The 144,179-nt window shown below is 41.1% G+C and overlaps 2 protein-coding genes, 1 long non-coding RNA gene and 2 pseudogenes across 12 annotated transcripts; 2 read left to right on the top strand and 3 right to left on the bottom strand.

Annotated features, from left to right (window-relative positions):
- Positions 1–45,170: 45,170 nt before the first annotated feature.
- LOC308559782 (heterogeneous nuclear ribonucleoprotein A1 pseudogene) lies at positions 45,171–55,059 on the bottom strand (annotated as a pseudogene). Its single transcript has 2 exons — positions 54,824–55,059; positions 45,171–45,908 (listed from the first exon to the last, which is right to left on the bottom strand). The product of its transcript is annotated as a heterogeneous nuclear ribonucleoprotein A1 pseudogene (transcript).
- Positions 55,060–64,465: 9,406 nt separating this feature from the next.
- LOC308559653 lies at positions 64,466–83,434 on the bottom strand. The gene is made up of 3 exons (XR_013999186.1): positions 83,376–83,434; positions 75,473–75,579; positions 64,466–65,253 (listed from the first exon to the last, which is right to left on the bottom strand). It is a non-coding gene; the product is annotated as an uncharacterized lncRNA (long non-coding RNA).
- Positions 68,880–69,340, top strand: LOC308559448 (large ribosomal subunit protein uL23 pseudogene; annotated as a pseudogene). Its single transcript has one exon. The product of its transcript is annotated as a large ribosomal subunit protein uL23 pseudogene (transcript).
- Positions 83,435–83,489: 55 nt separating the features above from the next.
- On the top strand, positions 83,490–130,556 carry CREB1 (cAMP responsive element binding protein 1). Of its 8 annotated transcripts, none has more exons than XR_013999222.1 (10): positions 83,537–83,738; positions 103,093–103,214; positions 109,473–109,619; positions 110,383–110,424; positions 116,392–116,492; positions 117,362–117,504; positions 121,662–121,844; positions 123,730–123,880; positions 124,801–125,212; positions 126,651–130,556. XR_013999222.1 is itself a non-coding variant. In XM_081143247.1 (9 exons), the coding sequence occupies exons 2-9, from the start codon at positions 103,101–103,103 to the stop codon at positions 124,943–124,945; spliced, it is 1,026 nt and encodes a 341-aa protein (XP_080999373.1). In that variant the 5' UTR covers positions 83,537–83,622; positions 103,093–103,100; the 3' UTR covers positions 124,946–130,556. The 8 variants fall into 8 exon arrangements, 6 of the variants coding, with proteins under 6 accessions (XP_080999375.1, XP_080999374.1, XP_080999373.1 ...); XR_013999223.1 differs by having other exon boundaries at positions 124,801–125,364; XM_081143247.1 differs by having other exon boundaries at positions 83,537–83,622; positions 124,801–130,556.
- A 2,511-nt stretch (positions 130,557–133,067) lies between these two features.
- Positions 133,068–140,680, bottom strand: METTL21A (methyltransferase 21A, HSPA lysine). The gene is made up of 4 exons (XM_081143252.1): positions 140,595–140,680; positions 139,707–139,880; positions 137,983–138,094; positions 133,068–133,669 (listed from the first exon to the last, which is right to left on the bottom strand). Exons 2-4 carry the CDS (start codon positions 139,848–139,850, stop codon positions 133,272–133,274), a joined length of 654 nt encoding a protein of 217 aa, XP_080999378.1. The 5' UTR covers positions 139,851–139,880; positions 140,595–140,680; the 3' UTR covers positions 133,068–133,271.
- Between the last annotated feature and the right edge of the window lie 3,499 nt (positions 140,681–144,179).

Below are 144,179 nucleotides of genomic sequence, written 5' to 3'. Positions count from 1 at the left end.
CCACCTGACTGACCTGGGCTGGGCTGGGCTGGGCTGGGCTGGGCTGGGCTGGGCTGGGCTGGGCTGGGCTGGGCTGGGCTGGGTGAGTCTCCCTTAGAAAGGCCCACCCTCAAGCAGGACTTTGGGGCTCAGAGGCCTTTGAGGGGCCCCTCTGCATCCTCCTGGTGTCTGACTTTTGCCTGAGCCTCTCCCTGAAACCACTCAGCATCTTTTAACCACCCTAGAGCCCTTTCCTATGCTGTTGACCAAATGGAAACAATAAAGCTTTTAGCAGAAAAATAAAAAGGCATGTCCCATTTAAGGAGATAGCTGGAACTCAGCTGTAGCTCACTCTTGCCGTGTAGCAATGGCCCTGTGTTACCAGACGTTCCAATTTTTAGAATTTTTATACAGAAGATAGATTTTAATGTGAAATATTACAGCTTTTACATCCTGTCAACCAATTTAAAAAATTAAAATTGTAATGTAATGCAGGCCCAGTATAATACACCTGTGGGCCAGGACAAGCCCAAGACAGTTTCTGATGTCTTGAAGGAAATTCATGAGAAATTATGACAAGTAGTTCAGACTCTCTTTATCTATCCTTTACACCACACTCACCTTCACGCAGCTCGGTGACCATGGCCTGCAGCCCTCTCCTCTCTTCCTACCACCAGCCACACCTGGACTGGCTCTCAGAGCAAGATTCAGCCTGAGTCAGTACCAAATGACACTTTAAACCACTCGTTCTCACAGCCCACTGAGCCTTTTGATGGTGTGTACAAACCTGAAATGATGGTAATTGGTAGAGGTGTCCAGGTTAAACATTGTGACAAGCCTTTTTAAAGGCCTGGATGATTTCATGACTCTGACGTAGCCCAGGCAAAGCCACCTAAAGAAATGACATGGCTAATCAAGTGTCATGCTTCAGATGTGAGCTGATTGTCTGCAGAGGGAGAGGTAGGGTCAGAAGCAATATTCCATTCTCCCTTATCTCCATCAGCTCCAAATTAGCTGGTGTACAGCAAAGATTCACACTTTCCTATGAAGCTCAAAAATATGTCCCTGCTAAAGCAAGAATATTTAATAGATTTGTCTTATCAGAATTTATAAATCTTCCTTTGGTAAGGCTCATTACTGTTTCTAAAATGAACACGACTGAGATTCCCCAAAGATGGATTCTTCGACATACAACCTTTTTATCCCCAGTTTCTGGCACAGTGCCAGTCACAGAATAGACTCGACTAATATTTATTTAATGAATGAATTAATGATGGAATGATTGAACTCAACCCATGCCTCAGATGGTCTTGCTTTATAGTAATGCTGGGGGGAGGGAAAAAGACCGAGGACAAAGATCAGCATCTTTAAATGCAACACGCAGGGCTTTGTCTTCATTTTTAAAATACTTAAGAGAATTGTGCAGTGATTTGTCTAACCCTCCCTGTCAGGAAGAATCTGAAGACGCAGTCCTACCTCCCTGTTAAGTCTCACATTGTGCTGATTTGAGGTGGCTCCAGAAGTGAAGCTAAAACAATCAATTGCACTATTAAAGAAACACTTTATGTTCCCTTGAAAACCTTTAACAAGAGCCTCAGTGTCAAGAGGAAAAGATGCTGAGGTATCAGAACCATGAGATGTTACATTCCTTGCTGCCAGCAGCCCTGTGGATTCCAGTGTCTGCTCCCCAACCCTGCAAAGTTCACAGTTCTTTAACATGACACTGAGCTTGACAGAGAAATTGCAGGTACTCGAGTAGTATCTGCATTGTAACAGATGTCAGCATCACATTTAGGAGGAAATTGAATTACAGATGGAAGGAGCTTGGGAGTTGAGAGCATCTGTTATAGGAATCTGGATTGGAGAGAAAACATTTAAAAAATAAGTCTCCTCAACTTCCGAAGGAACTAAAATTGTTCACGATTCTCATTGCCTCCCTCTCTCTCTCTCTCTCTCTCTCTGTCTCTCTCTCTCTCCCTCTGTCTCTGCCTTTCAGAAAGAGGGGAGGTTGAAGTTTTCCCACACGGTCAAGGTGAAGGATATTACAAGAAAACATTTCAGAGCATAATGTGTGGTTTTTATCAGTGGAATGCCAATTAGAAATGTTCCAATATTCTAAAGGTTCTTTTCAAGTAATCCCAATATCTTTAACCTAATAAGAAGTCCCGTGTTGTCTGGGGATTTTCAAAGGTGACCTGTCATGCTTGGTTCTGCACAAAACACCTGGAACCTGCAGGTGACCTTTTATATTGCCATTGTCCATTTTGTTTTAGTTAATGTGAGAAGGGACCATTCAATTCAGAAAGTTATTATCATTTCATTCAACAAAGAAGTCGCTCCTTGAGCAAAGAATCCTCAGAGGATAGTTTATGGCTCTAGGTAAAAATTATTCCTGATAAACTACATGCAGGGTGAGCTCACTCTTTCCCAATCATGTTCCAACAATGGCTCAACTCGCACCCGACAGAACCTGGTACCATTATGTGGACTGCAGCCTGCAAAGGTCTAAAAAGCAGCTTCCAAGGCTCTCACACCCTTTAGAGATCCCCAGTCTCATCGCCGATTGTGAAAGACAGGTGATTTATAGATTCTAATTGGAGGGACAGTGATAATCTGTGACCTGTTAGTATCACCCAGGAGACCAGCTCATGCCTAGACCAGGGTAACTGTGCCTGAGCCCTTAATGAGCCTGCCCAGCCCCCCCACCACCACCATGAGCTTCAGTTAACCCCTCAAAGTCCCCCAAATCTAGTTGAGGAAGGAGGTCCTCTCATTTTGCCCTAACACAGTTCCCGCACCGTCGGTGCTGATTCAAGCTTTCCACCAATCAAAAGTGGGTGAAGGGAGATGCGAGGAAAGTGGAATGCTTTACCCCCAAACAGAAAGCAATTAAGCCAGGATAAATCTGTACCAAGGAGGCAGGACCAGGGGTGGCTGCTTAAATACGGCTATGCAGAGAGCTTTTGAAATGACCTAATGAAGATCATTGGAACTGAAAGCCGGGATCAATTATCCAGAAAAATAAAACTTCTGCTTCCTTTTGCAGGACTTTTGAAGTGCCTTCACCATCACTCCCTGCCTCTTAAGTGGTGTCTCTCCACTTGGCAGGGGAGTTTCGGGGTGAATGAGCTGGGAGTCAGGATTCCTCTGGGTGTGTCTAGGACACTTTCCCACCACCTTCACTCTAATCGTTATGAATGCCACGGTTTGGGCACATCTGGCTAAAGTCAGAGTGTGAGGCAGTCACATCTGGAGTCTGGCAGTATTTCATCTCTAATAGCTGACTTCCCAGTTCCGAAGCTGACAAAGGACTTGAGTGTGGGAAAATGAAAAAGTGATCACTAAACTTTGCTGGCTCCCAAGCGCTTGCTATTGCCTTGGGGAAATTTATATCCTAGTCCATTGAAGACACGGCTCAAGTGACAGTCATAACTCAATAACAGTACTCACAAGACTTTCCAAAGATTGACACTCTCACTGATATTTCTTTAACCTGTGGTTTGGGTCAAACCTATACTGTAGGAACGCCAAGGGCGCAAGGTCATCAGTTCCCCAAGAGGAGAAAATACCCATGTTCACTTTCAAACTGCACAATCCATTTTTTAAATCTTCATTAACACCCTTGCACTGTCCTGAGATCTCATTTTTTAAATTTTGTTGACTTAGTAAGTTAGTTGGTTTTTAAATATTTTTTATTAGGACTGCCTCAAGAGGTTGTGCAAAAATTTTTCTTTGGGCTGCTAACAGAATACCATTTCTTTCTCTTCACCATCTCTTTTTGAATAGCATTATCTCTTAGGTATATCTTTATCTTCTTCTCATATAAACCCCTTATTTTAGGCCCCTTGTTCTCTGCGTTTACAACGTAACTTCATTATCTTTGCACAAAGCTTGATGAACCAAAGAAATTTACTGTAGACTCGGGGCCTCTGTTTATCTTTGAAATAGAATTCTTTCTATGGATCCAATGGACTTCATTAAAATATCAAACTTTCAAAATATAAAGTAAAATTCTGGGTAACTGCTCCCTGTGTGATAATTTTACATAAATGAATTTAGCTTGTGCTTCTGTAGATGATACCAGGGGTGGTTAACCCACCGCAGGAGTGGCTGGACAACAGAGCATGTTACCTGGCCAACTGAGGCTCCCCCCAAATTTTATTCCCCTTGGAAACAGCTAATGCACTCCTACTATGTACAAATTGTGAGGCAAGGTGCCGAAGGGGTTAAAGAGAAACTTCAAGACAACACTTACCTTCCTAGCTGCTTACCATCTAGGAGAAAAAGCAGACCCATAGGTATAACATTAGATAGTAGACCAAGGCTGGAGGGAACTGGGAGACGTTCAGTGTGAGTCAAGCCCTGAGTAATCAAATTCTAGACCAGCATGTGAGTGTCCAGCAGCCTTTCCTCTGAATCCTGCCCCAGGAACCAGTAGCTATAAGAGCCTCCCGTCCAGATCTGCAGATAGGTGGCCTTATGGTTGGGCTCCATCCATTACAACTTACTGTATGATTTTTATCTGAAGAAATGCAGGTGAGAGAGCTCCTACTGGGCACCTCTGCGAAACATAACTGGAGCAGGTGAGCCTCAAAAAGGGTTTATTAGTCCCAGTTGCACAGGTGGAAAGTCGGAGGGTAGTGAAGCCATTGGCCAGGTTCTGAGCGTGGGGGAGCGGGGGAGGCTGCGCTCTGCTCCGCATGTCATCGCCACGCCTCGCGGGGCCCCGGAGCCCCGCTGCGGGGCAGGAGCGGGCAGGAGGCCTGAGCGGTTCACCCGTGACCACGCCGAGGCCTCGGGTCCCCGTCAGGCCCTCTTCAGACACAGCAGCCCTCCCACGGCATTCCCAACAATCCACTTCCGACTACCTTTTTATGACTTTACAACACAGTTTTTCCTCGAGTTTTATGGCATTTCATTAAAGCCGCCAGAAGGTGATACTGCCCCTTTTCTAGGAGTGAAATAAATTCAAGTTTTATCGCTTCTGGAAATGCCCGAGCAGCTGTCAGGACATTTGATAGATTTTCTCAATTACAGGACTTGTGGAGCATTTTATACTTACATCTGCACCAAAGCCCAATAGAGTAGATGCTTGTCGGGCCTCCCTCTCTTTAATCTCGTGCATCTCCTTCCTTTTAATGACTAATTTGTTATTTTCTCCCTTTTATTTCTCCTTACATCTTTTTTCCCCTGCATTTTGTTTCTCTTTTTGCTGTTTGGTTTAGAGAATGATGCCTTTTTTTGTACAAACTTACATTGTTTGTAGAAGAAAAGGGAAGGGGAAACAAACCATGATCTATAGAAGAAAAAAGAAGTAGATTAAAAATTAAAAGCAAATCAATTTTCCATGGGGGAGCTTACTGCTAATATAAGGTACACTTTGCACATGCAGTATTTATTAATGTGACATGACATATGTTGAGTTTTTTCCTAATGGGATAGAGGCTTTGGGTTGTGTGACTTTTTACACTAATGAGGCTGTTCATTGGTGTTTTTCTTCATTATCAACAGAGAGAATATCAGCTTTCAGTGACAACTTCGTGGATTATTCAAAACTGCAGAACCATGGTCCCAATGGATAAAATAAATAAAAAAGCTAATGTGTAACATGGACCATGCCAATGGAATGTACTGAAAGACTGTGGTTATGGCAAGAAAATTTATTTCACAGACTTCGAATGTATCATTTTGTGAACGGAAAATAAACTTCAGAAAGCAAATGGGGTGATCAGAATGTCTCTTTTCATAGAGATGCTTTCACTTAAATAACATTTTGAAACAATGGGGTACGTTTGCAAACATTGCTAAGCATAACCTCCTCAACAATCCTGGAGGGTAGGCAAGATGAGTGTTATTACCCCCATTTAGAGATGAGGAAACTGAGGCTCATGGGGCTTTGTCCAGGGTCAATAGCAGTCTTAATTCCTGTTCAGCTCTTCTAATCCAGCTGGTTTTTTTCCTTGGTAGGTTCCTCCCAATATTTGACACTCTCAACAAGAAACAGTTAATTCCTTAGTCTCTGTATAGAATACCCTAGTAATACTTTACAAGTATAATACATAACTTTAAAGTCCTCAAATTGTGCTCCCACCAGTCTCTTTGAATTTCCCTTCAGTCATTTTTTAATTCCATCACCCTGTTTAACTTTTTGTAGCTCAAAATCACACTCTGGAATTACATTCCTTATTTATTTACTCGCCCATTTACTTTTGTTTCAGTTGTCAAGTGCTGTGTAACAAACCACCCCAAAACGTAATGGTTTAAACAAATACCAATTTATTGTTTCTCACAAGTGTGTGATTGGCTGGGCTCAGTTGGGTGTTTTTTCTGCCTGACATGATGTAGCTGAGGTCAGTTATGTGGTTTTGTTGAGCTCGGAGCATGGCTGAAACTTCCAAGATGGACTCTCATCCTCCGGGCACTTTCTCCATGTGGCCTTTCAACACTCAGCTCTCAAGTCCAAGCTTCTTCACAGCAGAGCAGCTGGCTTCCAAGCAGGAACATTCCAACAGCTAAATCCTCAATGCGCAAGCACTACTCAAAGCTTCTGCTTGCAGAAAGCAGACCACCTGGCCAAACCCAGAATCAACCGGGGAGAGGAATAGCCAAGGATGGGAAAGTCACATGTGATTCATCAGGGACCAACAATGTCATAGTGCACTCCAGTATTTAGAGAGGAAACCAGTACTGGAATGTCAACTCTATGTGGACGGAAACTTTGTTTTTCTTACTGCTATAACCTTAGCATTAGAACAACTCCTGGCAAATAATTGAAGCTCAGAAATTATAAATACAGTATTTGTTAACTAAATGAATGAGATGTGCCCTATTAACTTCATCTCTTTTTATTAATATAAACTTTTATTAAACCCTAACCCTTTATGTCCCTTCCCAGTCATTACCCCTCTTGAAGGGTAACTACTATCCTGGCTTCTAACACTACAACTTAGTTTTGCCTGTTTCTGAAATTTTGTATAAATGAAATCATACTGTATATGCTCTTTTGTGTTTGGCTTTCTTTCATCACCATTATGTTTATGAGATTAATCCGTGTTGCTGTGTGAAGCTGTAGTTTCTCATTCTCATTGCTGTATAGTATTCCATAGTCTGGCTCTCCCGTCACATATTTATTCATCCTATTGCTGATGAACATGTGAGTTGCTCCCAAGTTGGAGCTATTATGAACAGTGTTATATATATTTATGTTCACAATTTTGGGTGAAAGTATGCATTTGCCTTGAGTATATCTTCTATAAGTGGAATGGCTGAATCACAGGATAAGCATCTACTCAGCTTTAGAAGGCACGCCCAAACAAGTTAGACAAGAGGCTGTGATGTACACTCCACCAGCAACATATGGGCGCTCAAGTGGTTCCACCTCCTCACCAACACTTAAATTTATGTCTTTTTCATTTTAGCTTTCTGGGGGTGGGTAGATGTATCACATTGTGCTTTTAATTTGCTTATCCCAGACAATTAATAAAGGTGATTTATTAGTTTGCTATGGCTGCTGAAATAAATTACCATACACTTGGTGGCTTAAAACACTGTAATTTATTCACTCACAGTTCTGGAAGCCAGAGAAGTCTGACGTCAAGGTGTCAGCAGGGCTGTGCTCCCTCTGGAGCATCTGGGGGAAGGTCCTGGAAGATTCTTCCAGCTTCTGGTGGTTGCTGGCATGTCTTCGTTTATGGCTGCATCACTCCAACCTCGGCCTCTGTCTATGTGTCCCCTTTGCTGTGTGTCAAAACTGCTGTATCTGTGTCAAAACTCTGTCTCTCTCTTATAAGGACACATGTAATTGCATATAGGGCTCATCCAGATTTCTTTTGCCATATAAGGTATTGAATATATCTTTGAAGGGCCATTTCTTTCAGGCTATAGGTGGGCACTTTTAATTTGCATGTCCTCTCTGTGAAGTGCCTGCACTTCTGTCCACTTTTCTATTGGGTGGTCTGCCCTTTCTTATTGATTTTTGAATACAAATCCCTTGTCAGATAGATGTACTGCAGATTCTTCTCTCACTCTGTGGCTTGCCTTTCCACTCTTTAATAGCATCTAGCTCTTACTTTAATGTAGCCCAATTTATCTCACTTTTTAACAGATTAATAAATAGGTTCAGAGAAGCCCAATGACTTTCCCAGGATGTGTATCTAATTAGAGGGAAGTGTTTCTATTCAACCTTGTGTCCATGTTACCAAAGTTCATTAATGGAGAAATGGGGTTTTAGTGCTATAAAACCACAGTGTGTTTCTAAATGTTTCCTCTGGCATTTCAAGATTTTTAGGTTTTAAAATAATAACATAATAAATTTTTTAATTAAATTTTTAAGTTTTGGTTTCTCAAAATTCCAGCTGGCTTCTTTGCCAAAATTGACAGGCTGATCCTAAAATTGATATGGAAATTCAAGAGACCCAGAATGGCCAAAACAATCTTGATAAAGAAAAATGAAGTAGGAGGACTCACATTCCCTGATTTCAAAACTTACTACAAAGCTCTAGTAAATAAGACAGTGCGGTATTAGCTTAAGGATAGATCAATGGACTATAGATCAATAGAATAAATTTTAGAGTTCAGAAATAAACCCACATATCTTGGTCAATTGATTTTCAGCAAGGGTGCTAAGACCATTCAATGGGAAAAATTAGTCTTTTAAAGAAATGGTGTTAGGGCACTAAAAATCATTGAATAAGTACAATTTAATATGGGAAGATGGACAAACACATTTTTTTCTTACTGTTCTACAGTAAACCATCTTTAAGTCACATTCTATGCATTTGAAATTTATAATAAAATTTAGCAGCACATTATCTGACACAAAAGATTTATCATATTAATGAATGGTATAAACATAAAATTTTATTTAAAATGTTTAAGAAAACTCAGTGTACTTTTTAAAAATGCAACTTTTGTCTACCTCTATAGCTTTGCTTACCAGGTCATAGTAACTGCCTAGACAAAAGTCCTGTCATAAAGAGCTCAGAACTTCCTTTTTTTTAATATTTACAATGCCCAGTGCAGTGCTTGGCATTCACTCAATAAATATTTACCAAAATCTCACTGCTTCAAAGTACCATACTCTAAATGCTTCTGAATCCATTTACCTAAAAGCAACTATTGCGCACATCAAAAATTATTTTTATTTGCTTTTTAAAACAACTTTATAAAGAAAATTTTTCTAACTTTCTTCTAGTTATGTGTTTGTGTAAGTTATTAAACTTCACATCCTTACTTCCATTTTTCACTAATTCAGTTCTTTCAAAAAATTAATCTGAACTAGAAGTTTCACTGTACTAAACCAGTATTTGTGTTTTCGATTTTGGTTTTAAACATGCATACTTTTGGATCCAGACTTCTCATCCCCCATAAATTCACCACTGAATTGGTCATAATAATTCCAGAAAATTTATGAGCTGGAAGTACCTATAAATAAACTATTGGTTATATTCACTTTAGAACTAATGTCAGCACTTCATTGGGGTGGAGGCTACTCAGATGTTTGTTAAAATATCTTTTGCACTTACTGTACATTTTTTTAAGTTTTCAAAATTAAAAAAGGAGGAAGAAACATTTGGAAGCTGCCTTGAGAGGTGTTGCGTGAGAAGTTGTTCTGGACCTGGCAGGATGATCTGCAGGAGATGGGAAAGGCAGGGACAAGCAGGTCAAACATGCAGAAAGGCAGCTGGTGAAAGACGTGCGTGATGGTCCCGAGCCCTCAAGGCCAGCGCTGGGCTCCTCTTTTAACTGTATGTCATAGTGAGCTGGTGGTGGTTTTCATTGTGGATCAGTGGGGGGGTTTTGTTTTGTTTTTTAAATCCTCACCAGAGAATATGTTTTCTTCATTGTTCCTAGAGAGAGAAGAAGGGAGAGAAAGGGAGAGAAACATCGACGTGGGAGAGAAACACCGATCAGTTGCCTTCCCCTATGTGCCTGACCAAGGATCAAACCTGGGCATGTACCCTGACTGGGAATCAAACCTGTAACCTTTCGGTGCTCCGGGACAATGCTCCAGGCCAGGGCTGTCTTTTGTTGTTGTTGTTGTTTATAGTTGGTTGGCTTTTGTATCTGTTAAGTACCCAGAAAGCACCCTTCAATTCTCAATCTTGAATGCATTCTCTTTAAAAAGCAGACATGCTTATAAATGATGAGCTTTTATATCAAGCCAGAAACCAATTCTCCCATAGCCTTATCTGTATTTGTGTCTTCACTGACAACGGTTCCTAAGTTGTTTAGGGTGTTGCAAGAATTAAAAATAAAGATAGATGGATATGTATAGATATTTTTATAATACCCAGAGCAACTGCAAGCAAAGAGAGAAAGTCCTTCCTAATGATAATTAGCTTTATTCTGCACATGAGATTGTATTACGCTTGTTTTAGCAGGCAAAGGTTACCCTTCTTCGTAAATTTTATCCTGCCCTCAGACCAATTTAATTATAGTAAATAATTTTCTCAATTCACAATTCTGCTGTTCTCCAACCTGCCCATTATTTTCTATATTTTTTCAATAAGCTACTACAAAATTGCATGTTTCATTACCAGTTCAACATCTCTCCAAAAACGATGCATCCCTAAGTCAATTCCTTCCCACTCCGCATCAAGGGTGCTATATGCCGCAGTCTTTCACACCATAAAATCTCTATTCAATAAAGAGTAGTTAATTTTTGATCAGGGGAGTGGGGGTTGTAATATTTTTACAACACTGGCAATATTACAAAAACAGAGAAGCAGTATTTTATTTGTCAGTATGGGGTGGTAGAGAAGCATCAGATTGAGAGTCGGGGGCTCTGGAGACCTATTAGCTGTGCAACCTTGGGCGAAGCACTTTATCTTTCTGAGCGTCAGGTTCACCACCTATAAAAAAATGTCACCTATCTTCTAAGGTTATTTGGGAGCTCAAATAAAAAAGGAAGAATATTTGAAAATTGTAAAGAGCTATATAAACATGACACATTATTGTTTTTGTTATTGAAAATAACACATAACCTTTTAAAGCCCCAGCTTCTACTCCATTGGCTGAAGAAAATGCACACATTGAACCTACAATATGTGCCCCCATACTTACTATTTGTCTTCAAATAAATCTTCCCGCTATCTCCTTGTGTGGGGTTTTGGTTTGGTTTTTTTGGTTTTTCACGGGTTGGGGGTGTTTTGTGTTGTTGTTTTGCTGCCTGAGTTATTGATTTTGTATCTTTCCTCGATAAAGAGAAGTAAAAATTTTCATAAGCAGAAATTCATCTCCATTTCACTGCGCGGAGAGAGACAGCGTACAGAACCTTAAACCTTTTTTTAAAGACCCTGGTGATATATGAACATTCATTTCCAAGCGCTCCCACTAGGGCCATTCTAATCTGGGGAGCTCTGGGGACTGCTTGAACGCGGCCTATATGAAGTCGTTTCTCAGGCGCTCTTCTCACTGTCACGTAGCCAACAGGCTGAATCAACCACACGCAGTAATGAAAACATCCTGTATTTATAGGAGTATTTCTCCAAGGAACATCCTTCAGCAGGGAGGCCTGAAAGGGTTCTAAGAATTGAAGGACATATTTCAGACATGTCTAACCTGTCTCTGAACCCCTATAAAAATGGTCAGGATACCAAATTGTGCCTTTCCCTGCCTGTGCTGTAAAGTAAAATGGAAGAGTTGTTTGACTTTATGGCTCTCCATGTCGTTGTGTCTTTTTGCTATTACACGGGTGTAAATAAATAAATATAAATAAATAAATAATAAAAGCTATATTAAGTGTCATGCCATGTCACCACCTCACCAAACAGCTACATAACTTCAACTGTGAATTTTGTTTTATCTTAAGGAATTTTTTAAAACATCAGTCTGTTCAAAATAGTTTACCGGCATATAACTTTTAGATCTCGCCCCACCCCAGGACAAAGCCAGTGGCATCTAGACATACAGGAAGGAGAAAAAATAGATATGGAGGGTTTGCAGCAAAGCCAAGTTCACCCTTTCTCTTCTTTAAAGTGAAGGGGGCTTGGACTAGATTTGCGTTAAGATCCTTACACTGCTTAAATTCTTGAGATACAAAAACACAAAGCAAACTGAGTGGTAAGTTATTTTGTTATAAAAGATAAAATAGACATTTCTCAAAAGCTTTCCCATGAGTAGCCTTTATTTAAAATGACCTAAGAGCAGAAAGGTTCCCAGGATGTCTGGGACAAGTGATGGTTGGTCGTAGTGGGGAAAAGAGAAGGAACCCCGCCAGCAGAAGGCGCTCACACAGCGGGGCTGCTGCCCTGGGTCTCCGCTTCAGAAAGGCTAACAAAATGTCACACCTCACTTGCAGATTGATGGAGGTAAATCCAACCCATTGATCAGAGATCTTTGCCCGAGTTGGTACTGAGCCAAACATGTGATTTTCAACCATCCTCTTTGCTGTCCTAGTGAGATTTGGAGACTTGTTTATAACTCTGGTTTGGTTTGGTTTTTTTGCTCAAAACACAAGTTTAAAGAAATGAAGCAAGTAGAGGTAAAAAGTGTCCCCTGATCACACATCTAATACCATGAAGATTAAATATAGCCACTATGTCTTGAACACCTACTATGTGGCAAGTACTGGAAAGCTGTATGTATTTCCTTAGTATAGTGTCGCTGAAAATGACTCCCTGTTCTCTCCATGCCCTTTGTCCCTTCCCACCTTCACCCCAGGAAGTGACTTCAGCATAGTTATTCAAAGTGACAGCACAAGAAGTGGTCAATATGAGCAAAAGGATGTTCCACTCTGAAGAACCATGGCATGGGGAACACCTCCACACATGGAGGACCTTGAGAACATGCCACCTTTTCCAATGATTCATCATCATTGCCTTTCAAAGATGGAGACAAGAGCAAGAATTTCATCAACCTTGGCCAATCCTAGTGCCAGGAAAACGGAACTAGGACACTGCGAGGGGAAGGAAGTGTGGGTGAGGAGATGGTAGAGGCAGAAAAAAAGAAAGTGAGATCAGGAAGGAAAAAAATGTATGCTTTGATACCCACCAAAGACTGACTCAGAAGGCTAAAAGGCAACCCGATGGAGGAAGTTTTGCTGTTCACTTTGGACTTTGTGTGTCTTCATGATCATCTTAGATTGAGCTCTTTTAAGTAATATACTGTTTCTCAAGCCCTTCTGGATTCACAGGATTACAAGATCCTTACTGCAACCCATAAAATCCAGAGGAAACTGAAGCCCAGAGAAGTTAGATAACTTATACAAGGACACACAGCTAGCAAATAGCAGAGCCAAGATCCTAGCCTAGGGCTTCCTGACCGGAAAGGCTGTATTTTAGTCACCACACAGCACACCTCACTCGTAGCACCCCTCTGCTACACTTCCTCTACCCCACTAATGTACACGAGCTACCTAAAAACTCAATACCCATCATTCTCTTTAAAACAGTTACTTGTACTGATGGTATGTTTACTCACATATTTCTAGGTGCACTGTAATATTTGAAATAACTTCTTCCACTATTCATTTCACATTTATTCAACACATAGCTCCCAAGATCCTAAGCCAAGCCAGGCATTGTGCTGGGTGCTTTAGGAAGTCACAGTCCACTGGAAGAGATCACATTAAAATGGAAATAAGTGTTTGGTTTCCCATAGTACAGTAAGGCATAACCAAGAGATTAGAGCTTGCTTATTGAGCTGCAATCCAAAACCACATTATTGGGCTATAATTTCCTATTTGATTGACAAGAAAGGGCTGAGCAACTGGCCCAAGGTCAAGCAGCTAGTCAGCAGCAGTTCATTTCACTTACTTTATTGTCTCTGACATACCATGTTTTCATGATTCACCCTCTTTAATAGCCTTATGTAATACTCAAAACATATTTTATGTTTTACAGACAATTTAAAAATTTAAGGCCAAAGAAGCAAAGCATCAAAAGCTAACACTGGGAGGGATCACATTTTGACTGCCAGCTTTAAGGACAGCGGAGCCCAGGCGTGTTTCCAGGCTATGGAAGCAGTTAATCCTGCCCTAAATGCATGCTGTGTCCCCATCGCCTCAGTAGCCCTCTATCTGGCTAAGACTTAATTGGTTTGGGTTGGGTAATTCATAGTGCCTCATTAGGGCATCAAAACACATACTAGGCTCTCCAGTAATTTTCTCCCCTGAAAGAACATTGATTGGCTCCTTCATTGGGAAAGGAATTAGCTAAAGGACTCTTGGGTTTGTGTGGAGAGATTAAGTTCACAATGGATAATTTCAAAGTGTATTCTACAATCAGATTTCTTTGAGCCTATCTGTCAATCAAATTTCTCTTTTCTTGCTAAAACTTCTTGCACACCTACCCAACAGCTAGTGAGGGTTAGTTACCTTGCAGAAATTATATAAACTGGAAGTATTTTAAAGTTTACCAGTGTCCTGGGGTTTGTTTTTGGTTTTTTGTCTGAGATGGGACTTTGTTAATGCACTGATAGGAAAATCACCAGAAGATGGCTTCTCTGCTGATCCTGATTATTAATTACTCTGCCTCCGGCTCCTTTTCTTGATGTTGCTATAACAGGCCCAATCAGCACCCCATCCATATCGACTCACCTCTACACATCAAAAGGATGCTAACTGTGAATACCTACAATGCTCTGCTTATGTTTTCTGGCTTTAAGAGATGGCTCAGCACGCCTACAGGGCAAGCTGTAAATGCTGGGATGTTGATGTTCCTGGAATCAACCAATGGCAGAGGAAATTTGGGAGACAAATATTCCAGCCCTTCACTTCTCAGTTGGGACAACTCTAAGGCATGTTTCACACTTTCTCCTTGAGTTCCTGGGCAGAATAAGCTCCAGTTCTTGATAATACATTCTTTATTGGCCTCTCCCTTACCTGTCTCACTTCCTTGTTCCACTGCAAGTGTCTCCTAGGGTCACCTCCTCAATATATCACTTCCACTTGGCTCCTTGTCTCAGCGTCTGCTTCTGAGGAACCTAAAGTAAAATGCCATGATCTGGTCAATCTTTGACTTTTACCATGTGACATTTAAATCTTGAGGTCATTGAGACAGCTAGCCTGCTGTGGTGTGTGCAGAGCTTTCTCAGTTGACTGTTCACCCTTCAATCCAGACATATCTGATTGGATCTAGGGATTAATGGAGTAAGTTCATCAGGATCCTGTTTTCATTAAGGTTCAAGGAACTTCCTGGGAAATAACTTACCCTAAAGCAAGAGAAATTGAAACCTATCAACTTGGTCCAAAGGCTTTAGATCAGTATTGGTGGGAGGAGAGGAAGTGGGTTGGGACAGTCTTGAGTAGTGTGTTCATATAACTTCTACATTCTCTTACTCGAGATATCCTTACTCCACACCCACGATCTTTTGAAGGCCCTCTAGTGTAGAATGGTGGGGGTGAAGGAGGGCATGAAAGAGAGGTAGCAAAATAAACTAGAATAAATTAAATGGTTGCTCTCCTTACAGTTGCTGAAGGAGATCAAAACAGAAACTTGCTCTGTTTTTTGTTATTGTATCCTATTTTTACCCTCAGATTGGTATGTCATGGAGAAACATTAGTAAAACTTCAAACAGTATCCGATAAGTATTGTTCTGCCTTGGTATGGTTAAGATACCCAATTCCTAAAAACCTGCATATTTTCTCTCAAGATAATATTCTGGGACTTTCCTACTGGAAAAGAAAATAAGGCCACTCCTTTCTCTCCAATCATACAAAAGGTGTGCATAGGCATATTACCACTGACAGTCTTGAGAGGGTTGGCCTGCTGGCTTCCTTTTCATCCATTGCTTTCTTATAAAACTGACATGTCCCCTAGTATCAGCACAAACAAAACTGTGAATGGGAGATACCCCTGAGATTATGGATGCTGAATCCTCCAGGAGTGTCCCATAATGCCCCGTCAGTTGGTTTTGCCCTTGGGTGTCTAATTTATCTGACAAATCTGAAGAATCACATGGAGGCAGCCATGTCCCCAGTGTCTTCACAGATGGGAACCCTGCAGTGAGTAAGCTATTCCAGCAAGTTTGACATTAGCTTATGCTGAACATTCTCCTGACAGATCTGCTCACTTCTTAATAGCATAAAACATCTCACTGTTATGAGGCATGAGTCTCCCTTGACTTGATAAATACCATGGTTCCATTTCTGGCTGCTTTTATAGATGTCCTAAAGGCATCTGAATATGGCATTTTACATTTGGCAGACACTGATCAACAACAATTTTTTCTATTAGTCTTGGAAGCCTTGGCCTTAAATGCACAGGGTCAAATTCCAACAAGTGAAGGATATCCAGCTCTGTGGACAAGTGCATTTTTAGGGTGAGTGGAGGGAGGGAGGGCATCCATACTGCCTAAGCACATGTGGGCACATTTTGCAAAAATCAACTTAGCTGCAAATTTAACCTGAAATCAAATCATGTCTTGGCATTATGCCTAGCAGGCATTATATAGTTGTTAGTTTCAATCACAAGAACAGTTACTTCTAGTTATGGTGCAGATCAGTTTTAAAAGTCCTCAGGCCAGCAAAGTCTTCCTAGGATGCAGCTAGCTGAAAAAAAATCCATAGATGAAAGAAGTGTAATACTTTATACTTTCAGCTTTTATTAATATTTTGTCAGTCAACTGGCAACAGGCAGAGCCCTGGCACTACACCAGCCACCATGTGCATGGTGCTGAGAGAGTACAGATGAATGAGGAAGAAATGTCCCATGGGGTCAGAAAATGTGAAGTCTACATGGAGAGGAAGGCCAGACTGAATAAGCTTATCCAAAACTGGAGCGAAAATGCAGAACTCTATGTAAAGACGAGATAATGAATGTAAAGGTCTTAGTTCCGTGCCAAGGAGGCCTGCAGTAAACACTGAGCGAGAAGCGATATCATTAATGTTATTTTATTAGAAAGCTTAAATTCATAATTACATAAATACCGAGAGGGAACAAACTCTGGTTAGAAGGGGGTGAGTTCTAAGTTAGATTATAGAGCTTTGAAGAGTCAGGTTGGAGCAGAGAAAATGATCTAAGAAAATAATCTGAGAAGAAACCCACAGTTGTGCGTGTGAACACACCCCCCACTGCAGAATTCAAAAGACAAGGACAGTAAAGTTTCAGGTAGGTCATTCAAATACCAACTGTTATCTGTACGATGTAATGAAATGTAAACATCTGGTTCTTTGCATAATTTTGATCAAAGGAACATAATATGTTTTGCATACATATGGAGGAAAACCAACTGCATTAGGGTTTTCTTCAGGGAAGAACTGTGCAGGTGTGAACCAGGACACTGAATCACCACTCCCTATGTCACAATGACAAGGAGGTGGGTGCACAAATCTAATTTGGGTAAATGCCCAGCAGAAGGTACAGGCCACCTCAGTCAACACACTGGGTGGGAATCAAGGTGAAGCCAAAAGAAAGAGGAAAGAGAGAAGGAATTTTCTCTGGGCCCACTTTTTATGCTCATCACTCACCTTCAGTTGACACACTTTTGCTGGCCCTTTCTCTTGGCTCCAGCATTGGGCATATGATTCCGGGCAAGCCCATCCATGTATTTTTTTTCACTTGCCATAGGGATTGGTTCCAGATGTGGCCAAAAACAGTCCAAAGAGCACCAGCACTCCTTCTGGAACGGCTGCAGAGGTGCTGCTCTCTTTCCACAGACATCATTTAACTGGTAGGATGACTGCTGAGATCTTTGGTGTCCATCATGTGGGAAGGGCATACCTGGGAGTAAAGTCAGCACAGACAGAGCAGAACTGAGAAGATGGGGCAAGGTACCTGACACCATTGTTTGAGCATCTAAATGTAGCTCAGCTTCTGGGCTTTACCCTGGATTTTTTCAATTGTTAGATTCAAAGTAAGTTGAGGTGGACTTTTGTCCCTTGACATAGAGTCTTAACAAAGTGGCTTAAATTACCATGTCAGTGCAAATGTCTTGAAAATCTCTTTACCTCTCTATTAACCTATTTCTAGTTGCCTTTAGAGCATCTAAACTGGAGACAACTTCTGACACCAAGGTGTGAATGTGTTTAAGACTGAGCTCATCATGATCTCGACTCCTTCTCCCACTGTGCTTTATCTTCCTCCATGCCCCTCAGCCATGCCTCCTTTCCTGTTAGGGTTGGGGACATGGTAAGGGAGCCTGTTTTGACTAGTAAGCATTTCTTTACTCCTCCTTCTGTCAACAGCCCCTCCTCTCCTTTGGGTATTAGCCTCTCCCCCACTCCACGTGGATTTGGTGGCTCTTCCACTCAGCATCCGTGCACCACCCTCCTGGAAACTATCATTGGCCCAGGGATGGGCACATGACCCAAGCCGGTTGCTGTCCCTTGCAACCTAAATAGTCTTGATGAATAAAGTTTATGGCATCCCCTCTTCTGCCTACCTATAACCAGCCTGCTCCATTTTCAGGTCCTATAGTTTTGGAAGTTATTTTCTATTTCCCTTTTTTTCCGTCTAAATTAACAATATTTTTTCCTAATTATATAAGAAATAAATTTTCAATGTTGAGATGTGGAAAAATATAAACAGATATATGACAGAAAATACAATCCACTGCTTCTAAGGGCTCATGTGATTAGATTGGGCCCACCTGTATAATCTGTGTCTATAACCTTAATCACATCGGCAAAACCCCTTTTGCCGTGTAAGGACACCTATGCACAGGTTCCAGGGATCAGCGCTTGGACCTTTGGGGGCATTCTGCCTGTCACACACAGCTTATCAATTTTCCCCATCATCACTTTCTCCACTCCAAAAGAACCCATGCTACTGAATTTGGGGACTCCTTGATCTGCTCATCAGGCAGTGTATTTGGTTATGAAGTAGGAATATTTCATCAGGTTTTCCCAAAGTTTACATAAAATATCCTCCCAAGGCAATTTTTACTTTATGCTCACCAATCAGCATCCTGATCAAAATTCGTCTCCCAGGTAATTTGATACCAGGAAGGGACTTCTCAGGATAGAGAATGCAAATAATTAAGTCAATAGAAATTAAAATACATATTAAATATAAGTATAAATTACTATTTAAATATAAGTTATAAATACATATTAAGATAAATTAAATATAAATTAAAATGATGGCATTATGATGTCAACTGGAATTGGTAGTATGAGTCAGTAACCAAAAGAATGCTTATGTCTAGGAGCACTTAAAACATCCAGGGTCCTCAGTGTAATATGATGGCTCCAAGGAAGTGATCCCCTGAGAGGCTGTGTCACTAGAGCCATACAGCAGCCTCATCGTGGTCCCTCCCATCACAAAATCACCACTGAAGAGAGATATTAGAAAATAATTTTTATACACATGTTAATTAATATAATATAAGCACAGGAACTGCTGTAAGAGCTTCTATCAAGACAAAAGAGTCAGTAGCCCAAAGCCTTGTGAGAAGACACTAGTTATTAGTGGGTAGAAATGAAGAGGGGGTAATGGGTACCCAACCAGGGAGAAATGAGCCGTTCTGTAAGAGAGATTACTTACTGGCCTACCTCTCTCAGCATCTTGATTCCTGGGGATGTTACTTATCCATGGATTTATAAATTAGATAACTAAAGAATTACACAGTGTAGAATGGAAGACAAACCCATGTACAAATGCATATACATGCATACACATATTACACTTGTGTGTATATATTTAAATAGAATTCTCTATGGGCTTGGTGTTAATTTACAACACCTTAGGGCTCTGCTGCATCCCATGCCATCTGTGTGGCCAAGGGATCTACATCAGGGACCTAAATCCTGCCCCTTTTGTATCCGTACTATACTGGCTCTCACGCAGTCATACTTCTTACATTATCCTTTGACACTGTAGAGACACAAAATTTTCCCTTCTTTCCTTCTAGGTTCTTTGGCTGGTCTAATAATTATATTGACATAAAACAGATTAACAGAAGAAAAACATTTAATTTCTTATATATGGGAGTCCCAAAGATATGAGACTCAAAGGCACCAGGCAATTGAGGCTTAGATGCGATCCTGAGCGCAGGAATGGGACAGGGGCCTGGAATTGCAAAAGTGGGGGAGGGAGGGGGTAACTCACAGGACAAGAGCAGCTGTCTGGTAATTAGGTGTTAGCCCTGCCATACAGGTAAGTCTTTCAGATGAAGTCATCTCTGGTAACGGCTCTCTCTCTGGGGCAGTACCCCTACCTAAATTCTTTTAGGCAGTTAAGGGAGAGGTCAACATTTTTTCCTGAGTCTGCTGGGTCCTGATCGCCGTCAGTGCAAAACAGCCCACACGCCAAAGAGGCACATTTTGGGACAGCTATTCTACTCACCTTCAACACCAACTACTACTTTTTCTTACTTATCGTGGCTAAACTTCTGCAATGGGTGTTCCCCATCCACTGCTGCTTCACCTCACATCAAGATTTTTGGAATTGTGCTACTTTCATTACTGTATTACTTTCTCCTTTATTTTATTTTACTTTTTTTTACTTTTTATGTTTATGGTTATTTATTTATTTATTACAGTATTACTTTTATCACTCTGCTAACATTTGTGCACTCTCTGTAGATTCTTAAGCTACCAGATTAAGAAGAGAACCAGGAGGTCAAAGAGGAAAGAAGAGCCACTCACCAAAACTCCAACTGCAGCTGGACACCATGAACATATCATAGAACAGGTCAACTGCCCGGGACTCTCATTAAAGCTTGATTTTCATTAGATCTCCCTCCAAGTTTTTCATAATCTAGGCTTCCTGCCCTGTGTTAATTATATTTCTGACCCAAAACCAACACACTAAGAGGCTGCATGTAGTGATGGACAGTATGCTGGACTAGATGCCAAAAACTATGAGGTTTAGGGCCAACTCTGGGGCTAACCAGCTGTGTGACCTTGAGCAAGTCACTTCATCTCTCAGAACCGTTGTCCCCTCAATTCTTCAATGAACAGTTAACAAAGTTATGTCTATGATTTCTTCCCTGTCTAAGTGATGTCATTCTTTGATATAGATTCCCTTTCTTTTTACGATTAATATAAACTATGTCCAACAACATAAGTCTACAATTTTTATAAACCAGGCTAAGTTTTTATTACTCTTTCTTACTATTCATGAGCTATGTAACACTAAAAGTCGTACTAGATGCAATTTCAAAACCAATTTTGTGAAATTTATTTGGGGTATGATTCAGCAAATGAGGCATTTCACATACCATGGTGAGAGCAAACCTCGGTTTTTAAAAACCAGCAAATAAAAACTGGATCTGAGAAACTGGAGTAAGATTGGCTGGGGTCCATCACCGTTAGGAGAGCAGAGGGACTTAGAATATACCATGTGCCTAGTAACTGGGCAGAAAATGCGGAGCAAGAGGGCAGGGGTGGGAAATCAGTGGGAGAAGTAGAGACACATTTTCCCCAGCTGTTTGATTTTTCACGCTGCTGAGTTTTGAGGTTACAGTGTGTAGCGAGTATGAAGCATCGCTGGGAGAAGGGAACACATTTAATATTATGTTAGTTGTGGAATTATAACGAGGTATAAAGCAAAGACAGTAGTCATCTATTATTCATTCCTTCTGAATAGACATTTCCTGTCTGTGAACACAAAGCATGACTAGAATTCACTCTGAAACTCAGGGATGCTACGAGAAAGCGGTTCATTCCCATCTGATCTGACCTTGTGTATGACAATGGCGCTTCTTTAGAACACTGGTGCTTGTCTGTCTTCCTTATATTGCACCCCTGAGAATTAGTCCTACCCCGGGCTCACAGGGAAGAAAGTTAACCTTAGAGGGTTTCAGTGACTTGTCCAAGTCATCCCGAGTGAGAGGTTAAGGCGGGTGGTGCCTGGGCAGGCTAAATAGGCGCGTAAAGAAAAAGTGAACTTATTTAAGGAAAAGGAGATGGGGGATGGGGGATGGGGGTGGGGATATCCAAAGGGAAGGGCTACACGGCACTCAGCCAAAGGTACTGGGTCCATGATGGCAGCAAAAATATACTTAGGACGGTGAAACAAGGAAGGTGCATGGAGGGAGTAACAGGAGAGCCAGGCTGGGCTGCTTTGGCTCACTGGGAAGTCAGAGAAAAGGGGCCTTGGAGACAGGTTCAGGGGGTTAGCCTGGGATGAGCTGCCCCTGCCCATTGCTCCCCTGGTTGCAGGTCTCATGGGGTCCCCTCTGAGGGATGGCGCTGGCATACTCCCCTGGTGGGGAGCGCAGGCTGGGTCCTTTGTCCTGAGCATATTTATCTCTTTCTTGCAGGTGGAAATCTTAGGGGAGGTCTCAGGGGGGGATTTTAATAGAATATTCATCAGCTTTCCAGGTATGCGCTTTCAGGTTACTCTGGGGACAAGATTCTTGATTTCCCAGTTTGGGCCCTTGCTAGGCATCAGGGCTTTCTGCCTCGGTGAGCTTCTGTACCTGTCCCATCACCCTTGCTCTGCTCATGTCTGTCTACCACGGAGGTTCTGTCTCATCAGGCAATCCTGAACAGACCTTACCACAGACACCAGTCGAGTCAGTCGTCCATGTATGTGTATGTGACTGCCTATATGATATGATGGATTGCTCTCACTGGTGTCAGAGCCCACCCAACCAGCACGGCAGACTGGCCAGAAATTCACATACCTCCTTGCTCATTCCAGGTGTCTCTAGCTGTTGAGTGAAACTGTGAAGATGGCTGAACAAGGCGACACAAAAGAAGTGTCCTCGCTAGAGACATTGTACAGAACATAGGCATGCCAGACATAGATGAGACTCAGGTTCCACTGCTAAATCGAGGGCTCTGTCTCTTGACCAAGGCCTTGATCTGAACCAAAGCATTAAACCCCAAGCTGCAGAGAACCTCACAGAAAATACCCCCACTGGTTTTCTTCTCCGGTTTGTTTTCTCCAATTAAATTATGCATTCAATCAGCTTTAAAATTCAGTCAGATCTGACCTAGAATCTATTCTACTCATTTTCTAAAAATTATTAAATAAGAACATAATCTCATTGAATTGCCGTGTCATCCAGTTTCAGCTTTCTGAAAATTGATGGCTAGCTGGACAGCTAGATGGGTAGATAGATGGATGGGTGGGAGAATGAATGGATAGGTGGATAACGGATGGGTGATAGATGGATAGATTAAATGGATGAATTCCCTTCCCTGGACTATAGTTACTGGCTCCAGTCTCTAAGAGTGCATAATGTACCTCTTCATGCAGCTACTCACTTGCTAAAATCCTGCACTGATTAAAAAGTGAATGCAAATTGTCTCTGATGAGCTTTTTATCATGTTCATAAGAAGGAGAAGTCTGATATAAAGTAGTAAAACAAGAATAAACAAACCTATAATTTGGAGCAGCAGCTCTGGGGACAATAACAAGGTTTTCCAATCTCCCAGATCATAATTAACAGTGTAAAGAATTAAGGGAAGTTCAGGAAGGAGTACTTAAACCTTTTTGTAAATTTAAAAACAAGTAATGATCTCCATTGCTGTTCTCCAGGTTTATTCAAATTTGGACAATTAGGACAATTAAACATAAAACAGAGACAGTTCTAAAGAGGGAGCTGCAACAAAGCAGAATAATTGCTGGTACGGGCTATCAAATTTACATAAAAAAAGATTAAAATGCTGATTTACATTTAAAAAACAAGATCAGGCAACATCTAAAATAGATAACACAACCCACTGAGAAAAGCTCTTTTCATCAATAAAAGAGCAGCAAAGGTGATTATCCATAACAAAACTAATTTTCTATATTGCTTTAATCACCTAAAACCACTTTAACTGTTTATTTGGGAACTGTTACGTGAAAAAAAATATTGCATGTAAAAGTGCCTAATTTCCAGGTTGCAAGAAAACATAGACACTCTCAAGATCCTGCTCACACATTCTCTGCGCATCATCTGCCCTCTCCTCTAGATTCTGTTTTCTCTTGGTTATCAAATTCTACATCAATTACAAATCCACCCATTCTAGAACTTGAAAATTAGCCACGTAATTGGTTTAACAGATGCTTCCAGAATAGCAGTTTTGTTTATTGTTACAGCATCTCGTGAACAAAGTAGATTGTAAAGCCCTTTCCTTCCTGGACTGAGCGCCTACTTGGCATATGGAGCTTTTTTACAACAAACATAATTACCTGAATTTTAATATGTGCCATCACCAGACCCTTTATTAATATTTACTATTGTGTGTTTTTTCAAGAATAGTTATTTATTCATTAGTTCATGATTTGAGCTTGAGGCATCAAAAACACTTTCAAATTTAATGACAGATGTAGCCAGACAGAAATCAGAGGGGCCTGTAGGAGGAGCTCTTGTGCCCTATTTTCGTCTGGACAGCCCTACAGAAAGAACTCTATGGTTTTAACAGTCCTCTGCCCTCCCCTCCCCCTCAACTTCTTCTTCCCCTCTAGAAAAGAACTTCCTTTCCCTTATTTGCTGGGGGGCTTGCACTCTGCTCATCCTGGCTCTACCTACCAGATTGCAATCTTTTCTTTTTTCACAAATAATGCATTTTGCTGAAGGAAAACATAGCTGACTTTTTGTTTGAGGCCAATGACACTTAAACAGATCTCAAAATTGGGAATCAATTGTCATTAATATATTCTATTGTTCTTAAAGCTTCTCGTTAAACCACCCTAGAAATTAAGAAAATTACAATTATCCTAGTCATGAATTTGGGCTGATTAAGAAAAATGGAAAGGAGCTAAAAATTGGGAGAAACTCTCATTTCAGCCCATTTATATAAAGAAGCAATGAAATGCTGATGATCTCAAGAGCTTTTATGATACCAAGTGACAGGAATCATAACACACTACCCCAAAATATGGCACCTTCATATACTGAATACAGGCATCCCTCAGAGATACGGGGCTTCAGTTCCAGACCACTGCCAGAAAGTGAGTAGTAATCTTTTGCTGATAAAATTTGTAAAAAGCACACCTATGAAGTGCAATAAATGAGGTATGCCTATATTTTAAGCTGAAGGAGTTTGAGAAACAGCAGGTGCAAGAAGGACTCCCTGACCTCCCCCTTCAACTGTAAAAGCAGGTCATAAGACCCCCAAGTGAGAGGTGCCCTCCCTATATCCAGAGGAAAGGAGCATCCATATCTCTGAAGACAGAAGGATACCGAGAGGAATCTGAGTGAACAGGCCTTGCTAAGTTTCCCTCAGTTCACTACCCTTAGCCCTTTGTCTTAGCACACAACTTTCCACTTTTCATTAAATCTAATTTAAACATTCGGGTTTAACTATTTCTTCAGATCTTCATTTACTAATGAAGGCTCCTGTGTCACATAAAACTTATATTAAAATATTAAATAAATACCTATGCTTTCCTCTTGCTCATCTATCTTTTGTTACAGGGGCCCCAGCTAAAAATCTAGAAGAAAAAAATATTTTTCTTCCCCACACAACAAACCATAGCTCAAACAGCATGAATAAAAAAAAAAAAAATCCAGCCCTAGCTGGTCTGGCTCAGTGGTTAGAATGTCGGCCCTCGGACTAAAGGGTCTGGGTTCAATTCTGGTCAAGGGCATGTACCTAGGTTGCAGGCTCAGTCCTCAGCCTCAGTCAGGGTGTGTATGAGAGGCAACTAATTGATGTGTCTCCCTCACATCAATGTTTCTCTCTCTCTCCCCCACTCTCTCTGAAAAAGCAATGGAAAAAATATCCTCTGGTGACGATTAAAAAAAAAATCCAAATCTAGAACAAGAAAGAAGATAGATTTGACTTTAAATTGCTTTACAAATTCTCTCAAAGTTTGTCAATACACTTCTCTAGCCCCTGTGTTTTAAAACTATGCAGCATATGGAATACAGTCACTAATACTCTAATAAATGTGTATGGTGTCAGATGGGTGCAAGATTTATTGAGATGATCACTTGGCAAGTCATGAAATTCTAATCACTGGGGTGTACACCTGAGATTAATACAATAATATATGTTGACTGTAATTGGAAAAAAAAATTAAGTGCCTACTGTATGTTACTTACATGAAATAATTTCAATTGCATGTATTTGTGAATCAAATAGAAAGTATTTGTATGTCTTAAAAGATTTCAACTATCTGGCCAAGCCTGGCACCACTTCTTTTTCTATCAAATAAATACTGTTTCCCATTCACTTCTGTTATAAATAAGAAATATAATTCCACAGGGAACAATAAAGAGAGCTTATGGCAAAAAATATATACATATGGTCAGCACGAAGACCTCTCCTGAATTGAGGTCCCCAGTGTATTGAACTCCCCAAAAAATGAGAACATCATGTACTTTTATAGTGGAAAGGTGTTGATTAACACCTCCCCTTATCATGTCTGTAAATTTATAACTTCTTACATCTGATTTATTTAAAAGTAACATCTATAAAAAGTATCACAAAAGGTAGCGGACAGAATAAATTTAAAGACAGGTCGTCCCCCCTCAAACACATAAAATGAAAGAGCAACATAACAACAACTCACACAATAACATGATTCCAAAACTTTAAACCTCTCATAATATCTGTGGTTGACTAAAGCGTGAACTTCCATGAGAATAGTCTTAAAGCACTTCCCATGGATGAGAGAAGCCTGGGACTGAATCCAAGAGAGCGAGGGAGCTAAAACTGGATTATGCCTTCAGCTGTGCCACTAATGTTCTCTAGGACTTGGGGCCAGCGGCTTAACCACGGAGCATCTTAGCTCACCCATCGGCAAAGGGACATCAGTGGCTCTCCTGTCAAGCTCTAAAGGAAATGAGAAGATGAACTACAAACTGCAAGTCACTCTGAATCCCTTGGATAAAGGTTCTATAAATATTTGTTCCTGTTGTTATTATTTCGGTAAAACATGCTTCAACCCCAGACACAACTGCTTCAGCTACACATGCAATGCAACCAGGGAGAGAAGACAAAATTTGCTTTCACTAAGTAGCAATATGAACTTGAATTAGCCAGTGTTCACCAGTGTAGTAGCTTTAAATGTCCACAGTATCCTAATATATGTAATATATAAAAAACACAGCCTGCACTTTAAGATGTATGTAAGGTAAAACGGAAGACAGGATGCGAACATACACAAATAAGACAAAAACATAACAAGAAATGCTATCAACAGAAGAACAAACAATGTGGATGAGCTCAGTGATGTAACTATGAGTGAAAGAGGCCAGATACAAAGATACATACTGTATGATTCCATTTATATGAAGTTCAAGAATGGGAATAACTATTCTGTTGTTAAAAGTCAGAATATCGCCCAGCCAGGCGTGGCTCAGTGGTTGAGCGTCGACCTAGGATCCAGGAGATGGTGGTTCGATTCCCTGTCAGGGCACAGGCCCGAGTTGCGGGCTCGACCTCCAGTGCAGGGCATGCAGGAGGCCGCCGAGCAATGACTGTGGCATCATTGATGTTTCTATCTCTCTCTCCCTCTCTCTCTCTCTCTGAAATCAATATTAAAAAAAAAAAAAGCCAGAATACCAGTTGCCTCTTACTGGTGTGTGGACGATAATGAACTGAGAAGGACCATGGGTGCTGGGAATGTTCTAGATTCAGGTGTTGGTTTCCTGGGAAGATACATACATAAAAATTCATCAAACTGCACACTTAAGATGTATGCCTTTTATGTGTGTTATACCACATACATAGGCTGGTTGAGCATAGCTCTGTGGAATTTGAATGAGTGGATGCCAGAGAGGTGCAGGGGTGACTCAGTGGTTAGAGGTAGGGCAGGGTCCCTCGGAGAATGTTCTAGGAGTGTGGTTTCTATTCGATGAGAGACTTGATTTGGCAAAGAGGAAGGGAGAGGATATTCCCCACAAAGGAATAGCAAGAGGTCACCAGATAGTTCAAGACCATCTTCCCAAGTCATTAAAAATACCACAGACCTATGACTACAATGGGAAGCTCAAGAATGAAATTTTTGACAAAACACCCTCAGCAGAACAAATAGCAAACAGTTTCTATGACTTGAGAATTTTGGTGACATAGCTTTGCCGAGGCGGTTTAGGGTCAGAATGTTGAAAGTCTTGCATGTACGTGAGAGGAAGAGAACCTTTCTCTCTCCATCGCTCCTACTTGACATTTCTCCAACAAGATCAGGAGAAGGGCCAAGTCTCCCGGAAGCAGAGCCTGAGACAGGAACCCAGGGGTCTGTGATTTACTGAGGATGCACTGGAAAGAAAAAAGCGATCAGGAGGTGAGGGAAGCAGGCTGGGGGAGAGGAGGAGTTGAGAGTGTACCTCTAGGAGAGAAGTCCTGGCTTTTGTACCCGTCATGTCAATCATTGACTTCAGGCTGGGTGGAGAGGACAGTAACTTGATGCAAAAGGGCTCCTGTTGGCCTAGGGAATTCTTTGGAGAAAGGGAAACTGTGTGACATTAGCAGCCAACACTCCCAAAAGCTGGGGCTGGTGTGCCAGCCAGATAGAGGGATCTAGGCTGGGCAGTGTCCACTACTGTAGCTGCTTGAGCACCACACCCATCCTTAAATTAGCAGTTAGCTCATGCTGGCAATCAGACGAGCCCATTACTCTCACATCGTCCTCATGATTTTCACAGCCACATCTAAAAAAGTCATTTGGTTTTCCTACAAAACAAATCTCATCTGACTATGTATGGCGTCAGGTGAGTACTAGACTTATCAGGGTGGTCACTTTGTAAGTTATATAAATGTCTATTTACTATGTTGTGCACCTGAAACTAATATTGCATGTTAACTGTAACTGAAAAAAAATCCTTGCCACTCATGACAACAGGAAACACTATTCTCCTATTAATGTTCAACCTGATGTTTAAAAAACAAAACAAAACAAATCTCATCTTAATACCAAAGATACAGATTGGTTTTGGTGACACGTCGTATCCCCTGTGTTAGCGGCAATAGTAAACAAAGTGATTATAATTAGCATAAGGCGAGGCAATAGGCTCAAGTTTATCTTCAGAAATGAATTTCCTTCAGATCCCAGGAAGTTTGGGGGTAAGAGAGAAACAGAATGAAAGTTGGGGAGGGAGAGAGAAAGTGTCTTCTCTCAAGCCATAAATCATAGAAATTGAATTAGATCATCTCAAATTGAGGGACAAAAAGCCAGTTATAGATCCATTTCACGACACTGGCTGACATGGATTCCATTTGTGACTCACTGAGTAGCATTAGTTATTCTGAGTGCTCCTGTGACAACGCAAGCACTTAACATGAAGACAGGTAACGTTACAGGAGGGAGAAGGAGAGAGCGAAATCCGACTGTTTGCTAGAAAGCAAACTCTGAGCATCAAGCATGTGCATTTCTGAAGCCTACTCTCAGAGTCTCTGTTAAATTCTGCTGTTTGCATCACTCAAAATTTGTAAGATCCTATTCTCTCTCCAGATGCAGTCAACACAATCAAGTCATTTTTCTCTCAGCCTTAGGGCAAGAGAACAACACTAAAAGACTAACTATATGATAACTGGATAGTAAGGGATCCAGCTAGGGTGATAGAGGAGACTTGGATGAAGAGTTTATTTGTGGGAGTGGGTAGGGTTCAAAGAAACCAACAAGGATGGTGAAGCACCCTGGGGCTAGTGACAGCAGAGCTGTCACCAGCCCTAGGTGAGAGGGTGACAATAGGGGAGCGGAACTTGCCAGAGAGGAGCTGGGACCTGAGAGCCTCGGCCTCTGGGAGAGGGTTGCATCCTCTAGAAAAGCAAGCTGGGAGAACAGATACACCAACCGTTGGCTTCTCCAACCTTCTGATCATCTGTCTGAGTCCAGCCAGAAGCCAGGAAACCAGGGTCTGCCCAGTGCAGTCCACACAGGACACAGAGCAGGTGGAGGAGTGTGGGGAGCAGATCTGGGGCAGCAAACAGATCATATCCAGTGCGGTATCCAACTATCCTAAGCTGAAGTTGATGTCTTTAATAAACAGGTGGGAAGTTAGAGTTTTAAGAAAAAAAAATTAGTTCCCCTCAATTTATTCCTTGTGGGAAGCACTTCATGTATTATTGATAACAACTGCCATATGTCGGGCACTGTACCAGATGCCTTACTCTTAGTTACTTTTTGTTATTTAATCCTCATAATAATTCTGTGTGGTAGATAAAATTAACTTTGTTTTGTAAATGAAGAACTTGAGGCTTAGAGGGGCCAAGCACCTGGCTTCACGTTATACGGGGAGGAAGCACAGGAATGGAGGTAAGACCGAGACTCTCTAATGTCACAGCCCACATGCTCTCCTGTCTCACTTCCCTGTAACAAAGACACTGCCATTGTTCTCAGCACTTAAGAAGCTGTCCTCTGCGTTGCTTTCAGGGTGCTTTTGGGAGCCTTACCCCCTCCCCCAAATCAGTCGCATTACTTTAGAGTGGCACGTTTTTAACAACAAAGGATGGTGATGATTCATCCTCACCATGGTCACCAGATGTAAGGCCAGATGACGCTGGACTATTTCTAAAAGGCAAATTAGATTCACCCTCAAAGGACTGAAGATATTAAAAATAAGCTTTGAACAATAACTCCAAGAGAGAAGCCTCCAAAACAACATCTGTACTGCTGGACATCTCGATTCAGAAAGTGGGGCTTTTCAAACCAACAGCGGTTTTCCCACCGAATAACCCCAGGCCTCCAAAGAGGCCCACCGCTTGGCCATAGAAGCAGAAGAATTGAAAACAATGAAAATGTCCAAAAACAGGGCAACCAGTAAATAAACATGTTTGTGTACTACCTGCCTGTACCCCACCCTTACCCTACAGCAGATGGAAACCAGCCTTGGGGCAGGAACTGGCTGCCCTGCCCAACTGCTCTATCCAGCTCTGTGTACCCAGCCTGGCACAGGATAGACCCTCAGTGAGTATCTGATGAATGAATGAATGAATGAATGAATGAATGAATGAATGAATGGAATTCCTCTTCCTTCCTAAAGTATAACCTTTGTGTAAATATCCCTACCCTTTGGTGTCATTCTACCTGAAGAACTGACAATGATGAACACAAAGTGTTTTGTTCCCTCACACATGAGGCCAGCAAACCACCTACAGAGTTATCTATGGATAAGTAGGAAAATAAATAACCCCCTACTCCTCTCATCCTCTACACCACACCACACCCCACACACACACACCCCCGTTAGCTTCCCCCTCTCCCTCAAGTCAAGTGTCAAAACAATCACCAGCTCCGCTTGGCAGACACCAAGCCTTCTTTCCTTGCAAGGCCATCCAAAACATAATGAGTTTTATTATTACAGCCCCTCTATGGCCATGCAATTGGCTAATACTAAAAGTGCTAAGAGAGATGGCGTTTTGCTGGTTCACATCTAAAATTTAGACAGTCAACCATGAATGCCTCAGGCTGATGACACGCTGGGAGAAGCAATGATAATACGTCTGGCCAGATTTCCCTGCCAACTGGAAGGCCCAGGTTGGGGAGCAGATGTGCCATGGAGGTGATGCATTTGGTTTTCAGTGGGGAGGGCCTGTGGGTCTCATCTGTCTTCCGCACCCCTACTGGCCAGCTCAGAGCTCAGCACTAACGCCAGCTGCTTAAGGACCTGCTCCGATGTGTATCCTACAGCCACGGGAAAGAAGCGTGCCCTAAGGAGGAGACAGCCCCGCAGAGTTCTGTGACCTAGTGGCTCTGTCACACTTTGCTCACAGCCTCCCCTTTTTAATGTGGAATCAACCCTTCCTTTGCCCACAACATTCTTTTAGGCGACTGCAGCGTTCCCCTGTTATGCAAAGCAAATCCAGCTCCTGCAAAGGGCATCAGCCTGCAGATCGCAGGTCGGCTGGAGGCCACAGATGACCAACTGCAGAATCAATAGGCCTCTGTCGCTGCCACATGAGGGAGACCCCAAGCTTATCAGCAGCATCATGATAAGTACCTATTTGCCTGACATCTCCTCGATCAATAACTTTGTTATTGTTTGCATTATCTGACTATAAGTTTTGTCAATATATCCAGCTAATGGGTAACATGAGCCGATACTGCATTTCAATTTTTTTTAAGGTTAACTCTCTCAGTGCCAGGGAGGAGTCATTCAGGCAACCTCGCCAGCTTGACTTCTGCCTTTGCTGAATTGGGGGTTTCATAGAACCCCTCCAAGATACGGGCTATCTTGAGACTGGGAAATTAATGTTGCCCAGGTCTAAACCAAATTGAATAAACCCTGCCTCCCTTTGCTATAATTTTTTTAGGTTTTTGCAAGGATAGGGCAGATGTGTGTGTGTATGTGTATGTGTGTTTGTGTGTGTGTGTGTGTTCCCTTTACTTAATGCACTGGAGGGAAGAAAATAAACTTGCTAGTGGATGGATCAAGATAGGGAATGCAAATGGTAGCTGGGTGGAAAATGTGGGTGGGTCTAAAGAGGTTTTGAACCCCTCTAGATCACTAGCCTAATATTTCTATGGTAACACCACAATAAAAACACACATTCTTGAATTGTGTCACAAGTCAGCTCCGTGCGCCATATCAGAAGGGCTCTGACCATTGTCGAGAGACTTACCAGCAAACAGCCAGGCCGTGGCGATGGCTCCAGCTGCCTCTCACCCTTCTGGGGACTGCATGGAGCTCTTATATGAGATCAGGCCCAAAAGGTTATGGCTAATAATAAAAAAAAGAAATAAAACTTGTAGTAACAACAGAGTGCAATATACAGAATGCTTTGATTTTCTTGCCAATTAAAAGTATTTACTGGTTTCTCCAGTCCAGATTGAGTAGCAGCCCCAAGTACAAAGGGAATAAATAAATTATTCACCAAAGTAAGCCTGGAATCATCGCCTGCTTCATAATTCTGCCTTTTGGTGCTTTTTTTTAAAAACTGGTTTTAATAGATTATTCAAATATAACTGCATTGATAGTGGGGTATAAACATACAGATCGCAGGAAGGTTTCCTTTTTAATAAATTAACTTTAAAAGTGTGCTACAGGGTTTTCACACTGCACACTGCTTCTTAGTGTATGAACTCATGGAACCCCAAAGCCAGCCTTCGAGCATGTCCAGTCTGGCCCCCCGATTTCTGAGCTGAGGCCCAGAGAGGTGACAGCTCAAGTCCCACATCTCGTCATCCCAGCACTGCATCTTAACTGCTGCCTCAGCCCCCTGCTCTGTGGGCCTTCGCCACACCCTTCCATTTGCCTGTTCTTGTCTCTCCGCTTCTACTCATCCATTCATCTGTTTCTTTGCTGTTCATTAGAGAGGCCATGGAGACGGCAGGACCTCTGTCGTAAACATAGGCCCTCTTCGTAATTTGTGAGGCAGAGGAAAACTGAAAAAGAGGGGTGAAGGGTAAGAAAGTTTGAGAGAGGAAGGGATAAGATAAAAAAGGGGGAGGACTCAGACACAGGAGATGGGCATAAATGCCTCCCCCAAAGCTCTCCTTCCCTCCTCCCCTGACTATTAACCTCCAGTCCTAACAAGAATTGATTCAGCTAACAAATACATCCAAAGGAGCTAACGGGGTTGATGTGGATGTATCATGGGAAATAATGAGTCATGGAAAATTATGAATGAAAAACAAGTGTAATCAATAGATGACTACGGATGTGAGGGGGTTGGTAATAATTCCAAGGCACTGAATCCTTTGTGTCACATCATGACTCGCCGGTGTGGCTTGGGACATGCTAACCCCAAATATGGCACCTTGATACACCGAAAATTAAGCTGAAGGAGTCTCTCTGACCTTCCCCCTCTTTCCTGACGCAGGTCATGGGAACATCCTATCTCCCGAGATGGAAGAAACACTGAGAAGAATCTGGACCAACAGGCCTGCTAAGTGTCCCCCGGTTTACTACCGTTAGCTCAGGCCTCTCCGTCCTGTCATTTTCCCGCGACTCTCCACTCTTCATCACACCTGGCACAAACACACTCAGGTGTAACCATTTCTTCGGGTCTTCATTTCCTTATAAAGGCTCCCACGTCACCTAAAACATATTAAATAAATGTGTGTGCTTTTCTTCTGTTAATCTTTCCTTATCAGTTTAATTTTCATACCCAGCCAGAGACCCTGCCAGGGTCCAGGAAAACTTGTCCCTTCCCTCCATTCATCCCCAGAACCTCTGAGCTCTAGACTGGGCCCTACCACTATGCCCAGGGCTCCAGCCCCCTTCGCTGACTGGCTTGACGGAATTAAAGTAAGTTCTTTGGCCTTCTTGTCTTCTGGCTAAACCCAATGCTGTGCTTTCACGTTTACGTCTTGGTCTTTTTCTTTCAGCCATATGATCCTACCTTTAAGTTTGGGGAGGTGTGGAGAGAGAAGGCTGTTGAGAGATGTTGCATGAACGGTGATCATCTAAGCCTTGGAGAGGTCAGTGAGAGAGGAGGGACCGCCTGGGTTGCAGGGGCCTTCCTGTGTGTGGCATGCTGGGCTGGTGACATACCTGGTACCCCAACCTTACTAATGCCTGTTCACTTTCTCTTCTAGATACACGTGCTTCCTTTGTTGCATACTCCAAGGTCTAGGATCCCAAATTCTAGCCAGGTTTCCCCATTCATGAACTGGTGGGTTTATTTAATGATTTCCCCTTCTAAACATAGAGTCCCAATTTAGGTTCGACGTCAGCTTCCCAAGTCCCTGCTGGCAAACAATAGGATTCTGTAGAAATAAGTTCTTTTAAGAAAGTCTATCCTTTGCATTGTAATCTGAAACACAGCAATTCAGCCTCTCGGGCCATCTTCATGTGTGTGTTCCTTGCACACAAATGAAGCTGGAAGGTCAGGGCCCTTGCCTATCTCTCTACATCCGATTTCTCACTTGCTAGGCTGGAAGAGAAGCGCCTGGTTCTGGTTTATTTGCATTAGTCCTACTAATGTGCTTCCAAATTCTCTAGCTGCCACGTTACTTGAACCGGGTCAAGTCTGGGAGGGAGAGGCTTGCTTTTCCTTCCTGTAACTCGGGCCTGATTTAATTAAGCGTCTCCTCCAGCCCCAATTTATAGTCTGAAAAGTGTTCTCGCAGCAGCCCTTCGATGTGCTATGTTTTTCAATGAGCCGAAATGCAGTAAGTTAAATGGAAACACCATTCTGAGCGTCTGCTGCCACCCTGAGAGCAACTGCAACCAGCACACCCGTCTCTGAATGAGCAGCTGCGCAGGGTCAGATGAGTGAGTGGGGGTTTCCTTTGGTGACTCGGCCCAGGGCTGGAAGCCCCATGAGCGGCCCGGGCTTCTGGGGGAACTTTCTCCCTCGCCTCCTGCTTTCAGGAAATAGCCTTTGAAATCTTCTCCCATATATCACAAATTCTCTTTCTCTCCAAGACAAACACTTACATTAAGAAAAGGAAAGTGGGGAAATGAGAAAGGATGTGACAGCCTAACTGCCCTACGTCTGTCCCTCGGGACTCTGTTCTGCCATCAGGCCCCAGATGTCCTCCCCAGCCTGACAATCCTGACCCCCCAACCTGCAACCTAGGAATGAATGGAACCAAATTTCCCATAGGAAATGCCCTTTCCGAGTCTCTCAAAGGCTTCAACCTCAAAATGAAAACTGACAAAAGGAACAAATTAGGTTAAACTGCAGTGCTAAGGACTCTGGGTCGTTCAGATGAAAGAATCTGCAGTTGTTAGGACTGAGCAAATCACCTGCTGCAACCTGGGGGGAAATGCAGAATTGTCCTTCCTTTAAGCTCTTCTTGCTGGTGGTGGTGCAGTTTTCATCATCATCTGAAGGTAATGACTAGGCAGTGGGAGACGGAAGGACTCGCGGAGGGACACGGCCCCCAGTGCCCACAGAAGCCAGGCAATTTACATTCGTGAGTGAAAATGGATCAGTGAGAAATACGATGGCATGGCTCCAGATTTTTAAATGGTATTACCTTCAGCCCTGCTGGTGTGGCTCGGTGGTTGAGCATTGACCCATGAACCAAGAGATCACTGGTTCGATCCCCAGTCAGGGCACATGCCCTGGTTGTGGGCTCGATTCCCAGCCAGGGGCATGCAGGAGGCAGCTGATCAATGATGTTTCTCTCTCATGGATGTTTCTATCTCTCTATCCCTCTCCCTTACTCTCTCTCTAAAATCAATAAAAACATAAATGTCATTACCTTCAGTTCATCAATCGAGAAAAGGGAGTCTCTAAGTGGCAGGACCAACACCTGGCCACAGCTAAGGCCATGTTTCATCCACTGCACTAAACTGCCCAAGAGTTTTATAGATCAAGAAACCTCTTTCAACTCTCTGGAGTTAACTAATGTGACCAAAAACAGAGCAGGGTGATTTTAAAAAAAAATAAATCATCAAACTACAGAAACTGAGAGTAGAATGTGAAGGAGACACTATGGGGAAAAAAAGAGAAAGAAAGAAATATATATATATTTTTAAAAGACATGCGACATTGTTAGGTGATAATAGCCTCACCCTAATGGCTGCCTAAACCAACAGGTAAAGCTGTCTTATTGAAAAAAATGCAAATTTTCAAGCATAAACAATGCTACTTCTATTATTATTGCTTCTGTTTGAATCCAAATGGTGGAAGAACCTCACGATAGTATCTGAGGTTCAACTGTAGTCACCATTCTGTGATTTATGTAGACAATGCTGCCCTCCCATGGCCAACTTCTTAATAACATAATTCTGTATTTAAAATTAGAATTTTTTATGTTCCTTTTTCTCCCAAAGTACTTTGAAGATTTTTGCATCCATTCAGCATCACATATGTGCATATAGTATATTATATGCATAGCATAAAACCCTCTCAAATTTTTATATCTAACCTGGGATGGGGCTTGTACCATTTTTACATGTGTTTTATAGGGCACTGGGGGACATAAATGGAAAATAAATTATGGTGCTTCTGGGCTCCTGAACTTTCAGAATTCACTTCCTTGAGGAAGAAATGTTTTCTCATGACAGGAAACTTAGAAGAGCTCTGGAACAGAGAATGTTTGAGTGTCTCCAATCTGAACACTATTTGACAGAAATGACTATTCCCTTCCATTCTGAAGAAAATTTATTATAGTTGAAGAAAACAACAGATCAGTTCAAAAATATATTTTTAAGTAAAAACAACTGTTCATTATTGTGAATAGAAAATCACCTCTGGCTCCTGCAAGGACACCTCATCTATAATTAGAGAAACTGCAGACCAAGACGATGGTCAGATAAGAGTTACCATACCAAGGTCAGATGCTGTGAGATTTTCTTAACCTGAGTGACAGTTCTCAGAACCACTAACTGGATGCCCGCGGCCACCCGGCCTATTCCAGGAGCCCTTGTCCTATGAGAGGACACACCTACGTGGGAGCTATGATGTGGACAGTGGGTAGACAGCCACCCAAGGAGAGGACATGCCTTTTATGGAAACAAAGTTGGGGAGCATCTTGTGAAGAGGAAGGAATCAGCCACCATCAAGGTTCCTCTAGAGGAATATTTGCAAGTGAAAGGAAAATTTCCACCCACCAGATGAATTGCTATTCTGGGTGGAAGTCTAAATTTGAAAATACTTGAAAGCCAACAATCAAATAAGCCAAGAGTGGACTGAGCCCTGCAATGCACACTTCACTTGCTAATAATTAGTGTGGCCTCCACTGTGCTTTTTTTAAACAAAATGTTTTACATAAAAATCTAACTTTTGGTTTCTCAGTAAAATCAGGACCTGGTACCATTGGACCCAGTTCTTCACAAGAGCTGAGGAGAGTGGCTGCCCCTTTACATGCAGCATGCCCACTGTGGTTTACCACAGTCCCCACCACTCCCTATCACACATCCAGCCCATTTCATTGATTTACAATACTTGTCTGAGCTTTGTAGGCCTTTAAGTTATATACCTTTCTGCTCTAGCTCAGAGAATCATGGTGCAGACTTTAATTCTTTAGCAGTCACAGAACTCAGTAAATTTAAATAGCACTTCAACTTAAAGATGGGGAGGGCAAAGTTTGCAAGCACGAATTCTGATTTATCTCTTTTCATTTTGCTTATACCTTTCCTCTGTTGTTTCCCTTCATCATTAACAACTTTCCATAAGGGTTTTAGGGATTATTTGAGTTAGAGCACCTGAGGTTTTGTTGTTTTTTTAAAACATATCCTTATTGATCTCAGAGAGAGGAAGGGAAAGGGAGAGAGACAGAAACATCAGTAATGAGAGAGTCGTCGTTGATCGGCTGCCTCCTGCACACCCCTGACTGGGGATCGAGCCCACAACCCGGGCATGTGCCCTGACCGGGAATCGAACCTCAATCTCCTGGATCCTAGGTCGACGCTCAACCACTGAGCCACACCCGGCCAGGCAAAGCACCTAAGTTTTGATAAAGTTTTATATATATATATATATTTAAAATAATTAAAAGAGACTAATGGAAAGCACATTGAATTAGGAAGCGGAAAACCTGGAATCTTATCCAAAAGTTTTCCCCTGATAAGCTCCGGGGCATTAAATAATCCACTTAAACCCTCTTTACCTTTTAATACTCCATAAATAAGAGATAATAATACTTGTTCCTCCTACCTCACCATTGTAACAATAACCATAAATCAGAAGACACTTGAGTCTACAGAAGAAATGTGTCCTATAAAGACTAAGATAGCATTACCATGATGTAGCTTAGATTTAAAGTAAATATTAAAGCGTTACTCAAAGTGGACTTTATGAAAAAGAAATCTGTTGCTATATAATCATATCTTTTAAAAATACACATCAAAATGTTAATAGTAGTTATATCTAGATAATGGGATTTTAAATGATCCCCCCTTTGGTTTACACCTATTTTTCCCCCTATCATGAACACGTGTTAGTTGTGTAATAAAAAAATATAACAAAAAATAATTTTAAAGGTAGAGATTGGGAGAAAGAAAAGAAAACTCCTACATTTTCAATGTTAATGCACTTGATAAATGACTGATTTTTACTGCAACCATTTCTAAAATTCCTTCTTATAGTTAGAAACTGAAGATCAGAAAACTCGGGAAGTGCCCTGTAACACGCCGCTAACTAGCAAACAAATGAGTGGCAGTGAAGTTTAACTCGCTGCTTTGTGCCTCCGCTTCGGGTGTCCACCGATCAGGATCAGTTAGGCAGCCTGATCCCAGCGCCGAGGGAGCTGACTCTCTGGGTCCCCTTGTATTACAGACGAGCTGTGTGTAAACTTCTGCGCGTGTTTCCACATCGGCAATTGGGGGTTCTTTTCCTTAACAACCTCTAGTAATTTTGCCCTCTGTAGAGAACTGTCACTATACCCCAGGTTGAAGATCACTGAGATTCTTAACTGAGGGTTTTATCACTCCCCAGGGGACAGCTGGCCGTGTCTGGACACATTTTGGGTCGTCACACTGCAGGAGGATGCTACTGGCATGTGGTGAGTAAGACCAGAGATGCTACTAACTATCCAGTTACACACAGGACAGCCCCCACAACAAAGAATTAGTAGTAATGGGTTGAAAAGTCTTGTTAAATAAAAAATGCTATAAGTTCATACATGGTAAGTATCATAAGGGTCTTTCTGGAATTACAGGGATGAAGGTTAGCAACTTTGTGGCTAATATTCAAAATTGTGGTAAGGGGGCACCATCTAGCAGACTTACATGATCTGATAATTTGGTATTTTAAAAAATACTCACCAGTCCCCTTCTCATTTTAGCCATCGCTTACTATCAAATGAGATTCTTTCTTTTTAAAATCGCATGGATTTGAACTCTGTGGAAAGTGACACCACAAAGAAAAATCCGAGGAAGAGTTGCGAAGAGCTCGGTTTGTCACTGTTGAAACCTTTCTAGCCAGGAAGATGAGAGAAAGAATGAGCTTTTAAAAGCTTTGCTGTAATAAAACAAAACCCACACCCGCAGCATCAGATATGCTGACAAGACACCACTCCCTTCAAATTCAGAATGAAAAGTATTCTCATCAAGAACTGTGGAAGCTGGAGGTTGTACAAATAAAAAAGGGATTTAAAAAAACATTCTGAAAAACAATATTCTTAACAAAGGAAGATCAGCGTTATACAAGAATTTTAAAAACACTCAGGCTGAAGTAGAACAAAAACATGAAGATATATTTAGACACAAATGCTGTAACTGTTTTCCTTTGAAAATCTCCAGAAATTTCTTTAATTAGGAAAATAAATGGATTTTAAATGCATTCTCTGATTTGTTTATTAGTGTGGATTACTGTTCCCTGTTTGTTTGCAAACAGTGTAAGACAGAAGAGGGCTTCATCAGTCAGGGAATTTTTCAGGATAAAAATTAGCAACTTATTATTTTTTAGATACGTTTTCATTAATTTTTTTAGAGAGAGATGAAGGGAAAGGGAGAGAGAGATAAAAACATCAATGAGAGGCCTCAATCGGCTGCCTCCTGCTCGCCCACTCCTGGGGACTGAGCCCGCAACCCGGGCCTGTGCCCTGACCGGGAATCAAACGGGCAACATTTCGGTGCACAAGACAAAGCCAAACCACCTGAGCCACACTGGCTGGGCACAAGTTATTTTTGAGGGGTGAAAATTTTTACTCATTTTTTAAAATCCTATCATTCTGTCTAGAGACAAGTTGTGAAACAAGAACTGGAAAAATGGAGAGCGAGGAGACTCATGGAGACTTTACCTTTATTGTCTTAGAGCTGAATCCTTGATACTCATTATTAATACGTTATGTTCATAACAGTCATTACAATCAAAATTCATTTGCCTAATTATTCCTTTTTTGCCCCATAGGTCGCAGAGCATCCTATTTATAATTCTGGTGCAGGGGGAAATTGAAGATGGGGACGAACACAGAAGAGCCTCATTACTTTGTGGTTAACAAGCGGAGTTAAGCCTCGAACCCCTGACCTCACTCTTTGGATTTGGTGCAACAGAGAGAGGGAGCTTGACATTCAGGAGAGGTCCAGGCAGAATATTGGTCAAGTATGTGCTACTGGCTCTCATGTCACTTTCATACCAGATACCGAGAGAGAAATAGATGTGAGGATTCATGAAAGCCTAATAAAATTCATTTCAAACCGCTGCTGGGTAGGGTCAAGAGAGCTGAGAGTCCAAAACAGAACGTGTATGACAGCTGAAATCAGCATCTCTGCTGGCAGGTCCCATTGCTTCACTTTCACTGGCCCTCAGCTCAAGAGCCTGTCACAATGGTTCACGGCATTCAGCCTTCAGGGCAGCTTCTCCCAGTCTCAGAGGCCCCCAGAGCAGCTCCTCTTGTCCCTTCTGGGCCAAAGATGTGAGAGCAGAGAGAGGCAAAAAATGTGGGGAGGAGGGAAAAGAAGAGGAGGGGGGGAGAGGGAGGGGAAGGGGGAGGGGGAGGGAAAGACCATGGAAGCACTCGTGAAAACATGCATGGGCGAAGAACAAGCCTGTACTCCCAAACTGATCCTATTTTACTTCTAAGTGAACAGCTGGAAATACTATATGATATAGCTAACTTTAATTGAGTATTTACTATGTGCCCAGTTCTTTCTAAACACTTTGCATGTGTAACTATATAACTCAGTCTCCACATCAGCCCTCTGTATTTTGTACCACTGTCACCCCGCTTTACAGGTAGGGAAACTGAGGCACATGCTTCTGGTTAAACAGCTAGTAAATGACAGACCTGGAAGAGAAATTCATATACAGTGGTACCTCGGGTTTCGAATGTGATCCGTTCCAGAAGACTGTTCGAGTTCTGAAACGTTGGAAAACTGAGGGATCAACATCCAACAGTTGGGCCTCAGGATCTTGCCCTCAGCGGAAGCCGTGGGGTATGTTCGACTTCCGAGGCGTGTTCGAAAACCGAAGCATTTCCTTCTGGGTTTAAGACATTCGTAACCCGAAATGTTCGTCCTCAGAGACGTTTGATACCAAGGTTCCACTGTAGTCTGATTTCCAAGCCCATGAATGTTCCTTACTGTCTTATGTAGCCTCTCACCTACCCAATACCTATGCTGCATGGCTATTGCTAAATCCTGTATTTTATAGAGAAACTGAGAAGCAGAAAGGATGTGTGACCATCCAATAAACCATGATGCAATGAGAATCCAAGTGTCTAATACCCTATTGTGGTTTTTTGCACCACTGGTCACATTTAACCAAATAATTTGATGAAAACACCCCTGGAAAAAAGTCCAGTTCAATGGGCACATTAATATCATGAATCAATAGAAAACAAAACATAAATGAAGATAATATATGCTTTATATCAGTCAGATTGTTGTCTAATCATTTTATAGACATGAATGCCTGAAATTGCAACTAAAGCCCCTCAAAGGCATGGGCATATATTTCATTAGAAACTATCCTACTATACTGACATGTATACTAGAATAAATGAAGTGTGCTTAAAAATTACTGGCAACATGAGTCAATCAATCTATCAATCAATCCACTTTGTTAAATGTCTACTATTAAGTGCAGCAGGGGTGAAAGGTCATAAGAAAAAGAGATTGATCCTAACTTCCATTTAATGGCAAACAGAATAACCTAAATACTTTTAAAATCAAGAATAAAAGCATTCTCCCCTTCCTTATCAACAGAACTTGATTCTATTTGGGTTGATAGTGCCCAGTTAGAAACCCTTCCCTCTCCAAAATGTCCTTATGGTTAGAGGTGGCCATGGGAATCAGTGCTGGCTGATTACAAATAGAAACAAAAATCACAGGGTGGAGAGTCCAGGAAACCAACTCCACAGGCCTCTGCCTTTCACCTGCTCACCAATTCCAACCCCGTTTTCTTGCCTGGAGCATAAGCACAATGCCTGGGCCAAGATGACCCGAGAGCAACAGGAAGGAGCCCAGGTCCTCGGTGACCTCCTCAGGCACCAGCTCTGGCTGCCCAGCCCAGACTCCTGTTCACAGGAGGAAAACATCCCCCTCCTTCTCTAAGCCAAAGAGCCAGGTCACTCATCGATGCAGCTGAACAGAACCCTGACTGAGGGCCACTGCTTGCCGGGTCTGACCTTTCTCTCCCCTCCCTGGTTTTGAGAAGCACATGTCTTCTAATTCTGCCTCTGTGGCCACAGGCAGAGATATGAGAAAAGGGGAAACTAAAAATTAAAAGAGATGCAATCAAACATTACTAATTGAACATTATGTAACTTCTATGGGTTTATTATTTTTGGAAATGACTTAGAAGAAAAACAGTTGATATGTCATAACATTCTTTTCCTGCAATGGCCCCCCCATCTGTTTAATTTTACACCCCATTTTGATGAAATCACTGTTCGTGTTATTTTTCTCTCACAGTTTCTTTAATACGAGGCTTTCAAATGATTTCCCGCTGGACTTTTCCAGTCAATTTTAATTATTACTGTTGCTTTCTCCAAAACTGAACTCTACCATGACATTGAGGATCTTTTGGACCATAACGGACATGAAACATTATGTAGTTTATTTTTATAGTTGAAAGCTTTATCACTCCTAAATCACAGTTGTTTCGCTAAAAAGTTTTCATATACCTTCTAAGGAGTTTGTTGAAATGACTGTTTAAAAAGTACTGCTAAAGGAATCAACATGTTCTTTCAGATGTGCAAAGTCTCCTAGGCATCAGTTAGGTAGCTGAGACTCATATCATAGAAGCAAAAATACGTAAATCAAGCTCTATTTTTTTTAAATTGTATGTGGTTTTTAACTTCTCACAAGTTTAAAAAGTTAAAAGGTTAAATAGCCTTTTTTTAAAAAAACTTACAAAGTTGACATGTCAACATATCATCTGCTAAATCTACAGTCACAGTTATTCATATATCTGAAGTAAAAACACCAGCTCACTTTGTTTAATCACTTCATTATTAAGAACAAAAAAATGCTTTGGGATTAGGAGTTATCAGAATCATGGCCTTATTTGCCCAAAACATCAATACCCTTCACCTTTTAGTGTGTGGGCCTAACTTTTAACTTGGTCATGGGGGGAAAAAATGTTCCAAAATAAACTTACTAAATGAAGAACCAAACTCAGAAAAAACTTGCCTGGTATTTATGCAAGTTACATAAACTCAAAAACAACTAGGAGCTGGAGCTCAGGGTTGAGGAATGGCTATGCAGCAAGGGAAATTTATTTTCTAGGACCCTCTCTGGCTTTCAGACGCCTGAATGACATGCATGCCTTAAATACAAATGCAGGTACCAGCCGGTGGCTGCGCAAACCCTCCCCTCCTCTCCACGGTCATTACTTGGTTTCTTCCCGCTGTCCCCTCTCCCCTCCTCCTCTCCAACTACAACCCTCGAAGCTATCGCAGGACTTACCCGCTGGGGGGTGCGAGACCCTCCTGTCACACGCAAGGTCCTTCCTGACCTGGCTCCTGAGTATCTTTTCTAACGTCGAACAAATTGACTGTTGCCAGGAGGAAGGTCCCCAGCTCAGCGTGAGGATCAGCCCAGGGTTAGGCCCTTCCTGAGCATCTAGGGTGTGCATCCTTCCCCTGCACTATTTCTGCATTTAACATCTTCCTCTCCACACAGTGAGCAGCTTGGAGGGCAGAGAACATCTTTCATCTGTACTTTCAGGCCCTGGCAGCCTCGCTTACTGAATGGTTCAATTTAAAAAAAGATGGTGCTTGAAAAATACTCATTGTAGTACAAATAAACGGGAATGAATGGCCCCAGGGCTTCCGCAGTTGCCTCGGCTGGGGCTGTAAGGTACAGTGTGATGGCTGTTGTTAAAATACTGTATTGTGTGTTTGGAAGTTGCTAAGAGAATAAATATCAGAAGTTCTCATCGCAAGAAAAAGATTGTAACCATGTGACGCGATGGACATTAACTGAACTTACTGCGGTAATCATTTTGCAATATATAGACATATGAAATTATTATTTGTACGCCTGAAACTTACACAATGTTATGTTTCAATTATATCTCAATAACACTGGAAAAAACAGAGCTGCTTCCAAAAGAAAAGAAAAAATAAGTGTGAGGAACTAGGTAGGAGCATGGAAAAATGTGTAGTGAGAACAGGGAGATTAAAAGCACATGCCCTGATAATCTACAGCTGAATCAGCATATCAGTGTAATAAAGACCAAAAAGGAATGTCCAGAAATGAAAGCATTTGGGCTGGAATGATGAGCAGTGTCTTTTTTAAAGTATGTTGTTATTATTGTTCTTAAAAACTTGTAATTTAAAATGTACTTTTAATGAATTGGACCTATGTTTCTTTCTTTCCTTTTTAAGACACATTTATTCAGTGTCATGATCAGACTATTACATTTAGCAATCAACAGGAAGGGTGCAAAAAAAAATCTACATGAAAATCTTTTGTTGGAATGCTTTACACTTTCCACAGACCAAAAACTAAAATAACCTGTTACATAATTAGTCACAAATACAGTGCCCATTCACACGAGTATTGTCTAAAACATGTCTTCTTTGTAGCAGCTAGGCCCTGCCGTCACTCTGGCTGAGTTCACAAATCTGTTGTGACCTGCAGCTTCCCTGTCACTTCTCTGGCTCTCCTCCTGCTGAACTTTGTTTCTGGCAGTAATTAAAACGTTCTGCCACTGCCATAGCTACTGCTGCTGCTGGAACCGCCAGAGCCACCTTGGTTTTGTGGTTTGCCAAAGTATTGGCCTCCACCACCATAGGGGCCAGAGCTTCTGCCTCCAAAGTTTCCTCCTTTCATGGGTCCAAAATTTGAAGACTGAGTGTTGTAATTGCCAAAATCATTGCAGCTTCCTCCATCTTGAAAATTGCTTCCATCATTATCAAATCCATTATAGCCATTCCCATTGCCACCATATCCACCGCCACCACAACTGCCACCAAAGCCACCTCGACCACTGAAGTCCCCGCCATGGCCAAAGTTGTCATTCCCACCAAAACCACCTCCACTATCACCTCCAAAATTTTCCAGCACCACTTTGACCTCTTTGGCCCGACGAAACTCTAGCCATCTCTTGCTTAGATAGGCCTTTCCTTACCTCGCAGTTGTGGCCATTCATAGTATGGTACTTCTGAATGAAAATTGTCTACAGAGTCATGGTCATGAAAGGTTACAAAAGCAAAGCCTCTCTTTTTTGCCACTGCCTCGGTCAGTCACGATTTCAATCACTTCATTTTCCCATAGTTCAAAATAACCTCCTAGGTGATGTTCTTCAGTGTCTTCTTCAATACCACTGACAAAAACCTTTTTCACAGCTCAGTGGGCACCAGGTCTTCGAGAAGCTTCTCAAGACGGCCTCTCTGATGCCCCAGCTCTTCCACTCGCCTCCTGGGGCCCTGCATTCACAGCTGCATCCAGCTCCTCCCCGGGGACATTGTGACAAGCCCAAGCCTCTGAGCACTTGGTGTTTGGATCTCTATCGCCACACTCTTCAAGCCTCCCCATTACCCAGCCTGGCTCCTCAGACTCACCCGTGTTCCAAAGCTCCAACCTTCAGTAAAGAGCTTCTGCAGCTGTCTGGGCTCCTTGGGAGACTGACTTAGACATGAGACTGTGGTGGCGCTTCCACGATGCTTACTCGGCGGCCTCCACCAGCAGAAGAGCCCTGTATTTCAATGAACATCAGGACCAGCGCTTACTGGAGACTCAGAGAATTCTTAAAATTCTTAACTTTCCTCTTACCTTTTATTTTTAGTAGCTGCTCTGCCACACCCTCCCCCCCCCCCCCAAATCCCAAAGCTGAGTGCTCACGTCAGGCACTGAGAAGAGTGGAAAAGGGGAAGAAAGAGAATCAACTCTTGTTTGGTTTAGTAGGAAAACTGGGAGGTTGGGGGGCAGCAGAGGAGGGGGGGCAGGGGAGAGGAGGGACAGGTATCTCTCAACCTCCGTTTCTCCATCAGGGACAACGTTGCCTCCGTCTTGTATAAAATGCTAGATAAACACATCTTCAAATCCTCCCTTCCAGCCAAACGGGGACCTCTACACCCTGCCTGTAAGGGGATTCTGGAGTCACTGATGGCTGCGTGCCTACTGCGTGGCAGGCCCAGCAGGCCCGTGGGACTGTGGCCTTTCTCTACAGTGAAAGAGGAGAGAGGAACTTAGGTCAAACACAACCAGGGCCCTAGACAGTTTTTCTCAGTGGTTAGAGCATCAGCCCAAGAACTGAAGGGTCCCAGGTTCATTTCCGGCCAAGGGCAGATACCTCTGTTGCAGACTTGGGCCCTGGGCCCTGGGCCCTGTCCAGGCGCACGTGGGAGGCAACCAATCATTGTGTCTCTCTCACATCATGTTTCTCTCCCCCCCCACCCCCGTCTCCCTTCCTTCCTCCCTCCAGCTCTTCCTGAAAAGCAATGGAAAAAAATATCTTTGGGTTAGGATTAAAAACCAAACACAAAAAACACAACCAGGGAGGCAGAAAATGGAGAAGTAAAAGAGTTCTCAGCAAAGATCAGTAAGGGATGACTCTAAAGCTGGCCAAAAATCAAGAGTGGTTCCAATTCAGAGATTTGGGCTGGCAGGCTCGCCCTCCACCCCACATCTCCTGGCCCCAAATTCCCAGACCATCCACCCACAGAAACACATGTCCCAGGCTGTCCTGACAGACTGGGATCCTATCCCCGCCAACGTTGACTGACTCAGAAATGTGAGTCCCGATCCCAAAACCTGGCTGGAAAGGGAGGTCAGAGAGGGCCAGGGCAAGGCTGCCAAGGAGAGGATCTGTTCCTGGCTCTCTAAGTCAGAACAAACTTTCCATGGGTCAAATTTTTCAACCCTGCTGATCTCTTTCCATTGGTCAGGCAGGGGGTGAAGTTAATGGGTTTCTGTGAGCTGAGCAGACAAGCCTAGCCTAGGCCTTTAAGCAATGTGCTTCAACGTCTCATTCAGAAAATCCATACTAAGTGCCAAAGAATCAATTACAAACAAGTATTTGGAACCCAGCTGCTCCTAACTGGACCTTGTGTGTACAGTCAGTGTGCCTGAAGGAGCTGGGAGTCATTGCCCACAGGCTTTTTATTTTTAAATATGTCTTTATTGATTTCAGAGAGAGGAAGCGAGGGGGAGGGGGAGAGAGGGAAAAACATCAATGATGAGAGAGGGTCATTGATCAGCTGCTTCCTGCACACCCCCGACTGGGGATCGAGCCCACAACCTGGGCATGTTCCCTGACTGAGAAATGAACCGAGATCTCCTGGATCCTAGACAGATGCTCAACCACTGAGCCATGTCAGCCAGGCTGCCCACAGGCTTTTTGCAGTTTTAATTTTTATATGGCCTTGTTTTCTTGCATATCCTATTTCTCAGATAAATACGTACTTAAACAGAACTTAACTAGGTTTTTAAATTCAGATTATAAACATAGATAGATAAAACATTACAGATATAGTTAAAGCCCCCCAAAATGCCTCTGCAACTTCATTACCTGTCCTCATTCTTCAGGGGTGACCACTGTCCTAAATTTGGCGTTTCTCATCCCAGGCATGACTGTATATATTTTCAAACTATATGTGCGCCCATCAGCAACATAGACTTTCGTTTGGCACATTTTCAAACTTTACATAAATGCTACACTGGGCTTCCACCCCTTTTACTCCATTTTTGCTCAACACTGTTTTTGAGATTTACTCCTATTAACATGGCACTAGCGAATTCTTACTATGCATTCTACTACTGTTCCTATTCACTGTAATACTTCATCGTAGCACTCTATTATATAAGCTATCATAACTTGTTCCCTAATTCTCCTGAGGTTCGGAATAGCTCATGGTAGAGTGTGAGCATTTTTAACTTGAAAGAGAACTCGGGTTGCATCTAACAAAGCGGTTGAACCAATTTATTACGCTCCTGCTGCAGAGGTCGGGAGCTCCCGCTGTCGCATCCTCAGAAACACTTGATATTGTCAGACTACATTTTGCTCATGTGATGGAGGTGAAATGCAGTCTCATTTGGGGCATGACCATTATTCACAGATTGAAAAAGCTTTGTTTGTTTGTTGCTGTTTTCTCAAAATGATCTTACAGGTTGGTGGTTCTCAAAGTGTAGTCTGAGGACCCCCGAAGGATCCCTGAGACTCCTTCAGGCGGTCACTGAGGTCTCAACTATTTCACCATAGCACCCAGACATTATTTGCCTGTTTAACTCTGATTTTCTCGTCACACATGTACAGTCCCATTTTTCAGCGGCTACCCAGCCTGATGCTGCGACAGACTGTATGGCCACCCAGCTGTCTTCAATTAAGCAGACATTAAGGAGATCTACAGTAAACATAAACCAATGCCACTCTTCCAAATACTTTAGGGGGGGAAATGATGATTTCTCACTTTATGGTGCAACCACTTCCTTAGACATGGCCAAACTCCTCTTCAAAGTTGAAGATGTCCATACACTATCTATCACCCTGCTAGTCCATCCTCAGGAGAATGAAGAGATAAATTATGATAGGTTCATACAATAGAATTCTACAACTAGAAAATGTGTCAACATATAATGGGTTTATACTGTTCCGCTATGAATTGACAAATATTTCTAAATATTTATTTTATTTTATAATGTGGTATCACTAGAGAAACATACCAATGAAAGTTCTTTGGGGTACTCAATAATATTTAAGAGTGTAAAGGAGCCCTCCTGACACCAAAAATGTGAGAGTCGGTGGTATGGGGCGTACCCTTTTGCGGTCACTTCTCACTTAAATGAATGACAGCTGACTCTGAGGGGTGCTTCCTGCCATGAGCCACTATGCTCAGTGCCTGAGACTGATTTTTCCTTTGACCCTCATGATACTCCTATAAAGCAGATGCTGTGATTGGCCTCACCCCAGGGAGAGTGAGCTGAAGCTGGGAACAGTAGGGGAGGGAGCCTGAGGTCAGGCACTGGGATTGAAGTCTGTTCTTGCTGCCTCCAGAGCTCCCCCTTCCCTTCAACGTCCCGGCCACTGTCCTCCCTCTTTGCCTCCTCCAGATTTCTTCTCTTAGTCATTCTCTGAGTCAGCCACCCTGAAACATCTGTTCATCTTTGAATCCCCCTCTCCATGATCTGAACTCTCTTCCCAAGGCTGCAGACCAGTGAAGGTCTCAGGTTGGCTTCCTGGCTCTGGGCTGCGGTGAATGTGGCCAGGCTCAGGGATTCCAGGCAGCAAAGCTAGAAGCCGATGAGGATGCGCCAGACAGAGGCTGGGAAACTGACCCTCCAAGGGCAGCCTAAGAGTAAGAATACTTGCTGGACAGGTTCTAGAAGGAAAGACTGCCAAGGCCTAGGAATGGGTTTCTTTACCTCAGGCCTAGAGGTGGGGAGGAAGTGTTAAAACAGACATCTGCCTATTAATCATATCCATCTCTTAATCTCTATTCTACTCACTGACTTTCTTCATTCAACAAATACAGTGGTTTAATAAGTGGGTTGTGACAGTGTAATAATAATAACAGCTAACATTTACTGGTGTGAAAGGACTCAGGTGCCCAGAAATGGGGCTGGAGAGGGGCCAGGAAGGACCTCGTAACCTGAGTTTGGACTTTACACAGAAGGTTTAATCAAGGGACTGACATGCTCCAGCTAGTTCTTTACCAAGATCCTCTGGCTATAGGGTGGCAAATGGATTGCAGGGGGGCCAGGTAGGAGGCAGAAATAATGGGGCCTGGAATTAGCATAGGACGAGAAGGGATGGATAAAATCAGTGATGAGAAGGCGAAGATTAAAACGGCTCCTGGTATGCCTAGAATTATTGCCATAGCCCCCTAATAGGTTTCTTATCACCAGGCCTTTTTTCCTTCCAATCACCCCTGAGCATCACCCCCAGACTAGCCTTCCTTAAATACGCTCATCATGTTGAGGGGTACCAGACAGGTGGCCGATTAAGTATATTGGCTCTAGAGCTGAATAGCCTGGGTTCAAATCCTCTCAGAACTTTTCTGTGCCCAGTTTCTTTATCTAAAAAGTGAGATGCTAAAAATAGTTACAGGGTTGCTGTGAGCCAAGGCATGTAAGATCATTCATATTGGTACTTGCATATGGTAATCCTTCAACAAAAAATTACTATTATGCCATTCCTCCACTCAGAAACCTTCAACAGAAATCTTTCTATTTCCATTTACTAGAATTCCAAGCCTGTCTCTCCAGATCCTTCATAATCCAGCCCTACCACACCCCTCAGCCTCATTTCATTCTATTCCTCCACATATGTCCTATAAATACACAAGATACAGCACCTCTGTGCCTTGGTCATGCTGTTTGCCTCATTTCAAATTCCTTTCTTTTCCCCATCTATCTTCCCCAATCCTTCTGTCCCTTAAATGCCCATCACTACTTCTAGAAAAATGACTCCAAATGCAGTGACTGGTGACCATACCCTGTATAACCATTCTCCCCTAAGCAGGACATCATGTCATTCCTACCAGGAGGTTATCATTCCAAATAACTCACAGAGCCACTCATGCTCGTCCCTGTCACTGCTATCTAAATGCTAAGCACTCACTAAGAAGGCCTAGAGCATAAACTTGTCTTTTCCATGCTTCATGGAGCACTGTGGATGTCCCAGAAGCCCATAAATAAAAAATAACTTTGGTACGAGTTAAGTTCTCATCAGGACTATCAGCTATGAAATATTTAAAGGCTCTCCTGGGTTATTAAACCAAACCAATGTTGTGTGTTAAAAAGAGATAGGACCAAAAATATATGAGCCAGTTGACCAAACTATATTTCAGGGAAAGCAAATTCTTACCCTAGGCAGGGCTTCACAAAGCACATGTGTCCTTCGGTGCTTCGTTGTTTATACGTGTGTCCTTTGTTTATACAGCTTTCTTTAAAATAATGAGCACTTGGACTACTCAAAATTCTCTTCCATGTTCAAACATATAGTGTAATGATAAAACCCAAGTTTGCCTACAATGAGGCTTTCCACACTTATAACTTACTAGAAAGTCCCCTTGATTGGGAAAATGTGTTCTAGAATCTGAAATTCAGAAACCAAAAGAGTTTCTTTTTTTAATAAAAACTGGTAGCTTTGCATTTTACTTTTATTTTTTTAATCCTAACCTGAGAATATTTTTTCCATTGCTTTTCAGAGAGAGTAGAAGGGAGAGAGACAGAGAGAGAGAAACATCGATGTGAGAGAGACACATCGATTGGTTGCCTCCCGCACACACCCTGACTGGGGCCCATCAGCAGCTCACAAACTATAGAAATCCAGCTTTTGGAGGCTGGGAAGGAGGTGGAAGGATGAGGGAACCCAGAATACTAGATACATACTTCCCCTACTCCACCATAGTGGTCCAGTCTATATGGTTTCATTTCTGACTCAGTTTCCCAGATTATTAACTTCCTAATATTTTCTCCCTGAGAATATTTCTTCTGAAACAGAAATACTTCCCTGAATTCTAGCATGCTTAGATGAGCCCGTCATCAGTGCCTTTCCCCAAGAACTGGCTCTTATTTCCTGAGCCCATAGCTGCTGGCTAATGTCCAGTTTTGAATGGACCTATCATCCAAAATTGCCTGGTCATTAGGAGTCACCTTGGGTGCTTGCCAAATTCCAGATTCTTAGGCCCTGACCCCAGCCTATTTGAGTCAGAAGCTCTGGAAGAAGGGAGGCTTTCCAGATGAGGAAACTGAGGTTCAGAGAGAAAAAACTACAGGCTTAAATCCACAAAGGTGAGTGTGAGTCAGATCTATTCAATCCCTCCTTCTTTTATGTTATAATTAGACAAAAGAGAGGGTATGGGGCCACATTTGCTTCAGTCCCACCTTCTATCATCAATCACAGCCTCCTATTCTATTTCTCAGTTTCTTCAAGAACATAATCCTGGGTCACAAACTCAAATACCCATATGTGGCAGTGCATATGTGGCCTCCGTGGAAGGCAGGGACTCTGGGAAGCTAAGGAGTCCTTCCCTGTCCAATCTTCTCAGCAACTGCTTCTACTCAGCTCCCATAGCTCTTTCCCAGTGAGAATGTGGGCCCAGCTTCACTGAAATATCTAGATTTCCAGGTGACATCTCAAAATGTCAGTCCCGTGACACATCATGCTATGCAACACTGCCTCTTAGAGACTCGAGAGAGAAAATCTGTGGCTGGCCTTGCAGAAGCAAGTCGCTATGATGTGAACTGCCTACGGAGAGGGCCATGTGGCAGGAAATGGCACATGGCCTCCCGGGCTGAGGGCTTCGGTCCTATAACCCCAAGGAACTGAATCCTGCCAACTGCCATGTGAGCTTGGAAGGAAATCCCAAGTTCCAAAACGGAATGCAGCCCAGCAGCATTTCGATGGCAGCTGTCTGAGACCTTGAGCAGAGGACACAGCTAAGCCATGCCCAGACTCCTGAACTACAGAAACTGTGAGATCATAAATGTGCGTTTTAAGTTACTAAGGTTGGGGCAATTGCTTATACGGCAACAGAATACCAATATACCCTCCTAGGCCTGCAATTCTCAGATAGTGCTTCAAACCCCAGAGGTTCTCTCTCTCTATCTGCCACCAGCATTTCCATCCCTAACTGCCCTGGCCTCAGCTGGCTGTCAAGAGAGAAATTAATTTGACAAACTGATTTACTATTTATGATTTCCCTACCCCTACTAGGGAGACTTTGCATTTTGTAATAGAGGGCTTGGAGAGGTATGGGCTAAATCAAATGCACAATTCAAAATGATGGAATTTCAGAAAATAATGCAGAAAAGTAGAAGTAATTTGGTGCCTGGAGATTGTCCCAGTGGGCCTCAAGTTATACCTTGGGTCCTGACCTAGGAATAAGTTCAGCCTATCAAAACATTCTAAACAGTGTGACCGGGAACCAGGAACTGCATTGCCACTTATTAAAAGATTTACTGGGGCCCAGTTGGTGTTGCTTAGTGGTTGAGCATAGACCCAGGAACCAAGAGGTCTCGGTTCAATTCCCTGTCAGGGCACATGCCCGGGTTGAGGGCTCGATTCCCAGTAGGGACATGCAGGAGGCAGTTGATTGATGGTGTTTCTTTCTCATCGATGCTTATGTTTTCTTCTCTGAAAAACAGGAACAAGACCTCCCCTACCTGCCTCAAAAAATTGTTTTGAGCCTTGACCAGTGTGGCTGGGCGTCATCCCATGCACCAAAATGTTGCTGGTTCTATTCCTGGTCAGAGCACATGCCCAGGTTGCAGGCTTGATCCCCAGCAGGGGGCGTGCAGGAGGCAGCCAATGGATGTTTCTCTCTCCCTTCTTTTCTCTCTAAAAGTCAATTTAAAATCTTAAAAAAAAACAAACACCAAATTGTCTTGAGGACCATGCCAGCCGGTGTATTTGTGTGAAATAACAGAATGTATAATATATTGGTCTCTGCCCCCAGTTACTGGCACAGAGCTCCTGAAACCCTTGCAATCTCCTGGGTGACCGGAGTGTCTTTTGGTCTAATGAGGCAACTTGGAGTGGGCTCCTGGATGGGGGCTGGTCACCAGAGACCAAGCCATGATGAGAAGCTTGGAACTTTCAGCTATATCCCCCATTCTCTTGAGAAGGGAGGACTGGAAATGGAGTTAATAATTGGTCGTGCCTATGTGATGAAGCCTTCATAAAATCCCAGTAGTACAGGGTTGGAGAGCTTCCAGGCTGGTAACATCCATGTGCCAGGAGTGTGAGGCACCCCAGCTCCTAGGCTTGGACCCTCCCAGACCTGGCCCCATGTGTCTCTTCATCCGTATACTTTATCATACCCTTTGATAAAATGGTAAATGTGTTTCCCTGAGTTCTGTGAGCCACTCTAGCAAATTAGTCCACGCCTGAGGAAGGGGTGGTGAGAACCTTCAATTTACAGCCAAGTAGTACAGAAGTTGTGGGGAACTTGGGGACCTACTACTTGTTAAGTGGGTGTAGTCTCATGAGACTGAGCCCTTCACCTGTGGGATCTGACACCATCTTCAGGTAGATAGTGTCAGAATTGAGTTGAATTATAGAACTTTTTCCCTTTGGGGGGAACCCACACACTGGTGACCAGAAGTGTCAGAAGTGTTGTGAATGTGATAGTCTTGTGAGAGTAAAGGAAAGTCATAGGGAGGAAAAGGCAGTTTTTCTACTCAATGTGAAAGCACTCTGTAAGCAAAAAATATACATTTACAAAAATAGACAAGTGATGAAGCAATCACAGATAACTTAAGCCAGAACGATCCCGACGCACACATTCCGACCTGATCCCTGCAGACACGGTACTGACCTTGCCCGTATCTGCTGTCAGGCTTCCCTTTCCTTGTCGCCTCTCAGTGTCAGCCAGAGGCTGCCATTCACTTCTCCCACCCTCCATGCAGCCGCCAGAGGCCAGGGAGGGGCTGAGACAGTGCTGCCCTCACATCCCAGCCTGTGACCAACTGGGAGGAACAGGCCTCCAGGAAGGCGACGCAGATGTATGCGGAGTCCCCCAGCACCAGGCCAAAAACAGCCTCAGCAGACTTCCTAGGCTCTACCCCTAGAGAGACCAAGAGCGCCGAGTCCTCCAAACCCAAGCAGGCAAGCCCCTGCGAGTTCTCGAACATCTCTTGCATACAGCAGGGCTCCGCTGTGTCCAAATCCCTATTTCAAATGGCAGGAGTGAGCAATCACTTTCCTCTGCCGTCTCTATGGCTTAGAGGGAAACCTACATTAGGCAAGAGGTTTTACTGGATTTAAATGGACCAGAGAAAGAGGGGAAAAAGGAGAGGACGACTTACCCTCCTTAGAGTCAAACAAACATAAAAACACTGGAAATAATGGCTTCCCATGTTAGAGCCAGGCGCTGAAGTCAAGGATCACATGACTGATTGGAATTATTAAGTTACAGAATGAAATAATAATAGTAATAGTAAAACAGTCGTAACAATACCAAACATTTACCGAGTTTGTCATGTGCCTGACAGTGTGCTAAGTGTTTCCCATGTATTCTCTCACTCGCTCCTCACAACAACCCTAAAGGAAAGGCACCATCACCGTCCCAATTTAGCAGGTGAAGAAACCAAGGCTTGGTCAAGTTAAGTGACTTATACAAGGTCACGCAACTGGCAAATGATGGAGCTGGCTCTTGAAGCCAGTTGTATCGGCCTCCAAAGCCTGAGTACTTAACCATTAGGCCATCTTGCCCTGTGAAAATGGATATGCACGGTGATGCACCCACTCCCCAGGAGAGCCAAGGATGCTGAGCACAAATCTGTCCCCACTACAAGCTCATGGTGCTCCCTGCTCCCACCCTTGTTCTTCTAAGAGCCTCACCAAATATGCCTGAGAAGGGATTCTCTCCCAGCTCCCCAAACCTCATAATAATAAGCTGTTAATATTAACACTAGCATCAATATCACTGGTACTTTTTCTTCTCTAGAAAGAAAATATTAATAATATACTTAAGTACTAAGAGAGTTCACGTGCTTTAACATTTTCAGAAAGTGACAATTTTCTTTATTGGAGACGATCTAGATAACTCAATTTCCCCTGCAGCTTGGTGCCAAAGAAACACATGGATACAGTCAAGGAAGAAATTGTTGGCTTTGCCTGGAACAGTTTCCGTGGTGGCCAGGACTTGACCCTAAAGCAATACCATCTTATATTATTGAGGTATTTTGCAAGACTAGATTGGATTTTGATTGTTTGGTGTCTTCTTTAAAGACCTGAAATGAGTAAGCAATAAAAAAGGTGGAGGTAATAAGTTTACAGCAGCACTGACCAAGAAAGTGTGGGTTAAAAAATATCAAATGTGTGCAAGCTGAAATTAATATTCAGTGTCCTGGGAGGATGCACATTTTAGGCAGCGATGAGCATGGAAGCAGTGATAGGAGCAGTGGCACCCTCTGGGTGGCACAGTAGATAATCATTCATGTGGAAGCCAGAGGAAGGTCAGTGCCGGCTTTGACGGTGCCTTGTCAGAGCTGCTCTTCCACAGATCTAGTCCTTCATGCTATGGGAATTTCATGAAATACAGTTTGGAGGTATCCTGAATATAAGGGAGGAAAGGAGGAAGGAAGCAAAGGAATGAAGATCAGAAGGAAGGAAGAAAGGAGAGAAAAAAAGAGGAAAAGCAAAAATGTGGACACAGAGTTAAATCCAACATGGGCAAGTAAAATAGGTGGAACGGCAACGAAAAGGTTTTCAAGTTTTCACCATATGAAATCTAGATATTAGAAAATACAAAGCAAAAAAATATTAGGTGATATGTTAGAATTCTTGGTATCAGAAGTTGGCCTGTAGTTCAGAAAATAATACTAGGAATATTTAAGGCCATGGGAAGGAGTGGAAGAGCACAGGAACAGAGAGTATTATTTTGGATGATAGTTTTGCTATATAGTAACCTAAATAGCAGTTTTCCAATTACTGGTTTCCATAATAATAGCTATCTCTTATTGAGTGCCTTGGGTACCCACCTCAGTGCTAAATGCTATTTGTAAAACAACACAAATTTGTTATCCTAAAGTTCTGGAAGCCTTAAGTTCAAAATGGGCCTCGTTGGGCTAATCAAGGTGTGGCAGGGTGGCATTCCTTTCTGGAGCTCTAGGAGAGAACCACTGTCTTGCCTTTTCCAACTTCTGGAGGCTGCCACCTTCCTTAGTTTATGACTCCTTCCCGTGTTCAAAGCCATCAATGGCAGATCTTTCTTACAATGCCATTTCTCTGTTCCTAACTTTTATGCCTGTGTCTTACTCATTTAAGGACCCTTGTGATTACATTTGACCAACTGGATAATCCAAGATAATCTCCTTATTTTAAAGCCAGCTGACTAGCAACTTTAATTCCCCTTGCCCGGTAGCATAACATATTCACAGGTTCTTGGGATTAAGACATGCACATCTTCTGGAAGCCCTTATTCTGTCTACCACAGCATGTGAAACAAACAAGCAAAAAAGCAGAGGGAGAAATGACAATGAATGGACAAAATGAAGTGGTAATTTAATAACAGTAATAAAATCAGAGATTATAAGGGTTGGCACATTACACTATAAGATTCACAAAGCAAAAACATTTCTCTATTCAAAGCTAATTTCAAATGCAAACACACACACACACACACACACACACAGAAATATCCAAGTTAGCTGATGCCACAGCTGGGCTAATACTGTTTACTAATTAGACAACCTAACAAGAAATGAATGACGTGCTAGTTTACAGAACTTTTGTAGAAAAAGTCCTCAAATTCTTTTCCTCCTGGAAAAGGAATGTTTTCTTGCTCCTTCCATTCTAGCTCACCTCTAACATTTCTGGCAGATTTCTAGGAGGGTGGGTAAATGTCTCAGCACTTGCCTACGCTGCTGAACCCGTCACTGTAGGAGGACAGCTAGTGACTGTCCGAGTGCGCCGCAGAGGAGCGCCGCTGGCCTGACCCCAGGCGGAGGCTGGCCCACGTCGCCCCCTTGTGTAGGGAAGTAGGGGCACCGTCCACTCTGGCTCCCCAGCCTGCAAGACACTGAGCCCCATGGAGCACTGTTTAGAGAGTGAGGTTCCCCAGGGCTTTCAGAATCTACTTTTCTCATCGTTTTAAACCTATTTATTGGGAAACTGCTCTAAAATATATTACATAAAAAGAATAATCGTGCTGAGTCAATACTGCATAAGAGGACATAATAGCATAAAATAAATTATTCATTTCCTTGCCTTCTGAAGAGTACTCTAAACGCCATTTTAACAATTCCTTCTGGCTGTGAACCTCGGCTCTTTCACTGTTCCGTAGAGTAGATAGAACCCCAATATTCTTTTATTTTTAAAGGGGTTTTTTCCCTCACTGCTGTTGTTTTGGTTTCTCGCCCCCTCTGTCGCTGTCGGTGGTCACGTTTTGATTTTGAGTTTGTCTGTGTGGCTTCTTTTAAAAGCTTCCTTCCCCTTCTCATTTGCTGTGGAAACAGTAACTAGGATACTGAGCCAGTAAGTGTAAGTAAAATGAGGCTGCAAAGGCTCCTCGTCTGCTCTCTCTTCCAAGTGTGTGAGATTTAAGACACAACCCGAGTGGCTTTGCACACGGGACGGCCCGTTCCATCTGGAAGTCGTGACAGCTTGACATCTATTTGGCTACTTAGAAGCTATTTTCATCTCTTTCCTATTTTTGATCTGAATAGGTTAGCGTGAAATAGTTGTGTTTTGGCAAGATGGAATATCGCTGTATTTTTCCAACTTGCCAAAGACTCGAAATGGGATAAAAGTTCCTCAGTCCTGGGATCAGAAAAAAAAGAAAAGCCATGACCTTTCAATGCTTAGGGCAATTTGACATAAAACCAGGGCTGCAAGTTACATGTGCATCAATAGGAGACGACAAAGTATGGCTCATCTGCTATCGAAATATTATGCAGCTACGAACTGTGTATATCACACATGTACTAACTGGAAAATATGTTCATTGTCTTATTATTGTGGGGGAGGTACACTTTTTTTTTTAAATGTTGCTGTCTTTGTCCCCCAGGGGACAGTTCTGAGATACATCTCATAAGGCCCCTCGGGAGGTGCCAGCAGGATCTAGCACCAGTCGCCCACGGCACAGTCCCACTCAGTGGGTTCTCATACTGGCTGTCTCTCTTTCGCTGCTTCCCTCCCCAGTCCTTTCTCCTGCTCCCTGTGGTCACTTCCCCAAGCCACTGCTCATAAGCGTGTGTCTCAAGCTTTGCCTTTGAGAGGAGCCACATAAATAAAGACACTGTCAAGTGGGAAAATGGTGTTTCGAGCTGCTGCACCCACAAGGGGAAGATGAGAATTGCAAAGAAACTGCCCCAGAACCATGGCATCATTGGGCTACAGAACCATCTATCTCTAGGCGTCTTGTTCCGTGAGAATAAGCCTCTACTTAGTCACTTGCCATTTGGTTTTGTGTTATTTGCAGCCAAAAGTACTTCAGGGGAATGTTTTAGTTAGAGCTGAAGGCAGAGGGACAAGGTCTCTGTGTGGGGAAGCCTGGGGGTGGGAGCCAGGCAGCTTCTGGTGTTCCGAGTCCCAGTGCAGGGGGGATGCTGGGCTGAGAGAAGCAGAGACAAAAGACATAGTCCTATGGTTTAAATTCTTCTGCTGCCCTGGCCAGTGTGGCTCAATTGGTTGAGTATCATCCTATGCACCTAAGGGTCACGGGTTCAATTCCCGGTCAGGGCACATGCCGAGGTTGCAGGCTTGTAGGCCAGCAGGGGGTGTGCAGGAAGCAGCCGATTGATGTTTCTCTCTCTCTCTCTCTCCTCTCCCTTCCTCTCTCTTTAAAATCAATAAAAACATTTAAATTTTTTTTAATTCTTCTGCCAGTGGATTCCTTTTTGCCTAAAATAGTTAATGCAGAGTTTCTATTAGTTGCAAACAAAAGTCCTAATTTAAGTGTGAGTTCATTCTTGTTTTGAAAAAAAAAAAAAAATGTGGGTGCATGTGTGTGAGTATATATGTTCATGTAAACATGGAGAAAATATAAATGGATGGACTAAAGGCTTGGGACAATAAGAATGGAGGGGAGTGAGGACATATGTATCACTTTTACTTTATAAACTTCTTGATGGTTAAATTTGTTATAACCAGCTTGTATCATTTGTAATTTTAAGACTAAAAGCTTCAGGTACTCTGAGATAAAAGTGTTATTTGATGCTGTTAAGTTTGAGGGATATGGTAATTAAAAACTGATACACATGAGTCATTACAGACCTGAGAACCACTGCTACCACTCCACCCAACGAACCTCTGACAACCACAAGTCCCAGCGTCCACATAAACCCAACAACAATGAGTCAGAGCGGGGCTCTGATGCTCGGAAGTTGTATCCAATCCACCTGTGACCATGGCCCCCAAGCCACCCCCACACATCATTTCCATTATTTCTCCCCAAATCCAACCCAAATAAGCCCACAGTCTGAGTTAAAAACAAACATAAAAGTGTGTTTGCCCTAGCCAGCTTGGCTCGGTGGTTAGAGCGTTGGCCTGCAGACTGAACAGTCCTGGGTTCGATTCCAGCCAAGGGCACATACATCAGTTGCAGGCTTGGTCCCCAGTCCAAGTTGGGGCTCATGCTGGAGGCAACCAATCAATGTGTCCCTCTCACATTGATGTTTCTCTGTCTCTCTCTCTCCCTTCCACGTTCTCTGAAAAGCAATGGAAAAAAATATCCTCTAGTGAGGATTAAAAAAATAATAATAAAATAAAAGTGTGCTTGCTATGCAAATGCAGCTTCAAAGCAGGCTCATCCATCAGCCCTTCCCACTCCAATCCATTTCCAGACAGGAAGATCGAGAGCAGCCACAGCTCCGTGAGCCTGTGCAAACAGCCTGGAGAGCTAACGGAGGTGGGAAGCATGCTGGGCCAGCCGAAGCACGCAGGCTGATGGGATGGGGCCAGGACCAGAGACGGGCGCATGGGAAACGAATACAGCAGGGCTGACCCACGAACCACTTGGTAGATGGACCAAAGCACATAATCATAGGGGCACGACATCCCCAGGGTGGAGATGGGGTCAGCAAGTGGAGGCACAGACAGCTAAAATAAAAGCAGGTGTCAGTTCTGAGTGATGCCAGCAGGGCCCCAAATGGTGGCTGGAGGATGCCAGGAATAGAATACAGGGAGAGGACCAGCAAGACCTTGTGTGAGGCTGGGGGCGTTGAGACCCTGTATTCAGGGCAGGGATACTGAGGCAGAAATTCAGGGGTATGAATAGTAAGAGCTATATGCCTATCCTTACTACGTGCTGAGCGAACTCATATTTCACTTAATTCTCCCCAAAACCTTTTAAGAAGGCAAGTTTTATCATCTCCATTTTTCAGACGAACAAACTAAGGTAGGTAGATACGTGATTCGCTCAAAGTCAGCTCAAGGTGCTGTGACAATACCACAGAGTGGGTGATTTAAACAGGAACTTATTCTCTCAGCATTCTGGAGACTCAAAGTCCAAGATGAAGGTGCCGGCAGGGCTGGTTTCCGGTGAAGCCTCTCCGGGCTTGCAGAAGGCTGCCTTCTTGCCTTGTCCTCACATAGCCTTTCTTAAGTGCACAGGAGAGAGATCTCTGGATTTTCTTCTGCTTATGAGGACACCAGTCTTATTGGATTAGGGCACCACCCTTATGACCTCACTTAACCTTTTACCCTTAGAGGTCTTATCTCCAAATACCATACTTGGGAGTTAGGGTTTTAACATATGAATAGGAGGTGGGGGCAGGAGGTACACAATTCAGTGCATAAAACCTAGTTAGTAGCAAACACGGACAGTATGGCTCCAGAGCCTAATACTCTTTTGGTGTGTGTATCTTTATATTTTATTGAGATAAATTTTAAATATTATAGTTCAATAAGGTTTGCATAAACACATACATCTATGTGACCGACATTCCTGGCAAGAACTGTGCAGCACTCCTAACCGCCACCCTCTGTCAGGCCATCTGATGACAGGAGGTAATGCCACTGGTGGGTTGCAGGCAGCCAGCAGTCACCCTGGCACTGTAGATACAGGCTTGATTAGGAGCTATCTCCCGCACGCACCCACACGGGGCTCCCCCTGGGCCAGCCCTCCCCTCTGCTGCTCCGCTCTGGATCCCAGGAGACTGACCCTTACCAGCTGGGTTTCCCAGGGCACTTCTCCCCCCCCCCCCCCCCCGCTCTGCCTCAGGCAGTGTCTCTGCCTCCACCTCCCACCGGACAGCCCTGCAGCGGTTTTTCCACCAGATGACTCTAGTGCCTCCTCCACTTTGGTCAAAACACACCTCCTCTCTGTTCCTCTCGGGTTTAGAAGGAGCAGCGTCTTCCTGCTGTTGCTCCTCTTTGGGTTAGCTCGCCGTCCATTGTTTGGCTTCTCAGCTCTTCCCTCTCCTGTATAAACAGTTATCTGCATTGAATTCCCTGCTTCAAATATTCAGTCCGGCTCCTCTTTTCCTGGTTACTGTCTCGCAGTACACTGATATACTCCCCACTTGTTGGGGCTGGCTCAGAAACTGGGGTGGTCCTAGGATTGGACGGAGCCCATTCACAGAGGCTGGAAGGTGGGGGATTCAGCAGCAGAGATTTCTTAAGAGGATGCCAGAGATCACACTGACAGCTGTTCTCTACACCGTGTTGACATCTTGTCGGTCCATCTTGTTAGCAAATTAGCACAAATTAGCACTATCCTCCAATTCATTCATTGCCCATGGCTCACCTGTTTTTCGGGTGGACTTCTGCAAGCTGCCAAGGCTAGAGATGTTATCACCTGGTTCTTCAGCTAATGTCACGCCACTAAGCTACTAATTGGATTTGTCAAACTGCCACATACTTTCAAAAAAACATGTTTGTCCAAATGAGGTGGTTGGGGAGAAAACAGTGACTAAGGAGGGCAAGACGGGACGCTCCACCACCGGGGAAACTTCAACAGCCTGTGGGTAGCCCCTGGGATGCTGCCAGCCAGCTGGGTAAAGGAGGAAGCCGTCGCAGAGGCTGAAAAGAGGCGAAATGCCTGGTCAGCTCTAATTCCAGTTTACAGCAGGCTCTGGCTAGCTAGAAATCCCATACTGAGTACTGGTGGTCCCCAGGACCGCCACAGAAGGACCCCCATCTCCAGTTTGGCTACAAAACTGTCTTGTCTTCCAAGAGCCTTTGACTTTGGGAGGGAGAACCAGGAGGCAGACTGCATCACTGGCTCGCTGCCCCAGATCTGGGGACTTCTCCAGAGCCGCAACGGTCGTGAGGCAAGCTTCCTGTCCTCCACTCACACCACCTAAGCAGCGAGCTATTGACCCGTCCCGACTGCAGGAATAGAAGCCCCTCTGTCAGGGGCCTGCAGGAAACCAGACAGTTCCCACTGCTCCTTCACTCTCCACATGATAGATCGCTTTAGCCGGGAGAAGTGGCCAGGCAGCTAATGGGAGAAATGTGACCTACCCGCACCCCCCCCCCCCAAAAAAAAGAAAGAATCCTGTTAGGCACAGAGCTTTGCATCTGAACCACAGCGCAGGTTCTCGCACTGATTTGTGAGAATCAAATCAGTCTTGCACTTCATTAGCTCCACAAACAAAAGCAGCTTCCCGGGCTATAACTGCGGCCAGGCAGTGTGAGTTGGAATTAGTTCTCACTGGGGAAAGGCACACGTTCAAAGGAGAGACGGAGTAGCCTTGGGCCCGTCCAAGAAGTAAGCAGGCTTGCTAGTCAAGAGGAAAACACCGGCCGTGGGCAGCTGCCCCCGTGGCTGATTCACACCTTGTGAGCAAACAGCACGGCCTCGCCTGAGCGGGCACTTTCCCACAGCGGGCAGCCGACCTCAGTCCCGCAGGCCAGGGCTGCCTTCCAGACCTTGGGAGAGGGGGCGAGAGGGCTGAAAGGGATACTTTACTGCAAAGGGAAAATCATGGAAGGGAGAAGTTGTTACAAGAGAAGGACCTCAAAGCAGGCGGTTAGAGCTATTTTAAGGGTAAAGAAATACTCTTTGTGAAGAAATGTTTAGGGAAAAAAACACAAAGAGTGTATGAGTATCATACGATAGGAACAGAATGTTCTCTTCAAAACAAAAAGCCGTTATGGAATTTGTTTTAACATCACGTAAGCCTAATGCATGCCGCCTAAGCAGCAGTCCGTGAGGGTAAAGAAGCATGGGCTCTAACCACTCCTCGCCCATCCCACCCCCATCTCACCCAGCTCCTGCCTTCAGCACCCCTTCCTCCAGCCGTCCAGGACTCTCAGAAGTCTCTGAGAGAAGTGTTCCTCTAAATTATTCATAGTGCATTGCAGCTGACTTCCTACCCTCGCCTTCCCAGAAGTATCTGCTGTGTAAGAATCCAGTGAAAATGAGCAACGCTTGAAACAATGAATCACTCCTGGTAAAATTTCAGGCACTTGTAAAGATTTCCTTGGGAGCAAGGGTTGAGTCTGTTACCCATACTCTAAATGATGCCATTTATAAAAATATACTATAAACATGACCTCTTTTAGAGCATTAATTCACATTGTATCAGTGTGAGAACATTATTTTTAAAATGCTGACTTTCAAAAGTTGAGATCACAACTTTTTTTTTTAACACTTTATTAAATTTATTGGGATGACAATGGTTAATATGAACACATAGGTTTCAGGTGTGGGTTTCTGTTACAAGATCTGTGTATTGCTCTGTGTGCCCACCACCCAGTCATATCCTCCCGTCACCATATACTAAGACCCCCTTCACCACCCTCTCTGGCAACCACCACACTGCTGTTTGTGTCCACGAGTTCCAGTTTCATATCCCACATGAGTGAAATCATACGGTTCTTAGCTTTTTCGGACTGACTTATTTCACTTAGCGTAATATTCTCCAGGTCCATCCATGTTGTTATGAATGGCAGTACTTCATCCGTTCTCATGGCCGAGTAGTATTCCACTGTGCACATGTACCACAGCTTCTTTATCCAGTCCTCTATCGCAGGACACTTGGTTGTTTCCATGTCTTGGCCACCATGAATAATGCTGCAGTGAACATAGGGGTGCGTATATCTTTGCACACACAGGTTTTTGAGTTTTTTGGGTATATACCCATGAGAGGGATTCCTGGGTCATATGGTAGCTCTAGTCTTAACTTTTTGAGGAGTCGCCAGACTGCTTTCCACAGTGACTGTGCCAGTCTACGTTCCTGCCAGCAGTGACTGAGGGCTCCCTTTTCTCCACCACCTCTCCAACACTTGTTATTGCTTGTCTTGTTGATAACAGCCACTCGAACAGGTGTGAGGTGGTGTCTCATTACAGTTTTGATTTGCATTTCCCTAATTGGAAGTGAGGTCAAACATCTTTTCATATGAGATCACAACTTTCAGTCAAAGCAGCCATGTGCCTAAAGAAGGCCGGCAGAAAAATATTTATGAGCTTATTGTGAACTTGCAACCTCCTCCTTATGTGTGGACATGTATTTACTTACTTATTTTAAATATGTCTTTATTGGTTTCAGAGAGAGAGAAAGGGAGAGAGAGATAGAAACATCAATGACGAGAGTCATTGATCGGCTGCCTCTTGCATGCTCTGCACTGGGGATTGAGCCTGCAACCCGGACAAGTGCCCTAACCGGGAATCAAACCGCAATCTCCTGGATCCTAGGTCGACGCTCAATAGCTGAGCCATGCCAGCAAGGCCATGTTTGGACTTTTATATCAATAAAGGAATGAGAAGGTTTTTTTTTTTAGTAACCAGCAAACCTTTCTAAAAACCCTGCTTGATCTTGCCACGCTTTTCTACCTGTGCACCAAACCAATTTAGAAATGTTTTACCCAAATCACACTCTGGTCCTAATAGGGATAAAATCCACTGAATGATAGATCTATGTCCATATTTACAATTATAAGGGATTCCTACTGTAATATTGACATTCTCATTCCTGACTATGGTAGACTATTGCCAGAGACAGCACAGAACAACTGCATGTTCTTTTTCAATGCGACTTTGCCACTCCTCCCATCAGGGAGGATTCTACTTTCTCTCCCCTGGAATCTGGGCTGGCTTTGTGATCCACTTTGAACAAGAGAATCTGGCAGAGGGGACTCAGTGTGATTTCTGGGCTTAGGCCTTAAGAAGCCATAGAACTTCCATTTAGCCCTAGTGGGGCCCCAGGACTTCATGTAAGGAAGTCCAGGTAGTGGAGCAGTGAGGTGCCCCAGCTGACGGCCCAAGGCATGTGAGGCCATCCCACATTCTCTAGCTCCAGTCATGACCAGGCAACACATGTAGAAGCTTTCTCCCTTGAGTCCTGCTCAAATTGCAGATCTATAGAATCATAAGCAAATTACTGCTTTAAGCTACTGTGTTTGGGGGTTATTTGCTATAGAACAGCAGACAACCAAAACACTGGCCTTATACAAAAATTACTAAATTGTGAACAACTACCCAGATTTTACACGTAAAAGGTGAGATACCTGACCTCAGAAAACATAATGTGATTCAATACAAAAATGTAAATGGTGAAAGTCTAAAGTATGGTTTAAATGAGACTATTCCCCCAATATCCATGCTCCCCTTCTTCTATGGAAGCAGTTCTTGAAGTGTAGTCCTGGACCACCATTATCAATGAAATATGGAAATTTGTTTAAAATGCAAATTCTTGGTATCCTACTGAATGGGGTGGAGCCCAACAATCTGTATTTCAGTAAGTCTTGCAGATGATTCTGGTGCATGCTGAAGTTTGAGAACCATTGTTATATAGCAATCAAACTTCTGATGTTTAACTGGTATACCTGGCCACCTGGCTAAAGATCAGGTAAGGTGGCTAGATAAGGCCATGACTAAGTTCTAGCCAGAAAGAAGTAAGCAGAAATAGAAAAATAGTTGTTCCCTACCTTGTCCCTTTCACTGGGATTCAGATGTGATGGCTAGAGCTCCAGAAACTGTCTTAGACTATGAGAAGATCCTAGGAAATAAATGTATGCATAGCAGAGCAACAAGATGGAGGGAGCCTGGAACTTTTACATGACGGACATGCTACACTAGCTCTGGAGTGACTCCCTAAATTCCTGAACATGAGAGAGGAATTTCTATCTTGTTTAAGCCTCTGTTTTTTAAAGTTCTGCCCCTCACTGTTAAATCTGATTCTAACTTATACACCATCTTAATAAAGTAGTTCCCCTTCCCCTCACCTGAGATATTTTTAAATATAAGAATATTTTATTTTCTTTGCTTGCCACCAGATATCTGTTAGATTATTTCTGTAATTACGTATTTTAACTGTCTCCCTATTTGACTGGAAGCTCCACAAAGGCAGTTTTGTTTTATCATTCGATCCGTAGCATCCAACTACTTCTGCCCTCACAATAGAGGCCTGGTCAATATTTGCTGAATCAAATGGATAGATAGAAGGAGAAATGTAGGCAAACCAAATTTTGTCCAGACAGTCTTTCAGCATTGATAACTTGACCAAGCCTCAAAATAAATATTTCTTTTAAATACTGAACATGCAGCAAAACTATCCCTCCCCTACATCCCACTTTAGTTCCACATGTTAATCTGAATATGGAGAAGTAACACTGATAACCAATAGTTTTATATGCCTTAACTTGCCAAGCACAAATTCCAGTAGAGGGGCATCTTACAATATGCCTGACCAGTACTCCTCAAAACTGTCACGGTCATTAAAAACAGGAAAGTCTGGGAAACTGTCACAGCCAAGGAGCCTAAGAAGACAAGATACTAAATAAAACATAGTATCCTGGATGGGATCCTAGAACAGAAAAGGGCATAAGGTGAAAACTAAGGAAATCTGAGTAAACTGCAGACTTGAGGTAACAATAATAAATCCTGGTTCGTTACTTGTAACAAATGTACTATATTAATGTAAGATGTTAACAATAGGGAAACAGGGCATTGAGTGGGGTTAGGGGAGAGGATATAAATATATATTCTCTGTACCACCTACTCGTTTTTCCTATAAATCTAATACTGTTTTTGAAAAATAGTCTCTTAATAAAAGAAATATGCCAAAGACTTACATATATTAACTCCTATTACATATATTAATTCTCACAAAGACTGAGATAGTTACTATAATGAGCCCCTTTTTAGAGACACAAAAGAGTACATACATTAAATTCGGTTTCCCCAAATCCTGAGGCTTAGAGTTTGGTTTTTTTCTGGACCAAAATTCATTTAGTTCAGTCAGTCATTTAAATAATGTCTATTGATTACTGTGCTAGCCAGAGACTGAGCTTAGGGGATTCTATGAAAAGTGTCAAAATTGGGAAGGCAGAAAGGGCTGTGCATCTGTCTACTGAAATTTAAAAGGCACAAGCAAACATTTTAGAGAGTATACAATTCTAAAATGTGTTATATTTATATATTGACAGCACATACATTCCTCCAACAGCTATAAACAACTAAGCTTGACATCTAATTATCAAGAATAATTATTTACATATGAAGCCACCAGATGGCACATGTTGTTCAGAACACATAAATTATACTTCATAATTGACAAAGCTGATTCAAGAGTGGATCTGTGTCTTATCCCAGGTTCTAAGGCTCTATCTCTGAGGATAATCTCTGGTCCAAACTGAAAGAACACCTTAAATAAGAAAAATCTCTGTCACTGCATTCCTTTCTAAAGATACACATGCGCTGTAAACTTCCTTAACTACTACTTGGGCTAGCAGAACCTTAACATTTTCAGATGTAGCACCTTGGCCAAACTTCTGGCCCACACAGTCTGGTCATGAAGCACTATGAGTGCTCACGGACAACGAGGTACACCCAGATATAAATAGGCGTCGTTGAAAAATGTTTTGCAAAGTGTTTTATCTACGGGGCTTGACTTCCATACTCTGAACTGCAGTCAGGTAGTATCCAATCTAAACATCTACCTGAAACAATACCCAAGGGAGTACTTTGCATCTGTGATTCCATTTTTTCCTGTGGTTCCTTCAGCTGCCTTACTATTTATCTTAAAAGTTCAGCTGAGTTGTTTTTTTGTTTTGTGTTTTTATGAAGATGATGCCAAAAGTGATGATGGAAGCCCCCGCCCCTCCCAGAGGCGAAGCCAAAGAAAGGCTTTGAAGGAAAGAAAGCAGTGCTGAAAGGCGTCCAGAGACATAGTAAAGATACAGACATCACCCACCTTCCAGCGGCCAAAGATACTGCAGCTCCGAAGGCAGCCTAAGTATCCTCAGAAGAGCACCCCCAGGAGAAACAAGCTTGACCACTATACCATCACCAAGTTCCCCCTAACTACTGAGTCAGCCATGAAGAAGACAACAAACACTGTGTTCACTGCAGATGTCAAGGCCAACAAGTACCAGATCCAAGAGGCTGTGAAGAAGTTCTATGACATTGATGTGGCCAAGGTCAACACCCTGATCAGGCCTGATGGAGAGAAGAAGGCATATGTTCGACTGGTCCCTGACTAAAATGCTTTGGATGTTGCCAACAAAATTGAGATCATCTAAACTGAGTCCAGCTGGCTAATTCTAAATATAAAAATTGTACACTGTTAAAGAAGAAAAAAGTTCAGCTGAGGCATGAGCTCCTTCACAAAGCCTTTCTTAACCTGCTCAGGGTGGGCCACTTCTATGCACTCCCATGCACCTGTGCTGACATGAGTCAGGATTTGTCACAGTTGAGCACAAGTCAACAAGCACTGAATGAAGGCTGATGAGGCATTGCTCTAGGCACTCAGGAATCATTGGTGAAGAAATCAAAGATCCAAGGGCTCAGTTGGTTGGAGCACTGTCCCCATACACTGAAAGGTCGTGGGTTTGATTCCCGGTCAGGGCACATACCTAGGTTGTGGCTTCAATCCCCGGTCCAGGCACGTACAGGAGGCAACCAATTGATGTTTCTGTCTCTCTCTCTCGCTTCCTTCCTCTCTCTCTAAAAAATCAATATAAATATATCCTCAGGTGAGAATTAAGTAACAAAAAAGATGCCTGCCCTTGTGAGGAAAAACAGATAATAAATTATAATAGATAAGTAAATGTTATACCGATAAGTGCTATGGAAAAAGAAAATGTGGAGTGGATTAGGGGGATTGAGTGGACTGGGGTAGAGGGAGATTCCGGGGGCTGTATTAATTAGGATGGCCAAGGGAGGTGTCAGTGAGAACATGAGATTTGGCCCGGCTGACGTAGCTCAGCGGTTGTAGACCTATGAACCAGGGGGTCACGGTTGGATTGCCGGTTAGGAAACATGCCCCGGTTGTGGGCTTGATCCCCAGTCGGGGGCGTGCAGGAGGCAGATGATCAATGACTCTCTCATCACTGATGTTTCTCTCTCTCTCTCCCTCTTCCTTCCTCTCTCTGAAATCAATAAAGACATATTTTTTAAAAAACAAACATGAGATTTAAACAAAGGCTTAAGGAGGTGAGAGAATTAAGTCTTTAGATCCTGAAGAAGGAGGCTTCCACCAGGGCAAAGATTCAGAGCAAAGACCCTCGGCAGGAGCAGGCCTGGTGAGGCTGGACACAGTCTGGAGGCCAGTGAGTGGGCAGCAAAATGCTCCAGAAGGGAGCAGGGCGAGAGGTGAAGCAGAGAGCATGGATTGTGTAGGGCCTAGGGGCCAATACAAAGACTCTGCCTTTGACTCTGAGGGGAGCTCTGCTGGGTTTTGAGTAGAGGAGAGATATGATCTGACTTACTTTTTCAAGATACGCTGGGGCCACTGTGTTGAGAATAGAATTGTAGGGGGTGCCCTAGCAGGTTTGGCTCAGTGGTTAGAGCATCAGCCCGTGGACTGAAGGGTCCCGGGTTTAACTGCAGCCAAGGACACGTACCTGGGTTGCAGGCTCAATCCTCGGTCCTGGTGCATGCAGGAGGCAGCCAATCAATGTGTCTCTCTCACATCAGTCTCTCTCTCTCTCTCTCTCTGAAAAGCAATGGAAAAATATCCTTGGGCCAGGATTAAAAAAAAAAAAAGTAAAAAAAAAAAAGAATTGTAGGGAGTCCAAGACAGAAGCAGAAAAACCTGTTAGGAGATAATTATAGGTGAGATTTGAAGATGCCTCAGGCTAGAGAAGGAGCAGCAGAGGAGGGCAGATGGGAGCCAGATTCTGGATTCAGAATCCCAGTGCACTGGATGTGGGGCGTAACAGACAGAGGGGAGAAAAAAATGACTTCAGGGATTTTGTCCTGAGAAACGACTGCACTGGAATCATCATGACCTAAAGTGGGGACAGACGCCCATGGAAGAAGCAGGTTAGGATGTGAAGAGCAGGAACTCAGAAAAGAATATGAATCTGGTTGTTGTCCGAAAATATTCTGTTGACACTTTATGGTAAGAAGGACCGAGCACAAGGAGAGTGGGTGTCAGTGGTTTGAAAGACAATCTGGGACTTAGCAGAGGCGCACATTTTAGAAGTGCTACATTTCTCATTTCCAGCACTTGGTATCACAGGCAGCATTGTAAGAAAAAACACAGAAACCAATGCCTCTGAGGCAAAAAGTAATTCTGAAGAATTAGACTCTGAACATGAAAATGTTTTATAAGTATCTTAGACAATTTGTTTACATTCATCTTTTTATGTATGGCCTGAGAATAAAATGTGATTTTAAAAACCCATCTAAATGAGTCTAAAAGTTTCTTAATAACTAGGAGATAATTTTGGTGATAAGAAATCATTGTGTAATAGTTTAATGGGCCATTTTTTCTTAGTGACACAAAAATATCTTTTAATTGGATACAATGAAATATGATAAAAATATCAAATACTTACTAATCACTTACAATGAGCCAGGGACAGTGCTAAGTTATATATATGAAACTTTTCATTTCATTCCCACAACAATCCTATGACAGTTCCCATGTCCCCCCTTTTTTAGAGAAAGCTCAAAACAGTAAAGAAAACTCATGTGTCTTCTGTTATGTCCCAAAAAATCTTTGCACTTTGCTATTTTTTTCCCTTGGAAAAAAATTATCAGCCTCTTGTTGAATAATTCCTTGCCTTTAAGAATTTTAAGAATGCAATCCTTAGCATGGGTATTCCATGCCTGCTACATGTTACTCCAAGAGAGGTTGCTCTAATTCCAGTCTTCTGCCCTGTGTTCTCGGTTTTGTTTGGTTCTGTGGATGAAAGGGGACCACATGCTAACCTGACTAGCTCAGGGAAGGCCTGCGTGGAGGCCTTGCAAACTCAGAGACCTAAAGTAACCACAAAGGACGGTCTGAAATTAAAACTTTTAAACTAAAAAGCAGTTTGCGGTGGGTCGTCATGTCCTAGGCCAGCCTCTTCCCTAACAAAGGTCAGTCTTGCCCTAATTGAGCATGTCTATTGCCTTTTTGCATCTACGAATGGAATGTCAAAGTGATTTCCCTTTTCCTGGACCCCTCAAAGCACAGGCACCGCTCTGTGGAGACCGCAAGTCCCCTCATTGCTGTTCAGTTAGCTGTTGACTGTTAATTACCCTGCACCCACCTATGTAAAAGAAGTATATGTTTATCATTTTACTTTTTATCCAATCCCAGAAGTTTCCCAGCTTTGCGGTCTCCCACCTCCCTAATCTATCACCAATGGATTTCACGGAACCCATGTACATTGCTCTCTCTTTTTTAATCCTCACTTGAGGACATTTTTTTCCATTGCTTTTCAGAGAGCGGGAGGGGGAAAGAGAGACAGAGAGAAGGAGGGAGAGAGAGAAAGAGAAACATCAGTGTGAGAGAGATCATTGATTGGTTGCCTCCCGCATGCCCAGGGATCAGCCTGCAACTGAGGTATGTGCCCTTGGCCAGAATCGAACCCAGGACCCTCAGTCTGCAGGGCGATGCTCTAACCACTGAGCCAAACCAGCCAGGGCTACATCTCCTCTTTCGATTGTAATGTATAAAATAAAACACAAAACTGCCGTTCTCCAGAGCATTATCTCAATCGAGTGAGATTTTGTTTCTCGGCAATTGCTGACAGTTTGGCTCAAATAAACTCACAAAATTCTCCACAGGTTTGAATGTTTCTTACATTGACAGTTCCCTCTGTTCAGATCAATAAACAGGCATAGGAGGGGGTGCTGGGCTAACGGGATGAGAAAAACTTTATCCCTGGCCTTCAGGCATTTAAAGTCTAAAGTCTGGATAAATACATGAATGGGCTAATATTTCATAACACGTGACGGGTGCTCTGCCTCTGAGTGTGCAGCAAGCTCTGACAGTGAACGGACAACTTAGGGCAAGCCCTAATGGAAAGAGAGCAGGTTTTTAAACCCCTCTGGCTTCAGGGCAGTTCTAGTAAACATCCCTGGGCTGCAGCAAGCCACTTAGGGAGTGTTTTGATTATAGGCTTTTCGTACCTTGCAATCCATAGGCCACAAAGGCATATGCTACTGGACTAAAGACGGTAGACTAAGTCCTAAAAAAAAATGATTCAGTTCTGGCTTCCTGGAAAAGGCCAAGAAACTCTGACACACAATTACAAAAGCATTCTACTGGTTCCGCTCAAAACCACAATTACAAAAACTATTTAGCACTGTGCCACAGAATAGATATTAGACAGTAACATTTACAGGCTCATTACGGGAATCTATACAGGGTAATTGTACTGGTAGGGTAGGGGACAGGAAAAAAAAGGGTGTACTCAGTCCTGGAAAAAGATAAGTCTAGAGAGACTGTGTGAACCTGGAATAAAAAGCCACCCTGTTAAGAGCCAGGACTGTGAATTACCAAATTCCAGCAACTTCAATTCCATTTCATGGATGTCTATAACCCTCACTCACAGTTGGAGAGTATGTGTCCTAAAGGCCCTCTTATCTTATACAGATCTCAGAAATGTTTTTCCCCCCCCGATCTACAGGTGCAAGACCCTAAAAATACAAAATCTACTTGCCCAGGGGAGGCATGGACAAGTGTGTGCCCTCTAAGTTCTGAGGCAAGAAAATATTTCCTGGAAGCAACATTGTAGTTAATGTGGCAAACAGAAGCATATACTAAACCATTGTCATTTTTGACAGGTCCCTTTTTTAAAAAGTATGTCAAATACTAAACTATAAGAATTTAGCTAACAGCACTAGATCCCTTGCTAAGAAAAGTCTACACAGAAGAGGGACTCTGGTAATCATGACATTGAAATTGTAGGATTCTTATTCTTGTTTGCTTACTAGGGATGTGTACAGATGAAAAGATGTATCCTCTCCTTCCCTGTCACCCTTACACGCGAAATCAAGGAACCTCGTTCTAAATTCCTTGTAGAAGGGGGAGGACAGGAGAGCATAAAAGTCCAGGGGGAAGGAGCTTTTGAAAACAGGCAGGGTCTTTTTCACCACTCCATCTTTGGATGTTACTGATGTAAGTACTCCTACCTCATAAGCTAACCATGTGTGGCTAGCCTTTCACTATGCAGAAATGGGGGATGCTTCTTGGGGCATGGTTTGAATCGCTGTGTCCTGCACCCGAGTTTAGGCAGTAACAACTAGGGCAGGAGTCAGCTGTGTTGTCTCCAGTATCACCAAGATAACATACCTGAGTGAACAACTAAAGAGAGACCAGAGTGGTTTGATCAAGATGCATGAGCCCCAGCCCTAGGACTGACAGAGTTCGTGACCACTTCCTCCACCTACCGAAAGAAATGTCACTCTTCTGGAGAAGACATGTGCTCTGCTACTTCTGAAATACATCCTGTGATAAACTGTAGTTTACTCTACCACAGTAAAGCATCAGTTTTTAAGCCCCAAAAGACATTCAGTACGGACGTTTGTGTTTTCTTTGAATAAGCACAGAGTAGCATGGGCATAAAGCGTGAGGAAAGGAGTAAGAACCTAATGAGACAGTTTTAAGGCAAGATTCCTATCTTTTCATATTATTATTACTAATGCCTGAGATATTTGACTATCAACACTAGTCTAAGAGTAGTGCAGTCAAAAATGAGAATTTGGACAGGACTGCAAGAACTTAAGCTTGTTATCCTTAGGCAGTCGAATGACTCCACCGTCTCAGGGTCAGTAATGCTGCTTTCCCATGGCTTCTTGGAAAATGCCAATATTTTCTTTGGGTTCTTTCCAGATATTTTATTGAGAGGGCAAGATGGAATAAGAGGAAAATGTCATAAATAACTTTATCACGGAAGGATAGGGAATGCTCACCTCAATATGCTTGTTATTTCTACATAAAATGCTCAAAACATAGTTGTGGAGAATGGTCAGGGAGTATAGTCCTGGTCATTTGCTGATTGTTCTAGCACAACAGTTCTCAGCATATATTCAGCCTAAAGCCTTACCTAGGTATGTGCCCTGACCAAGAATTGAACTGGTGACCTTTTGGTGTACAGGACAACACTCCAACCAACTGAGCCACACCAGCCACAGCCAAAGGGACCATTACAATTTTTTTTTAAGTTTTAGTTTTCAATTATAGAAATGGGGGATGCTTTTCAATATTACATTCAATATTATTTTGTATTATGACATTCAATATTATTTTGTATTATGAAGGACATTTTTAAAATTCCCAGTCCACTGCAAACTTTTATAAATTATAGTAGAAATGAATAACTAAAAGTAGATTAAAAACAAAGACTACAGCCCTAGCCAGTTTGGCTCACTGGTTGGAGTGTCGGCGCATGGACTGAGGAGTCCCAGGTTTGATTCCGGTCAAGGGCACGTACCTTGGTTGCAAGCTCGATCCCCGGCCCAGGTTGGGGCACATGCGGTGGCAACCAATCGATGTGTCTGTCTCACACTGATCTCTCTCCCTCTGTCCATCCCATTCTTTCTGAAAAGCAATGGAAAAAATATCCTCGGGTGAGGATTTGAAAAAAAAAGAAAAATATATATATAAGTCCCCAAATTCTGTATTAACTTCAACAGACATAAGATGCTGTGTTGAATTTCTACGAAAGTTTATAAATGCTTATTCTCAATTTCTGTACTTATCTTGCTGCAGACAAGTAACAAACTATTCCCAACGAGCTTGAGGACTACCCTAATCACACACATATACACAAACACAGGACACGTGCACATCACAGAAGCACACACAAACACATTAGCTGACTTTCTACCCATTTAAAAATTAATTTAAGTTTCTATTAAATTATTATATTAGTTTTTAAAAACTCACTTCATATTAAAAAAAGCTGGGCTTTGGGGAGAGGTTTAGGGGGCTTACCCAGGATGAACTACTATTGCCCATTGCTGTCCTGGTTGCAGGCCTCGTGGGACCCTGAGTTTAGAAGATGCATGCCTGTGGGAGAGGAAGGTGGGGGAGGCTCAGGCGTGCGCCTTGGTCTGCAGAGTGCACTGGAACCTTTGTTTTGAAGGGTTTTAAAGGCTGGGGGTTTAGGGGAGGTCTTTGGGGAGAATTTCAATAGAATATTCATCAGCTTTAAGCTGACATACCAAAATGAGATTTATTCTCTTAACTTCATCTGTTCTTGGGTGTGGTTAGCAAATAGTACTCATTGGATTTCTTCTGTCTCCCAGAGTAGGGTGATTTAAGCTCTTTATCCTCCCGTTGGGGAGAAGTGCAAACGATTTACTTTTGCCCGGCCAGTGTGGCTCAGCAGTTGGGCATTGACCAATGAACCAGGAGATTGAGGTTCAATTCCCGGTCAGGGCATGTGCCCTGGTTGTGGGCTCTATCCCCACCCAGCAGGAGGGCATGCAGGAGGCAGCCCATCAATGACTCATCATTGATGTTTCTCTCTCTCTCCTCCCCTCTCTCTCCTTTCCTCTCTCTGAAATCAATAGAAATATATTTAATAAATAAATAAAATAAATTTTAAAAACCATTTACTCTTAAGTGTCCCTGGTTTAGGGAAGATGGGATTTACTAGATGGCTGCAACTGCTTGGCATCTTGATTTTCTAGATGGCTGCAAACTGCTGCTTAACTATCTGGTCTCAGTTTCACTATTCTGCTTGTCCTGGTTTACTGGCCTGTCTCAGAACTACTACTTTTATTCATTGCAAACAATTGTATTGAACTCTACCCTCACAAAGATTACAATCTAGGGGAGAAGTAAACCATTAAACAAATAATAACAAGTAAGTTGTGAAGTTGTGACAGGTGCTTTGATGGAAACAAAACCATAAGAATTCAAGCACCTAAGCTAGACTACAGTGTTGTTATGGGGTGGGGGTGAGGGTTAGGTAAGGCGCTCAGAAGTAATGACATAACCGTCAGAGCTGGGCTAGAGTAGGAGCTAGTGAAGCAAAGATGAAAGGGCACGGTTTGGCAGAGCTTCAAGGAGCCTACTCCTTTGCCCGGGAAGTGACAAGGCATCTTGGAAGCTGGTTAGCCTGATTCCTGTGTCAGGCATGAAAATGGCAACAAGGCTGATGTCAGAAAAAAGTGCTTGGACTACTATGGTGTTTTCGGCATGACAGTTACATGGATGGAATTATAATTACTTCATTTCTTTCAATGGAAAGCCTCCGCCCCCCCCCCTTATTTTAATCTACAACCAGGCAGTGGAGAACCTGGTTAAGAATGCAGGCTCTGGAGCCAGACTGCTTGTCACTTACTAGCTCTAAGACCTTGGAGACATTTCTTCACCCCTGTGCTTCAGCTTACTCATCTATAAAATGCTTCTAAAATTACTATTTTCCTCATTGAGTTATTATCAGGATTAAATTAGTTAGCCCACCAAAAATGTTTAGAAAAGTACCTGGCACAAAGTAAGCACTCAGTAAACCTTCACTGGTTGGTTTTAACTGCCAACCACTGGCCCTTTTGAAATTTCTAGGAGGATAAGAGGCCAGCTTTGTTTACATGGCATTGCTTTCTTTCACAAGAAAGATGAGAATGCAGCTTACCCTTTGGTCATCAAAATAGAAATTAAAAGCAACCAGAATCTTGATGATCAGTTCCTCAATTCTCACTCTGGGATATGGGGAGATCAGAAAGCTTCAAAGAGGGCCTCATCTCTTTCAGGTTACAGTAGTCCCCCTTACCCGCAGGGGATGCATTCCAAGACCCCTAGTGGATGCCTAAAACCAGATAGTACCAAACCCTGTATGTACTGATTTTTCCTATACATACATACATATCTATGATAAAGTTTAGTTCATAAATTAGGCAGAGTAAGAGATTAACAAGAAATAACAAAATCGAACAATTATAACAATATACTATGGTATAAGTTATATGAATGTGGCATTAAGTAAAATAAGGGTTACTTGAACACTTGCAAGATCTGTTTGCTTAAGCTAACCAAATGCCAGGAGATCAGAGAAGAAATGGGGTCTTATAGACCTAACTCTAAGAATTGTGGCCTGTTTTAAGTGAGATGAGGAGCTACTGGATAGTTTTGTACAAAATCATAGGGTGGTTGGCTTTATGTTTTGAAAGGATCACACTAGCTGCTGTACTCAGAACAGAATAAAGGTTAAGGGTGGCTGATAGTCAAAGGTGACAGTGGCTTCAACCAAGATGGTATCAGTGGAGATGGGAAGAGTGGTCATATATTTTGAAGAGACAGAACAGGATTTGATGACAGATTAGATGTGGGGGTGTAAAAGAGCTGCTGAGTTCGCCTCTGCAGTGGGAATGATGAAGTTGCCATAAACTGAGATAGACAAGGTCATGAGTAGAGAAGGATTTTGAGGAGAGGGGCAATCAGGAGTGTAGTTTTGGACATAATAAAATGGAGAGGTCTATTATACTTCCAAGTAGAGATGCTGAGGTACTTGGATATGCAAGTGTGGACCTGAGACCAGGGAGTTGTGAGCATATTTATATTTAATGCCGTAAGACTGAATGAGATCACTAAGGGAGAGAGTGCAGAAGATGACCAGGAACCCTGGGACATTCAATATTAAGAGGTCAGTGAGCAAAGGAGATTGAGGACAGTGACGGTAGCATAGGACAAAGACCAGGAGAGTGAAGTGTCCTGTAACACAGAAGAAACAAGTGTAACAAGTGAAGGAAGTGTTACAGGGAGGAGGGAGTGGTCAACTGTGTCAAATGCTGCTCATAGGTCAAGTGAGATGAAGACTGAGATCAGGCCACTGGATTAAGTAACATGGAGGGCAGTTTTGGTGGAATGCTGGGGGCAGGAGCGAGTTAGAACATGAAAGAAAAGGAATTAAGGCAGTGAATAGAGTACTCTTTCAAGGATATTTACTGTTAAGTGAGCAAAAATAAATGGGACAGTAGCTAGAAGAGGAAGTGGAAGTCAAGAGGGTTTGGTTGTGGATTGTTTTTTGTTATTATTTTTTTAATCCTCACCAGAGGATATTTTTCCATCGCTTTTCAGAGACAGTGGAAGGTGGGGAGAAAGAGAGAGAGACAGAAACACATCGATGTGAGAGAGACACATCGATTGGTTGCCTCCCGCACACAACCTGAGCCGGGCCAGGGTTCGAGCCTGCAAACTGAGGTATGTGCCCTTGGCCAGAATCAAAGCCGGAACCCTTCAGTCTGCGGGCCGACGCTCTAACCACTGAGCAAAACTGGCTAGGGCTAAGATTAATTTTAAGAAGGAAATATATTAATTTACATGAGAACTGTAACTGATAAACAGATCAGGAATTGTTGTAACAGATCAGTGCTTCCCCTTCTCTGCTGGAAAACTATTTGGAAAGTACAATTCAAATCACAAGATTATTTCATGAGCATTGATAACATTGACAGCACTGATGCCCAGATTCTGAGAGTACATGGCACAAAGCAGGTGCTCAACAGATGTTTTTAGATTTAATGAGAAAGGTCACCATGGCCTTGGGGTTAGATGGGAAAGCAAGTTAAGTCATGAGAGGTGATGCACCAGAATAGGTAGGGTTCATGGAATTTGAGTTCGTAGTGAGGGTGAAAATTAGGTTCAACAGCGGAAGCAAGAGAGAAAAATAACAGGAAAAGGAAGCCCTGGTTAGAGAAAAGCTCTCAAATATCACTTTCTCCTTGAAGCCTTTTATAGTCATCATGAGACCTTCCCCTTTCCTGGCCCTCTCTCGAGGCACTTACCTGTCTTAAACTATGTCAAGTTATGTCCATGTGCTCGTCTCTACTTTAATTCCCCAATATTGACTATGTTTTTCAATTGAAAAAGTGAGTCAAAACAAGGGTAGCTTCCAAGTCCCAGAGACAAAAAACAGTTGCTGAGCACCTGACAGATCCAGTTCACTTCTATGGTTTATGGAGATGTAAGAGTAAAATATACCAAACTGGGAGAATAGATTTCAAATCTGAAGTATATTCAAAATGTTTAATGAAATAACTTGCCCTTGAATGACTGGTTGACTGAATGAGTGAATGAACAAAGTGAAGTGAAAACTGAGGCCAGGAGAGAAGTCAAGGAGAATACATGGTTAATAACTGTTCATGGCCTGCTCGTCTGACAGTGCGGCACATGTGAATAGGGGAAGTGCGCCTGCAGCCAGAAAGCACCTAGGCAGTTAGCAAAGTAACTATGACATGAAGAGATAGGGTTTAATCAAGGTCAATCTGAGTAGAAAGGAAGAATATGAGGAAATTTTGAAATAAAAAATTACCACCTGGCCGGTGTGGCTCAGAGACTGAGCATCGACCTAGGATCCAGGAGATCGTGGTGGTTCAATTCCCGGTCAGGGCACATGCCTGGGTTGCAGGCTCCATCCCCAGTAGGGGTCATGCAGGAGGCAGCCGATCAACAACTCTCTCATCATTGATGTTTTTCTCTCTCTCTCCTTCTCCCTTCCTCTCTGAAATCAATGAAAACATATTAAAAAATAAATTTAAACATTACCATATTTGGTGGGTGGTAAGTATAGGCTATGAGTAAATAATTCCAAGATTTTGCTATCATGTATAGGGCAAGCGTAAGAACAGGGAAATGATAAGCTCAATTTTGAAATGTATTTGACACAAGGGTGAGATATGCAAGTAAAGCTAGTAATAGGCAACATTTCAACTAACACTTAATATATGCCAAACATTGTCAAGCACGCTCTCCATGAATGATCTCATTCAACTATCACAATAACCCTAAGATGTAGGTGCTATTATCATCTTTACATTACAGATGAGGAAACTGAGGCACAGAATGAACAATTTGCCCAGAGTCACATAGCTAGTAAGTGGCAGAGCCAGGATTTGAATCCAACAATATTAAGGAAACTACCCTGGGACCACACAGATATTCATTAGTTATTCAATGAATATTTAATGAGTACTACTACATTCTAGACATTGTGCTGATGCTAGGGATGAAAGGGAAGGGGAAAGCTGGTGGTGAACAAAACAGACATGGTCCCCACCTGCACAGCCTTTACACAGACATTAAACAAATAATTACAAGTAGGATAAATCAGAAAAGAAAATGTCAAGTTACAGTTAAGTAGGAGGAACAGGTGACAGAAAAGAATTCCAGGGGAAGGTAATGGTGTGTGTCAATAAGTTGAGGTGAGAGCCTACAGTAGGAAAGAGAAAAGAGCCTGGAAAAAAATTAAAAAGACTAAGATGGCTGGAGTGCAGAGCGACAGGGAGGCTGGGGAGAATGACAAGCCCAAGTGGTGGAGGGCCTGGTCTCCATGATAAGGAGCTTACACTGTATTCAGTAAGCAAAGGGAAGCCACCGAAGGAATTCAAGCAGGGTAGTGATTTGATCAGATTTGTACTTTAAAAATTACTATGGCTGCAGCATGGCAAATGAATTGGAGTGAGCCACGAACAGTTTTGTAGGACCTGGATGGTAGTTATTTGCAATATTTGAAGCAAGAGATGAAGGTGGCTAGACCGGAGTGGGGTGGGAACAGTGGCCACAGGAATGGAGAGTGGGCACAGCTCAACTTTTCAAGGCACACAGATCTAGGTGACTCTGACGTGTGTCTGAGGCACGCTAGGCTTCTGGCTTGAACTCGGTGGATGAACAGGATGCCCTTCATTGATCCCAGGGCTGTGGGAGAAAGGTTTTGGAGGGAATATAAAATACAGGTTGAGTTTGACGTGCTCTAGTCATCCAATCGAAACTGTAGCGAGGGCCGTCAGAAATATGAATCTAGAGTTCAAGAGCAAGATCTAGGTTTGAGCTACAGCCTGGACGGTCTCTGGCAGAGGGTATGTGAAGCTACTGAAGAAGATGAGACCACCTAGAAGAGGGGATATGGTGGGACTCAGGACGGGGCTCAGCTCAGGAGGACTCCAATATTTAAGAGTTGGATAAAGGAGGAGAAGCTGGTTGTTAAAGAGCAACCAGAGGAAAACTGATATAAGGGCAGAGGGAAGAGCATATTTGGATGAGGGAGCGGTTAGCAGTGCAAATGCTAGAATAAAGTCTTCTATAATATGATGACCGAAGCTCGCCTGTGACAAATTAGAGCTGCTTCAGATGAATGGTTTGGACAGAAGCTAGACTGGAGAGGGTTAAGTGGTGGGACTTGAGAGAACGTCCATAGAGTAAAAGACAACTGGAATCACCGCTGGAGAGGGATTTCGGGAGAGAAATCTTTTTAAAAGAAATGAGAGACCTAAGCATGTTTAAATACTAGGCGGGGAATCGGGTAGACTGGAAAACACTGAAAATAACAGAAGGTGGCTCCTCTTGGGCCCAGAGCCCCTGAGAAAGCAGGATGGGGCCAGTTCCAAGAAGGGCAACTGCTTCTTTGTAACAGGAAACCAGTAAGGGGCGGAGCTCAGGCTCCACCATCTCGGTCGGCCTCCTAAAGACAGGTTTGCTTTAAGGGGCAGAAAGACAATTATGAAAGAGGGCTGCAGAGCTAAATAAAAAGAGTCAGTCAGCCCCGTGGCCTCGCGTGACCTCTGGGAGAGCAATGTCAGTGGCTCCGAGGCGACGGAAGTCGCCCTGGCGGGTCTGGAGCGCGAGTGGACGGCGAGGAAACGGCGCAGTGGCTGCAACACTGCGGTAGAAAACCTGCTGCGAAAAGACAGCGACACAGGAAAGTGCCAGAAAAAAGGCGGGCGGGGAGGGGAGGGGAGGAGACATTCTGAAAAAGTGCGGAGAAGCAGCTGGGTCCCGGCAGGTCACTGCTCGGCGGCCCAGGATGGCCCTGGCTGCCCACGCAGCCGGGCTGAACCCCGCGAGGTGCCACACGTCCCAGAGTCTCCCCACCCCCACCCCCGAAATAGAGCAGTGCGACGGGCGGCCGCCAGGTTTCTCAGCCGATCCCCGGAGCCCGGCCGCACTGCAGCCCGAGGCGGACAGCCGCGCCCCGGGGCCCAGAGCCGCGCCGGGGCCGCGCAGCCCGCGTTCCAGCCCGGCCCCAGACCTTGGGGACGCCCGCAGAGGCGCAGCCACCTTCCTCCCCTGCTCGCCCGACTCCAGGGCGAGCCAGGGTCCAGACCCGGCGGCGCGCCTCCCACGCCCCGCTGCGTTTGAAAGTTCCCGGGCCCACGGCGCTCCGGAGCCCGCGCCCCGCCGGCCGGCCGCCGCCGCCCTAGAGCCCGCCGCTTACCGCCGCAGGCCCAGACCCGTGCGGGGGTTTCCATCCAGTCGTCCCCACCCCTCGGGAATTCCCCACCCGGCCACACACAAGCCCCACTTCCTCCTTCAAATTTCCGCCACCGGGTTTTATCCACCGAAACGCGGCGCTGCGGCTCACACCACTCCTCCCCACGCGGGTCCCAGCCCACCTTCGCCTTCCTACTCCCGGCGGAACCCCTTCGCCTGGCCCGAAGGAACCCGAACAACTTCGGCAAGTCCCGCCTCCAGCGCGAGGGGCGGGGCCGCTCGAGCTCCTCCGGGCTGAGCTCGGCTGTTTCCGTGCGCGGCCGCTGCGCACTCGGCACTGGGCGGCGCTGGCTGGCTCCCTGGCTGCGGCTCCTCAGTCCGCGGCGGCTGCTGCCTGTGGCCCGGGCGGCTGGGAGAAGCGGAGTGTTGGTGAGTGACGCGGCGGAGGTGTAGTTTGACGCGGTGTGTTACGTGGGGGAGAGAATAAAACTCCAGCGAGATCCGGGCCGCGAACGAAAGCAGTGACGGAGGAGCTTGTACCACCGGTAAGAGGAGCAGGAGGAGGAGGCAGGAGCCGGAGAGAGCCGGGGGGACGGAGGGGGGACGGGGAGGCGCCGGACACCCGCGCTCCGGGCCTTCCCCTCGCAGGAGGGGCCGCGGTAAAGATGGAGCCTCCGCCCGAGCCCCACAACATCGCCGCCGCTCGCAGCGAACAAAGAATAATGGCGGCGGACTGGAGCCAGCGGCGGCCGGGGCGGCAGCGACTCTGCCTGCAGCCAGCGGCGGCGCTCATGGCGGGGGGCGGCGGGCGGCGGGCGGGGTGGGAGCCGGGGACCGAGGTTGTGTTCGGGCGGCCGGCCGCAGCGAGCTGGCGCCCGCGTTCCCGCCGCCGCCGCCGGGCCGGGCCGGGCGCGGAGCCGGGAACCGGGAGCCGCCCCGGGGGAGGCCGCCCGCCCGGCCCGATCTGGCCTGGCGCTGCTGCCCCCCGCGCCGCCCGCGCGGCCCCCGCCGCCCGCCTCGCCCCCGGCCCGGCCGTCGTCCCGGGCAGCGCCGCCGGAGCGCCCGCGGGGGGTGGAGGAGGAAGAAGGCGACGGCGGAGGGCAGGGGAGGTGAAGGTGCCTGCCTTCCCCGCAGCCGCCGTGTCTGCCATGCCCGCTTCGCGCGGAGAAGCGCGGCAACATCTGACCCGCTCTCCTCCGCTCTCTTTGTGCAATAAAGTTCGAAACCAAAGGTTTCCTCTCGTCCTGTATTTTATTCATGCCCTTTCCCCGTGCTCCCAGCCCACTAGGGAAACACTGTTTTTTCTTTTCTGCTTAGTTGAAATGATGAGGGCTTGTGCATTTTTAGATACTTTTGACTCTTTCTCTCACCCTCTTTTTTTTTTTAAGGCAGTAGTCATGGAAATGCATTCTTTTTGGGAGGAAGGGGTTGCTAAGAAAAACATTTCTAATAACTTTAAAACTGTTGGGATCTTGTAAAAGGGAAGCTGCTGTTTGAAAACAGTTTCGGTTTTAACCCTTTTTAATAAGGTAATCATTTGAGATCTATCATTGTGAAACACTTCGTTTTTAGTCGATGTACTTTTGCTTTACATCACTTTTTATGTTTTTTACCAACCATTCCGACGGCGTTTGGGTCCTCTGGATCTCTCCACCCCACCGCCTACCATGTTTCCCACATATTTGTCTAAACTTAAATATATTAATACTAATTCTAAAAATGGGCATTTTAAAATATCCATTGTTTGTCTCGCATGCGGTAGGTAACCCCAGCCGGAGACTGACAGTTTAAGCCACAAGACTTATTTTTTCGTTGCTATTAGGAAAACGCACAGCTGAAAAGTCATTAACACATTAAAGATTAAAAGATAATTTTTAAAGGACCTGCAATATGACCTATTTAAGTTTGTCATACCTTCTGGCCTTAGCTTACATCAGTTCTACCTTCTAAAGGTTTAGTATAAAAGATAACTTTTGGTTGCCAGCTATTGAAATCTTTTACACTCACTGCTTATTTCCTGATTTAAAAGTAAAGCCCAAATGGTTATTTTTAGGTGGTGCAAAAGATGAACGGATTATTTGTTTTGAAAATACTTTGTCATAGTATGATAGAACTGTGGTTAATACATACACGGTTTCTTGTTAGGAATAAATTTTGACTGGTCATGGAAGCCCTGTCTTATTTTTCTGTAGCCTTGTCACTTCTTCAGAACCTACTTTGCTGTATTGCAAGTCTTTAAAAAAATCACATTAGCAATTTGTCATTGATGAAAAACTGAATTAGGAAGATGCAATAAAGAATTTTTCCATAAGAATTGAGAAGATGATTTTATTGCCAAGGAAAATTATAGTATTGATGATGCTATAGATTACTGTTTTTCCTTAAGAAAGATTTTGTGCAACCCAGCATGAGTTGAGTAAATTTTTTCCCCTACAGAGAATATAGAACAACAACTCTTCCTTTGTGAAAATTTAAACTTTATTTATAAACTCATAATCTGTAGTTCTTGGTAATTACAGGTGAAACTTTTCACACTTTTATATTCATTAATATTTGCACATTCACTTAGAGCATGGTACTAAATTATATTTCTACCCCTCTCAGGGATCAGTAGAAATCACCATTAAATGTGCTTGAACTTTTAGTAATGGGCAGGTGTATTCAGAAAACGAATGCATCTTTGACACAAATTTACTAAAAAATGTTAAAAGGCACTTCCTTACAGGATTTAAAATTCTAGTACCCCTTTAAAAAATTTTTTCCCTACATAAGAGCCTAAGGAAACTTAGAAACCTGGTCTATAAAATGGCACCTTTTTCTGCTTTCTAAAATTTATATTCTTGATTAGATCTGATAAAAAGACCTTTATTTTGCCTCATTCTAAGACATTGGGTTTTGTTTTTTGGAGTATAATATGGTTATAGTAAAACAGAGGGTTGGTAAGAGTAGATTTACAGTTGTGAGTACAGGAAACAGTTTATTCTCGTATTTATTAATTGTATTATTTTCCATACAAATAACTGTAAACCTACTTTTGCCCCACCTGTATGTATTCCCTACTTCACCTCAATTTAAAAATCTTTTTCCTCTTCCACAGTAGAAAAACGTTTCTTGTAACTTAATGCTTACAATGTATCACTGACACTTATAATTTCATTTGCTGTGTAAATACCTTACTGGATACAGTTACATACTCTTACTGACAGCAGCCTGTAAGTCTTCCACACATACTCTCTTGACTAGTGTCATTACTGATTGAATAGTTGGGCTCAAATCCTCCCATAAGAGTGTAGTAGACAGGGAAAGGAGAAAGCAAGCTTTTTTTCTTTCATATGTGTGAACTCATTTCTGCTGCAGTATCACTTGAGACAACGGTTTGTGGTAATTCAAGCATTTAGTTAACATTTACAGTGACAGAATGTAGTTAGTGGAAAGAGCATTAGGTGTTGGAATCCCTGCTGACACTATTGTCATGTGCCTACCCTCAAGGAAATGTGTGACTTAACCCGGAAGTTTCTTAATCTTTCTGAGTCTCAGTTTTCTAATTTGTTAAATTAGAATAATACCACCTACTTAATAGGGTCATGAGATAAAGTAGCTCCTTAGGGACTCAGTGATAGATACTCATTTTAAAGCTTTATTTTAACTTCCTAGCTGTGGGACATGGAGCAAGTTTCTTCTCCATACCTCAGTTTGCTTGGTCATAAAGGTACAATATCCACCTCATAGAAATGTGGGGGATTAAATAAGTTATTACATGTAAACTGTTTAAATAAGTTCATATTAAATGCCACGCATTTCACAAGTGTTCAACAAATGTTTCCTATTTTTAAATTATTCATTATTAATATTACTATTTGAATACACTGGAGCAGAAGCTGCAGCAAATTCAAAGATGAATTACACTGTCTTGTCGCTACCCTAAAGGAACTTTGAGGACATGATGACTAATAAGGCAGAATATATGTCGTAAGAGCAATAGAAGGAAGAAGAGATCATACTTGATGAAATAATGGAAAAGAATATTACAGTTTTATATTTTCAGTTTTATTTTTTAATAAGTAATTCATTCAGGTAACCCATAATTCAAAACAAAACATATAAAAAAGTGCACGTGTGTCGCCACCACCCTAGTCATCCAAGTATTACCATTTTTCAGAGGTATTGTATCCATACATAAGCGAATACATATGTACTCTCCCCCCTCCTTTTTATACAAATGGCAGTCTACTATATACACTATCATATATCTTGCTTTTTTCCACATAATATTGCTTAGCAAAAAGAACTTCATTTTTATTTGTTTTTAATTATGAGACACTTCAGCATATGGATGTACCTGTATTTATTAACTAGCTGATTTTGTTTTTAGGTCTTATCTGACCCTTTAAAGGAATCTGTCATTATGCCTTTATTTCTTTAAATGAAAGATAATTAATTTGAATGAGAAATAACAGTTTCTGACAGGAAATTGTTATTTGAACTGCCTCATTACCTTTTTAGCTTTAGTGCATGAAAAGGCAAGTAAGCTGTGTAAGAGTTAACTGAAAGTGAATTTAGTCTGAATTTACCTCTTGTTGAGGCTCTTTCTAGCCCTAAATAGACCACTACCTCCATCTATTACTGTTTTAGCAAAAAAAAGTCTCAATAGTTCTCTCTCTAAATGAGAAAGAACATCTAGTATAGTTCAGTCTTTTTTTTCTTTTTAAAGCAGACTATTTTCATGGGATATTATAGCCCAGTAATGCTGATTAGTATACTAGCTTTCTTCCTGTTTATTTTTTACATAGTCATTAACTTATTCTTTGATGATTTTCTATTTTTAGTTTGTCAATGAGTTTTATATCTAAATAAATAGTGAGTTTCACCGATATGATTCTGTATTAAGACTCTACTGCTTAGATGATCCCCCCCTCCCCTAACACTCCACCCCCAGAATTCCGTGGTAAACCAATTGGGCCAAGTAATACTACTATTTTTTTTTTTTTTGGCTCTTCTACGCAGCATTTAACCATAGTACATTTTAAATAAACATACTATTAGTGTATTGTTAAAAACACATGCTACACATTTTTAAGTTGATTAAACTTAGAAAGTGATAACTAATAATCCAGCAACAGGGACATAGATAAACTCCCTATCTTCTAAAAAACAAATAATTAATGCTGTCCTGGTGTAGCTCATTCTTTGTATGCTCAAGTTAACAGTTACACATACTATAGTTTTTAATGTAAGAGTATTGCCTTACTCTTATTTTGAGGATTTATTAGTATTTTATATAAAATACTAATATTTTGTGCTGGTTTTACCTGCTCAACGACTGAAATGTTTACAAAGCACTTTTTACAGATTTAGGGGGATAGTGATAGGTAATTAAAGTTTGTAAAGGCAAAACATTTTTCTTCTGAAACATATCTGTGTGCTACCAGGGAATTAAATGATTTCTCACAGTATCATGGAATCGGCGAATTGCCTTTGGGGGAGGAAATAAAGATAACGAACTAAAGTAATAGACTGATAACGTGAAAATGGCTGTTTTCCTCTGCCATTCAGTACATTTTAACCCAGTCATTATATAGAGGTTAGCCCTGGTCAACTTTCTGAAGTCTTAAGAAGAAAGCATGGTGTTAAACTTATTCTAGACTATCATATCTATAAATGTAGGTTTTAAGACATTTGTAACTTAGATAAGAATAGCCATTTGTTTTTCTTGTTCAGGGTGTTTTTCTCTCCTTAATGTATATACACACACTCTTGTCTTGTGTCCTGTTTGTTTTGTTTTGCATTTTTCTCTGTTTTGTTAGCTCTGCTAGACGTGGCCCTGTAGGGATGTTTTGTTATATTTTATCCAGAGTTTTGTTCACTTGTCTACTAGGTTACCAAAAAGGGGGGGAAAAGATTAATCATTCATATTCTGGTGTTTATCCCAACAGAGAAGTAGAAGACAGTATTTTTCATCTCCAGTGATGAAAAATTACCTTTATATATTTAATCTATTCTTGAGGCTAGTTACATGAATCTCAACTTTAGAGGGGGGAAAAGGAACAAAAAAAAAAAACAGTAGTACTCCTTGAAAAACTTTTAAGTGCCTGAGTTGCTTTCTCTCAGGGTTGAGGTAAGGTAATAAAGGCTGTAAATGAGATGTGCTGCCTGAAGAAAGATGAAAGGCACGTGAGTTTTCATCCTGCTGCTGGGTTAATCTAGGATCTCTGAAGACTTTGACAAGGGGCAAAGATTTGGAGTGTAAGAGATTGATGTTGAGGGTGTGTGTGTGTGTTTCCCGAAAGGAAAGAAGTACTGACATTTGGTTGGAGAAGAGAGAAGTAGCAGAAGTTAAAGTAGCTGAGGAGTGACTTGGCTAGGAGTGGAGGTTGAGCCTAGAAGTTGACTTATACCAGTAGTAATAGAAAAATGTCCTTCCCAGACTTTAGTGACTCTTCTCTAAAACTAACATTTCTTTCTTTAATTTGAAGTGTATTCCTAATGAGCTAGTTATTTTTGAGGGTGGTTATCCGTGTAAGTGATCGGCAGCAGGAGACTGAGAAGCGCCTTATTTTTAACCCTCACCCGAGGATATTTCTTCCATTGCTTTTCAGAGAGAGTGGAGGGGAGAGCGGGAGAGAGAGATCAGTGTGAGAGAGACACACTGATTGGTTGCCTCCTGCACGCACCCCCTGGCCAGGGCTGGGGTTTGAGCCTGCAACCAAGGTATGTGCCCTTGGCCAAAATTGAACCCATGACCCTTCAGTCTGCGGGCCGACGCTCTTAACTACTGAGCATGACTGGCTGCGGCAAGTATCTTGTTTTTTATCACTGAAGTGAAAATTACTGCTTGTTCTGACTTTGTACTCTTAAAGGGGTATTTTCTTTATAGTATCTGCAGCTTTGTTGTTTGCTCTCACCAGTAATAGTAACACCTTGGTTTTACTTACTGCCATTTGTCAGTCTAGTCCTTTATTCAATGAACATTTATTAACCAACATTTTATACTTGGTGAAATAATCACAAGAAAATTTATTCAGTTAAGTATTTTTATAGATATTAAGTGAAGGATTGTTGTAGTTGCTATAAATAATAAAGCCTGATTATTTGGCTCCCGCCCTCAAGGAACTTTCAGTGTAATGGGGATGATTTATATGTGGCAAAGTATCAGTTTTCACTATTGTATTGAAGGGCTATAGGAGCTTAAAAGAGAGATGATTTAGTGCGGGAAAGTTTTGTGAGAAAGGATTTAAACTGAATACTGAAAAACTTGGATAAGTAGAGAGAAAAGGGTGCATATTCTAGGCGGTGGCATGGACAACTAAAATGAAGACATGGAAGTAGAATGAACCTAATATGCTCACAAGTTGGTGAAGAAAGTATTATGTTAACTATAAACCCCACATTATGAGGAACCCTGAGTGTGAGGCAGGAAGCGTTAAATTTCATGTAAGAGGAGGAACAGTATAAACGGATGACATGATAAATTGGGCTAAAACAGACTTCCTGACTCCTAATCCGCTCTCCTTCATGGTAGATTATATTGCAGTTAAAAAATTGGACATCATAGGGTTTTTTTAGTAGATTTATTGAAATATTCACATACCGTACAATCTACCAATTTCAAATGTACAGTTTATTGGTTTTTTAGCATGTTGACAAAGTTGTGCATCTATCACCACAGTCAGTTTTAGGGTATTTTCGTTACCCCCAAAAGAAACCCAGCATCCTGTAGCCATCACCCCTCAATCTCTCCATATCCCCAGCACCAGGCAACCACTAATCTACTTTCTGTCTCTACAGACTTACCTATTCTGGACATTGCGTATGAATAGACTTATACAATAAGTTTTTCATTGTGGTAAGCTTTTTTTACTTAGCATAATGCTTTCAAAGTTCAAGTTGTATATATCAGCACTTCATTCCTTTATATTGCTAAATAATATTCTACTTTATGGATACACGACATTTTACCAATGAATTCATGGACATTTGGACTTTATGGCTATAATGAATAAAGCTGCCATGAACATTCATTTATTGCATACGTTTTCATTCCTCCTGGGTATATACTTAGGAGTTAAATTGCTGAATTATATGGTAACTATGCTTAACCGTTGGAGGAACTGCCACACTTTGCCAAAGCTACTGTACCTTTTTACATTCCCACCAGCAGTGTATGAGGTTTCTGATTTCTCCACATCTACACCAACACTTGTTATTTTTCATTATAGCCATCTTGGTGAGAAGTGGTATCTCATTGTGCTTTGGATTTGCATTTCTCTAATGACTTAATGATGTCTAGCATCTTTTCATGTACTTATTGGCCGTTTGTAAATCTTTGAAGACATGTTTCTTTGGATCCTTTGCCCATTTTTAAATTGGGTTAGTTGTCTTTTTATTGAGTTGTTATTCTAGATACAAGATAAATGATTTATAAAATTTTCTTTCATTCTGCGGATTGTCTTTTCACTTTTTTTCACAGTCAAGTAAAGGTTTATTAAGGAAATGATGCCACACCCAGAGTCACAGGCGAGCTCATGCTCGAAGACCTGGCTTCCTGATGACTTCTGTGTGATGGGTTATACAGGGGACTAAGGGAATTAGGGTCCTGGTTAGGGTCATGGTCTATTGATTGGTCAGTCTTTTTACTTTTTTGTTGCTGTTGTTAATCCTCACTCAAGGATATTTTTCCATTGATTTTTAAATAGAATGGAAGGGAGGGAGGGAGACAGAGACATATCTATGTAAGAGAGACACATTGATTGATTGCCTCCCTCATGCACCCCGACCAGGGCTGGGAATCAAACCTCATACCAGGTATGTGTCCTTGACTGGGATTCGAACCCACAACCCTTTGGTGCGCAGGCAGGCTCTAACCACTGAGCATACCAGTCAGGGCTTTACTTTCTTTTTTTTTCTTTTCTTTTTTTAAATATATCTTTACTGATTTCAGAGAGAGGAAAGGAGAGGGAAAGAGAGATAGAAACATCAATGATGAGTCATTGATCGAGCCTGCAACCTGGGCATGTGCCCTGACCAGGAATCGAACCCTGAGCGCCTGTATCCCACGTCAACACTCAACCGCTGAGAGCCACGCTCGGCCGAGCTGGGCTTTACTTTCTTGATGGTGCCCTTTGAGGCACAAAAATTTTAATGTTGATGACTTCCAGTTCATGTATTTTTTCTTTTGTTGCTTGTGTTTTTGGTGTCCCTATCTAGAACACCATAAATTCTTATTTAGTTATTACAGATATTTTCTAAGTATCCTTGAAAGCCCAAACAGGACACCATTATTTGATGAAAAATAAGTAAAGCCACTAATGCATATTTGAACTCACACCATGCCTCCTCTGGACTTCCCTTTATTCTGTGTCCAGATCCCTTAGTTGGAGTAACTGATGAAAAGAAGCAAAGATAAAAATCAAGAAATAACAACTGTACGTGTAACATTTTTATTTTAAGTACTATATTTTGAAAATTATTTGTTATGAGAGAATTTATTATGATACTTGTGTGGGTGTAGTGTATGACTCATAAACTCTACTGTGTTTGGGGAATTCACACTTTACAAACTTTAACCATGAAGAATAGTAACTCCTTTATTTTTTACATATAACTAAACTGAGCCCTGGAGAATTTTAATAATTTACTTGCTGATAGAGCCTTTTTCCTGGGCAAGAACTAACAGTAAAAACATAGCTTTCAGCCCGACTGGGCGTGGCGCTCAGCAGTTGAGCATCACCACCTAGGATCCAGGAGATCGCACTTGGATTCCTGGTCAAGGCACATGCCTGGGTTGCGGGCTCAGAGGCAGCTGATCAATGACGACTCGCTCATCATTGATGTTTCTGTCTCTCCCTTCCTCCCTCTGAAATCAAAAAAGATATATTTAAAACAAACAAAAAAGCATAGCCTTCGTCACCCTTTTGTAGCATTATCTCTTTGTGAAAAAAGTTTTCAAGGCTCTAGCTTTATTTATGATTACTAGAATTTTTATTTCTAAACAATAGTAGTTTAGGTTTATAAAAGTTCACTTGGAGGAAGTCATTGTAGCCAATGACTTGAAAAAAAATATTGAAAAAAAATATTGATTTCATTATTTATTACTCAGGTCTGCATCACTAGAAAGATTACCATAAATGTCCAGCTCATGCTTTCCTTTTTTATATAATTTGTTGTATTTCTATCATTTTAAAATAGTTTATGATTTTAAATCGGTTATTAAATACATGTTTGGAGGGAATTTATGGGTAAGCTGATTGTAAGGATTAGTTTATACTTGCCCAACTTTTTCATACATAATACATGCAGGGTGGCGGCAAACATAGGTTTAGTTGTTTATATGGGAAATAATATGATAATAAATAATAATACAAGAGTAATGCCCTGGTCGGTGTGCTCAGTGGTTGGAGCGTCGGCCCAGTCACTTGAAGGGTTGAGGGTTCCATTCCCAGTCAAGGGCATGTGCTTGGGTGGTTTTGATCCCCGGCCTGGTCAGGGCACGTGCGGGAGGCAACCAATTGATGTCTCTCTCACATAGATGTTTCTCCCTCCCCCTGCCCCCTCCCTCCTTCCACTTTATCTAAAAATCAATGGAAAAATACCCTCTGGTGAGGATTAACAAAAATAAAATAATGTAATAATAAATTTTTGCGTACTCACAACTGTAAACCTACTTTTGTTCTGCCTTGTATTTTATCCATTATTAGCTTCTAAGCTCATTCAGAGAAAGGTTCTTGTCTACTTTTTTTTTTTAGTTTTTAGCAGAACACTTATAATGTAATAGGCACAGAACATACATTTGTTTAATGAATGATTCCCTCTTGCAGGGGCACAAATTTAAAAGGCAGGATTAAAAACAGTGCCCCTTTAGAGTTGCACAGATTGAAGGAAGTGGACATGTAAACGTTACATCATTAAAATGTACTGAAATTACAGACTTAATTTTTAAAAGCCAGGGAAATTGGGTTCATTTTCCATTGCTTAAAAAGTTTTTATACTTTGAATTTTTATTAACTCTGATGCTTTACTAACATGCCCCATCCCATCTCTGAGACATGAGAAATAGCATGAGATTGTATTAATCAAAATGACCTTACCAGAAATCACTACCAGGTTGGTAAAAAATGGTACATCTACCTGAAAGGTTGGACTTGATGCTGATTCTTTCAGGATTAAAAATAAAGTTCCTAAGTTTGAAGTGAGCCTTTTATCAAAACTGTACATAAAGTCTTTGCTGTTGTCTGCATGTCATTTATCCTCTTTATAGATTAACCATGGCAAATTTTTAAATATAGCCCCAATGTACCCTTGGTGCCATGTGTGCTTGGGCTTTTTTAGTAAGCAAAACATAGTTAATGTGATTAGCATGTTACTTAATAGTCCATGAAGTTCCATTCTAAATACAAAAAGTTCTTCACTTTTATAATATTGGAGGCTATGTGGTATAGTCCTGAACAGTATTGTAAATTCCTTGCAAATCTCTTAACATCTCTAGTTCTTTATCTGTTAAGTCAGAGCTAAACTAGAATTCCTGTCTTAAGACTCCTACTACAACGTGCTGACCCATTTCAGGAGAACTGAATTTTCACTCTTCTGTGTCTAATTTGTAAATAATTCTCCAAGAATAGCGTTTCAAATTTAGTTCAAAACAGAACTGTCAAAATAATAAATGTTGATTTTATAAACTTATTTTTCAAAAACATTTGGACATTTGTTACCATTTGAATAGTGATTTTCACAGAGTCCCTTGGGTTTTGTTGAGTAAATAAATATTTAACTCAGGGCACAACTTCTGTGGGTTTTTACAGTTTCAGCATTGAGGTAGTTTATGAAGCAGAACTTAAAATTTGAAGACAGTTTCACTCTTTAGTCAACACAAAAATTGCTTTTCTAAAAGTAACTATGTAGGAGGTGTATTTTTCCTTGGAAAACAGTTTGGCTCCAAAAATCCATTTAGTAGGAATTCATATATAGACGTTTATATAGGATCACCTCTTTGAAAGGCTTATGATGTAAAAATCTGGAAACATAGTGTCAGGTGGGTGTTTGGAAAGAAAGGAGAATGGGAAGAAATGGGATAAAATGTTATCTGATGCATAGTCATGGTTGCAGTAGTCTTACCTGAAGGAAAACAAAGCATATACATTTTGCCAATACTTAAATAATAATTTGATTTAAGAAAGTACTAAGGTTTTCCTATTGAAAGGTACTGTAGAATTAATTTGTCACATATTCTAAGATAGCTGTCATAAATCATTCAATACATTTCTATAAATCAAATAACATTTTTCTAATTCACTTCTATTAAGTACTTCCTTTCAGGTGACAGTATCTTTCTTATAGTGCATGCTTTCTTATAGTGCATTTAAAAATAACTTGGTTTATTAAAAATAACATTCAAGCCCAGCCAGGCATGGCTCAGAGGTTGAGCATCGACCTAGGATCCAGGCGATCGGGGTTAGATTCCCAGTCAGGGCACATGCCCTGGTTTCGAGCCGGATCCCCAGTTGGGGGCGTGCTGGAGGCAGCCTGTCGCTGACTCTCTCATCACTGATGTTTCTATCTCTCTCTCCCTCTCCTTTCCTCTCTCTGAAATCAATAAAGATATATTTTTAAAAAACAAAAAGCCATTCAAGTATGCTGGTATTCACAAAACTGCAATACATTATAAAATATAAGTATTGAACTTTAAAGTAGTTTCTCTGAGTTTGAGCCAATAAACAAATACATAGGTAACTAATTTTATTAAATAACATTGAAAAGATTCCCCTTTGTTGTATGCTGCCTTTTTTGATAGCAGTGGTTGGGTTATACAGATATTTACTATTAATATAAAGAATTTATAAAAATACATAAACACTTTCAGATTTTGTCTTATAAATAATTAAATCTTATCAATTCAAGTAATAAAAAATTAACTTCATATATAACTTTTTTTGCCTTCCTGTAATATCTAGACTAGAGGCTGAGGTATGAATTCATTCTCCAGTTAAGGGAAACAGACCTTGGTAAGAGAACATAGAAAACTATTTCTGAAAACTGTGTCCAAATTTACTTAGTTTAATAAAGACATCAAGTTTATTTTATATATCACGTTGTTCTTTTACTGTTTCCCTAAAAAGTGTTTGTAACCTCATTTTGTTAAGGTGTGATCAGTATAATCTAATAAAGTTTTTATAGTTGAAGATGATAATGTGTATTGAATTGGGTGTGGGTGGGTGTGTATATTATAGACATACTGATATGTATGTATACACATACATTTGAATATGTGGTATGACTATCTGATTTCAGTGAAGATACACTGTATTTAATACCAAAAGATTATTTATTATTAGCATCAGAAACCTGGAACACTACTAAATTTCCAGTATTGATTGCATACATCTCGCTTCTGTAGGATTGGACATATGATAAAGATAAATGACAAGCATTCAAGGTTCACAACCTAAAGAAAAATTGTACAGGAAAAAAAAGGGAAGGGAAGGAGGTAGTGCCACATTGTTTCTGATTCCTAGAAAGCAGAAGTTGTGTAGCACCTGAATATTTTACCACTTTCTTTAGTAAGGTAATCTTAACACTTTAGAAAATTAATCAAGACATACTGACAGTGTTAAGAATGTGTTAACAAGGCATTCAAACAGTTATCCTAAAAACTAAATAATAAGTACCACATAACTGTAGAAAGTACTATGTATTGCTCAAAGATGTTTCTAAGTATACTTCTGCAAAGTAATTTGGTACTACGTTTGAATATGACAAAATAATTGTTTAGTTCTAAAGTCATGTGCCCAAGTGTGCCTTTTGCTATGGTTACCCTGGAGATTTTAAACTTCTGCCTATGTGATTTCCTTAAATCCTTGGACTTTTAGATTGGTAAAAGAGTTCAGGAGGAATCTACCTGGTGTAGGTTGTAGGGGAAGGTTTTTTTCTCATTTATAATTGAGGTTATTTGCATTTTTTAAAGTCAGCATGCATTTATATGTTCTGTTATTTATAACTGCATTATTTCTTCAGAGTCAAAATGCAGAACAGTTCATTTCTTTGAACACTTGCCTCATATCCTAGACTGTATTAATTTGGCCATAGATTTAAGGGATTAAAGAGTAGACTAGGTTATGGGGGAGATGGGTCTGTTTTTCATAAACTTGAACTACAATGTTTAGGATTATAAGGACTGGGGCACTTATTAAAGGTCAAAATGTTTTAGGCAGAGCAAGGTGAAGAGTTGTAGCATTGTTTCCTTTTGCTTAATGGATTGTTAGCAAAACTGATGATATAGGCTTGCTTTCTTGTTTGATTAGCTTTAGTTAGCTTGGTAAAGGCAGATATGGAACTAGTGCTGCCAGAAATTTGTCCCTGGTTTGGTGTGTAGTTCTGTGTAGAATTTAAATGCTACTTTAAATCAATGAAGGTTTCACTGGTTAGCTTTTATAATATTGAAAATCCCTCAAACATCTTACCCAGCTTTATTTCTTACACAGCACTTCTCACTATCTGATTTATACATTTCACTTTCTCCTCCCTGCTTCCACACACTAGAATATAAGTTCACAAAGGAAAAGTTTTTAAAAATTTTATTTCTTTATCTTCAGTAACTTGAACAGTGCCTGACATATAAGTTCTCAGATATGATACTTTAATACAAATGTAATGTAAACTGTTACATTGAAGATATTGTTGGTTTTAGAAAAGTGTTTACTTGTGAATTCCCTCAGGATATATTGCTATATAGAGTAGAAGTAAAATCCATTGCACTATAAAAATTCTGAACCCAGTACCTTAAGAGACATCATTCTGATATTCTCATTTTGCCCTAGTAATTCATAGTTGCTTTGGAGTGGCCATTCTGTATTATGATTTCTTTCTCTTTGCTTCTATACAAAATCTGACACCAGCCACTCACAGTCATTTCTCTAAAGGTCTACCATAATTTAAGTCTTTGCTCCTACCATTTTTCTTGTCAGAAAAGTTATCCTTTCCCCCCACATTTATCAGTACTGTATTGCAGAACATACTCTCTTTTAAATGTCGTGTGTTTGTTCGACATTTACAGAGATGTTTATCTAAGCTACATTTTAAACTTTTAAATAACTACTATCTTTACTGTGTAAAGTAATACAGCCCTAGTCATAAATTTCTTGAAGGCTTCTAAGATGGAAAGGAAAAACTGCTTTATCTTCTTTGAAAATTAAGAAAAGGGGCTATTAAACTATTTAATAACTATAACAGCAATTAAGACAAGAGCAATATAATGAGTAGAAGAGACACTGCCCTCCAGGTAAAAGATAATTTTTATTTTTACTTTTTAAAAAATATGTTTATTGATTTTGGAGAGGGAGGGAGAGAGAGAGAAACATCAGTGATGAGAGAGAATCGTTGATTGGCTGCCTCCTGCACACCCCCTCCTGGGGATCGAGCCTGAAACACCAGCATGTGCCCTGACTTGGAATTGAACCATGATTTCCTGGTTCATAGGTGGATGCTCAACCACTGAGCCACACCAGCCAGGCAAAGATGACTTTTATTGAATAATATTCTAGTCTTGTTGCAATTTTTGAAAGTACTAATAATTATCTCCAGTTCTGTTGCATTATCAGAATTTTATATATATGTAAATGAGTGATAATATTGCTGTATTTGCCCACATTCAAGATGCTCAAACACCTGTTCTTAGCCAACCTGTCTTTATATATGTGTGTGTGTCTGTGTGTGTATATTACTATATGGTAAAAGGAAATACTTCCTTTATTATATATATTCGTTTATTTAGTATCCTGCATAATTATGTGTTTACACACCTTGTGGTGTAAGTTCCTAGGATCAGAGCATTTAATACAGGTCTTTTAATCCATCTCCCTTGTTACAGATGAGGAAATTGAAACACAAAAAGGTTAATTTGTCCAACGACCGCTTGGTGACAGATCTAGCTGTCCAAGTGTTAAGTTCCGTTTCCCAGCTACTTATAGCAGCGTTCATCATTTCTCTCAAGATTGGATGAAGAATACTACAGAATTACTTTGCATTTATTGTTCATACTAAGAAGTAGAACTCAAGATCATTATAGCAAAATGATATGTATCTTTCTGAATTGTTTTAAAGTTTTTTGTTTTAGGTATGACACTATTTTGTAATTTGTTATAAATTAATAATTTCCAATGGATTATGTTACTTTTTAAGGATAAATCATGAAAATCTCCAAATTTTAAATATCAAACTCAAATTTTAAAATTCAGAATTATTGGAAGAACACAAATCACAAAACTGTCAAGCGAATGCTAGATTTTCAGTGATTTCTAAGATCCATTCTGTTTCTAATGTTTCAGGCCCAATATTTATACAACATTCTTTCTGAATAATGTACATGATCTTTTTCTTATTTTTTGTAACATCAGTCTTTTTTTGTTTTTGTTTTTGTTTTGCACCCAAAAAGCACTGATTTGTGTAATGAATTTGGAATCCTCTTTCTTCAAACAACTTTGGAGACATACATTTTGGCTCTATAAATTGATCCTGTGTTTGTGTACTGACTGCACTGCTGGCTAGACTGCTGCTGGGCTAATAGAAAAATAAAGATTGTACACATGACACCATAACATCTCTTTCCTCCCCACCTGAAGATATAAACAAAAAGAACAAAAGTTTTCAGTGTCCAAATTAATGCACCTACTTCAAATGCTAGTTTAGGCTAGTTGGGATACTGCTATTTCAGTACCTTCCAGGTGTAAACCAATGAGTATTGTCTGTTTTAGTTTAGTGAATGAGTTTCTCATCTGATACAGGTTGTTCTTTATGAAACAGTTCTCACTCCACTTTGAGAAAGGCCTGAATTTTCTGTTGAAAGGCAGTATTTGTACTATTGCCCCAGTGACTTGTATCTACTCAAGCTAAGAGTTACCAAAATTAAGAAAGTTGTTCCTTCCTCTGAGAAAAAGATTGGTAGCCTGCCTGAATGAAATGATAATAAAACACTGGCAGTTAACATGGAGCACCCTATCCATTGTAAATATCACACTTTGTTTTAAAAGGAAAGACTATTTTCTCGTTGGGGAGGGAAGAAGGATGCAGATCACATTTCTTTTTTAATGTGTCCTTGCGGCTGTGATTACTCAGTGTTAGCTGATGGCTTCGCTCCTTTATTATAATGTGGTCATAAGTATTTTCTAAAACAAGTTGTAGTGACGCCCTATGTCTTAAATGTCAAAAATACTTAAGGAATCCAGATGTGTTAAACAAACAATATATATATACACACACATATGTGTGTGTGTGTGTGTATACTATACTTTGATTGCTTTTAATCAAATGGTGGAGTGAAACTATAATGGATGATAGCATAGGTTAAAAAAAAAAAGTGGATTGAAATAAAGTTTTAAAAATGGTTGCATATATACTCTGTCTACAAAGGAGGTATTGTCACATCCATTTTCTTCCAGACCAGAAGTATGTACAACATTTAGGGTACAGAAATTGTTTTGGTTTTACTGTTGCTCTCTGTTACTTTTGATGCTTTCCTTAAATTTTTTTGTTTTTTGTTTTTGTTTTTTTGTGTGTGTTTTTTTTAAAATATATCTTTATTGATTTCAGAGAGAGGAAAGGAGAGGGAGAGAGAGTTAGAAACATCAGTGATGAGAGAGTCATTGATCGGCTGCCTCCTGCACGCCCCTGACTGGGGATCGAGCCCACAACCCAGGCATGTGCCCTGACCGGGAATCGAACCCCGATCGCCTGGATCCTAGGTCGACGCTCAACCACTGAGCCACGCCCGGGTGGGCTAAATTTTTTAGTTTAAAAGAGCACAGATTGTAAGTATACAAGTCGGTGAACTATCACAAATGATAAAATTATTTGATAATTTTAAAAAATAGTTATTTTTACTGTTTGGAATTGTAGGGTAAACAATTTAGGTAAATTTTAAACAAAAATAGTAATTTCATGTAAAAAGTATCTGGGATTTAAAAATTCTTTGTCAACAAGTATCTCAAAGTCATTACTGAAATACAGTTTTTGGTTCATAGTTTGAAAATGTTATCCTTGACTTCTGGTATTAAATTTTTTTACATTGTTCAAGTAATCCTGAATTTTTGCTCATGGGAAGAGAAAAATACTACTAAAATGTATACAGAGAGGTGAAAATCATCATCCTATACACACCTACCAAGTCTTCCTCTAGAGCTACCACTTCCAGTTTAGTATATAACTTCCCACATCTTTCTCCATGCGTACACCTTTACAACAATTTTACTTATTTTTAACATAAATGAGGGGTCTGTTTTACAGTGTGTTCCATGGCTCACCATTTCACACTGTCTTGGAAAGCTTTATGTCATTACATTATAGACAGGCTTCATTCTTTTTTACTGCTGTAATTTCTTTAAAGGTCCCCTAATGATGGATACTTGTTTCCAGTTTTTTGCTTTTATAAAAAATTTCTACAGTGAGTATTCTTGAACATATTTTTGTTTACTCGTCAATAATAGTTCAGTAAGGGTTTCTTATTGACTAGTACTTTCTCTGTATTCTAGACATTACTGTGTTAATTATATGTGGCAGATTCTTTCTCTCTGTGCATTTATCTTGGTGGTTTTTGCCATATAAATGTTTTAAGTAATTATGTAGTTTGTTAACCTTTTCTTTTGTTACTTGTTTCATGGATTCTGAATTTCTGAATTATTTATATTCATTTCCAGAGATATTTTCACTTCAATTTTTAACTGTCATTGTAAAACACTTTTTTTTGTAGAACTGTGTAAATGATGGCAAAATGTATTCGTATGTGATACATTCTGATGGCATGTAGTAATCACATAAGGAACAGTGACAATTTTGATGATCAATTTCAGAGTTATAAAATAAATGTAATAAAATCTGGAAAAGCATTTTGGGTTTTGTGTTATTTATGGAATCACTATAGGTAGTTTTTACTATTAATTCATTTTTTACAAGTAATATGCTAAGCACTGAATGATGGCAGTAGTATACAAGTAAGTAATCCCTTTCATTGTGAGTACTTTACACATGATGGCTTCCCCAGTTACCAGAAATTTCTCCATCTCCATGTAGCTGCTGCTAGGAGTGGCCCTCCACTTATTTTGCTGCCATCCAGTGCTGGATTACCCAATAAATATACTAAGCCCTTAGCAAGGCAAGGTTCAAAAGTAAAAAAAAAAAATCAGCCTTAACTTATCCACAATTTTGCAATTTAAAATTTTTAAAGTTTTTTTTATTTTGTGCATGTGTATGCATGTGCATAGTGTTGCATACTATACAGACGTAGGGAGAGGAATCAGAATACAAGCGTATTCAAGTATTTGGAGCCTCCAACTTGGCTCTGTGGCTAATTACTCCACCTTTTTATCTTGATACCCCACAACTTGGGTTCTTGAAACTTGGGCTGATTTTGTCCTACCTCCAGTAATTTCCTGTGGAAGTAGCTGATAATTTTTCTGCTGCTTCCCTGTAACAGGAGGGAATACCCTTATAGGAGGTGCCATGAAGCCAGTATCTCATAGACCCTATCATCAGCTGCCTTCTACTCTCTACCCTCTCTTCAAACCTGATTGGCACGGATTGAAAAATTAAAACTTTGCTGTTTCTCTTCCTCCCCTTGTCGGTAGGGGAGATTTGTAGAAGAGAGTAATACTTTCTTACATCTTAGAGTAATATCTCATTGGGGACAAATGGCAAGGGAAAAGAAAGATTTTTCGTTTCTGAAAGGACTAAAACATTTACAGCTCAGCAAATTTGTACAAGTTTTGTAATGATTAAGCTATATTATATATTAACTAGATTTCTGAGTACATTTGCTAACTTAACCATCACATATACCTACTTATAACTTGAAATTTGCCTTTAAAGTTACAAAAGCACAAAGCACTTTAGTGCTTGTAACACTCTTCCATATTATTGTAGGTGACTAAATGACCATGGAATCTGGAGCAGAGAACCAGCAGAGTGGAGATGCAGCTGTAACAGAAGCTGAAAACCAGCAAATGACAGTTCAATCCCAGCCACAGATTGCCACATTAGCCCAGGTATAAAATATGTGGAGAGGTTCCAAGTTGTGTCTCTTCCAAGAGGAATATGTTTCAGACAAGAGAATTTTGTTTTTATTACAGAGATATGCATAGAATGAGCAGAGACATTCTTAGAATATCAAAATTCCTGTTTTACTTAGTATTAGACTAATTTTAGAAATGATAGTATTAATTCAGTAGCATATCAGAAAAAATGTATTGTTAAACACTGATAGACTATATGTAGCAACGTGATTCAGAAAATTACATTTTAACTAATGGGCAGATTGATTGTATCTCTTAAACAAGGGAAGAAAACCTTATATAACTGCTTTTCTCATATCACACATTTGTTTTGGGACATGGGAATGCAGATAACCTGAAAGGCTAAGTTTACATGTGCTTAAACTGAAAATTTCAGATAAGTAAAATAACTGTCACAATAGTAAGTTTCAAGGATGATAATTTTTGTTTCCTATATATTTTAAATATAATTCATGATTCATTTTGTTTTTGTCTGAAACATTCTATCTCTAAGGTTGTATTCTTTCATCCTTTTTTTTCGTTACATATTTTTCCTTAAATATTTTAACTTTGAATATATATGAGAAAGATGGTTAATATAAAAACCAAACAGCAAACATAAATATGTTAGATAAACATATGATACTGACTCCTTCAGGTGAAGGCTCTCAGGAGAAAATAATCCTAGCAGAGGCTCTGGGATATCCTGCCTTAGCTTACCAAAGAGTTTTAAAGATCTCCCCCAGGAGTCAGAATGGGGTCTTGGGAAATAGATGGCTAAGCACAGATGGTTACCATACTCAGCTAAAGTATGGGCCAAAAACTAGACCTCCAGCAGGAATGTAGTCAGAAGGAGTGGGCTGCTCTGCTTTCTCCTGCGATCACCAAGGCCCACCATCAGCCTTTAGAAATAGAGCACACTTGAGGATGAAGTAGAGGCACTCAGGTGAGGCAGGTGCAGGAACAAAGCAGGAGAGCTGGGACATCATCAGTACATGGTCAGAAAGCATGCACAGATAAGAATCTAGGCTCATCCAAGAGTTTGGCACTCTTGTAAGATACAACGCCAACAGGGATCTTGATGGTGACAATGCTCAACATGCCTTTTTCGTGCATCACACTGTTCTTTCTGGTTTGGTGTCCTCTAAGTCTGCTGTATATCATTCTGGAAATTCCTTACCCCTGCGGACTTTCTTGAGAAGTTTGTGTTCTTGAGATAGTAAACCATGTTTTCCAGTGGTTTCTTGAGCAACTTTGGGTAAAGAATTTTTGGTAAAGAAATCATTTTTCTTTAAAATTTGAATGAATTGATCCATAGTCAACTTACAGTGTTGCTGTTTGAAAGACTAAATGCATCTCTTATTTTGTATCTCTGATATCTTACAAAATTCTTGTCTTTGTTCATAGTACTTCATTATTTTATTATCAGGTTATTAGGACCTTGATTTGGATAATTTTTCACCCACTATCCTATGTATTCACATTATTTGGTTGATAATTTTTTCTGTCTTTTCTCTCTGGGATCCTTGTGATACAGATGTTATACCTATAGGACTGTTTTTCTCATTTCTTCTTTTCTGTTTTATGTCTTTGTCTTTTTGTTGTTTTCTGGGAGATTTCCTCAAATTCACATTCTAACCCATCTGTTGAATTTTTTTATTTATCCTGTCATGTTTCTAAGAGTTCCTTTTGTTCTCTGAATAGTCCTTTTGTGTTTTAATATCATCCTGTTTAAGTTTCACAAAGGCAATATTTTCTTTTATATCAGAATATTAATTAGGTTTTGTTTTGTTTTAAGTCTTCTCCCCACACATTTCCCCTATAGCTTTCCCCCCTTCCATTGTTCTGGTCTGCATCTTTCATATTAGAAGCTTTCCTCAGTAATTTGTGGTTGTCTACTCAGGTTTAGAAATAGGGGACCAAAAAGCTGTATTGGGAACTCTGTGGATATGTTTGAGGCTTAACATTAGGAGTTGTGAGCTTCACTTAGGGCCACTAGTAGTATCTTTAAGGTCTTCTGCCCCTTGACATTGGTCAGGTTCCCCAGAGAAAGCTTTACTAGTACTCTGCTTGTATGGTAAAAGCCTGGGAACCAAGTGAGAGAAGACTAAGATTTAGTACTCCACCTTCAGCAATGTCTGGTATTAGGCAGTCGGACTCAAGAAAGACACTCTATCCAGAAAATAAATCCCTACTTCTCTGTCAGCGTGGGATACCCTGGTGCTTCTCTCCACTGGGAATTGGAGAGGAGATTCAGTTGCTTCTGAAACAGCCTTATCTTCAGCCTCTCCTTTCACTCCACCTTCCATAGTGTCTTAGCTCCTGAGCCGCTTAAGGATTTTGTGATGCAAATCAGGCTTTCCCTGCCTCCAACTCATGAATTGGCTTTCTGAGGTCTTCTAAGAGGTCTTCCAAGTTTAATACCATTCATCCATCTGCTTTCCAGACTCCAGAATTCTTACTCTTTCCGATGCTCAGGCTCATGTGATTATGCCTGTAAAATCAAAATCAGTTTCATGAAGTTTAATTGGAGATTCAGGAAGGAGCAAAATTATATACACATGTTCAAAATGTCATTCTTACTAAGTAGTCCTCTAGCACTTAAGACTTGTAAAAGCAGAATGGCATGATATTTGAGTTTTAGGAAAGCTAGTTCCCATTTGTATATTTTTTGGGGAATATTTACAAAATTACAGTTTTTGTACTTGCTCATCCAAGTTCTTAACACATACATCATATATTTTTGACATAATTTCCTCTCGTCAGTCTGATACCTACTATTTTTTTTAATTGATTTTAGAGAGAGAGGAAGCACTAGGGGGAGAGAGCAAGAGAAACATTGATGCCAGAGCAGAACATCAATTGACTGCCTCCTACACTCCCTCTACCAGGGATTGAGCTGCAACCTGGGCATGTACCCTGACCAGGAATTGAACCGGCAACCTTTTGGTGCATGGGACAACTCCCAGCCAACTTTGCCATACTGGTCAGGGCTTTTTGTCAGGCTTTAATACTAGAAAAATATAATAAAATGGTCAAATCCAAGATCATTGTGATTTGATCAATGCAATGAACAGGGGAAAAAATTCAGCCTAACTAATAAAGGAAGAAAATCTAAAACAATGAGATGTCTTATTTTACATCTTTTGGAGTTTACAGAAATATTTTTTGAGTGAGAAAGAAAATGTTGGTTTTGACTATGAGAATATAAATTTTTATGGACTTAACTAAAGAGTTGGATAAAAGGGTGATTGTTGTAGCTTCTTTTTTTTAATTTTAATTCTCACAGGATATTTTTTCCATTGCTTTTTCAGAGAGAGTGGAAGGGGAAGAGAGAGAAAGAGAAACATTGATATGAGAGAGACATCGATTAGTTGCCTCTCGCACTCAGCCAAGTCCGGGGATTGAGCCTGCAACCGAGGCATGTGCCCTTGGCTGGAATCAAACCCAGGACCCTTCAGTCCTTGGGCCGATGTTCTAACCACTGAGCAAACAGGCCAGGGCTGTTGTAGCTTCTTGAAATAGGCAAATTTGAAAACCTAAATATGCAATAATAAGGAATTTATTGAATAAATTATGTAATTTTAACTATTATGCAGTCATTAAAATGAAAACTGTTAATGGAATGGAAAGATATTTATAGTGAATTCAAAGATAAAATAGATTTCATGATGTGTTCTAAAAATTGAATGTACTTATGTACCTTTAAAAACACCTAGATCGCCTTTGCCAGTGTGACTCAGTTGGTTGAGCATTGCCCCATGCATCGTGAGGTCGCTGGTTCAATTCCCTGTCAGGGCACATGCTTGGGTTGTGGGCTCAGTACCCAGTGGGAGGCATGGGGAGCAGCTGATTGATGTTTTTCTCTCTCTCGCTCTTCCTTCCTCTTTCTCTAAAATCAATAAAAACATATTTTTTTTAAAAACCCAGATCTACAGCAAAAATATAAAAAGTGATTAGCTCTGAGTGGTAGGAGTATAAGTGATTTTTATCTTATTTTTGTGTATCTGTATTTTATAGACTTATAATGAGAGGAGCCATTATGTAGAATGATCAGGGTAGAAAAGGAATTAGTAAGTTAGCATGTTATGTTCACCCTAGAAAATACTCAGAAGATGACACAATAATTGCTTCAAATATTAGAAGAGCTTTTGTGTGGAACTGAGATGAAATACTCTGAATAACTTAGGGTTGTGGTTGAGTGTAGGGAAAAGCGTCTTGGGGTCCATCAGAGTTGTAAGCAGGTTCCTGTGTAACTAATGGAGGTGTAGTCCACGGACCACATTTTGAGAATCAGATAAAACTTGAACAAGATTTATAATGGCCAGAGAGAAAATGATTAATTAGGAAGGACTTCTGACTGTCCAAAGATGGAAAGCTTATGGTTTTAACCTCTACCTTCAATAGGGATCTTCCCCCCTAAGCTTCACAAAGATCAATTCTTTCATCTTCCACCACCACCCCAACCACCCAAAAGTTTCTCCTTACCTCTTGTGTTCTCTGTTTTAGTTGATAACATAGTCTACCAGTTCTTACCCAGACATGAAATATGTGGGTCGTCATTGATTCCTCTCACCCCCTTTAAGCAATCATTCAGAAAGCTCTTTCTGGTCTGCCTCCTGAATTTTCATTAAATCAATTCTCTAATTCCCATTCCTTCCACATCTAGTGCCTTCTTTTCTGCCTTTATCATCTCACCATAACAACTATGTAGGCCTTCTCAATTTGTCTCCTTGCCTCCACTTTTTTCTTCCTGTGACATAAATATTTTTCACACTGCTGCAAAAGAGATCTATCTAAAATGCAAACCTCACCATGATGTTCAGGAGTTCAAAACCCTCAGTGCCTTTCCCAATCTCCGGATAAAGTACAAGTTCTTTAATATGACATATATAAGATTTTTCATGACTAGCACATCTAGCTCCTGCCTGCCTCTGCTATTTCATTTCTCCTCACTCCTATGTTATGGAGTAAGATACGTATGTGATCTAGTAGTACTGATTGCTTGTCTTCCCTTTCTGCCATATCCAGATCATGCTGTTTCTCCTTGCTTTTACCAGTGCTAGCCTCTCTGCCTGGAATTCTAGGCTTATAATAACATGCCTAGCTTCTTTTCTTTGTCTCAAATTTATATTCTTCCCTGGTAGCCTCCTCTCTCAGGTGGGGTGGGATAGCTCTCTGTGTTTATTTTTATCTTTCCAAACCTCATTAGTTCACTGAATTATATTTATTTGTGTTCTTTTCCCCATTTCTTCACATACATACTCCAATCTATGTCTTTCTCATTTTTGTAGTTTCAGTTCTAACATTGTTCCTGGAATATAGGATACCAGTAACTGTTTACCAAATGAGCAGATAAAATCCCTACCCCGCAATGTGTGCAAGAGTAGGAATAGTTAAGTGCCATCTGATAGACATGTATGGCATAAGAGCCCTTTGCACCTGGATATTGACTCTTCCTCAGGAAAAAAAATTGGTTTCTCTTATATTTTCTAAACTTTGCTCCCTTATTTCTTCAAGAGGAAAATAAATCCTTAAAATATCAACTGTTACCAGCTTAGTGATTTATTTGCGGGGAGGAGTAGAAATTTTTATAGATTATAATACTATTAATACTTTCTCATTAATGAAAGGCATATTGTAATTAGCATAACATAAAGAAAATTATGCTGTATATTATAAAATGTGTATTTGTTATAGACTTAGTAGCTAAATTTTGCCCAAGCTTGAGAGCAATTATATTTTAGAACATGACTTATTTAACACATGATATTAAGAAGACTTTTATGTTTAAGTCTAGCATATTGCTTGACCTTCAGTAAATTACTTAATCTCTTTGAATACTTGATATTTCTGTTTCTAAAATGGATATAATCCTGATTACCCAGTCTTGATATCTTTGAAGAGCAAAATGAGAAATTAAGTATGAAAGCAGGTGGGAAAATGTAAAGCTCCATACAAATAAAGTAGTATTTAGTTTTCAAAGGAAGTCTGTTACATATTTTGATACTATATTAAAATAGTATTTTGGGTTTTGTCTTTTGGGAGAAGTTGGAAAGTGGGGGTGGGGGAAGCATTTGAAGTCTTTCTTTAAGAATATTAAATTTAATCATTAGTTTCTTTCACACCAATAAAATACTTATCTAGCAAAAAGGTCATCTTTTTGCTGCTAAAAACTTGCTTTATATTGAACATGAGTACTCCCAAGAAAGTATCTGTGATGGTAATTTTTTTCCATGTTCAACACAATAGGTATCTATGCCAGCAGCTCATGCAACATCATCTGCTCCCACCGTAACATTAGTACAGCTGCCCAATGGGCAGACAGTTCAAGTCCATGGAGTTATTCAGGCGGCCCAGCCATCAGTTATTCAGTCTCCACAAGTCCAGACAGTTCAGGTATGTGTATACAAAGTTCTGCATCTGCTTTTATAACTGTGGTTTATAGTCATATCTCTCTCCTTTCATTAATTATGAAAATAAGGACATTATGTAGTTCAGAGTTTATTTTACTTTACAATAAGTGAATATGCTGCATCTGTATAGTCACTTTATGTATAGGAATACATATAGCCAAGAACAGGCATAGAAGAAAAGGACTTTTTCTTAAACTATAGGAGAAAAAGAATTAATTGGGGAAAATCATTAAGTACATGGGATAAAGTGGAAATGTTTGGGGGAGACTGTAAGGCTGACATACCTCAATTAAGGAAAACTGAAATACAAAACTAATACCTTTGTAACTATTTCCTAAATGTGCAACTGAAAAAAATAAACCCTTGTCAAAAATTAACTAATAACCTTACCTAGGTAGGATATTATTTGAATTTAGAGATTACATAAAGCATTTGTAATGTCAGCTATGTTTAGGGTTCTAAGTTATATAACTTTGAACTACTGATATATTCAGAAAGTGTACCTTAAGAGTCAGGGATTATACTACACATTATCTCATTCTTTGGAGAGATTGTTCCTTTGGGTTGGATCCAAAGGAATTAAAGGCAATGTAGACCTCTGAAGGTGACTGCTCAGTTGTAGGGAAACCTAGAGCAGTATACATCTTTGCAGTGAGCTTATTGAAGAAGAAAAAAAAAAAAAACTTGAACATTCATTCAAGTAGGCCATAACCCCAGCCTCCCATTTCATATTTTTTGCTTCACAGTCTTCCTGTAAGGACTTAAAAAGACTTTTCTCCGGAACTCAGGTGAGTCCTAGGTCCTAGATTTGGAGAGAACTATTTTTAGAAAGGAAGGTGAGAAATTATTCTTTATGTCTTTGTCCTTCTCTGTAAACATGGAATTCAGGTTTGAATTAAAATATTAAGAGATCTTCTAGGCCAAAGTTGTTACTTATCCTGCTCTTAGTCTGTTGCTTAATTTCCCTATATATCTTTTCTCCCCTCCACCAAGTTGTAGTCCAACATTACTTTCAGAGGAAGGAAGGTCATATTATCTCCTGAGGTAACCAATTTATAAATAGAGGTAATTGCTAAAATATTGTTCAATGTGATGGACCAGGTATGCCTTTCCAAAAGTTTACCTGGTGGTCCCAGTTTTATCCTCAGAAACTAGTTAAGCAAGTTTAACTCCTTTTCTGTTAGATTGCTTCCTAATCCCCATCTCTCACCCCCTTCCTATTAAAAAAACAAAGTGCAGACTAAACAATCACTTGTTTTTCTTCGGTCCTTTATTTTATGGTATAGCCTATTCCTTATCACCATCCTCATTGTCATCTTGTGGGTGAGCTGTTGCATTTTCCTTGGGAATGGTAGCCAGGCTGCTGGATGTTTATGGAGGGAAGTGCCTCCTTTGTCCTGGAAGCATTCTGTTAACGTTGAAAGAACATGTTAGATCTTGTCTGCCATGTTACACTTTTGGGTATTGAACTGCTGTTACCCCCCTCTGCTTCATTCTGTCCTTGTGCTTTTGGCTTGCTTGAACACTTAGTGGGGAGGGGAGATGTTTTTATGTGAAATCATTAAATTGTAGGAATTTCTATACTGAAAGACACTTGGAATGGAATTTTTTTACCAAGTTAGGAGTCAGTATTTTCCAGATAAAAACAGAGGAATTTGATATTTCTATAGAATCACAGTGGATGTGTTGTGTCTCTTATCCTTTGCCTCAGTTTTTATTTCATTGAGTGCTACCTTACATTTTCCATTCTATGCCATTACTAATTCCCTACTCATATCTTTTTCCTGATAATAGTAGAAAGAAACTGCTAGTCAGGAGACTAAATTCCAACCTCATATTAATCTTTACTTTTTCACTTATAGTAGGAGAAAGAACACCAAAAAATTACCAAAATTATACCCACAAAATTTGTTAAGATTACAGTTTTTGGTGATAATAAGTGATATTTGTTTACTGTATTCTTAATTTTAATCTTTACTTTGTGGCAAGAATAACAACAATAACTTGGACCTGGAGGTTATAGGGCCATTAACTATAGAAATGGGTTCATCTTTTCAAGAACACATTTTTCCATTAAGGTGAGCTATGCCTATAATTGAAAAGCCTGAATTCTACAAACAATGACATAACTATAGTATTTTTTTAAAAGGGCCTAATCCATGGAGAATCTATTAAGTTTTAATGGTCAGTTCAGCTGATTAACAGTAACTAATATTAATAACTAGGAAGTAGTTTATGTCAAAAGAGGCAATCCAACAAGGAGAGAAATGGTTTCTCAAACTTCCGGATGGGAGAAAATTATTCTAGAACAGCATTTCTAAAATAAGCCAAATCTCACAGATTACAGGAGTGACATAAATGTATAGAAGTTAACAGTGGCATCCTCACTATTCATTTGTTGGTTTTGGATGCGTTTTTAATACAGTGCAATTGAAACATGTCAGAGGATTTATGGATTATGTTACCTTAAATTATTACATTTATTCCTTCAACAAATTTTTATTGATCACATACTATGTGCCAGTCACTGTTCTAGGTGCTTTGAAAGGCAGCAGTGAACAAATAATACTTCCTTATTCTCATGAAGATCACATTTGAGCGAAGAGAAACAATGTACAAATAAAATATGTCAAGTGAGGATAAGTGCTGGGAAGATGATTAAAGCAGGGAAAAGTGATGGAGAATGATTTGGAGTGTTCTGCTTTATGTCGGGTGGTCAGAGAACATGGTAAGCAGAAGACAGTGAAGGAGGCTAGCCCGTACAAATAAAAGGAAGTCCAAAGGCTCAGAAGTGAGAGTATGCTTCACATATCAAGGAGCAGCAAGAAGATGTGACTCAAATAGAGTGAGCAAGAGGGAGAGTGGGTAGAGATGGAATTTTTGATAGAATCTTTACTGTGTAATGTGATGGGAGCAAGATAAAAATCTCTTGTGCAACATAGGAGGTTTAGTGGTTATCATGGAGCAGTGTGTGTAAGAGTTATCTAATGAAAGGCTGAATTACTTGTTTGTTTTTTACATAAGACAAGTGTTCTGAAGTTTCCGATATTTTTAACGATGGCAAGCAAGGATGTGCAAAGGATATATTACCTAATATATTTTTGGAAAGAAAATCCCTTTTAACTATCTTTTCTAGAAGAAAGTGACATTTTAATGCATGAGAGAGTAACTACGTTTTGAAAGCAACTTGTGCTGTGGAGAGAGCATTTTGAAAATAAACGTTTGGAAATGTTTCCATACTTTTTTTTAACTGCAAACAATGTAAATTTGGTATCTAAAACCTCAAATCTGTATACTTTTAAAATCCTGGAAATAAAATTTTCTAAACTATTTAGAAGTCTTCTAGCGTTTCAATAGGTGTTGGACTTATTTGTTAAAATATGAAATCATGAAATCTTTTAGTAGTATATAGTAACTGAGAGCCAGGAAAATGGAAGTATACTAGATAAATCTTATCAAAAGTTTGTATAACTGGTAGATAAAAAAGAAAAATTATTTTATTAAGTAAGCCCAGCCAAAAATGCATATATTTTATATCTATCTCACGAGTTCTCTTTTTCAATATTAGTGGATTTTAAATCATATTTCAAAAGCCCAAGCTTAGAATCGTATTTTTGAGCCACTATTACAAACTGTTAAGTGATTTTTGATGAAGCATATCAAAACAAATCATTCACTATTATAAAAAAATGAAATGATTTATCTTTAAGAAATTTACAGATACATTTTAATATTTATACTTGATCTATCTCTTTAAAATTTTGTTTTATAATGTAAAGTAACACTTAAAATTTACAAATAAGAAATATATGCTTATGTAAATTTTTCTTATTTATAAGGGAGATCTGCAGATCAAAAGAGTTTGGAAGTTATTGCTTAGACATTTATAAAACTTCTAGATCCACTAAGTAAAAAACTACCTAAACCATGAGTGTGAACTGTCCACAGGAAATTACTTAAGTTCCAGGGGACTGCATATAGTTTGAGAAAGCATCTAATGTTACCATTGCTTTGATTTTCACTGATATTTTATTTTGAAATTTCAAAAAACATCAAAATAGGAAGTTTCCCTCTCCCCATATAAAAAGGAGGTATGGTTTTTAACAAAGTAAAAGACATTTGAGAAATATAGATCTAAAACTTTACATCTACAAGTGGTAGTTTGGCTTTTTGAAAATTTATGGACTTATAAGTGGCCAAGGTTAAAGACTTACTTAAGGAACTCAGGAAGGGGTTTATAAGAGACAGAGGGTGGGGCCCGGAAGAAATGGTCTGTCATTGGAATGAGGTAGTAATCTATGATACTTAAAATTGGGATATAATGTTTCATATGGTTATTTTTAATAGCCTATTGAATATATATTAAACTATAATTAATTTTTATTTATAAAAAGGAAATTAAAAATATTTTTATTGATTTTTGGAGAGAGAGGAAAAGGAAGAGAGAGATGTGAGAGTAGAAGATGGGAAGATGGATCAGCTGCCTCCTGCACGCGCCCCCCCCCCCCCTTCCCCGGGATCTAGCCCACAACCCAGACATGTGCCTTGACCAGGAATTGAACCAGCAACCTTTCCAAGCACAGGACAATGCTCAGCCAACTGAGCCACACCATCCAGGGCATATAAAAAGGGGTTTTGACATGGTTTTTACTAGTCTCAGAAATGTGTGTATTTTTGTTTTGTTTTTGTTTGGTCGTTTTTTATTTTGGGTAGATAATCCATAGGAATTGGCCTCATTGTTCCAAGTAATTACTATATGGTAAGTTAATTCTGTTTGTCTGAATTGACAAAATCTTTTAGATCGGAGGGAGGGTTTTTTTCCCCCAACTAAGAGCAGTAGATCCACTGAGTTTGAAAAAATTAAAGGCTACATATAGAAAAGCAACAGTATTTTATTTCATTTTGGAACTGTCACATGGGTAGTTTAGGTAGCATGTTTTGAAGTTGGTTTCATGATGTTCAACTTGGGAGAGTGTGCCTAAGTCACTGTATATCCTTAAAAGAAGGTCATAAGGATGAGAGTCAAACAAGGCAGAGAGAACAATAGAAGGTCTAAGGTTCTGAGAAGTATTAATGACGTAAACACTTTAGACACTGCACTGTCCACGATGTTTGGTCTTGTTAGTCCTTGAAATTCTGACCTTCTGTTAAGGCTGTTTCACAGCTCCTCATCTGCTCTACCTCTGTGATAAAGTCTGTGAGCTGAGAGGTCGAGTTACAGCAGCTACAGATGAGTGAGAAATTGTTTTGTATGCTCCTTTGGCAGTAACTATAGTGTTACTACTCTGCAGAGAATCACAGAGTAAATTCAGCCTTGCCCATCTTTTTATCTGTCATTTCTGGATTCCTTAAATATTCCTGTTAATTTTTAGGTCTTAAAGACTATACTTATACTTTACAGTGTTTGGATGATGCACATTACTTGATTGTAAGTATAGTTTATGAAGCATTTAAGTGAATGCGTATGACAAAGCCCTGTCAAAAGGAGTGCCCACTCTCTAGAACCCTTAGGTTCACACCACATATAGTGCCTATGGGATTTCTTCGGTTCCTCTGAATATGTTTTTTCTTATTGCCATTGCCTTAAATTTTGACCTGGAGCTAACCCACACAGACCCTTTTGCCTTGTTTAAATCTAAATCTCATTCTGACAGCATCATGCACACCTAGTTCAGGAAAAAGTAGGAGGCCCCTGTTGAGTAGCCTAGGGAAACTTGGCAGTATAAATTTGACAGACAAGCTTGCCTAGGTGAATGAACTTCTAGTCTGAAAATGGTCTAAAAAAACCTCTGGGTTGCTGTTTCTGAAAAAAATGGTTTGAGATTGGAACCAGTAGGATTTTGGTGCCTGTAAGGATGTCTAAAACTGAGATGCCAAGTATTGACAGTCACTCCACCACTTCCTAGCTTTGTGGCTTGGGTGAGTTAACTTCTTTGTACCTTAGTTTTCCTGTCTATAAAATGTATATAATAATTGTACTTACCCAGCATCTAATATTACTATATTAGTGAGTATTGAGTAATACAATATATGTATTTAGCAGAGCACCTGGCACATAGTAATAAAGACTAGTTGCTGTTATTATTATCCCATGTAAAATCTTTTTCAGCTTATCTTCGTTACTCTTCAGTCTATGGATACTTTCCAGAAATGCACAGTTCTTTAATCTTGAGTGTTTGCTTAATAAAAATTGTAGAAGACCAACTTTGAAACATGTCTATATGTAACAGAGAGCTTCTTCCTAACTTGCTAGAAACAACCCTCTGGACTGTGTTGGGGTATCACCAATCTTATTTGCACATTTTTAAATATATTCACCAGTGTTTACACGGAAGTTAAAGGAAAGTATTTATATAGTCACTATATAGACTTATGACCAAATAATTACTTATTCTTTCCTTCATGTCAGAAACCTTATTTTACTTGGTAGTCTTTTTCTACCAGTTGTACAAAAACAACTGATAGGGAATATCAATACATTCAGGATTGATTACATGAAGTCCTGGAAGAGATTAAGCTGAATTTGGATGTCACAAAAGTGTGGTTTTGACAACTTTTTTAGGTCCTCTGGCTTCTATAGAATAAGTGAAGGGGAGAGGAAAGTGATTGGTGTGGGTGTCTCTCATAAAAACAGACTTTTTTCATCTAAAGCATGTATAAGGTTTATGTCCTTTTGTATTTGACTTTTTCTTAAAATTCATAAAAATATGGAAACAAAATTTGATTATCAAGATAAAGTTCTTCTTTATTTTCAGATTTCAACTATTGCAGAAAGTGAAGATTCACAAGAGTCAGTGGATAGTGTAACTGATTCCCAAAAACGAAGAGAAATTCTTTCAAGGAGGCCTTCCTACAGGTATGGAATTTAATAGTTAAAAAACTTAAAATCAGAGATATTGGGAAACCAATTAGCTGTTCAGTTCAGGACCCTGTAGCTTACTTTTCTTCATCTGGGAAGCTTATCATACAGAATAAGAGCACTTCTTACTCTGAACAGTCCTGGATAAACACTGATATTTTTCTGCTTCCATTTTTGTAGATTAAGCTGGCTACTGCTTTTCTGTTTAAAAGTTTGAAATACATTTGATAAGGTTATAGCATTTTCTAGTTAAGAAGTTAGTTCTGAAACTACTATTCATCTACTTAGCAACACCTTTGCCAACCATTTCTTGTGCCATGGTACTTAGCAGATTATTGTTAATTTAATAGTTGTTTCAGGGTGATGCTTTGCTGATACTCCTAATTGTAGGGGCACCTTCCTATAGTTTTAATCAGCTAGAGAAGTTGCCTGGCCCCTGCCTTACCTCCAAGGTGGACCAAAACCATTTTTTTAATATGTAGATATTGGCTCCATATTCAGTATCTCCAGGAAATTAATTCCACAAATCTTCATAAGCTTACTTCTAGAATTGTTGATCATCTTTCCACTTAATTTTTTTCTGTTCTTTGCCACACAAAAGGATTTTTTTCTGTAGTCAAATTTTATTAATCTCTACTTGAACCTTGTTCTTGAATCACAGTGTTTACATTCAGGTTAAAGAAAAATTCATCTGTGTTTATTCTGGTCCTTGAATGATTTCATCTTGACATATAGATCCCCGATCCTATTTTAAACTTTTGTCCTATGTACTAGCAGCTTACCAGTTTTCTGATCTTTTCCTATTATTTGTATTTAGCCAGTAATGTCACTTTTATTTTAATTAATATAATTCTCTATTTTTCTAGGAAAATTTTGAATGACTTATCTTCTGATGCACCAGGAGTGCCAAGAATTGAAGAAGAGAAGTCTGAAGAGGAGACTTCAGCACCTGCCATCACCACTGTAACGGTGCCAACTCCAATTTACCAAACTAGCAGTGGACAGTATAGTGAGTAATAGATATTTCTGTTTTGGAAAGTGAGATGAAAAACTAATGTCTGCATTCTCCTTAAAGGAATCATAGAAGCGGCGACTCTTTTTCTCGGTCTTGCTATCGTTATATTTCCTTTACTGTTCAATATGCAAAGTTCTATAACAGAAGTATTTTCTTTTCTTCGGGGTTTTGATTAGGATTGCCCAGCTACGTAAGCCCTTTAGATGGCCCTATGTTTTATGCCAGTGCATGGAGAGTCTTAGAAGTTTTTTGAACCACTACTTCACAATTTTAGTTCATATATAATGTTAATAGAGAATACACATTTTTTTAGATAAAAAATAATCATTCTTTGATTATGCTTAAGGCCCAAAATGGTCTTATTACTCATCTTTTTTAATATTTCATCTTCCCTTCTAGCATTGTAAAATCCTATTTAATGTTTCATGGTGGGGTGGAGAGGCTTGGTTGCAGTCTACTGCATTCAATTATTATTTCTTTTAATATGAAAGGTAGTGTAGTGAATTATGATAAATCATAGGACTGCTGAATTAAGTCCTTTTTGGCTCATAGAAAGCAAAGATTTCTTTTGCAAAATTACCAAAGTTTCCATTTCGGTGATAATACTTATCTTTCACTTAAATCTGTTGTAAAGTCCTTCTGAATTCTGTTGTGTTCGATCAGAGGCATTTGTATGGATGGTACTTTTTGTTCTCTTTTCCCAGTATCTTTTTGCCTCCCAAAATGTGCCTCACTTATTGATATTTTCATGTTCTTTAACTTCAGTACTGCCCATCATGCTTTCACCCCTCCCTTTCTTAATTACGTATTAAATGTACACATTGAAACTCCTTTGCTGCATTAGTTTTCTAATGCCTGTGTCAGAAATATGTATAAAAGCTTGACTCCCAAGTTAATAGTTTTCCAGTTATAACTTAAACTTGGTTTGCATTTCAGCTGGATTAACAACAGATTTGCAAATAGCAGACATTTTAGCTCTCTCAAAGCTGAAACTTTTGATAGTAAGTAGAAGAAAGGCATTTTTGACTAAGTTTCTTGTCCACTCTGTAAGTTTAATAGAGTTTAGTTATCTTTTTCCTCCTCAAGTTCTTTGTTGGCAGAGAGAAACAGGTACTATCTACGTACGTGTACGTGTGTATTTTTTAGCCTTATATCCAAATAATTGTGTTATTCAAGAAGCGTGTTTTAAGACAGATGCACGACCTTTCTTTCTCCTACTTGAGCATACCTAGGGGATACAGTATGCTCCTGTTAGTGACAGTGACTCACTTAGTGCAGTGCGTCTCACTTGAACGAGAAAGCATGCCCTTTAGGAAAGAGGTACATCAGAATCTCAGAGAAGGAAGGCAAATTCAGAAAAGTAGATGTTTAATTTGGCACACCGCTCTCCTCCAGCAACTGAGGAGATTACCAGTTTTAAAGCGTTAATACTTGGAGATTTTTAAAGCTTAGTCATTTCATTACCTTTCTCCCTTACTCTCTCTGGGTATACACACATGACCTTGATGGAACTGATTTAACATTATGTTCTTGATTGTCATTAAGAATCAGTATAATGACTACTTATATATACAACAACATTTTTATATTTCTTAACTTATAAAACAAATGCATGGTTGTGAAAATTCAAGTGGTAGAGGTTCATAGTATTAATAAAAAGTAAAAATCTTTTTCATCCCTTCCCAGTAGTAAGTTTGGTATATTATTTTGTCATTCTTTTTCATTCTACTTATACAAACACATGCTATCATGTATTCTCAAGCAAGTGAGACCTCCATTATTTATATACCATAGACAATATATACACATAGTTATGTGTATTGTGTTTTTAACAGCTATATTGTGTTTCACTATTTAAATAGAACATTTATTTAAACAGTCCCTCGCATGCATACTGATGAACATACAGGACATCTCTACTGTTCCAAGCAATGCTACGTGAACATTCTTATGTATGTAGTACTGTCTCAGTGGAGTAGCATCCAAAGAGTAGAACTGTTGAACCAAAGCATATCCTTCCCAGTTGCCCTTCCCAGTGGCTGCACCAATTTTTGTTCCTTCCATAAATTGGTTATTTTTTTTATTAATACTGTTACTAGTTTTATCCATACTTGGTTCACTGTCTCAATAAAGTCTTGTTTTTGAGAGATTCTATTTTTAGTTAGAAAAACATGTGTCTATCATTTTGAACTTGAATGTTTTGTTTCACTAAACAAAACTATAACCCCTGATGTTTTCCTCTTTTTTTGGCTACTGGGAATCTCAGCTAAGTTTACGTTTAGTTATATTCTTTCTTTCTAGATTTTCTGGTAGGATTATTATATACACCTAGAGACACATTAGTCACTTGACTTCTCTCTTTTCCTTCTTGTTTTAATGAATTTAGTTTTATTGAAAGCTATCTAAAATCCTTTTGGAAAAATCAAGAAATAATTGTTGTATAAATAAATAAATGTATAAATGAATATTGAGAAAAACCATGTTTGATAGGATCAGACCTCAGTTTTCAGAGTACTTTCATATACATTATCTCATTTGATTTTTACAACAATTGTACTTTAGTGGCTAGAACCAGATATTTTTATTTTTACAGAAGAGATAACAGATTCAAATAACAGTTTAGTGATGGAGCTTGGACTAGACCTCAGATCTCCTGATATCTAGTTTTCTACTTCTTTCTTCCCACCTTGAGTCCATTGGTATGTAGTCAAGAAAGCTGTATGTGTTAAATACAGTAGAATTTGCTTATTAACTCTATATGAGAAATTGTGGTTTGATTCTCTTAACCTTCTCATTCCTTCAAGTTATCTTGCAATATTAATCTCAGAATAGTTCTTACATATCCCTTTTTTTAATCTTTGTCAAAAATAATAAAAACTTACGGAATTAGTAAAGTGAGTGGATTGTATTTGCAGTATCTTAATTTCCACAGATATCTTTGCAAACCAGATGAAAGCCATTAACTGTTGTTATTTATTGCTTGATCAGTAGATAATTTTCCATATACAGATGACTCAGGATATTAGTTACTAGAGCTAGCTGACCATTGATCCCAAGTTAATTCCTTTCTAACAGACAAAAAGTAACATGCTTAAGTCAGACATGTTAATTTATTTAGTTAAAAATCCATTATGCAATTTTATATGTAATATTGTAATTTTTAGTCTCTTTTTGGAAAACTTGAACTCTAACAGGGAGAGTGTCTGGAAAAGGATCCAACTACCTATCTCAATGCTGGTATCTAAAGGATTGCTTGTAACAAATAAAATAATGATTTACTTATTTTTATTAACATTATCCATGCACTGTACCATAAAGGTGAATTAATTTTTTTATAAAGTGAAATATCTAGTAGTATGAGCCAAAGTTGATTACTTTGTAACAGATGAATGACAAGTGTGGTTAATTAGTAAATAATCAAAAAAAGATTCTATATGAGATTGCTTGGATATGTAACTTAGAAATAGCAGTAAAGTTTTCTTTTTTTTCTAAATGATGATCTTAAGCTCTGATTTTAAACTCCATGAGAGACTCTGTGCTAATTAAGTTCCATAGGACATTTCAGTTGTTTCATTGAGTGAACTTTTGCTATAATTTGTGCATTGCTAGCAAGTTAGAGAAAAGAATGCACTACTGAACTGCTTTATTAATTATGCATTAAGACGACCATTTGTTGGGTGCCTATTACATGCCCATTATTATACTAAGTACATCAAAGTAGAGAAGAAAAACCACGTTTCCTACCGTCAAGTAATTTATTTACTAGTGAGACAGCAAATACTTAGCAGTTAAAATATTAGGTAGTTAATGCTAGAATAAAGGAAGTGTGGATCACAAAGTGGTCCTCTGAACCAAGTAACTTCAAAAGGAATTTAATATTTTCTCATTTACTTACTTTTAAAAAATTGTTAACAGATATTATTATAATTATAATGTGGGTCATAGAGGGCATTTGTGTTATAGAAATTGGATGTGGGTTTCCTGAGCGGAAAGGTACTTGAGTGTACCAAATCCTTCTTGGTAGTGTTATTTGCTGTTATAATTTCTCCAAGTTTATGTCTCACAAATTATTCTTCATTGAATTTAGTATATTGTAAAAGTCCTATATGTTATTAATTAAACTTGTAACAATAAAATCCATTGGGTTTTAGTTGCCATTACCCAGGGAGGAGCAATACAACTGGCTAACAATGGTACAGATGGGGTACAGGGCCTGCAAACATTAACCATGACCAATGCAGCTGCCACTCAACCGGGTACTACCATTCTACAGTACGCACAGACCACTGATGGCCAGCAGATCCTAGTACCCAGCAACCAAGTTGTTGTTCAAGGTAAGAGAATTCAGATTTCACAGGTATGGTAAATTCTTTGAAAGGTTGAAATTTTGTAACTCAGAAAAGTAAGTATGATACTGTAAAACACTGTTAAAATGTAAATTTTTCTTCATTGTAGATAATATTTTCTATGAACTCTTCCACTATTCCAATTGGACCAAAATGTCATGGCATAAAAACAACTATTTTTAGCTTAAAAAATATTAAAACTTCTGTCTTTAACACCTCTAGTATTTGGGGATAGGAAAAAACAGAGTAGGTTAAATGGAAAGACAATGAAATCAGGAGTTAGGAAAGCTAGATTCTAGATCTAACTGCGTAGATTTTCTGTGTGACCTTGAATGAGACCTAACCTCTCTGGGCCTTTTTTTTTTTTTTCATGTATCAAGTAGGAGAATTGTACTGGTAAGAAACTTTGGAGGTTCAGAATTCTGTTTCTCTGCTTTTTATTCAAAAGAAATTTACATCCTCATTTCTAAGATCATTATTTTTTTTCCCCAAATGAAAGTAGTATATTCTGAAAAATCTTATACCAGTATGCAACTCTGCTGGTATATGTAGAAAAGCAGTAGTTAAATCCTTGATGAATTATGGAAATAGCTTTTTCCTGTTTTATTTTTGTTTTGTTCTAAGTTGTTTCAGGAATCTTTATGGATAGGAGTTTACCATTTTTCTTTAAAACTATTTGAATATTTTAAGAATATGGTTTATACCGGATTGAAAAATTGAATACTGGGGAAATAAATGTTTCTAAAGATGTTTTTATTAATAATATGTTTTGCCTCTGTTAGGTAATGACATGTCTGCACCCCCCCCCCATCATGGAAGATAATTTTTGAATGATTCTAAAACATCAACTAGAGAGAGTCATAATTTACTTAAAGGGCCCTAATGTATTTACAGAATATATTCTGTTACTAAAAAATAATATTTGAAGAAGATAATACTTTGCTTGTTAATGGGAGTAAAACACCTTTTCACTTTACATGCAGGTACTCAAAAATTGTAAAGCAGGATGTCAGTGAATTTGAATTCTGAACGTCAGTTTGAAGATGGTAACATGTTTAGTATATAAATCTTTTCCACTCAAACTACACATTTTAATTGATAGTAACAAATATGAATAATTTTATAAAGACCTTCAAATTCTCTCAGATAATGTTAGGTTCCTTACTATTAGGAGGGCGTATTATTAAGCTGTTTGTAGAAGCAGTTTGACACATAGTGATTCTGTGTCTTTTTGCAAGTGATAGATCATTTAGTTAGAAGAATAAAACTTGAGTTTATTTAGCCCTTATCATTTACATTAAAACGTTTACAGATATTTTGGCATCACTTGGTACACTTTTTCATACTTACAGTTTTGTGTCCATTAGAAATTCATAATAGTTGACCATAATGCTTTATTTTCTCTTCCATTTTGCTATTTGATGAAAAATCATGGTCGTTTTTATGTCTTGGCAAGAGTCTACTTGAAATTTTTTAATAATGAATTTACCAATATCAAAGGAAGACATTGAGGACTATATCTAGGAAGATGACCCAAGCTGTGCCCTGCTTACCTTTTAGATTTAAGGTTGGTAAGCATGTTAACAACAGAATAGAACTGCATTCCAATGAAAGATAAATAAAAACCCAGCAGATGTAGGTTAAGACTTCTTTCACCCAAGTGTCTATATTAATAAATACATTAAGTTGGGGATTATTTCTCAGTAATGACCCAAAAAATGCTGATTGTTTCACCATTTTAGTCAGAATCATCTGTTCCTTTTTCCCCCCTTTTAATCCAAAATGTATGTTTAGATTGATGATTGACATGCCTAGTTTTACCAGGTCACAGTGCTTGAGTGTCTTAGACCATGTTCACCATTTTTCTTTTTAGCTGCCTCTGGAGATGTACAAACATACCAGATTCGCACAGCACCCACTAGCACCATTGCCCCTGGAGTAGTTATGGCATCCTCCCCAGCGCTTCCTACACAGCCCGCCGAAGAAGCTGCACGGAAGAGAGAGGTTCGCCTAATGAAGAACAGGTACATATGTTGCATTTACTGAGATTGTTGTAGGTCAGGTATGTCTTCACATTCTTCCAGATGTATGTCTTTTACATCTGCTGACAATAGGATTTTTGTGTTAAGTTTTTTTTCTGGTAGAAGTGATGGATCTTGCTAAAATTTTTGTATTTAATAAGCTACACTAATGAGATCACTAACAGGATTATGGGTTAATATTTGATCATAAAGTAGTTTTCTTTCATGCAATTTCCCCGTGAGAGGTTTAGTGCACAGTTGGCTATATATTCATTAGGCTTTAACCAACTGGCTAGGTTATTTAAAAATTGTTTCTTTTCATGAGCAGTATATTTAAAGATCAAGAGTTTCATGTCTGTATATTAAAATTAAATGTTAAATTTATTTGTAATATAGTAAGTGTATAATGGCCAATCCATGTCTTAATGAATATTACCTTTACTCAAAATAGTAACAGTTTAACACCTAAGTATCATTTGAAAATAGATGCCAGCTGGGCATGGCTCAGCAATTGAGCATTGACCTAGGATCCAGGAGATCTCGGTTCGATTCCCGGTCAGGGCACATGCCCGGGTTACGGCTCGATCCCCAATTGGGGGCGTGCAGGAGGCAGCCGATCAATGACGACTCTGACATCACTGATGTTTCTCTCTCTCTCTCTCCCTCTCCCTTCCTCTCTGAAATCTTTATAAAAGATACAAAAAAAGTAGATTAAGTCTAAGAATACCTTATAATTGACAAAATCTTAAATAGAATTAGTCTTCAACAATAAAAATGGTACATATGAAAAATTACTTCTTATAAAGTAAATTCATAGCTGTAAATGGTTTTGTCAAAAAAACCACAACAGAATAAAGTATTTTTATTTACTTATATTTACCTTAGGATTTTAATATGAGTAAAAATGTCATTTTTGCTTATAGGGAAGCAGCACGAGAGTGTCGTAGAAAGAAGAAAGAATATGTGAAATGTTTAGAAAACAGAGTGGCAGTGCTTGAAAACCAAAACAAGACACTGATTGAGGAGCTAAAAGCACTTAAGGACCTTTACTGCCACAAATCAGATTAATTTGGGATTTAAATATCACCTGTTACGGTGGACAAAGAACTGGCTTGGCCACAACCAGAAAGACAAAATAAACATTTTATTTTCTAAACATTTCTTTTTTTCTATGCGCAAAACTGCCTGAAAGCAACTACAGAATTTCATTCATTTGTGCTTTTGCATTAAACTGTGAATGTTCCTACACCTGCCTCCTCTTCTCCCCTCAAGAAATTTTCAGCACCAGGAATCATGAAGAGACTTCTGCATTTCATCCCCCACCCTCCTCAAGAAGTAATTGGTTTACTTGTAAATTGACGGGGGAAATGAGGAAAAGAAATTTTTTTTTAATGATTTCAAGGTTTGTGCTGAGCGCCTTGATTGCCTTAGGGACAGAATTACCCCAGCCTCTTGAGCTGAAGTAATGTGTGGGCCGCATGCATAAAGTAAGTAAGGTGCAATGAAGAAGTGTGATTGCCAAATTGACGTGTTTCCACATTTTCATTGTGAATTATGTAAAATCGTTAAAAGACATACCCCCTAAAGAATTTTAGTATGGTGTTGAAGAAAGTAAGAATGAATTTGGAGTGCTTTCTATGTACATTCTCTTCAATACTGAAAACTTGTCCTTGATTCTTAAAAACATTCTGTATTAACTGCAGCTCTTCCATAGGGCAGTTGTTGCTTCTTAATTCAGTTATGTATGTGTTCAACATTTTGAATACATTAAAAGAAGTAACCAACTGAATGAAAAAAGCATGGTATTTTAATTTTAAATTAAACTGAAGTAAATATAAGTACAAAGTTTGTTTTAGTTAGTACTAAATTCTTAGTGAAAAAATGCTCTACTCAAACCAGCCCTCTGAGTTATATAACAAGGTTTTTAAATAAATGTTTTTGTCATCGCCTTCAAAAATATTTATATTGTCACTCATTTACTTAAAAAATGTTTCCCAATTAAACTGTTCCCATTTGCACTTACATTATACCACCAACAGGAAAGCCTTCAAGATGTTAAGCAGAGTGGTATGTTTATAAAATGTTGTGTTGTAGAAAAATACTTATTTTAAATCTTTTCCATATTAACATACTTTAACAGAGTATCTGTAGTGAACTTTTTAATGAAGTTGTAAGGATATAGCTCTGAAAAGTACACTATTAGATATGACAAGGAAAGTAATTTTCTTCAGACATGTTCGAATGACTGCTGTACTACAGTATTTGGATTATCATTCTTGCAAACATTTGTTTTCTTCTAAAAAGGATAATTATGCTTCAGGTTTCCAATATGCTATATAGTCTTTGTCATTCTATAAAGGAGATACCTTTTTTACTCCTGACTGTAACAGTCTGTGTTGGTATGTATCATACATTGTTTCCAATACTACTTTTTAGTACTCATTTTATTCACTAAACCTGATAAATCTAAAAGTTATCCTTTAAAAGATAAGACTAAAGGAAAAATAAGTCTACGGTGGATTTTAAGAATTGGAGACTGACATAATGTTAGCTATAATTTCTCATTTGAGAAGGTTATTTCTTTTAGAAGAGAGTCTAGAAAATTAATGTTTTATATTTAGTCATGGGTTATTTTTTTAAAGTTTACTTTGTTAATGTGTTAAAATATGCAGATGGGTGTTAATTACTAGGTCCATTTTGAAAAGTAAGATTTTAAATTAATATTTTTAAATGGTATATTTTTGTTTGTAACAAACCATTGTCTTTTTTCAAGGATGAACAGAGTTTATGAAGGAGCATCATTCTAAGAATTGAGTGATGTAGTATATTTGGACAATACACCAGATTCTCAAGAAGGCTTTCAAACGACTGTAATGGTTGATGTTTATCCTGCTGAGCTAATGGGGAAAGTTATAGTGTAAAAATTATTTGTATATCAGCATAGAGATGTCATTTTCCAAAACTGGTTTAACAGAAACCAAGCAAAATCACAAATCTGTTCACCAACTAGAATTCTTTCATAATGAATCAAAATGTCAAAGTGAACATTTTGAATGTTATAAGCTTTATAAATGAAAATTGTCTAGATTTAGCAAGTTGTAAACTGAAGTTATATTTTCAAAAGTTGGAGCTTTCTGTTTAATTAGAAATTTGGTGGTCCCCATAGTCCCTGATAAATCAAGGCAGTCATTTCCATAGTAGCTGGTTGGGTTTGTAAGTTATAAAGACGGTCCTTTGTACTTTGAGGATGGTTGCACTGGTTTGAAGTCAGTTACTTAATGCTGAGGTAACATGTATTCTGTTGCTAAATCTGTTGTAGACCCTTGGAGAGACTTGAAGATTTCAGTTTATACAGATAGAAATTAAGCATCTTTTGAGCAGACTTTGTTGTTTTTTTACAAGAATTGGGGGAAAGGTGTTAGTTTTTAAGCATGCAACTTTGAGATTTTTTATTAAGAAAATGACATAATTAAAAAAAACACCTGTAGCCAAGAACATATGTGGCCATGTTACCGGTAATAATTGTTTTTTTTCTCTTCGTATTGGCCAAAAGGGAATGAAAATGTCATCATAGGAATCTGTACATATGCTACTGATTTGTCTAGAAAATAGTTTGTTATCACTTTGCAAACATAGGGCCATGTGGCACTTTTATCTATAGGACAGATTAATAAAAATGAAGTGGGAGGGGGTTTATTTTTGATATTACTCTTATTAATTTTCAAGTTTTGATAGTGTTTAACTGAAAAGTGGTTTAGAAAGGGCTAGATCCAATGTGTTCACATTAAAAAATTGATATCAGATGTAATTCTAAGTTCATTCTTTTTCAAACTCAAGTACCATATTGGCAACCATAATATTGTCATAGGTGCTCTGTTCTTTAGATATTCTTGGGGAGGGGGGGTGGCATTTGTATAATATATGTGTACATATATATATATACATACAGTATATAATCTGAAGCTCTGAGAGCTCTTAAGTCAGGAATGCTGAGTATTATAGTATATTGAGGTCAGATGAAATTTTACATTTTTGCGTGTTCTATTGCATATCTTTTGGTAGTTTCTTGGACTGCATTACTCCAGCACTCATGATTGATTTTTGTCTTTAATTTTCTTCCAAGTGTTTTTTGTTTTGTTTTGTTAGTTTTCTTTGGCTTGATACTTTTAAATATGTTACTAGTCACTTGAAAACTCCCCTCCACCCCCCAAAGTATTTGGTTTTTATGCTTTGTCTCTGGCAGCTATAACAGTGGTAAGAACATTTTAAAGGTAACTTTTAAGAGGTACCACTGATATTTCAGAAATCATCCTGGGGGAGGAATTTCGGTATTTTCATTTGAGCAGGGATTTTGTCAGAAAATGTGTTTTGATGGTAGGTCAGCAGCAGTGCTAGTATCTGAAAGCACAATACCAGCCAGACAGGCTGTCCAATCAGAAGTCATCTGGCTGAAGTTTATCTCTGTCTCTCAGGCCTAATCCCTACTATCATTTTGACCATTTGGGTGACATGTGGAATCATACAAAGGCTTAGGAAGAAACAAGTTTGTTTAAACCAGGATGCTTTTACTTACTTGAAGTGACTTCAATCTAGATTTCTCCTTTTTATTTTTAATATATTTTAAATTCTGTGATCAGCTACAGTCAGCATAAATTCGTCTCTATTTTGAAGATCAAAAAGGCTGCTTCATTTTGCAGGATTAAATAAAGTTTATATCTTAAAGTTAAGATTTTGAATTAAAGTGCGTTTTAGAAACAGTGGTTATATACCTTTTCAGTTATTTTCAAGGGGCTTTATTTTATTGCCTTTGTAGCCCTGAAAACTGGTGGTATATTGTTTCCCATGACTTAATACAAAAGTTGTATATTTGTCTGGATTGTATTTACATTATATTGTTTGTAAATGTTTGGTGTAACTTGCACTTTTAAAAATGACCCAGTTTGGTGTTAGCAACTTGAGAAATTCCCGCATCAATTAATTGTCAACAGGCTTTTTATGTCTTTCTCCTTTCTTCAAATAATGGGACTTCTTTTAAATGAAACTTTTCATTGATTGAAATATTTTAGCACCTAAAGGATAGCCTTGTAATTGTAAAAGAAAAACATTAAGAAATTAAATTTGACCAGCCCTGTTAGAAGATGGGCTGGACCCTTATTCTTTTTCATCATGGATAGAGATAGACAGAAAAGCAACTCAAGTGAGAATTTCCAGCTTTGAAGGATACTTGTCCTCACCTCGACATTAATACTGTCTGTAGGATTCCGATGTCCGTGGATATGTCCAGAATGGTAAGAGAATTTTCAAGGCAATTATTGTCATAGTGGAGACCACATGTATTCATTTGACTAAATTTATTTCACTTAAAATTGGCCTTGTTAACATCAAAGAGATGCTGCCTAAATTTGACTGATTTAGATGAGGGAGAAAGTGAAGTGTGCTTTAGTAAGCCTGTAGGTGAAGAGTTGTGGGGTAAATTTGCTCACTCAGTTGTACAAAGCACAACTAGAACTTTGAGTGGCTTACCTACATCTTGAATATTTTTAATGTTGATGTGTTGACTTTTTTAAGTTGACTGCACAGTCACTGTATGTACTAGGAACTGGTTTCCTTGACTTTCTAGAATCAATGGTGAAGAGAGGCACTAATCCCTGCGGGATTGAACATGTCCTGAAGCTGAGTCAGTATGGAAGAATTTCAAATAAATCAAACAGGGTGCTGAAGTTCCATCTGTCTCATGCTTAGGACAAGTTCTTACTGATTAGTGAATGTAGCTTAAGCCTTTGTATGTGTCCTCAGGGGCAGACAGACTTCAAGAGGGACCAGATAACGATTGAATGGAGGGATTATATTTCAGGTGTTTTAGCTTGAAATTTATTTTTTAAAAAAATTAAAATATTAAAAAAAAAATAGAACAAAGCCTGTGAAGCAAAATTGATGTAAAACAGGCAGAGTTGTTTAGCACAGAGAGAAAATATTGACCTGTCTGCATTCTGGTACTGTGGGTGCAGGTCCTAGCTTGGTATAACATGATACATTTTTAATTCTCACCAGCAAGAAAAAGGAAAATGTACAATCTTCAGGAAATGTGTTTGAAAAGGGTCAAATAGTAGGAAATTCAAATGTTACCTACTTTATACAGGCATTATTTAATCCTTTCTACAGAAGTATAGCATTTCCAAGCTTCTGTCTTGAGAAACATCTCAGAGCTGTGACAGTAAGTCTGAGATAGTTGAAAAATTGGTAGGGAAGGAAGAAAATCCCTGTAGATTGATCTTACGTTAGTCGGCCAAGTGATACGATCTAGCATTGTGTTTGGGAGGTTTTATTTTCTTACGTTTTTAAAATTGAATTGGTAAATGCTTTATAGACATAATTTTATCCAGGTGCCACTCCAATTTGTGTGTGTAATAAAATTATTTATATTAAAAATGGGAAATAATTTGTCAACATATTTCTGTGATTATTGATTTATTGGGGGTGGTAAAGAAGAGTGCTAGTTAGCAGTTTTCCATGTCAAGTTGTCTCTGACTAATGTGTCCACGTCAGTTGTCATCCCCACCCCAAAAAGGAATTATGCGTAACCTAGATGTATCACTTGAAACTTTTTAGAAACAATAATCAGGGAAGTTCCTAGAGAGAAAGGTGTTTGCTTTTTTTTTTTTTTTTGGTTTTCCCTTGAGGATTGGGGTAACAAATACCTCCCCCCAAAATTATCAGCACAAAACAGGGTATTGATTTTCAACTCTGATGTTGCTACTGGAGTTGAATACTAAATAAAGAACTATAATGAGGAAAATGCATTTCTAGTACAATTTCCTACATTCTAGAAACATCCCTGTTTTAATTTTTTTACATAAATCTTTTTGTGCTTTATCTGTGTAAAGAAAAAATGTACTGAGTTATAAAGCATTGTATTAACACTATGTACATATTAGCTGCTTTGTGTTCCGAATGGTAGCATTGCTTTGTATATTAAAGTGATCCTTGTGAATTTGTGAAATATTGTCATAAAGTGCTTTTTCTTACTGTAATCTTTGTGGTAAAAACTGTCATAATGCCCTTTTACACACATTTATGTGCAGTCACATAAACATGCTTTTAAAAACTCTAAGTCTCTTTTTTTGGGATGGGACCTTTGTATCTTGGTTTTTGCTAATAGTGTTAAATCTTTTTTTTCCCTTTGACTTGGGTTTATTGCTTTTGTTAAATGAGCAAAAGTTACGCTGGAATATATCATAGGCTTGTGTTGCACAGCAACAGAAAACTAATTCAAGCAACAAGAACATATCTTCAGTTAGTTTCACTGTCTTCCTAATTTTTAGCACAAGATCTTTTTGTTCAGTAAGATTGAACAGTGCCTATTTGGAGATGTCACTGAGACAACTAAGGGGAGACATATGACTAGCTGTCTCAATGTCATAAAATTCATGTTTGTATTGGAACAGTAAGAATTGATTTCTCAGGTCCCCTTATAATCTGAAGCTCTGTGATCATATAAAAGGAGGGAGTGTGGTTAATCTGCTCTTTGCTTAAAGCATAAGAATAAAAGACTCATACTATTGATTCCGTTTCAGAAAATAGCAGTTGCATTTATTCTAAAGTACTTATAAATTGTCATGATGTTTATGAAGTCTGTTACACCTGCCACTGTATTAAAGGAATTATCTGACTTTCAGTCTTTTGTTTTCCTCTACAAAGAGTGGCCACATAATTATACAAACAGACACTTCTGAGAGTGAAAGGTGATAGGGACAATAGGCAGAAACCAGGGTTACCCTACTTACCAGCCACAGTCAGGTGCTTGGATGGATCTCCAATAAGAAAGCACCAAGTGCTCTTGCTTTTGCTGTCACTCGCTCATTTACAACTTGAGCCTTAAGCTCCAGACTCAGTTTATCACCTCCACTCAGGTTGTAAAACATGGATCCAAAGCAAAACTTAACTTCTCCTCTACATCTGTCCTTCCTTTACCTGTTTCCTCCTATCGATGACGCCACTGTCCACTACAGTGCTTAAGCCAGAAACCCAGGAGAGCACTGCCTTGATAGTGTTAGCCTTCGTCCCATTGTGCATTTTAATTTCTCTACATCTTTCTTACGCACATTGACCAAACTGGGACTTAGAATTCTAATGGCCTAACAAGTGAAGAGGAAAGGAAATTTCCAGGAGTTTGAGTGCTATTTTTTTGATTGAGGTACAATTCACATAACAAAATCCACCGTTTTAAAGTGAGCAACTCAGTGGCATTTAGTGCATTCACAATGTATCTAGTTCCAAAACATTTTCATCACTAAAATAAAACCCCATACCCATTAGAGTTATTCTTCATTTCCCCCTCCCTCCAGCCTCTGGCAACCAGCAGTCTCTGTTTCTATAGAAGTTACCTATTCTTTATAATTCATATAAGTAGAATGTTTCTTTCACTTAACATGTTTTTGAGGTCCCTCCACATTATAGCATTAATCAGGACTTCATTCCTGTTTATGGCTGAATAGTATTCCATTATATATATGCCATTTTATTCACCTGTTGATGGATATTTGCATTATTTCCACTTTTTGCCGATTGTGAGTAGTGCTGCTAGGAACATTCATGTGCAAGTATTTGAGTCCCTGCTTTCAATTCTTTGGGGTATATACACCAGGAGTGGAATTGCTGGTTCATGTGGTAGTTATTTAACTTTTTGAGGAACTGCCAAACTTCCTCAGCAGCTGTACCATTTTACATTCTTAACAGTGAAGTACAAGGTTTCCAATTTCTCCATGTGCTGGCCAACACTTGGCATTTTACTTTTTAAAATATAACCATACTCATGGGTGTGAAGTATCATCATGGTTTTGATCTACAGTTCCTTAATGATTTATGTTTAGCATCTTTTCATGTTTGTTGGCCATTTGTGTATCTTGTTTGGAGAAATGTCTGTTCAAGTCCTTTCCTAATTTTTAATGTTCTTTTTTTTCTGTTGAGTTTCATGAGTTTCTTATATATTCTGGATATTAGACCCTTCCCAGGTAAAATGGTTTGCAAATATTTTCTCCCATTCTCAGTTTTCTTTTCACTTTCATAATAATGTCATTCTTACTATTTTTTAACTCCATTTTTTTAAAGTGATATGTACATTTGGAAAAAAATAAACTACAAATGAACAAGCCACAAGAGGGAGCAGTATGGGATTCAGAAACAACACAAATCAAATCTCAGACTTCGCTTTAATGTTATTGAGTTCCAGAGAGCAAAATGTCTAAAAAGTCACAGCAGTGGGACAAAGTTTGTTCCTCAAGAACCTTTGGTTGGACTTTTTGTACAGTAAGCCATTTATTTCATTAAGCATGCTTAGCTTCCCTGGCTAAGACCTTAATTGACACATAATGACATTCTTATAAATGATAGCCAGCTACAAGCCCTCCCTCTGGTTTCTCTTCTGTGCTTTGTAAACATGTACATCTTTTTCAGGATCATAGTGAACCTTACTCACAGTAAATCGCCTCTCCAGCATCGCTAGGAAGTTGTTATCCCGCTCATAGCGAATTCGACAGGCTAAAAGAATCACGGAGTGGCTGCCACAGAGATGTGCCAACGTTTGAAGAAGGTCTGTGAACGTTTCTTCTAAATATATGATGTCAGCTCCAAGTATCAGGTCAAATTCTCCAGGTGAAAAACTCCCCAAATTCTGTCCCCAGGTCAGCTCCTTAACAACCGCTTTGGGTTGTATGTGGAGAGGTAGGTTGGCTTGAACGTTTGATTTAAGAAATTCTAGTGCTACTTTTCGATCCGTAATAGTCACGCGAGCACCTAGAGTGTGGGGCAGACAGAAAGTAATGGGCACATCAGTGCAACTAATAGGTAGCCAGGTCAAGTTAAATGGCAGGGTGTCTGTAAATATCCCACCTGATACGCAGATCATGCCCTTCACGGGTGATTGCAGTTGATTAGAACAATGACCAGTAGCTCCTTCTGTACTGTGTACTAGTAAAAGTGAACCTTATAAAATGCAGGGTCCCCAAGTGACAATAAGCTGAGGTTTCTCAATTCTTTAGGCAGAGCTGGCCCACCCCCAAAAGGTATCTACCACTATGTTTCACTCATTAGATCACAGTCTTCAAGTCAGCAGCCTTCAGGGTAAAATGGAATCCAACAATGAAAAATCTGGGAGCACACGATTATGAAGATGACAAGACACCAAAATCAGGGAAGGGCTTTAAAGCTTTAAAAAGAATCAGGGACTAAAGCTTTAAAAAGAATCAAGGCATGCTCAACCACCGTGGCTCAGCGGCTGAGCATCGACCTAGGATCCAGGAGATCACGGTTCCATTCCTGGTCAGGGCACATGCCCAGGTTGCGGGCTCCATCCCCACTAGGGGGTGTGCAGGAGGCAGCCGATCAATGACTGATCATTGATGTTTCTCTCTCCCTGTCCCTCTCTCTGAAACCAATAGAGATATATTTTTAAAAAAAAGTTAACATGTATATATATATATTTTGAAAAAAAAGAATCGAGATTGGCTACTAAGAAACCCTAGTCTGCTTCTCCTTATGCTGTTATAAAGCAGCCAACCTATATGTATTTATGTTTATACATATAGAGAGGGAGAGCGAGAGAAATGGTAAACTTAGAAATTACTAGATTGTAGTGTGTTCTCTCAGGAGCACGCCCATGCCTTTCCCTCTCCTCCCCCCCAAGCCTGTTACCTTTGCCTCTTTCTCCCCTGAGCTCCAATGGCCCTTTCTTTTGCCTCTGTTGAGCCTACGCAGCCCAGCTGCTCACTTCTACTACCTCTGTAACTTTCTAAATAAACTTTCTTATAATTTGAAAAAAAAAGAAATACCAGATTGTATTAAAGTACTGTAGGTTAAAATTGAAAGCATGTCCTCCACGTGCTGTTTCTACATCGAGTATAAAATTAATGAGGCAATAGTTTATTAATCTCTTACGGGTTTTTACTGTGAGCAAAGGAGTCAATTTTTTGAACCAATATATCTGAGAGAGGCTGAACCCTTAAAATGAAGCAACCACACAAGGTCAGCCCTGAAACAACTTGTCTGCATTATTGTAACAATGTAACATGTATAGTCCCGTTTGATTTGGGCCCTGTAAATTCCAAAATTTAAAATTCTGTTTCATTCTTTCATAAAATTCCCATTCACATCCCCCTTCAGGTTGATCTTCCCGGGGAACCCCCACGGGACTCCAGAGGAGCTATGGGAAGCACCATTTCAGAAGCAGCTGACACTTGATGTCCCTTATTTTGACCTGTAACGCTAGGTTAGGGCAGTATGTAATTCAGTCTGACATTTACAGTCCTGACTGTGAGACGGTGAAAGCGTTCCAGTCGTCCGCTGTTACAAGCATGGGCCTACCACTCTGTTCCTTGCTGGGCAGCGTGCTACCTGGCGCGGTGAACTCAGTGATCTTTTCATCTCCTGATAATGCAAATCACAGACAGCCTTTTCCTGGTTTGACTCAGAACTTTATCTCTGGATTTCTTAACAGTCACAGAGCACTATGGCAGTATGGAGCGATCTAGTCATTTGCATATCATCTCGGGGTTCGTTTTAATAGTTCTTAGAGGTAGACCTCCTCTAATGCCTGTCTCGGACCTGCCCGGTGTTCCAGGAGTCTTACTAGGATCCTGATGTCAGCGGACCATTCCCCTGGGACATCTATCAATTCTACAGACTTATTCGAGTCGCTACAACCAGCCATGGGACAAAAACCCCCATCCTCAGAGACCTTACATTCAAGTGAGGAGACAGACGATCAGAGGTTTTTAAAAAGAATATCCATCCTGAATGTTAGAGATATGCACTAACGAAAGAGAGACATCAGGAAAGAGAGACATGAAATGTCAGAAAGTAAGGGAGGCAGGCGTGAAGCTTTAGACTGGGTAGAGGGGAGGGGAAGGCCCGAAGGGAGAGGGAGTAGGGGGGGGGAATGTGCCTGGGCGACAGGAGCGCGAGTGCAGAGGCCTCGAGGGAAGGGGAGCCTCGGGGGCTGGAATGAGCGCCTGAGGTGCAGATGGTCGGAGGTGAGCCCACAAAAGTAACAGAAAGGAAGCGGGTCATGGAGGGCCTCCTCGGACTTGTTTTGAAAAGGCTTTCTGGATGAAAGGATTAAGAAGCACAAATCGATAGTTACGAAACAGTCACAGGGATGTCAGAACATAGGAAATACAGTCAGTGATACTGTAGAGAGGAGGCCAACACCATGATCCAGGTGGAGGCTGTAACCACCCGACACCTCCAAACAGCCCAGCCCAAGTAAGCGCTCCCTGGCTCGCGGGAACCACCCCCCACCACTCACTGAGCTTGATCACCCAAATGTCCATGCCTGTGCTGCTGTTTTGGGCTTTTCTTTGTTGGTTTGGGGAGAGGGGTACAGAAGATATCTTAAGTGTCTTTTTTTTATATATGTTTTTATTGATTTCAGAAAGCGGAAGGGACAGGGAGAGATAAAAACATCAATGATAAAGAGTCATTGATCGGCTGCCTCCACCATGCCTCCTACTGGGGACTGAGCCTGAAACCGGGGTACGTGCCCTGACCAGGAATTGAACCGTGACCTCCTGGTTCATAGGCTGACGCTCAACCACTGAGCCATGCAGCCGGGCTGAGTATTTACTTTGTGCCAGTCAATGCACTAACAGATTTCCACACACTCCCGTTGGCTCTTCAGTGTGCAATGAATGCAATGATTTATTTTGTAGGGAAACTGCAGTTCAGAAGTTAAGCGACTTACCCAAGGCCACACAGCTAGTAGAAGTTAAAAGACATGTCAAGCCCTGGCCTGTGTCGCTCCGTGGTTAGCGTCAGCCCACGCACCAAAGGGTTGAGGATTTGATTCCGGTCAAGGGCATACACATGGGTGGCAGGTTCAACCCCCCGGCCCTGGTTGGGGCGCGTGCAGCAGGCAACCAATCTGTGTCTCTCTCTCACACTGATGTTTCTCTCTCCGTCTCTCTCTGCCCCCTTCTCTCCCTCCCTTCCACTCTCTCTAAAAATCAATAGAAATTGTATCCTCAGTGAGGATTAACCAAAAAAAAAAGACATGTCAAAACCAAATATAGCCCTGCCGTGCGTGGCTCAGCGGTTGAGCCTCGACCTAGGATCCAGGCGATCAGGGTTTGAGTCCCGGTCAGGGCACATGCCCGGGTTGTGGGCTCGATCAATGACTCTCTCATCATTGATGTTTCTGTCTCTCTCTCTCCCTCTCCTTTCCTCTCTTGGAAATCAATAAAGATATATTTTAAAAAAAACAAAAAACAAATATAATTTTAAACCTACGCGCTTTACCACAGTAACACGTTGCTGCGCCAGCCAGTGAAGTTTGCATGAAGCCCCTGTTTTCTGAAGAAAACAGAAGAAACCTCATGTCCCCTCCCAGTTAACTCCTCTCTTAACAGCAGAGAGAAGTTGGTGTTGTGGGAAGAAGACAACTTGGGTCGGCAGGGCGTGGCTCAGCGGTTGAGCATCGACCTAGGATCCAGGCGACTGCAGTTTGATTCCCGGTCAGGGCACATGCCCCGGTTGCGGGCATGCAGGAGGCAGCCGATCAACGACTCTCTCATCATTGATGTTTCTATCTCCCTCCCTCCCTCTCCCTTCCTCTTTCTGAAATCAATAAAAATATATTTTTTAAAAAAAAAGATGTCAGTACAAACCATAGCAGGGCCAACCCTTCCTAAAAGACAAAAACCATTTTCCTTAGCAATGAAGGAAAAAGACTGTCTGCTCTACCTACGTCACAAGGTTAAATCCGATAGTGTATGGGACAGCACCTAAACTATAAAAATAAAACTATGTACCTGAATGAGATAGTTCTCTCTGAAATAAAGTCACCTTCAGGTCATATTATCAGCATCGTAAAATTGAAAGGGGCAAAGCAATCTCCCATGAGAAGTATAAATAACAGGATGAGAGAGAGAGAACTTAGCCTTGCTGGAGTTAAGAGCACCAGCAGCTGGCCCGTAACTCATAATAAGTACAGGGGAAAGAAAAATAATCCAGTAGGGAAAACGAGCAATGGGTTTTACATCAAGAAAACAGAAAATGCGCCTCTGGATGACCTCCACTCACAAAGGAGTGAGCTAATAATGTGTCACACTCACCCAGCAGGGCGGCCACTATGCCCACCAGCCCCGTGCCAGCACCCAGCTCCACAGCAGAGCAGCCCCGGAGCTCCACAGCTCCCATCTCCAGATACGTGGAAAGAACGACAGCCTGAGTCAAAACACAGGGTTAAGATGAAGGTCAACAAGTGCTCCAGGAGCTGAAGGGTTTCAAGTAGGCTCTGCGCTGGCAGAAGACATCGCACACCCCTCTGCCACTGCAAGGTTCAATTCCCAGGTGAGCAACATACAGACCTCAGCTGCCGTTGGGGTAACCTCCTAGAGCAAGCCTCACACCCTGGCCGAAGAAGAGCTGCCCCAGGCCCTAGCAAAAGCCCTAAAGGCCCTAACAGTGGTCCACGACCCTGCCCGCACAAGAAAGGGTCCTGCTGAATCTGAGAAGATTCCTTTCTTGTGTCACTGCTTTTCACTCAAGGCTTACAAAACTACTCTGGCAGAACTGACATGGACAGTCTCTGATTTTGCTTAAGGGACTGTCCAGTTTCTAAACCAAGCTCGTCAGCAAGGCCACAGCGTCCCCCAGAGGGAAAAAGCGGAGCAGCACCCAAGGCCCCAAGAGCTGCATTCCTCCCTGTGGCATCCCTGAAAGTCATCACCCCGAAGCAGCCCTCACCATACATTACTGGGCATCCAAAGGTAAGCTTTAACCAAATGTTGGATTCTTGATGTGTGAGTTAGCATTTGCATACAATTCTACAGAAGCACTGTATACTGCTAACGTAATCTTAAAATAGTTTGTTTTCATGGCCACATACTATTACTGTAATTAGCACTTCCTCTTCTTGGTGAGCATTTAGGAGGCTCACCCATTCCTCACTATTATGTATCTTTATTACCTGGTCTAGGAATACTTTTTATGTAGCTACCTTACACTAGATTCCCTGAAGGATAACTGGGTTAGAATACATTGATTTTTATTCCTAAATGTTCTTCCAACTTCCCTAATACAATGCAAAACTGTAAAATTGTATCCATGCCAAGCATTTATCCAACAAATGAGTTCCCACTGAATCCCGGGTGTGGGGCTAGATGCTGAGGGCAAGTCACTGTCACAAGCAGCAGACGACAGTGCTGGGAGAGGAAGAAGTAAAAAAGCAATTATGGTATATTTGGGGACCATTACAACTATGAAAAGAAAACACATGGCTGGCTGGCGTGGCTCAGTGGTTGAGCATCGACCTAGGATCCAGAAGATCAGGGTTCGATTCCCAGTCGGGGCACATGCCCTGGTTGCGGGCTGGATCCCCAGTCGGGGGTGTGCAGGAGGCAGCGGATCAAAACCCTCATGGTTGACGTTTCTCTCTCCCTCTCCCTTCCTCTCTTGGAAATCAATAAAGATGTATTTTAAAAACAAAACATGATCTTCACTTTGGGCATTGCCATTTTATAATATTCTTTGTACGATATTTTAATTTCCCTCAACTTTCCTTTACTCGCCCTTAAAATGCCATCGACTTCCGGGAACACGAGCAGGAGAGTGACTCCAATGGGAGGGGCTGGGGTAATGAAAATATTGTACAATTGAGCACGGCGATGGTTTCGCCACTCTGAATTTACTTTAAAAAAAAAAAATCACTTGTACGCTTTAGGTGAAATGTACAGTATATGAATTATATCGCAATAGAGCTGTTCTTTTATTTTTGAAAACAGAGACCAGCCCCGCCCCCCTCGCGGGTGCCCCCGGACCCGCGCGCCCGGCTCACCGCGTCCCAGACCACCGCGGCCACGCCCAGCTGCCGCCAGTCCTGCCGGATCCGGACCGTGTGGTTCGCGAAGCGGAAGGTGGCAAGAGGCCTGTGGAATTTCTGCAGCCCCACTCCGGCCTCCTCATAGGGCACCAGGGCCATTTCGGCTGTGCCAGCTGCCTGCTCCCACACCTGCTGGGCAAAACAATCCTCGCGCTCTGGCCGGAAACGCGCGCTCGTGTGGCCCCGAACGCTCGCTAAGGTCGTTTGATCGGTTTAAAAGCAGCAGCAGACGGGGACAGCGCCCGTCTAATTCCGTTTACGTGGCTCTTCGCCGTGTGGGAGTGAGCGCCGGCCCTGCAGTCTCGCCGAGGGCTGTCCTCGGGCGCAGCCGCGAGCGGCCCGGCGCCCGCGAGAGGCGCCCGCACTCCCTGAGGTGGGGGCGGCCGCTCCCCGACTCCCGGGCCGCGGGGCTCGCAGCGCCCGCCCGGCGTCGGGTTGGTTCCGGTGTTGCCGCCACCCCTCCAAAGAGGGGCGCTCCCTGGCGACGGCCCTGGACCCTCGCCTGCGCCTCAACTGTTAACGGCGCGACGGGCCGACTCCGGAGGCCGCCGGATGTGTACGCAGGGCGCCCTCCATCCGAGGCGGCGTGAAAGGCTCCCGAGGCTTCCGCGTCGCTCGCAGGCCTCGCCGGGCCCCCACACCTGCCGCCGCCCGCCCCTCCCCAGCGCGCACCCCGGGGCTCCGGGAACCGGCGGCGTGGGGATGGGCGACGAGGGGGTCCACAGGGCACCTCGGGACCCCCGACCGAGCTGGACGCCCACCCACCCGAGTGCCGGGAGCCGCCTGCAGGAGGGCCGAGGGTGCGCCCAGGACGCCCCGGAGGGCGGCCCCGCCGCTACTTACAGCGCCGGAGGCGGCCGCGTGGTGCGCGCCGCGCCTTCCCCGCCCCCGGGCCCGCGGCGGAAACCACCCGCCCGGAGGACGCGCGAGCGGGGCGGGCGGGCCGAGGGGCGGGCCGAGGGGCGGGCGGGCCGCGGGGCGGTGCTTCTGGCTCCTCGCAGCCTTGGGGACCGGTGCTTGGCGGGGGGGGGCTGTGCCCACGCGCGTGCTACGGGGGCCGGGCTGGGGCGGGTGGGCGGCCCTTACCCAGTGGGTCTCCAGGGTACTGGGGCTGCCAGGAGGGTTTCCCCGCGCCCAGGGCAGCGCTGGCGGGGCACACGGGCCCTGCAGACGGGGTGAGAGAAGCCACCGACCTCCACTTTTCTGTCCACGTGCTCGCTCTCCGTGCTCTTGTTTTATTATTATTATTAAATATGTTTTTATTGATTTCAGAGAGGGGAAGGGAGAGGGAGGGAGAGAGAAACATCAATGATGAGAGTCACCGATAGGCTGCCACCTGCGCTGGGGATGGAACCTGAAACCCGGGCATGTCCCAGCGGGAATCCAGCCGCGCTCTCCAGGTCCCGGGTCCACAGGTCCGCGCGCAGCCACCGAGCCACCGGCCGGGCTCTTGTTTTTTCGTTTGCGTGCCTGCTTGTTTTAGCTGTGTAGGTGGCGCGTTAGCTGGTGTAGGAGGAAGTGCGCTCCGAAGACTGCGTGGTCACCCGTTCCTACGCGAGTCACCAAAGCGAGGTCCAAAGCGGTGGGGTAATGGCCACGCCCTTACCTGGCGCGCGAACGCGTGGCCCGCGCTCGGCGCCCGCGTGCCGGGTGGGGCGCCGCTGGGACCCCGCGCGAGGTCCGCCCCGACCCAGCCCGGCGGTGCCGGCAGACCCGGGCGCAGCGAGCGCCCAGAGTGCGGCCACGTGGGGCAGCGCCCTCCCCCGTTTCGCTTTGACCGGACCCAGCGCCCTCCCCGCCGCGCTGCCGCTCTGGGGGTCTGCCCGGGCTCGCCCTGGAGGGAAGGGAGCTGAGCGCCCTTCAGCGCCGGACGCTCGGCTCCGGGAAGGCCTCAGTTGGTGTCAGGTGGGGCCCAGCATTGGTATTTTGAAGAGCTTTCCGGGTGATTCCCACGTGCCGCCGCCGTCCCTGGAGGCTCAGGCCAGGCCTGAAGCACCCCCTTTTCCACCCCGCAGGGGGCGTGCCAGGCCTGTCCCCCGACTTCCCCAACCGTCCAACCAAAGGCTGGGCCTGGGGCAGCAAAGGTGACCTGAAGTGAACTTTGAAGGTCTCCAGCCTTTTTTGTTTTGTTTTGTTTTGTGAACTTTACTTTTACTTATTTTTAATTTTTTATGTGATAGAATCTTTTTGAAAGCTGTTTTAAGTTCACAGCAAAATTGGAGAGAAGGCACAGAGATTTCTCACCCTCGCCCTGCTCCCACACATGCATAACCTCGCATGATCAGCATCCCCACCGGAGTGGTACATTTGCTACAAATGACGAACCTGCGCTGACACATCGTTACCACACAAAGGCCAGTTTACATTAGAGTTCATTCTTGGTGGTGTACGCTTAAATGAGTTTGGACAAATGTATGGGGACATGTCTCCGCCATTATGTTACCATGCACAGCGGTTTCACCGCCCTGAAAATCCTCTGTGCTCCGCCTGTTCATGACTCCCTCCTCCATAACTCCTGGCAACCGCTGATCTTTTTACTCTTTCCATAGTTTTGCCTTTTCCAGAATGTCACACCGTATAGTTGTAATCATACAGTATGTAGCCTCTTCAAATTGTCTTCTTTAACGTAGTAGTATGCATTTAAGGTTCCCCTATCTTTTCATGTTTGGTAGCTTATTTCTTTTTAGTGCTAAATAGCATTCCATTGTGTGGATGTACCACACTTTATCTACTCACCTAATTCAGAGCATATTACTTCCAAGTTTTGTCAATTATGAATAAAGTTGCTATAAACATCCATGTGCAGGCTTTTGTGTGCACATAAGTTTTCTTTTAAAATATATATATATATATATATATATATATATATATATATATATTTATTGGTTTCAGGGAGAGGAAGGGAGAGAGAAAGAGGAACATCAATGATGAGAGTCATTGATCGGCTGCCTCCTGCACGCCCCCTGCTGGGAAGGAGCCGAAACCCCGGGAGAATGTGCCCTGACTGAGATCTGGTCGATGCTTGGCCCATTTTAAAATCTGATTGTTTTCATACTATTGGATTTTAAGAGTTCTTTATATATTTTGGATAACAGTCCTTTATCAGATGTGTATTTTGCAGCTATTTCCTCCCAGTCTGTGGAAGGTCTTTCGTCTTTCTCCAACATCACACTTGGTTACTGTAGCCACCTAGTAAGCCTGAGGTCAGGCCGTGTCAGTCCTCCAGCTTTATTCTTCTCATTCAGTGTTATCTCTTTCTCTTTGTTGATATTTATTTCTCTTTCCTCCTCTATTTTCTCCTACCTCCCCCGCCCTTCTGTGCTGCTTACCCCTCTCAGCTTCTGTTCTCCTTCTTAGCCTCTCTTCTCCTCTCTGTCTTTTTCCGTTGGGGAGCCAGAGGATCTTAATTCTGCCTCTGACTTTAATGGGGATGACCTCGACTAACTACTAAACCTTCCTAGATCCCAGGCCCCTCACCACAAAGCCTGGCACAGGGATTCTTCCCCTCCTTCATCCCTTCTCTCCATCTCCATTGCTTCGGTGGAAATCATCCATAGGACTTGACAAAACAAAGCCTTCCCAGCCTCTCCAGCACCCCACAAACACAGGACACTTGCCTCACTATATTTATTTACAGTTGATCTGCAAAGTTATCTACTTTTTCTCATGTTCTAACTGGTACCAATTGGCTCAGGAAGCACCAAAAAGAATGTTTAGAAATGTATGCAGCTTGTATAGCAGTGTAGACATTCAGTGGAGCTCTGTTTTTACCAAGAGAAACCAAAAACAGCCAGTGGTTCCTTGCGAATACTTGAAAATAAAATTTTAATCCTCAAAAAATGCTGGGTATGTGGTAGATTATATTATTTAAACACCCAGTCCACCTTCTACATGGGCCTGTCCTTGGTGTCCCTGCCTGAGGAAGGAGTGTCTCTCCATCCTGTTGAGGTCAGGCTTGGCCATATGATTTTCTTTGGGCAGTGGAATGTGAGTGGAAATGGCATTTGTCACCTCCGAGCAGGAACATGGGGTGTGTGGCACAGCTGTGTCATTGTTCCTTTTCCCTGTGCTCAAGAGCCACACGTCCCAGATTGGGGTGTTCCCTAACCCCGGGCCCCCAGCTGGAGCAGAGCCGCAGCTGACCTGTAGAATATGTAAACCATGAGTGACAAGTGAACCTTTGTTGAGGTAACCATTGAGATCTGGGTGTCATCACTACAGGATGACTCGGCAGGACCTGACAGAACACAGGTGTGAGAAATTCAGGGGCGGGGGCAGGAACGGGTGGAGGGGGTCAATGTGGGGAAGAGGGAGACATCTGTAATACTTTCAACAATAAAGATAAATTAATTTAAAAAATAAATTTCAAAAATCAGGTAGAAGTCTTTAAGATGGGTGGCTTCATTTAGCCTCTCAGTGGAGAAGACT

Source organism: Miniopterus schreibersii, assembly GCF_964146895.1.
Source record: "Miniopterus schreibersii genome assembly, chromosome: 7".
NCBI classification, from domain to species: domain Eukaryota; kingdom Metazoa; phylum Chordata; class Mammalia; order Chiroptera; family Miniopteridae; genus Miniopterus; species Miniopterus schreibersii.
The sequence above is the reverse complement of the archived record's forward strand: the minus strand, read 5'-3'. Positions and strand labels throughout refer to the sequence as shown.

Bases quoted from the DNA above. Each gene is read 5' to 3' on its own strand.
- CREB1 (XM_081143247.1), top strand. From the start codon at position 103,101: ATGACCATGGAATCTGGAGCAGAGAACCAGCAGAGTGGAGATGCAGCT. The intron at 110,425-116,391 runs GTGAGTCCTAGG...CTTTATTTTCAG, and splicing joins GACTTTTCTCCGGAACTCAG to ATTTCAACTATTGCAGAAAG. The intron at 117,505-121,661 runs GTGAGTAATAGA...ATTGGGTTTTAG, and splicing joins AACTAGCAGTGGACAGTATA to TTGCCATTACCCAGGGAGGA.
- METTL21A (XM_081143252.1), bottom strand. From the start codon at position 139,850: ATGGCCCTGGTGCCCTATGAGGAGGCCGGAGTGGGGCTGCAGAAATTC. The intron at 138,095-139,706 runs GTGAGCCGGGCG...GTTTTGACTCAG, and splicing joins CCGCGGTGGTCTGGGACGCG to GCTGTCGTTCTTTCCACGTA. The intron at 133,670-137,982 runs GTGAGTGTGACA...CCCACACTCTAG, and splicing joins CATAGTGGCCGCCCTGCTGG to GTGCTCGCGTGACTATTACG.